This window comes from Haliotis cracherodii, unplaced genomic scaffold (assembly GCF_022045235.1).
Source record: "Haliotis cracherodii isolate W230 unplaced genomic scaffold, xgHalCrac1.p SCAF_12, whole genome shotgun sequence".
NCBI classification, from domain to species: Eukaryota; Metazoa; Mollusca; class Gastropoda; order Lepetellida; family Haliotidae; genus Haliotis; species Haliotis cracherodii.
Genome location: NW_027266267.1, coordinates 15487473 through 15631651, shown reverse-complemented (window position 1 = coordinate 15631651; position 144179 = coordinate 15487473). Strand labels below are relative to the sequence as shown.

The following is a 144179-nucleotide window of genomic DNA, read 5'->3' as shown; positions in this document are numbered from 1 at the left end:
ATATGATACCTGTCTGTGTGAAGACGTGACAGTCACAATATTATATGATGTATAATATTTGCTTTCGAGACACAGAAATCAGATATGCTGCTCTGAATTTTTCGCTCACTTGTACCAAGAATTAGAGACATATAGAGAGAGGGCTGATAAGAAAGTTCAAGTTGCGCTAAAAAGTCTGATCTTCTTACAGAGGGATACTGCATCAGAACAAGACATTTGATCTATTTGTCATTACTGAGACATCAATTAAATAAAGTGTCTTGGTGTATGTATACAATTGTCATGGAATTAACAAATGAAGCCAAACAGATGTTTCTATAATGAGCAAGAGATATACATCCTTCTATCTTAAGATCACAAAGCAAACTACTGAGTGGTCAGTTTAATGGCCGTAATTCTGAAAAACATTGATATCATTGGGTTAATATTAAGAATATCACTGTACCTCACCCTTCAGTGGTTTATGGAACATCATGTATGGGTTTCTGAGTGAACAGAACTGGGACTTTGTGTCGAAGTTCATGCATGAACAAGTTGAGCAGCCTCTGCACCCACACCTGATCCAGATCATGGGCCCACAGATAGAATTATCGTGTTTGGAGCCACATAACCAAAGTCCCTGGACATTGGGCAGAAGGATGAGCGCTAAATATGACAAATAGACTGTACCTGATTGACTGCTTGTTCTATTTGTTCCTCTGCCTTTTGATCTGAAAGTTAAAGAGAAACTTTGCAAAATAGTCATAAAATGACAAGTAATGAACAGAAAGAGTACAAATGCAGTTATATTTATAAATAGGGAAACCCAGCAAAGCGAAAACCGGGCAAAGGTTTTCCTATTACAGCAGCAATGGTTAAGTTAAGCCACAAACAGAAAGTGTCCATTCATCCACACAACGTTCCCACTAACTGTTGTAGAAATTGTGCATTTGCTATTCATTATTATTACAGCATGTTACAATTGCAGAAAACGATTCCAAATTCTACCATGACATTGATGATCCCATGCTTGATTCTGATTAGTTAAAAATATGTATCCTTTTTGCTACGGAAACCCCTTTCAAATATAGTAATTAAGCCTTTTCAGACAAGCTGATCGATCATCCCTCATAAAAATTCATAAGAATTGTAAAACTTATCGATATTTCCACTATGTTACACACTGGGTCTGTAATACAAGCCAGCTTTCAAATATACACCGAGTCAACGGCTCACATCCACATGAAATTAATAGACGGCCTAACGTCTAATAGAGGAAATACAGAAGTTTGATATTGGATGTTTTTGGCGTTCTAAGCTGCAAACCTTGACTACTATGTTGATGACATTACAAAATTTAAGGAAGGCATATGTTGTCCATACAAATGAATTGTAAATGAAACTGTTAGGGACATTCTATGGTGTCTGCAGAATCGGAACAGGCAATGACAGTAAAATAAAACATTATTAAACATGTTTCAAGAAACTTTATTCATGACAACATTTTGTTTACAAACCTTATTGTGAACGATAATCATTCATCTACCGTCTACCACCACAGTAAGTATTTAGCAGGAGAGGATTTAAAAGTCCATCAGAAAACATTCCTAGATTCTCTAACCATCTTTGAAGGCGAAAACAATGTCCCGACATCACTGACGTCAAAGCTAACTTGATCATAGCAACTTATAAAACTTTATGAGATTCATTTCAGAACATACACAATAAAAAAAGTCATACACAAACCACTGTATCTGGGCCACACTTGTCACAATAATTTTCTTTCATACACTTGCATTGAAACCGTGAAAACTTCAAACTGACAAGTCAAATCATGCAGATTCCTCGTGTCAAAATAGCTGGCTTGTCTCCAGCTGTAAATGCGTCTTGTCTGCAGCCTAAAAAGCGCATGTTGAGTCACACTCTAGTTCCATAGGTTATCACATTGTACCAGCAAGCTCATTCCCAGTGAATCTACAGGTTAATATTGAACCACATCATAGATCGGGGCTGTCATCTTGCTTCATATCCTGTCTGCTGAGGCATGTCATTAACTGTGATGTAGGTCAAGTTCTGCCACATCCAAGTTCAGGGTGGAGAGGCGTTTATTTAGATTTTTTATTATTTACTGGGGGTAATTGCTAACTAACTTATATGACTTACACATGCAAAAAACCCAGTAGAATGTTAATTCATAAAGTTTGCTATAGAAATATATTCGTTTAGCATTTTAAAAACTATTTCTACAACCTGTGATCCTTACAATGTAACTAATGTGACTCCAGTCATTAACCTATGAACTGCCCTCCTCCAATCAATTTGTTAACTATGAGACCGCTGGAAATCCATGCCACTATAGGCCCAAGGAGGTAGTATAACTTATTTACATCTGGTTGAATGTCGCCCAAATAGAAATTTGTCCACTGGCAGCTAGAGACCACTTGTTCTATTGGTAACTGAGTTCCAAGATGCTGTCTGGTTGAGAAAGCTCTTAGTTTGAGCGATTTCTATGAGGAGTGCATGGAAAGATCCTGGGAAACCAGTGCCTGCTTGGCCAAACCGGAGCTATGTGTCCACTTGTAGGGCTCGTGGATCCGAAACAGGACTGATGTACTCTGGGAGTTTGTTATTTAGGCATATGGCAAAAAAATCCAGCTGAGTGCTGTTCCATTTTGATGTTATCCACTTGAATACTGTAAATCTTGAAATTAATGCGAGCTTGAATTAAATGTGAAAATGCGAGTGGTCTTTGCTCCCATTAATGAACTTCGCATTTATGTCTCCAATGACTATCATCAATAACACGGCCCCACTGCACACTTTGGATAGCGGAAATACCCATTTGAATATAAACACAAAGTTGATTTATTGAGCAGCAGTTTTAACAAGTATATAACAATGTCATTCAAAGAATAGGAATTACACAATAGGCATCCGGTGAGTTATCACTACTCGGATCAAGAGAGTTCTACACATTCGTATCAAGCTTGTTGACACCTTCTCCGCATACCAATCAGTGAACTGGTTGGTTCAATTATTTTATTGCCTTTGAACTTCCTTAGTGTCAGGGTAAACATATAAACTGTGTTTGTTTTTTTCCAAAAACACAGTTCATTGCTAGTACGGAAATGATTTACTCAGCGCTAATAAGTGGTGCAATGTGCTGTTTGAATGGATTAAGGTAAGGATATGTATCATTCCACTGGGGATTGGGTGGGTGGAGTCGCATTGATATTGAGTCATATTTTTGGCTACGTGTCAGCAGTTTTGTTAATTTGGAGATGCATTAATTTACAGTATGTCTGGATGGAGAGACCATTCCATCGTTAATCTTGTTCCTCAGCCAAGACATTGAACTTTCCAGAGGAGGAAATTTAAGGCCTCCAACCTGCAGCTGATCGAGTCTGCCAAGACAAACAATTAGCAAATCTTGTTCCATTTGCCTCTAGATATACGCTACAACTGTGGTGTTGTTCGTAGCCACCAGTATTGAGGATAAGGTCATATTTCCATGTCTTGAGGGTGTAACAGACAGCTCTCTACTCAAAATTTACGTGGAGAGCCATCTTGTGGTCCAGCCAGCTTCCTTGGACTGTCAATCCATCCATCTGTTCTCCCAACCTGATCTACGGGCGTAGGGAATAGTAAGGGAATTTCAGTCATTACATTCTGACGATAATTCCAACAATTCAGATTCTCAAACAGATTTTTGGGGAACTGTAATAAGGCATCCAGGTATGTTGATCCTACTGAGTTTATCCATAATCGGAGTGGATGTAGTTGAAACCTTTCTCTGTATGTTAGATATTACATTGACATCAAGGTCCCCATGATATCCACTAACAAAGAGGCTTGTTGGGGGATGATCTCCTACTTCCATGAACCCCGGATGAGATAGCAGTTGTATTTTGCTGGAGTTGATGCCCGACTTGATCTGCTGATAGGAAGTTGTACATGAAGCAGAACTGGATGAATATGTAAAACCTGATGACCAAGACTATTATGGCTTAGTGAAAAGCCATGGACCTATTGATATGTGAATGGAATGACTTGAAATTCATAACAATTCCATTTACCACACACCACAGGTACATCTGGAATCCAGAATGTATGGGAACATGCAGAGAGGTGTCCTTGAGATCCAAACTGATTAACCAGTCTCCCATCCTGAGAGCATTTCACAGTTTCTTTACTGATTCCATCAGGAACCTTTGCGGACAAACTAGAAACTACCTGTTGAGAACTCTTAAATCAATCAACATATGCACATCTGTCGTACTAGGAGAAGCGAAAAGTAACCCTTGGTGAGGTTTGTGTTGTTAAATTTCCAAACAGCTCTCTTGCTGAATAAGGTCCGTATGGCCAAGTCTGCAGCAGCCAACTTGGCCTCCTTCAAATGAAACCGTCAGCCTACATGGAGATGTAACTTGTATTTGCAACAAGTGATGTTGATGTTAATGTAACTTGTAATTTGTAGTAATATGTTTCCAGTTTCTGGTATATTTCACAATACGTTCTTCCACTGGTCCAAGAGTTGGCATTAGGTTGAAGTCTGCTAGTCAAGAATCTAAAACCATAAGCAAAGCCAGGTCAATAGAGTTTGGTTCTAGATGTATATCATCTGGACAGTAAGATATGTCAATCTCCTCTTCCTCTAGCACCAATTCTGCCACCAAATGTATGTTTCTAGTGAAACTGCCTAGAGCTATGTCTTGTTTCGACACCTTCATGGCATGAAGGTCTGTCCTTCGAGCTGGGCTCTTGAAAGGATTCTTTCCCTGATGGAATAATCTCCTCATGCGTGGTTCTGAAATCCCTCATTTAAATCAGATCTTAGTTCTCGCTACCGCTAAACAAAGATCTGAGGACATCCCATTACAGGTCACGTCAGACCGACCTTGTGCGAACTTTGACCGACCAATGGAATGACCAATCAGAAGGCAGCTTTCTCGTGCTTTAGAGCACTATTTTGAAATTGGCGACAACACTTCGAAACATATTTTGACATATTCTCAATTAAACATTTAAAAACTTGAACAAAAGATTCTAGAATCGCTAATAGATGGGCTAGATTGTATGTATTCAGTCGTTAAACCTGTAACTATCGTTCGGAATACCCCATGTTAAAGTTTTCGAGAATGTACGATTAGAAATCACATTCAGACTGTCACTTTTATAATCTGGTAAGCAACGCTCTGATTGGTCGGATGAAAGGTCGTTCTGACGTGACCTCTACTGGGATGTCCTCAGATCTTTGTTTAGCGGTAGCCAGAACTAACGTCTGATTTTAATGAGATTGCTTGTGCACATTATCTGCTAATCTGATCGTAGAGAATTGCAAGCTCTCTGTAGTGTCTTGGCACACTTCTTTGAAGACTTTATGCAACTTTTGACTGACAAAAATGTGTTGGGACAAAACAGACATTTTGGTTTGGTCAGACACCTCCCACAGTATTCTGTACGTGTGACAGAAGATGCTGCCTCTGATTCAGTAACAGCTGGGATGTCATACGGATTTGGGACGATATTAGGTCCTCCTGCATTTTCAGAGTTCTTTCCAACCTCATCATCACAGCAAAAAAAGTGTAGGTTTCCGTCTTCCGGAAACCTTCCTGAAACCTTCCGGATACCTTCCCATTTTGGATCCGGCCCGGATACCTTCCGGAAACCTTCCAAAAAAAATGTAAAAATTTGGGGGGTGCATTTTGTTCACTTAAGTGTGAAACACATAAAAAAATTAACTTGAAAATACCAAGCAATTTGAAGGTTGTTGAAGGCATCTGGAAGGTTTCCGGAAGGTTTCCGGAAGGTTTCCAGAAGGTTTCCGGAAGGTATCCGGATGTCTTCATGACTTGCTTCTGGTAAATAATGTTAGCCTGTGCATTACAGGTACCTGTTGTAATATTCTGTGTTATTTTAATGGTAAATATCCTCCTAAAACATTTTTGGAGAAGAAAATTTTTCAATTTCATATTTTGTCCTTTTCGGATGTTAATGGTATTTAATGAACAAACATCAGTTCTTGTATAATGATATCCTTAAATTTCATGTCCAGACTTCCAGTTTGTACTGAGAAAAAGAAAAAGTTACAGGTACCTGTTGTAATATTCTGTGTTATTTTAATGGTAAATATCCTCCTCAAACTGAGATATGTGGGCATGCATTGTTCACAAGTTGTTTTGCGACATGGGTCCAATGTGTGAAGCTTATTGCTGGTGTCCGCCACCATGATATTGTTGCAATATTGCTAAAAGTGGCAAAATAGCATTCTCACTCAGAAAAAAATGGAAAGTCATTGGCTATGTGCTTTGGCATTTGGCCCTGGTGAGATTAACAGATTAGTTTGGAACGGTATCAGTACTTGTTATATCGGGACAGTGTAGTTTCATGGGAATATAAAACAGAATACAATTGTCCCAAATTGGTGCATAAGACTAATGGCATCCATAGAAAACACCTAAATAAAGTACAGAAAAAATATCAATGTCATTTGTCTACTATGGTGGAACTACAACTTTTGTTAAGTATTTATAGTAGGAAAACATTCAGGGCATTAGTACATTTCATATTTGTTCAGCACCTTTGTTATGGCTGATCAGTATTATATATCTTTATGCTAATGATGGAAAACAAATCATGTTTTTTGAAAAAAATCTTATTTATTGATTATATGGCATTTCATTGGTACATATCACAAATTGAAATTTTATCAAGCAAGAAGAGGAACTAGCATAAAGTAACCAGTGGTGTTTGCAAGGCCTTACAGAACAGACGCTTCAATGCCATTTTCTAAATAAACAAATTAGTCAAATCTCAGAAGAATTTTATTGAAGAAGAATATCTAAAGTCAATTATGTTTCTGCAGTAAACCACCAAAGTCATTCAGATTTGTATGGTCAGCATCGGTGTACACAACCTGGACATAGTCACAGTGCTTTGGCATAAATTCATTCAGACTTCATTAGTGTCATAATAAAACCACCTACAGTCACATTAGTGGCATTATTCATTCAGAATCATCACTTTCTGAGGTGAATCTGTTGGTTGTTATCAGGAGTACTGTTCATCTTCCGGCGAGTCCCTTGTCTGAATTGTGTGAGCAAGATCTTCTTAAATGTAGCTGGTGTCAGATTGTGAAATCCAGGTACCTGAAACATTTCATAACATCTTTAGAAACTTGTTAGTCAAAAGTTATGAAACACACACATATTTACAAATGTTTTAAGTTGTTTTCTCAAACAGTGAGGTATTGACAATTTATCTTGCAACTGATATTTAACCAATCTTTGAACATGTAAATAAGCCATTGCAAACAGAAAAGTGTTCAGAAAATACAAAAATGTATGCGGTCTTCGAAAACAATACCACAAGGTTCACCTGAATTTTGCTTGAGTGTTTGCATTACATCAAAATGTAAGGAAGGGTAAACAAGACTATGCAAAACTAAGTTACATAGGTTCTTATACATAAATACATAAATGCAACTATTCATAATTATCAAAACACATGTCATGTAAGTGATCTCAAAATACAACATAATGAGCGAGTGAGTTGGTATAGTTTCATGCAGCTTGTTAGCAATATTCCCGCTATGGGCTTCACACATTGTACCCATGTGGTGAATTAAACCCGGGTTTCAGAGACTGTTTCACCCACTAGGCTACCCTTGCACACCAAATACAAAAGAAAGTATATTAGGAATTCATTAATGGAAGCTATATTGAAATTCAAATTTTGACAAATTAGGATGAAACTGTAGAAGCATTTATCTAAGTTATTATGGATATTTAATATCTACCGTTAATTGGTAGTCCATCATAGACAGTGATAAGAATCTCAAATGAAAAGTACAACCTGAACCATCAACTAAAAACTATGTATATTACATTAAAGGGGCCGGTCATGTATTACCGGTATGTTCTCATTCATTTTTGACACAGCCCTCCCTGAAAGAAATGCAAAGCACTTTATATTTTATTGTCCATTTTGTCAAAAGCCTCCCCTAGAGACTCTCACATTTTGGGGTGACCCTCCCTGTTTGTTCTGATCTGAATTCAAATATTCATGACTCATTATCATATTTTATCATTTATCCTATCTTTTTTGAAAATTAACTAAATGAAGATTAACAATAACATGCAAATCTGCCAAAATATTGGCCTGGCAAAGTTTAAATTAATCATAATTACTGTTATAAAGTTTTGGATCCATTGTCTGTTTCTAAATACAGTGAAACCCAACTTTGACTTGTGTGGCATTGTTGAATCATCTACCCAATGTTTTTTATGCATTGATATGCATCTGCACAGAGTGGTCAAAGTCTGTGTCTGACACATAGTGTGCTACCAGGGAGACATCAGTTTGTGTCTAGCCAAACTGTCTGATAATCTCAAGGGCTGCCTTGGTAGCATCAAGGGATGTAGCTAATCCTAAATAAACATAAAACAAGTGACATCATCTCTTCTACAGAACACATGATCAAAGCCTGCCCCACCTTTGATGTTTATTACCTTGCTACTCTAAAAACAGCTAATTAGCAAAATGAACTCAATGTCAACTCATTGTGGACTAGGGATTAACAGGGCAATTAGTGTCGGGTGGGTATTAGTACTTGCAATTCTCTGTTAATTACTTAATAATGACGTTTTTGATGTGCATTTCTTTGTTGTGTTCACTAGGATGATGGTGATGGTGTTTGAATCATTAGACACTATTTATTCCAAAAGAGGAATAGGGTTGGTGAAGAGGCAAAGCTTATTTGAACAAAATATATATTGAATAAACAGAAACTGTACAAAAAACAGATTAACTGTATCTACAGTTGAAACTATCATGATGCAAATTTTCACTGAATCAGAGTCATATCTTTTCAAGACTCAGATCAGGTTGTAGTGATTGAAGGTCACATAAAACTTGCTAATTTCAAATCATTCATCCCACACTTATGATTTGGTTTGCTGTTTTATGCCGCGCTCAAGCAATATTAAGGCTATATGTAAATAATCGAGTCTGGACCAGACAGTCCAGTGATTGACATCATGAGCATCGACCCACACAATTGGGATCAATGACATGCATCAACCAAGTCACCGAGCCTGATCGCCACCTTCAGCTTGACATTGAGTACTTTAAACTTTAAAGTGAAAAATACATTCACAACAAGTGAGCTGTGCATGTCTGCCAATCAGAGTCGGTGAGTAAATTGGAGTAGGGGACTAATTTCGAAGGTAAACTTGTTTCAACGTTTAACAACTACATGCATTTGTGTTTGTATGAGACGATGTGTGTTTAATTCCATATATTTTACTTCAAAGCATGTTATCACAATAAATTGAGTCGGGTATAGGATAAGTTGGAGTAGAGGCTAATTTCTATTGTAAACTTGTTTTAACATTTCACAATTATTGGTCTTTGCAAGTTATCAATCCTAGTTTAATTTCATTTATTTTACCAAGGTAAAAAAAAAAATAAGGTGTCATTTTCGTCAAGTAATAATCGCCGTTTTCACTTTCGGCGAGTATTTCGCCAGTCAGTGCTGTTTTGCTAAGGTGTCGTTTCAGCTATAACCCGCTTATTGCACATTATTAGTTTCAATTTATATTTATAATAATTTTAACCACTGTAATAAGTAAAAAATGAAATAAAAGTATATAGAAAATAAACAAGCACTTGTTATAAAATGTGCATCCTCAGGCAATTTTTATAAGATAATCCTGCATGTAGCTGTGGCCATCACACTGAATATGCACTTCACTTCTTTCTCATATGTCCAAATTACAATGATTTAAGACAGAATATGTACTATTATGTTAAGGGATATGATCTAAATTCAATTCTATTAGGTAATCCCGAAAGGACGTCAAAAATAAACTTAGAAATTCTTAAATCAGTAGAAGACTACATTCAGCTATCCAATAGGTTTTGTGATTGTACATAGCATCTTAAATTTATAATACTATTCCTTGCCGTATATTGCAGTACACTATTACTACTAAAAATGCGACCTGACAGCGCCGACAACGTAGTTTCTATAATAAGAACATGTATATAATTGTATTCCTTGACTGTACTTTTGTCATATCATATTGTATTCTAATTCTGGAGCGGTATTCAAATAAGTTTTTGCTTGTTTACCCATCCAGTTCACATATAAATGTTTAAAACAATATTTAGTAAACAAATAATTTAAACTCATGCAACAACATAGTGTGTGGAGACGATAGACCACTGAAAAGAGCATATATATGCACATCCAATGACCCCTGACATCACAATGCATTGTTTTGCCAGTGTGCCAGGCAACAGAATACTACGAATTACATCACAGGATACTGTGACCTGTTTGAAAAGTTAGGTACTGTATTCTAAAGGTAGGCCCAAAATTCTAGACAATCCAGTGATTGATATTGTGAACATCAATCCACACTGTTAGATGGTCACTGTCAGATGCCATGAACCAGGTCACTGAGCCTGATCACCTGATCTATTAGGTTATCTCTTATGGGTGAGGCTAAAACGGCACCTCAGCAAAATGTCACTGATTTCTCGGATGAAAACAGCACCTTGATTTGGCAAAAAAGGCTACTAATTGTTGTCTGTTATCTGGAGAGACATGTTGATTCCTGGCTGAAATATATATAAATGAAATTTCTATAAAATTACTATTTATTTCCTACTTACTAAAATAAATATGACATATATAGTATACCTGTTGTCCAGTTTCTCGACATTTTCGCCAGACTCAGGTTCATCTTGACATTGAGCTAATCTGAGTAAAGCTACTTAAAACTTCAAAGCATGTGATCTTTCAATGATAAGTTTAGTTGCACCTCCCAATCAGAATCATGAGTAAATTTGAGCAGAGGCTAATTTCTAATGTAAACTATTTTTAGGTGACTAACATTTAACAATTATTTGTGTTTGCAAGTTTAATTGCATTTATTTTACTTCAAAGAAATCAAAGCATATTATATTTTCACAATAAGTTTAGTTGCATCTCCAAATCAGAGTCGGCAAGTAGATGCTAGTTTTTAATGTAAACCTTTTTGAACATTTCTCAGTTATTTGTGTTTACAAGTGACCATGCAAGTTTAATTTCATGTATTCGGGCATATTCAGACCCAAGGTAAAAAAAATAACAAGGTGCTGTTTTCACCAGGCAATAGTAGGCGAGGTACTATTTCCCTTTATAGTATAACCCTCTCTTACAACTAGCATAGGTTGATGGGGACCAATTCCAACCCGGAATCCCCAAATGAGTGGGTATGGTTTTACGCTGTTTTTAGCAATACCACAGCAAGGGACACCTGACATAGACTTCACACATTGTACCCATGACAAGAATCGAACCTTGATCTTCAACACTTCAACCACTAGGGTACCCCACCGCCAAAATTCCCAACATGATAAAGTTGTCATCACGGTATTCTTCAACAAGTTCAAGTGAAAATATCCATACCTTTCAAATGTCTTATCTTCCACTTCACAATGTTCACTGTTGCAAAACTACTGTCATTTAATTTGTTCTTGATTATTCACACCTGCAAAAGTAAGTTTAGTCGGTACGGTATGAACTAAAAAAATGAGTCACTATATAGAGTATCTAGATAAAGGAATATAAATAAGCAAACATATTTCTACATCATATACATTAGCAAGGATGAACATAAGTTAGGTAGATTGCTTATCCTACAAAAATTAAATCACACATTTACTAACATATATAACACAGAATAAGTGGCTTACAGAAGATAAATAACTTTAATACGTGATCAATATTATTAACATATTCCTTATATTCCTTACCTGAATCAGAGACCATATAACAGTCTATGTATTATGGTCTCTGTCTGAATATGTCACATCTTCAGCTCCCTGCAATCGAGGTTGTGAAACATTTCTGCTGTAGGAATATTACATCCGCTGGGATATCCCTTGTCACACTGCCTGGCATGGTAGGCAAACGCATATTCCATACACCACATAGGTATACTTCCTAATATACACTGTAGAAATCCCCGCGGCTCCCAATATGGCCTGTATGAACTGTAATCGGCCAACCTCGTCTCTTTCCGTAACTGCTGCAGAAATGACCGCTCGTCATTCGTGACCAACTCGTGTTATTCCGGGACAAGCAAGTCTACCCATAATTCCCTGTATGGCCGAGGGCGCCATTTTGGAACACAAATGTAAACAAACACTCAAACCTCGTGTAATCGATGTACACCGTGATGCTTGATTGCGATATGCTTACCTCGTGTATCGATACATTGTTCTCAATCACCTCTAACTCGGAAATCCCGGTCAAAATCCACCTGAGCCATCCACTACGAGGACGTCAAGTATTTCGAAAACTCGATTGACAGCCGAAGGAAGGAAGAGCAGCTTGCAGATGCCAGGTACGTAGCAGGGCTTCGAGACATAATGTTCCATGATTTCTATACAGAGATCTTATGGAATGGATTGATTTAGATATTTTCCTGATCTCCATGTTACTACTGTAAACGTCAAGGGCCCTTTTAGTTTTGTTGTTTTCGGAAACCCTTTGTTATTATTATGATCAAGTGTTTGTTGTGACATGGTATTTCTATTTGGGATTGCATATTCCAATCATGTGTTGCCACCTGAACCACCTGAAATTGAGATATGGATGACAATGAATAATGACAGCTTATCAATCTTTAACAAATTCACACTGAAACATTGAAAGGATAAAGACAAGTTAGTTGTTTTCTGTTTCAGCATGTTCAGGGTTTGTGGGGAGGTTCACAGACATCCTCAGTGAGGATACCAAGTATTGAGTGAGTATTTTTGTTTGTGATAAATACAAACTACATGTATTCATCATGGTATATTTCAATGTAATGTGAAACATCACACTCACAATAGTCCAGCTCTGTGATGGCAGCCTGTAAATAATTGAACATGGACCAGGCAATCTAGTGATTGTTATTTTCAGCAAAGATCCATGCCCTCAGAGTATGATGACAACCTAATCTGACCACTCAATTCATTAGTTGATTAGTGTTTGCAGCGGTAGAAACTAACACTTTCAGTCCACTAGTCCTAAAATGATAGCATATAGCAAAACCTTTAAAATGTCAAAATGACTAGTGCCAATTTCTAACCCTGGTGTTTGGATGTTGTGTTTGTATGTATGAGTGTATTTAGGTTGGTTTGTTGTTTAACGCCGCACTCAGCTATATGACGGCGGTCTGTAAATAATCGAGTCTGGACCAGACAACCCAGTGATTCATATCATGAGCATCGAGCCACGGAATTTAGATCAATGACATGCATCAACCAAGTCAGAGAGTCTGACCACCCGATCCCGTTAGTCGCCTTTTACGACAAGCATAATGGCCTTTTACAGCAAGCATGGGTTGCTGAAGACCTAGTCTACCCCGGAATCTTCACGGGTCGAGTGTATTTAACTTAAATCATGAATCTTATACTTGTTTCTCTGTGCTTTTACTATGTAACCCAAATTTTCTCTGGAATAATAAAGTATTCTCTTATTTATATCATTTCTGAACAAAGTGTCAAGATTAGACCTCTGTCAAAACAGTGCCATGGAAAAGCCAAACAAATAGCCTAGAAATAAAAGTAAATACTGCATTGCATTAATCTGCATTTCAAGAAAATGTGGCAATAATTCATGGAATGATATTCACCTCGGTGAGGATCTCTCTGCATTGTCGAACAAGTTATTTCCTATGTAATGTATGTGTTGAATGACCCTGACTTTGTTGTCAAAATATTGTTTTAACATTTGTTAAATATGGGGATAAATGTCATCTCTGAATGTTTGACATGAATTATTATGATTAGGGTAGTTCTAAGTCGGAATCACAACCGGGGTCTTTTCATTTGAATCAAATGTACAACACGTACAGTTTGGACATTTCTGTGATGTGAATGCTACTTATGTTTGTAGAATGTCCGGATGAATAAAAGAGACAGTCATCCGTGCAGCATCAATGCAAAGAAAGACCATAGAAGAGCAACAGTGAGTGGTAAATATTTTGAAATTATTCTGTTTGGTTCATATGGTTATTTTTGCAAATATGTCTTCAGTTTGTTCCTTATCGCTGTAGGCACGGATGTCCTATTATCTAAGGCACTACAATTTTCTGTGCAGAGTTGCATCTCTTGGGCTTAGCAGAAACCTATAGTCATGGGTTCAAATCCTGGTTCTCCCCGATTATGTTGCTAGGTTTGTCAGCATTATACACATACTCTTGGGATTCATCAAAGACCTGCATCACTTAGGACTTTCTTCCCACATCAAACTAACATGCGGTGATATATCGGGAATACTGTTCAAAGCAGTGTTAAAGCCAAATAATTTATTTAACACTGCATCCAGCAATAGTTTGGCTATATGACAAGGATTGTGAATATATATTTTTCCATGTTGATGAGTTGAAACAATCACTAAATGACATCTCTTAAAAAGATTCCCAGCATTCCAAGCCTAATTAATAGATAAGGTTGTGATTGAGTAGGCTCATTGATCACATGTAATCATACCACAGTGATGTGGGATATTGTCCATAATAGTTATCATCGGTTTGTCTGGACCGAGTTCATAACATTAGTCACTGGTTTGTCTGGTTGAGATTTGAGATGTGATTATCTTAAATGTTTAGCATATAACAAGACTCACATATGACAACTTAAGTGATTTTGCTGCCTTCTATCTGTAAGTACATGTGGCAACAATTCTTTTTGATTGCTAAAATCTTTTTACATAATGCTGCAGAAACTGAAGTCCTGCTTGAGATCCCTGGATGAGTACTCCAGGTTGACAGTCTGGAAGGACCAGACAAGGGAGTCCTAAACAGAGGCTGCACCCCTTCAGATATCAGAGGTGATTTGCAGACAGCAATGATGAGGGTCCTATTATTTCAATGGAGGCCGACCGAGAAATTGTATGCCAAATGGTACTGGGACACACAAAGGCTGGTCTGGCTAATGTGAGAAGACCAACCAATGCCAAGCTGGAGTGTAATTCTTCCAGGACATTCAGGAAATTCTTGTAAACACTTGAAAGGAATGATAAATGGGACTTATTGTGTTTAAATGTGGACCCAAACACCAAATGGAAAGTTCACAATTCTACTAACACAATGCAGCAGAGATAGAGTCTAACTGGTATCCCCTCATCCTGGTTCCTGTTCATCCATGGCAATATAGAAAGAAAAGGAGGATTGAGGGAAAGTAAGTTCTCTGAACTGGTGAACATAATCCGTAGGTACTGTCAAGCGAACAGTTATCACACTCTGTTATGAGTATTGAAGAATAGGATGAAATTGCATACTGCATCAGGAACCATCATGTGAACACTGTTCAATGTGCGATATACTATAGGCATATGAATAAAAGAAATTGATAATTTGATTGTTGCTTATGTTTCATTTACCAGCTGTGTAATTGGGGATGCTTCATGATTTTGCCTCAGTTTAATAGCCACACTTATCTTATGAAACCATGCATTGCTTGGGCATCTCAAGATAAATAACACATGTTTCCTTTGCTCTGAAAACGTCTGATGACACATTGATCTGTTATGTCAAAGGTTAAAGTCACAACCAGACAAAAAGTTTGTTTGTGGTCTAACTCTTCCTTTGGGCAGGGGTCGAAGTTGGAAAAAGGTCGTGTGTGATCTATATATACTACATTTTCCCTTAAATTGCCTTTTCTACAGAAGTCTTAGTAACTCTTATACATATACTGGTTACATTACTTCCATATTTTGGTCAATGATATGTTGAATTCTACCAAAGGACTGCATATTTGGTTTATGTGCTGGATACCTCTTTGAAATGTTTTTGAAATATTTATCACTGATATTGAAGGTCAAATTCACACTCAAAAGTGATAACTCATGAGGGGTTGAAGTGTAAGATCAAGGCAATAGTGAAGGGGTCATTCATAAAGTATTTCTGCAATTATAACTAAAATGCCTATTTCTGGAGATATTTGTGAAGTATTAAGCACATCGTTGTTATATTATTTGAATACACATATATGTGCAGTGGTTACAACTCCAGTGTCAAATTAACTGTCAATCCCTTTTAATAAAATAATTCACAGTAACTGAGGAAGAGCTTACTGTAGTACCATAAAACTAGGGTGAGGCAAATGTCAATGAAGTTAGTATTTTGGATATAACAAGTACATGTACCGTTACAAATAGTCTTATTATCATCTCACTAGGACCAAAGGCCCAAGTGAGCACATTGTCAATGACTTTTTCTTTTTCTCAGTACAAACTGGAAGTCTGGACATGAAATTTAAGGATATCATTATACAAGAACTGATGTTTGTTCATTAAATACCATTAACATCCAAAAAGGACAAAATATGAAATTGAACAATTTTCTTCTCCAAAAATGTTTTAGGAGGATATTTACCATTAAAATAACACAGAATATTACAACAGGTACCTGTAATGCACAGGCTAACATTATTTACCAGAAGCAAGTCATGAAGAAAATTTGCATCCGAATACCTTCCGGAAACCTTCCGGAAACCTTCCAGATGCCTTCAACAACCTTCAAATTGCTTGGTATTTTCAAGTTAATTTTTTTATGTGTTTCACACTTAAGTGAACAAAATGCACCCCCCAAATTTTTACATTTTTTTGGGAAGGTTTCCGGAAGGTTTCCGGAAGGTATCCGGGCCGGATCCAAAATGGGAAGGTATCCGGAAGGTTTCCGGAAGACGGAAACCTACACTTTTTTTGCTGTGCATGAGGGATGTATCTCCCAGCATGCTACTGTAAATGATCATGCCCCAAACCAGTTAATATATGTGCCAATTTCCATCATATGTCTGCTAACTGATTCCAAGTACTTGAACCTGGCCATGGGCAAAGATATCTTGGTGCTGGGTGACTTCACCACCTTATCCTGAAGGGAAGTCTGGGAATGGATAATCATGAGTCTGGTAGATTTATTATTTGGTGTCAACAGTTTACTCAATAAAAAACATCCCATGTTCCATGACGTGGGGAAACAAACCACTGTGTCAAATATCTTGTTCACTAAACAGAAGCAGCCCCATCTTCACCTTTGCCGGGATGCCAAGAACCTTTCCAATCAGAAACATCAGTCATGAATAATTTTGACTGCACCAAATCCGGATACATTTGACATCACACATGACCAATGCAGTACAACTTCAAAATAGAAAAGCCTTTGCCTGCAGCCACCTTAATATATAATTAATAAGAGAGTTATAAGCACTTCTGGTTTAATGACATCATTTCCCGTTTGAAAAAGAAAGTCCTATTCATCTACTCACATTAACTTTAATAACAAAGTAATAAACACTCCCAGTCTCATGACCTTCTTGACTAGACCTTCAATCTCAGCCATGAGCCAGAAAATTTCAAAATTAGAAAGCAAATGTAAAGTTACTGCAGCACACTGTACAGCAAATCTGTACAGTCTGCTGCAAGTCTTTCAATGTGAGAATGACCTTGACCATGACCAAAACACATGGCAAATATAGAAGAAAGTGCTTGTATATAACCGATCATTGAAAACTGTTTCATGTTATCATAATTTCAAGTATTCTATGTTTTTAGAACATGTTTCTGTGACTTTGACCTTCATTATCAATTATTACTGCTCAATATATTGTGAACTCCAGCCTTTAGGGATGTCATGTGAGAACATTACATCCTGCAAACCTTGGCAGAGTCACAAATATGAATCTTGATGTAAAATTGACAATTTTTCCTGAATGAAACTATCTACAAGTCATTTCATGAATGAATGACCTTGACATTTGACAAATTATGACATATGATAGGTTTTGAGTCAATGATTTAGTGTTGAATTGAACTCATTGAAAAATGCTTTGATTTTCAAGAATTAATTTGAAACTTCTAAACTTTTCGCCATCTCTTCATAACATGAGTCCTTGTGACTGTGACCTCAGCGTTCACCCAAAAGTTGAAGCAATTGAGACCCTGTCCAAGAAATCCTATATACTGAGTTGCATCAAATTCACAACTAACTGTACTCAACTTGTTGTAAACACAAACCTTCAACATCATCCATTCATATGTAAAAATACATAGGAAGGACTTCCGATATGAAGGCTCTATTATTTATCATAAGTGCATGGTTGAGAAACCAATTGTAGTAGCAGTAGCGGCAGCGGCGACACCTCAAACTTATTCAGTTTTGGATGCTCTGCAATTTAAATAAAGATAATACTTACGCTATTCTTTTTGTGTCATCTGCTGCAAGAAAACAGGAGACAACAATATTAATGCATCCTCATACCTTTATGATTAATTCATTTTGGCCTTCTTGAAAGTAATTGCACATCAGTATTTCTGGGCATCAAACAGGCAAAAAATAAGGCAACCATAAAGAAAAAGACTATCTGTAGCTCATCTGATTTTTATTGTTGAATATTTGCAACATTAGGTTAAAAGGTCATAAGGTCTAAACAAGAATATGCAAACGTCACTAAAAGAAGTTTAAATATAGCAAAACAGCATGAATATGCTTTTCGAAATACCACATACGTATGGAATAACAAATTTAATGGTTATGCAGAAATGACAAAGAGGCAGGGCAATATGACATTTTCAATATAGAAGTCATACTTCAAGCGTCATTAACATAGAGGTTTCAGATATTGAAAAATCAGTACATTTAGGTGGACAGGGGAATGTTTTGTTTTGTTTGTTGTTTAACGCTGCTCTCAGCAATATTCCAGCTATATGATGGCGGTCTGTTAATAACCAAGTCTTGACCAGACAATCCACTGTTTGACATCATGAGCATAGATCCACGCAATTGGGATACAATGACATGCATCAACCAAGTCACCGAGCCTGACCACCCGATCCTGTTAGTCGCCTCTTACGACAAGCATACCGGTAGTCACCTTTTATGGCAAGCATGGGTTGCTGAAGACCTATTCTACCCCGGATCTTCACGGACAGGGGAATGTAAACCGCTAGGGTCAATAACCGAAATACACCTAAAGCATATCATTTTCCACATACCAAATATGTTATATTTGCAAAATTGGTGGAGTAAAAGGTAACGTACAACCAAAATGCAATTACTTGTTTTTGTGGGATGAATTAACATTTGAATAAGTAACTTATAAGTTTGATTATTGTTGTTTATCTGAATAATAGTGTCATTTTATGTTACTGTTTGAACTATCAACTCTTTACTTATATTGCCTTATTCCCGATTTGACTACATTTTTCTGTGTGAATATCAGGCCACATTTGAGAAGGGCCTACATAAAAGACATCACTGGGAAATCACTTTTGGTTATTCTGACATCAGATTGTTTCTGATGTCACTTCCATAATAACTTTCCATTTGCTGATGTAACCATTGAAAGGGGCACTGATCTAACGCAATTCCCCGGACTGGTTGTTGCCTTTGTTATTGTTTGTTTTACGCATTTTTGCATAAACACTGATTGGTTAACCGTGATCTATAAAGATTTCGACAAAGGGCGCATGTTAATTAATTTCTTCAGCCTAAACAAACAGACAAAAAGAACGGCGGAGTTCATCGGATGTCGTCATTGTGAAATACCCCAGACGGTTATAGTTTAATACTAAAAAAAGTATCCATGCAGTGAAAACATTTTCGAATTTCGGATTGCGTCGATAATACAATTATTACTCCCTTGTTGTCATCCACGTTTTCTCGTATAACCCTACACTTGTGTATTTGTCGTCATTCACTTGATGCTCAGTTAATGAATTTATTACAATTAGTACAATTAGTGGTAGCACCACTGAGATTACCTGACAAAGGTTCCCATTTGGCATTTATTGTGTCTGGGGTAATTATTCAATCTAAATCCAGGTTTGAAGTGAGGTGAAATGTGTGTTATGTAATATGCACGTGGCAGACCAGCAAGAGATGAATGATCAGTTGATTTACTTTTTTTTGTAAATCAACGGATCGTTCCTAGTCATCAAAGGACTAACAGAAAATACGTTGATTGATTAATCACTGTTATCTTGCACAGTGGATATGTCAAAAGTGAGTGTTTACACGTCTAGGTTTACTAAAACAAAGGGAATACACTCATATCATGGCGTGAAGTGCTGATGTAAAAACAACATACTTTGTTTAAAGGGGTTAACTGATTTAACGTTGATTGATTGCTCATTGTTATCTATCACTCAATGGAATTTTTAGGAACTGTGGACGTTATGAAAATAGTCGTCACGTGGGCTTTCTCAGCCGACCTTTGAGACTTGACACCTATGTGAAACACCGGAAACAATCCAAGTGATCAGTTGAGAAACGAACACGGGTTATAATATCCCGAAACGATATATATCTTTTAAAATATTTGATTGTTACAGAAATACGTGACATCGAATAAGTTTCTTTGTACAGCTGCAGACGAGTTAGATATTGTTCCTTTGTGTGGATATTCACGGATACATTCCTCGAACAAGGAAGCTGCCAAAAAATTATACACATAAATTTGGTAGGTTGTAATTATGGTATTTGCATTTTGTTTTTCCTTCATTTGCTGTAGCATTGAACCGATTCGTCCTTGTTTCTCTACGTATTGGTTGGGAAATTCTTCAATGCGCTATAGACGTTGTTTTCACAAGTCTTTTCTTTTGTAAGCGTGTATATATTACCATCAATTTGTTAAATGTGATTCTCTCAGGCAATTTATAAAATGTGTAGGTATTTCAGTCATTTTGACTAAAAAACCTGTCTAGATTGATTAAGACAATCAAAAGGGCCTACAAACATCACAACAGATTATTATGTAGGATTAGAAGCCAAACAACATAGAAATGTACTTTTCAACATAACATTTTCAGTCTCTTGAAGATGACATTAAACATCAAAATGTTTGGAATTCGTTATCATAATAATACAGATGGAAATGTTTTTCAGTCACTTTGTAAAATAACTGAATATTTAGGCATTTAATAAATTTGAAAATGTTACATATTTTCACAGTAAAAAAATATACACACTATAATAAAAGCAAGGCTCAGGTGAAATATTTACTTTGTGTTGCAAGTGAAAATAGTGTAAACGAAAATCGCAAAATTACCAAGCAAGTGACTTACCAAAACTTTGTCACCATTACCGATGCTACCCACAGAGATAGCTACATTTCCTTATTATCTCGAAAACTGTGTTTCATTTTGTTGATCAATGTGACCATACGCCCTTATTAACCAACCAGCAACAACCAGTCCCGGGGAATTGCGTTAGATCAGTGCCCCTTTAAGGCTTGATCTCAGTTCTGGGCCTGTGTAACATAAAAATCTACTCATCCCCCCATATTAGCAAATGAGGACTGGAGCTACAAGGACAGTATTATTACAGAAGACCAGACAGTATGAGTGGCATTCAATATGTTCCACAATTCCTACAAAAAAGGTTAGTAACACAAAGTGGAATCCATTTTTATATTTCAATATGATGACCCTCCCTTACAATGCATTTGGTCCATTTGTCTTGTTTTTACTTATAGAACTCTTCTTAATAGCCCCCAAACCAGTCGTCAAGTCAACTGCAGACTTCCAAGTTCCAGGTATTGGGACCCTACAGATCCCATAACAAGCCATGTTGTTGACAGGATTCTTGAATCTGTCAATGCATATATGGGCCCACCTGCCCCTGGAAGTAAGAGTTTTAGTGATAGCTACTGATTGTAGGAGGGTTGGGATTTTTGTGTGTGTAATTTCTGATGTTAAAGAAGTGTCAACTTTGGGATGTTTATAATCCAGGGAGGGTGTCGAGAGTTTCTGGTGGCTGAACGTCATCACAATTGTGTTTTCAGATGACTTCACATACTAATATCCCAGATGATTTTTTTCAGCTTAGGCTCCGGAAACGTTGTTATTCAGAGACAAATCTGTGAATCTCAATGAGTGACCCTCGGGGCGAGTTGTGTGTGTATTTCCAAGAGCTGATGGTGCTGTTCGAAAAGTGGACATGAATGTCTTCAAAAACAAATTAGTGACATACACGACACCTATCTACTGATAGAAAAGTTGAACAAGGAATGACTGTATCATTGGTCTATAATTTGACTCTAGTCTGCAAGTGACTTCAGATATCAGACAGGGAGGAGTGTGCTGCTTATCTGTAGGCATGATGGAGTTACCTCCATTTAGTTATTTGTGAAGTCTTTTGTTTTTGTAATGGTGTACTAGTTCATTGTGCATGGAATTCAGTTGTGTCACACACTCCTTTCCAGCTTTTGGCTCATTAATAAAGCAAGTCTGGTTTATATCTGTTATGGTCAACTTCTTGTTACAAGCAATCAGAAAACAGAATAAATATCGCTAAAGCAAGCCCTTGTCAAGGTGAAAAACATACCTTTTTTTCTTCTGCGTCGAATCATAAGACCACCTGCTACCACTGCAACCAGTAAAATCACACAAAGTGAGCCTGTAACACCACCTATTAAGGCTGCATGAGAGACCGCTGAAAATATTAACACAAAAATCAAAAAGCGGGTTTTTTTTCCAAATTGACACAAAGTACAAGGTTTTTCTTCCATTAATTTTACCCACATGTGTAAGTAAAAAATTTGTGTTGGGCAATCTCTGTGGTATCAATAACTAGTTTCGTTCTTGATTGCTCTCATCAGGCTTCTCCATACGCTAAGAGTAATGGCTGACTTATACACCATCAGAATTCACTGACAAGAATCCTTTTGAGCCTACATCCATCCCACATGATCCCACTTAAACCATATATGTAAACCTCAGTATAGTGTCGTGGTTGATCACATTTTCAAATTGTTTTTATATGGCCACCTTAAGGTACATTGCCACCTTAAGTTTTTGAAAATGACATCTGCATGTTGCCAAAACCACCACCATTTTGAATGAGCCATACTTTCGTAAGAAGGGGTAATTTCAGTCCACCATACCTTGATGAAAGAACCATCAATTTTAGATAATTTGGTATCATTGTGATTCTGTCAATCGGAATATGTAATTAGTTCTGACTTCAAAAATAATGGTAATTGACATGCCTCTGCCGATTATAGGCATGCAATTTTCCAGTTTCCTGTGCAACTATTGTCGCGACACACAGTCTATGGGTTAAAGCCTATTTAGAAGTAACAGATTATCTCATTTCTTTCATGCACAAGTGTTACAACCAATCACCTGGACCATAAGTTTAGTCAGAATCAGAATCTCCAAACAGGGTATAGACCCTTTCCTGAATGCATTTATCAGATCAGATAAACACCAGTTCCTTAAAATGAACATCACCCCGTTTATATGCAATAACACAGCCATAAACAATCTAAAAAATAACCCAGAAATCATCATCAAAAAGGCAGACAAAGGATACAAAGGATAGTTATCTTGATAACGCAGACTACATAATAGAGGCCAAATGCCACTTGTCTCATATGAATTTCAATCACAAAACAAACCAAGTACTTAAATGGTTAATCCCTGGTGAAAGTGTCAGGCTTTCCTATCTTATGCGGAAATGGTACCACCACTGAACAAATAAACAGCTTCAGAGAAAAGATAAAAGTGTTTGTCAAAAATTAGCCCAGCTATATCAGGGCCACCACTCACTTCATTCGGGCTCCTTACCCACTATATTGTGACATAATTCTTGGCACTATGGACGTCACACCTCAGAGCATTAGCCAAGACTATTTGATGCTTCAAACCAGATTGGTTGCTCAGTTTACTTTCACTTCAACGAATATTAATTAAGTTCAAATAGGAGGGAGAATTTGAAGAAAAACTCCTCAAAACCACCAACCTTGTATGTCAGATTTATTGATGATATTGTCTTAATACAGACACTGGGTTCAACAAAACTAAGGTCTTTTATCACGGAAATCAATGAATTACACCCTAGCATAACATTCACTGCCAAACTTTGAAACAAAACTGACAAGAAAACACTTAAAATGTTTGAGCAACATCTAACTTGAGGTCAATTATATTATCATGTCACCAAACATTATGGCACAGTCACAAAGAGATTCTTCCATTTTCAATACAACTGAAGCACTGGACCATAGGATCTAACAAACTGCAGACAAGATCCCATGTTTTGTGTAACATTCTCCTCTGAAGACACTTGGAAAGCAAATTATCAGATTCAGGATCCCATGGCATACCCAAGTTCAGGTGTACAGGTAGTGAGTCTGTCATAGCGACTGATTTGGGACAGCCATTGTCTGAATAAACATTTAATTCCAAAGGCTAAGTACCCTGGAGCCATGACATCCATATGCCTTGAAACACTTAATTGCCGTTATTACCGGGTAATAAGATGCTAATCCCAATTGTTAATCTCCATTGTATTGTACATCGACTGTCTGCCATCCTGAACGAGATGTGCAAGCATGTCACTGATGAATTACTGTTGTTTATATTCATGACTTACTAAATGTTGGGAGATCTTGGCTATAGAAGTCTTGGTCCAGAGATGAAAATCAGAGAGAGACAGGAATATAAAGGTCTTACCCTTAGCCTAGTTGGGCTGGGTGCTCCGGGTCACCAAGACAACAACCACTACCACTATGTGCTGACCTGGCACATAATGTTTTTTGTATGTATATATCTACATGTACAAAGTAAAATTGTATATACCGCAAGCCATCATCTCCATGTTGTCACTTCCTACCGAGAACCATACGCTGACCCCTTGCATATACGAGTATGCAAATAACATTAATCTCCAGGCCACGCCAGACATTTCATTCATTTTATTTCCAAAAGTTGAGTACAGACAGGTTTTAAGCTTTCAGTTTAAAGACATATAGCCAGACATATAGATACAGCTAGGGCCCAGACAAACCTAAGCTGTAGGGATATTGAGTCACACCTTAAAGCTAGACTCGCAATTTAAAAAATCTAAACGTCAAAATTGTCATTTGTTACAAGTTATTTATGTGAACAGTTCGGTATAAAATTGAATGTATTGTCTAGGACTTTGAATTCAGATTAGGGATCTTCTTGGGTAAGCCATCCCGACATACACTCTCCCAAAAAAGAAATGCACAGGTAGATTTTTAGTAAATTTATTGTACCTAATAAAGGCGATATATTTAATTTAATATCATAGATACAAATATGAAATTTTGGAGCTCGATAGTCACATGTTGTCGTTGTACAAAGGCATTGAAAACTGTTCATTGTCATGTCACATAAGGCCACAAGGTGGCGCTGAACTCAGTATCTCATGTGACCGCCCCCGGCAGCAATCATGGCTCTGCATCTCCTCGGCACTGACTGGATAAGTGTACGAATTCTGTCCTGTGGAATTCTGCGCCATTCTGCTTGTAACGCGTCGGCCAGTTGTGGGAGTGTCTGCGGCTTGTTCGGACATTGACGTACACGTCGATTGAGTTCATCCCAGAGGTGTTCGATTGGGTTGAGATCTGGAGATCTCGACGGCCAGGGCAAGCCATTGATATTGGCATTATGAAGGTAGTCTACCGTGACATGAGCTGTGTGTGGTGGAGCGTTGTCCTGTTGAAACAGCTCCCTCTGGCGGTCAGTGATTGGAAGAAGGTGTTGTTGAAGAATTTGATTCATGTAGCGATTTGATGTCAGATTTCCCTGAACCACAACAAAGTCACATCTCCTGGTGTATGATATGGCCTCCCACACCATAATACTACATACTTCCATCTCGCTGGTGAAGAAGAAATCGTAATTCATTTGTTAAACCTCACTGTGTTTACCAGTCCCAATAGGAGCAAATGGCTCTGTGATGGACATTGAAGTGGCGTGGAACAGAAGACTGCAATTCCCCTCTTTGGATACATTCTATGGTGATGTTCCGATCAGCAGCACTGAGACTCGGCATTTTCGAACTTGAAAATTGTTGACAATTAAATGACAAATTATTGGCTTATGCTTGCCTTTTTACAGCCACTACCACAAGTAATGAATGCCATAACTTCCATGTGCATTTTGCTTTACTATTTGCCTCCATGACATTTTTCAACAAGTGTGAAAACAATGCCATTTAAGACATTGCAAATTGACAATGGCTGCTCTTTGAGGCTGGAATTAAGGATTATTATTATAAAGTTAGACTCCTGGTTTCAAATTTCCTTTTGCGAAATATTTCCTGAGATGTTTAATTTGCACTTTTTATGACATTACTCATTATCATTATTCGGTACTGAGTCGCACCGCCAAGCCAGACTCCTGAATTCAAAGAACCTTCAGTGAAATATTTATTGAATCTGTGCAAAGTGGTGTTTGTAATGCACCTGCACCAACACGTTGTTAGGTCTGTGCTCAAGTCTAGCTTAGGTGACTCTAAGTCCTTTAGATCTTTTGCACGTCTTCCGAAGGGAAAGCAGCAACAACTTTGGGACTGATCGAGGCTATCTTGTTTTGACTCACTATTAACTTAATTCTGAGCTGAGACACAAGTCCATCATCAACATAGATATCTATCTTAAAGGGGCACTGATCTAACGGACTGGTTGTTGCCTTTGTTATTGTTTTTCCCCTGTGAGTACCCGAATGATACGCAACACAACTGAGCGTGACCAGAGACTGGGGTACCGTCTGCAAGGACAGCTAAAAAACTTGGAGGCTGGAGGCAATATTTGTTTTATGCATTTTTGAACACTGATTGGTTAACTGTGATCTATAAAGATTTTGACAAAGGGCGCATGTTAATTAATTTCTTCAGCCTAAACAAACAGACAAAAAGAACGGCGGAGCTCATCAGATGTCGTCATTTGGAAATACCCCAGTATAGTTTAATAATAAAAAAAAGTATCCATGCAGTGAAAGCATTTTCGAATTTCGGATTGCGTCGATAAAACGATTACTACTCCCTTGTTGTCATCCACATTTTCTCGTATAACCCTACACTTGTGTATTTGTCGTCATTCACTTGATGCTCAGTTAATGAATTTATTACTGGCACAATTAGTGGTAGCACCACTGAGATTACCTGACAAAGGTTCCCATTTGGCATTTAATGTGTCTGGGGTAATTATTCAATCTAAATCCAGGTTTGAAGTGAGGTGAAATGTGTGTTATGTAATATACACGTGGCAGCCCAGCAAGAGGTGAATGATCAGTTGATTTGCATTTTTGTGTAAATCAACGGATCATTCCTAGTCATCAAAGGATTAAGAAATTAAGAAAATACATTGATTGATTAACCACTGTTATCTTGCACAGTGGATATGTCAAAAGTGAGTGTTTACATGTCAAGGCGTGAAGTGCTGATGTAAAAACAACATACTTTGTTCAAAGGGTTAACTGATAATATGTTGATTGATTGCTCATTGTTATCTATCACTCAATGGATTTTTTAGGAACCGTGGACGTTATGAAAATAGTTGTCACGTGGGCTTTCTCAGCCGACCTTTGAGACTTGACACCTATGTGAAACACCTGAAACAAATCTAAGTGATCAGTTGAGAAATGAACACGAGTTGTAATATCCCGAAACGATATATATCTTTTAAAATATTTGATTGTTACAGAGACACGTGACATCGAATAAGTTTCTTTGTACAGCTGCAGACGAGTGGGATATAGTTCCTTTGTGTGGATATTCACGGATACGTTCCTCGAACAAGGAAGCTGCCTAAAATTTATACACATAAATTTGGTTGGTTGTAATTATGGTATTTGAATTTTGTTTTCCTTCATTTGCTGTAGCATTGAACCGATTTGTTCTTGTTCTTCTACGTCTTGGTTGGGAAATTCTTCAAAGCGCGATAGATGTTGTTTTCACAAATCTTTTCCTTTGTAAGCGTCAATTTGTAAAATGTGATTCTCTCAGGCAATTTATAAAATGTGTAGGTATTTCAGTCATTTTGACAGAAAAATTGGTCCAGATTGACCAAAATTGATTATGATGATCAAAAGGGCCTAAAAACATCACAACAAATAAGTATGTAGGATTAGAAGCCAAACAACATAGAAATGTACTTTTCAACATAACATTTTCAGTCTCTTGGTGATGACATTAAACATCAAAATGTTTGGAATTCGTTATCATAATAATACAGATGGAAATGTTTTTCAGTCACTTTGTAAAATAACTGAATATTTAGGCGTTTTATAAATTTGAAAATGTTACATATTTTGACAGTAAAAAATATACACACTATAAAAAAGCAATGCTCAGGTGAAATATTTACTTTGTGTTGCAAGTGAAAATAGTGTAAACGAAAATCGCAAAATTACCAAGCAAGTGACTTATCAAAACTTTGTCACCATTACCGATGCTACCCACAAAGATACCTACATTTCCTTATTATCTCAAAAAAAAATGTACCTGTATTTCATTTTGTTGATCAATGTGACCATACACCCTTATTACTACCCATAAAAGTGACTAATGAGCTTACGAATGACGCAGCAGAGATCGCAGATAAGTAGTCTTGATTTCTGCTATACATCCGGGTACTCACTGGGAAAAAACAATAACAAAGGCAACAACCTGTCCCAGGGAATTGATTTAGATCAGTGCCCCTTTAATGAACTGTCAAACATCTCTTGCCTAATTTCGACTGTTCTCATATGTCGATTAGTCACAACAGCAGGAGAAGGACTGTTACCAAACACATGTACACACATTCTGTATTCCACAAGGTCCCTGTTAGGATCATTATTGTCACGGTACTACAGGCACCAGAGAAAGTTTCTATGATCCCTTCTGACAAAGAAACAATGGAACATTTTCTGGGTGTCAGCTGTTACTGCTAAGGGTTCTCTTCTGAGTGAAGAAGTACTCCCAAGAGTCACGTTGTTCAAAGACACATTATCATACTGAGCCCTGCACATATCTGGTTATGGTTTCCTGGAGGTGGAAGACACCAAAGATAGGCAAGTACCAGCATTCTTTTTCTTTATCTAAAGGAGCAGCCATCTCAACATGTTGAAAACCCTCTGCATGAAGATTATGAAGTGCTGCCTATTTTCCGATCCTGCTGTTAGATACAATCAAACGTCTTTGCCCATTTAAATGCTTGTGGTTGATTGTTTGGCAGACGTGGTTTGGGTGAATGGATGGAAAGAGGTGCAACCCAGTAACCTTCACCCCAGTTATACATCTCTCGGTCCATGATATTAAGAAACTCTCTGTCTTCAACAGAAGTCCCCTGCTTGTCATTGTTTCTGATTTTGACAAAGCTGACATTCCAAAACCATCTTCAGCTCCTCAAAAGGAGCCTGTAAAGGTCTTCTCACACCAATCACTGGTATACCTTTCCTTCACCGCAAATGGGCTGAAACATTGCTTGCAAATAGAGGTGCATCAATCTCTTAATAAATATGTTTTGTTGATATTAACAGAAACGAACTTGTGTACCTTTCCTCGGCAAACATCTCCAATGATCAACCATCCAAGAGATAATTTCTGAGAATTAGTTAAGTGACGTGGACCCAAACGGTGATCAAGCACATGGCGTGCTTCTATCCTATCCCTTCTTTTCTACATCAGTTGAACACAGGAACACTCATTATCTATTTCTAAAATTGTTACAATGTAACAGTACAGCCCCAATTTCAAATAAAGTCTGAAGTATACAAAGTTCATGTCCAGACCTAGTCTTGCTGAGCTCAAACTTTTCTTAAAATGTCATGCCTATAATTCAGCCATTCATTAACTCTGTGGTTGATATTTTTTTGCTTGGCTATGTTCTGGTTCATTGATAAACCATGTGTATTCAAATTGTAAGCTGTCACATTAACGTTGATATTCCAAGAACACGAAGTGGAATACATCAAACAGAATAATATACTCAGTCTTGGCTTCAGACCAGCTAAACCGGGGTCATAATTCAGTTGATAAGGCATTGGTATTTCAAATACAGTGTTCTGAGGGAAATGACTTGGGGAAACAAGAAGTAGGTGAGGGCAAAAGCAATTGACCAACTGAAGTTTTACAGATCATAGTTAGAATAGCATCAGAACTGTCACAAACAGGTCATTACCAGCCAGGGGCATGGGTGTCCCAGTCGTCTAAGGCGCCGCGATTCGCTGTGCAGAGTCACGCCAGAAACCTATGATTGTGGGTTCGAATCCCGGTTCACCCCGATTATGTTTCTAGGTTTGTCAGCACCATACCCGTGCTCGTGGGTTTCACCGAAGTGGTAAACGTCTGAGACCTGCATCACTTGGGGCTTTTCTCCCACATGAAGCTGACACGCCGTGATATAACTGGAATACTGTTAAAAGCGGCGTTAAACCCAACTCACTCACTCATTACCAGCCAGGTACCTTTTGTCATATCGGGCTTAGACAGTTCTGGGAAGTGAGCTTCCAGTTACTGGAAATCGTGGAATTAACCTAACGGAAGGCCAAATAAGGAATTGTAGTTGACAGACACTAGAGAAGCGGAATAGTACATTTCAATTGGGAATGGTTACTGACCAATCGTAAGTCATGTGTGACATAGGAACCTGGGTTTTTATCGAAGAGTAGACCTCAAGTTAGTCAGTCTGACGAGTAGTGCCTGTCTTGTTGTCACAATCTTCTCAAACATTCTAGATTGTTAGGACCGATAAACAGGGGTATACCGTAGTTCAAGTAAAAAATATAGCTGTTAATCCAGGTGTCGACTATGTCAAAGACAGAACACAACATCCTTCAAGATACCGTAAAATAACCAATAAATAACCTTGGACAGATGTACATGGTCCTGTGTATAGCACTCAAGTTACAATCAGGCGACCTTGTTCAGAATCTTGGCTCCTGAGTTTGCAGTGCTTCGGCTACCACACAACTAAAGCACATGTAACATACATGGTACCTCCTTTGGCAAGTGACTTTTTTCTCCTGAAATATGCCTCTATTCATCCAGCAGTGAATGGTTACTGCCAGGATGAGATTGAAATGTGACTGTTAACCTTTGAGTGCCTGGGTTGTTTACTCCCCAGGGAGATTAGAATAATCAGAAAGTGGACACTAATTCACTGACTGGAGCACTGATAATGTAGCACTTTTTGCATGCTTTAGGTTTGAATTTGGTGCATCATAAATATCCACATTATTAATATTTTCTGTAGTCTATCCAACACATTGAGAGGTTACGGTGGTAAGTTTTAGCCTCTTCAAGGATCATTTTCTGAACCAGCAATTGTTCCTTACAACCCCAAAATCCTTTTCTGGCTCCTTTCTGCTCCATGCAGATAATGTCATTTGAAGCGCAGTATGATGACTTGAGATATGTAACTCACCCTGTAATAGTTTGTACTGTGCGTTCAAACAAGTAACTGGGCAGAAGTTTTTAGGGTCGGTCAAGTCACCTTTCTTTGGGTATTATTAATATTATCATTATTATTATTATTTACATATTAAAATAAAAGATACAGCAAAGAGGGTTTGGGTGATCCTGGCACAGTCAGGCTGGTTAGGCTCATCATCAGCTCTCCCCCTCTACACGCAGCCAAGACAGCAAATGGGACTTCTCCCAGGAAGCGCTGCCTAGTCAAACCCACCCAGAACTTTTTGGAGAATGTGAAGACTCCCCAACACTGCAGCCTTCTGCATTACCCAGTTGTTGTTGTTGTTGTTGTGATTGTAAAAAAAATTATGCTTCAGAAATATCTTATGTTCTACTTACATTATGAATTATATTATCCCAAAATGTTTCCATTTTTTCTGGAAAGCTTTAAATACATGACCTAAATTTTAAGATAGATGTCATTCCTGAATAATAAAAGTGATTTATTGCAGGATATTACAGCAAGGGCCCACCTACCTGAGGAAGGTGGGCTATGTTGAAAGAATGACAAAGATGCAACAGTGGATTTAATGGCCAAGGGTGTGGAGGTTCTAAAGGGCTACCCCAATTTAGAAATGGAATAAATACTATTACAAGCCTAAATGGCATAACCATGCCAGGCCAAATTTCGCTATGTGGCGACTTGAGTTGCTAAACATATTTGTAAATAGATAATTAATGCTAAGGCCCAAATGACGGAAACGACGCAACCAGACCAACTTGTGTTGCGGAGAGCGGCAATGCGATGTACAACGTGATGAAGGGCTGTGCGAAAGTGATGAGTAGAGACAGTTACGTAATTGAAAAAGCAGTGATGACGTCACCATGAGACGGTTACGTAACTTCCGAGGACACGCGCGTGCAAGGACGCGACAGGAAGTAAGTAAAATTGTAAACATGAGATGATATACCTGCAATAAAAACATTTAGTCGCTAGTACTAAATGTAAATAACATTTTAGTTTTGTTATCAAGATGGGCTCATAAAGTATTTAAAAATTTCTAGAATGAGTGTTCAACAATGGACCAAAATTGTTTTCTGTTGCTGAAATGTGCATTGAAACACCATAAAATATTAGGGATGGGGATAGAGTGTGACAACTGCCAACTTGAAAGCCTCATGAGAGTTTTTAACAACTTTTCCCGTAAATGTTGTTAAAAAATTCTTATCTGACTAGATACATCTATTCACATGTTTATTGAGCACCTTCACATGTTCTGTAACTGATCAGTTGACTTGATTTGGTGTTTTTCCATGAATAGTCTTTTGAAGGGTAAGTGGCCATGAAAAATAAATTGCAGGCAACTAAATCAGAAAATAATACATAAATAATTACAATTCTTTTTTATTGCCCCATTGCTCTGTCTTTGATGGATTAGAAAAGTAATAAGATACAACTACACAAATCATACAATGTTTAGGTAACTTTTAAGTGCTTAAATAATAATGGACCAATGTATTGTAAGTGGATTCTGAAACATACTCATCTTACAGTTAGTTTCCCCACTAGATTAACGCAAACAATTTCTTTCCAAATAGAATATAAATATATGAAGGGCGGTGGTGTAGACGAGTGGTATATTGTAAAAAAGCCAGTGTAAAACCATACTCATCCACTCACTCACTCACTAAAACTGAATGACAGATTTCATCTTATGTTCACTTAGTGTACTCACCATCTTTCTTCTCTGTTAGCCCAGTGACATGTTCAGTGTAGGTGCTGCTTCCAAACTTGTTGCTCGCCACAACCCTCACATAGTACACAGTGCCAGAGTTTAGATTCCTGATGACTGACGTTAAGTAATTCCCTCTTCCTGTCTCTTCATATGTTCCTGCTGTCTTCCAGTCTTCCTCGTTTGTGCTGTACTCTACAGTGAATGTCTGAGTGGCCCCGCCATTGAACTCCTCCTTCCAGGAAACACGTAGAGAGAAGGGGCCTTCTGTGTAGACACTGACGTTTGTTGGGGTACTCGGTGGTCCTACAATAAAGTGGGAAATCATAATCACAGATGATACAGTCTTATATATATGAAATACAGAAATATCTAAATTTCAACAATGTTTCACAATATGGCTACAATGAATGTTAGGTACAAGTAATACTGTCAAACATTGCAATACACAACAGCTTAATTTCATTCTCATAATTTAACTCTGAGCCTCATGGTTTATTCACTACATTATTTCTAACTGATTCACAAAAGATAAACTTTCAAGTTTGAATTATTTTTGCAAAACTAACCCTCCTAATGGAAACACATCCACATAAAGTATCAGAACATTTCATTCAACTGTATCTGAAAAAAACATTCAGAAAGTATTTGCATTATATAAGGAATATCAGAACTGTCCCATTACCTTCCAACAAATACCACCTCTAGCTTACTTTATATACAGATATGTGCCTCAAGTATGTAACTACTTCATTAACAAACTACATGGCAACTGAACTAGGACTTCAATTCAAAATTTCCAAAACTACAAGTACAACTATGTTGAGTGCGAAGTCTTGGTCTAATGGCAGGGATAATTCTAGGATGGGGCCTAATGTGCTTTTAGCACCTGAATTCAAAAGAAGGCCCACATTTTCAAATACAATGGGGCATTTTAACATTGTGCTGTATGGGTGTACCTCTGGAATATCTAAACTTTTCACAATAAGGGCCCATGTCAGAAAATTCCTTGTGTGAACCCTGTAATGGTGTCACTTCCTTTCTTTTAAAGCATCTGCAACTTTGTATGTGACACACACTGGTATTCCAATGTCCAAATCATCAAAACAATAGTTGTCATTGATAATAATTCTAAGAATACTACCTCCATTAGATCATTGCTATAAATCCTGTATTTTTGCTGCATTCACACTAAACCTAAAATTTCAGATTTGCAACAGAAGTCCTCTTCACTGTCGACTACACATGATTACTTATTCGCCTAAAAACACATATAGCTCGGATTCTGCCCCTAGTAAACTCCCTTTTTCGTTAGTTGACAGTGATCCTATTTTCTTGGTAATCCATAACTTAACAGGGGATTCCAAATTCAATAGAAGGTAACTCATACTGGAATAGTCCAAGAGGACTTGAAAATCGGATAATACTCAGAATCAGTCAAATATGTGAAATGTTCAGTTGAATTATCCCTATATTTGTTTATCAGTAAAGAAGACTTCTTAGAAATCCACATTTCCAGTTCTAACAAAACTTCCGGCATAAATTAACTTCCTGTTATGACGACTCTTCTGTTATATATATACTGTAAGACGTGAAATTAATGCGTGTCCAAAAGAATGCGACCGGTGGCCCCTAGCCAAAAATGCGATTCAATATGAATGCGACACAACCTCCTCTCAAGCATCAGTGGATTTATATCTAAACAAAACGTCCTCTGTCAGGTTTACAGGAGAATCTGGTTACAGGCCGCCTAAGCCACATTTTGAAAAGAGATAGCCAAAATTGATGTTCGCAGGGCAATGGTTACGGTTGCGTGATTATGGAATGTGGCTCTCGTGGCTATGCTGTCAAAACATGCTTTGTGATTCTAACAGGTTACCGTACTCAACAAAACAAGTCTTGTTTTTTCATTTTTGATTCAGATCATAACGGGGATAATATATTCATCAAAACATTACATTGATGGATATCATGACAGGTCATATTACATTGTCACATTACAGGTCACGATTGTGTAATGAATTGTTGTGTAGCACATCTAAAACAATGACAATGTTTGCACTTACATGTAAGAGACAGATGTATTACGCTATTGCATGACTTGATGATGCCGAACACTACCATAATGTCATTACTGCAGATGAAGGAGGTCGCCCACGTGGTGAGCATATTCCATCTCACTCCGGTGTTGGTTCAGGAGCTGGGTCTTGAGGGATGCAATATGAGCATCGATTGCTTTGTACTTCCTTCTTTGTGAAGGTTCTGACCACTGGTGAGAAAGTCTCAGGACTGCAACCTGTGAGTGACTGCTCGCACTGAAAGAGCTTCACTACCTCGTAGATGTTCGGGTGGCACTTCTTGACAAGTCTCTTTATCTTGTTGTGCCACCCTTCTAGGTGATTGTTGGTACGGTGGCCTTGGTTTTCGAAGTGGTTCCAAATCTCTGGGATGAAGGCCTGTCCTTGAACCCAACTGGTTGTCACATAGTCTATGTTCAATGTTCTGGTCTGTAGTGAAGATGAGGGTGTCGTCATTAACACGGTGTAGGAACTGGTCGCCTCCATCAGTCTGGAAGTACTTCTCCTCAAGCTGGATCATTTAAAGGTATCGGTAATCTGATTAATTAATTAGCGGCTAGAGTAGGTGAAATGCAAACAGCTGAAAATGTGGCGCATTCGGCAATAGTCATTTTTGAAATGTGGCTCAACCGGCTAGACACCGAGAATCCTCATCTTAATCCATCCTTACATTAATCCAATCACACACCAAATAGCACCGCTTATTGGCGCTGAGTAGAGTACTTCAGCTAAAACAATACGTGCACGCTGGCTCGAGTCAGCCTTTGATGCAGTCGCAAAGAGCAAAACACCGTGTTGGGTGGCGTCTGACTGGACTTGCAGGTGTGATCAGTGATGACATGAGTGAGTAGAACGCTTGTCTTCACCCAAGCAGTGACAATTCACAGGATGTCATTAGTGTTTGAATGACACTGTTTATATACTTGTTACAAGTGCTGCTCAATAAACATTGATGTGGAATACATAGTTGTTTGTTTTCAGCGTATGTCTAAGTTGGAATTTCTGCTATCCAAAATGTCTTATTGTTGATATAAATGCCATGTTTAATAATGCGAGCAAATACCTCTCACATTTTTCGCATTTAATTCACGCTCACGTTAATTTCATGTTTTACAGTATATATATTTTACTTATTCAGAGGGACCAAGGGGGGAACGAGTAAGCAAAGAGACCTGTCCAGTCCATCAGTAGAGCATTGACTTGATGGGCTCTCGGGTCCATTACTGGATGGATTAGTATAACCAGGTTTTTTTGGTAAAAAGGGGTTTTAATATTACTGTATATCGCTGTGTATAAGGCGAGCTTTTCGTACCTAAAATGAGGGGGTTAAGAAGGGGAAAGATCTCACATTTTTTTCCACTGGCGACGTCAACCGGCGTCCGATAGCCAGCCATTTGACAATAAAACTTTGCATTTCGTCCTAAATAACTATTTCAATACATAAACATGATTTGTATCACTTTTACTTGAATAAAGTTTAATAATTTCTGCAAATAAAGTTGAAATGACCCTCACCTCGATGCAGATTGTCAAACCAGCTGACACGGTAAAACAATCAACATCCGTGAGTAGAGAGCCGGAAGTACCAGTAAGCATTTGCATATTGCACATGTGACCTAACATGTGATAACCAGTAAAGAGGAAATCAATTCCTGCTGTTTTTACAGTTGTATTAACAACTGTTGGAGACAGTGTGTATAAGTGATTGTGGAATAAACACGCTGAATGTGAAGCAAACATAATCCTAGTTAGTTACAATAAGTTTATTGGCGATAAAATTATTCACCATTGTCTCTTATATGTTATTACTTCATAAATGAATTTTATTTTATGGGCACCAATTTGGTGTCGTACCGTGTAAACACAAAATGGCAACATGTGCTGGAGTTACACACGCGATCAATCATCGTAGAAAAAACAATGCAAGATAAACATATTTTTATTGCATATATAAGGTTTGTGTGCCCACCATCATCTCGGCTTGGACACTCGCCCCGTGCAGATGTGTCCTTCCAAGCTCGCTACCAACGCTTAACTATGAGAGACATCGCTTTGTCGCTACCGAGGGAGCTTGTCTCCATCCTGGAGCCCTTGCTGGCTTACAGGGTTGGGGACTACTCCCTCAGGACTTCCTACAAGTCCAACTCCTCCACCCTCTCCATCTCCTTTGACTTAGGTCAAAGAAAGGCCTCTGGTCAAAGCTCCGGCCAAGACCAAGCCTAAGGAGAAAACCCTCCCGGCCCCTATCCCTGCTGCACCACGCCCGGTACAGAAGGCCAGGCTGCCCAAAGTGAAGTAGGCTCCACCAGTCGCCGCCAAGGAGATCCAGGAGAGCCTACCCACCACCCCTCCACCCCCAACAGCAGCATTGGAACTCGCTCCCCTTGAATCCAGAGGGGAGGAGCCCTTTCGAACGCCAGAAGGGACAGGACACAGGAGGAAGAAGAGAAAGAGGAAAAGCATCTTCTCCCCTGACTCTTCCCCCCTCATATCTCCAACTACCAGCAAGACCACGGAAACCCAGACCGCTGTAACACCAGGCCCCTCCCTCAACACCAGCAAAGTCCAGACCGACCCGGTCCAGGAACAAGTTGTTGAGGAAGACGTCCGTGTCCACCTTGCACAGCAGGCCAGCCTCATACTGGAGCAGCAAAAGGTCCACCCTAACCCCTGCTACCAGCATGAGAGCGGCAAGGTATACCCCAGCAACCGCCCACGCCCACTCATGGTGCTGGAGCAGTACTGGGGAGAAGAGAGGTTTGAACACGAAATCCACAGCTACCAGGATCGCTCGGATTTCCTGGTTGACTGTGATCTTCAAGTCAGCCCCCTCTTTATCACCAACGCCACCGCCCGCCTCACCACCGCACTGTTCCAAGCTCTCCCTCCAGGAGAGCTTGACCTAGCCAGGAGGCTCCTGGCTGGGAAAAAACAGTAAGCTCCAGCTTCCACCACCACACCAGCTTGCCAGCCGACGCCGTGCCTTCCCACGCTTGACCCCCTCCCCCCTCACCCAAACCCAAACTTTTCCATATTATCATTATTCTTTTATCATCCACTCCAACCCAGCCAAACCCCCCCCCCCCCCCCCCCCCCAGATTATCATTTTAGGTTTTCTTAATTTACATTTTTTTGGGTTGCACTTCTTATTTATTCATTACGCCTTTTTTTCCCTTTTAGTATAAGTGCTTCCCCGTGTGCGAGATACGCTAAATGTAATTTATTACATGCGGAAAGCGCACGTTAAATCTCCGAATATGAATGAATGAATGAATGACTTGTAATGTGCTTCCTTCCAGGTTGCCTTATACATGGAGTATAGGATCTTGGGTTGATTTTGAAGGCGTGTACAGGGGGGTCACTGGGTGATGGCTTCGACCCACGAGGTAAAAAAGTTATCGATTTGAGATAGAAATTTCCTTCTAGTGAATATGAGGAAATTATCAAGATTTGGTCTGGAAGTATAAGTACCAGAGAGTTAAGGAAAGATATGAATACATGATTATTCTTGACGCAAAAATATTTCTGATAACTACTGCTGGAATTGGAAAGGACTGTCTGGGGATTTGTTATCATCTTACAATCTGACAGGGAATTTGTTTTACATCTTGAGTTGCTTGAATTATGAGTTCAGTTGACCAATGATTTTAGGAAATTAACTGAGGGTTTGGTCAAGAAGGGTTTGATAGTAAAACTGATTGGAATGGAAATTGGGGTTCATAAGGAAGTGAGTGTTAGGACTCATTTCTCATGATGTCAAACATAATTTCGGGGGGAGGAGCTAAAGTTATCATTGATAGTATTTTGTTAGTTGTTCGGGAGTGGTGCGGGGATTTAGAAATTCACGGCTGAACAGAGAAGTTCTCTCTGTAGATTGGAATTCCGGGTCAGAAAAGTATTAGAGTTAACAGTTGATCGGAAATGCTATCAGGCTCTTCAATGCATCCTTTAGGTATATGTTGTATTTAAGTAATACAGGATACAAGAAAATACCTGAGGATTATGTGTGTATATTTATGATTAATTCTATCACAAATAAAAAGGACTAGAGCAAACAAGCTGACTTGTGATTTTGGGAGCTACATCATCCCAGGAACCAAGAGTGGTTGATAAGTACAAGTGACCAAGGGTAGAATGGTAAAGTACCCGACACCTAAGGTTACAGTAGACTGGTACTTGGTGGCTCAGGCAGGTGGCAAAAAGGTCTAGATTGGGGGTGTCCCATGTTGACGTGATCCACAAGAACACTTACTGGTGTAGAGTCCATTCCAATGTTACAATACGGCGACTGCGTGAAAGGCTGTCCGCAAGAATGTTAAACCTCCGGGGTATCTGCCATCGCAAATAACTGAATAGTTCCCGTCACCAGGGAGCTAGATGAGGTAGTCATTGTTTCTGTATATAGGCTACTACCAAGTTATTGTCTGTGGCTATGAGGAGTGATGAACGGGATAGCAATGTTTTTTAGTTCTTGAGAGCATGATAAATTGCTTTTATTTCCCTGCAATTGATGTGGAGATTCTGTTCCAACAGAATCCATAACAGTTCTGGGGGTAGGTATTGGGGTAGAGCTTTGGGTAGAGAATTGTGGATCAATCCCAATACCCCAAACCACACAGTTTTAATCATTTAAATTATGAAGAATAATTCCACAACAAAGAAATATACAATGACCATTTATTACATTATAAAGAATATAATTATTCTTTTAACAGTATTACATACAGTTAATGATGTGTTCACAAGGATGATTTTACGTACACTTACATTTACTAATCTAATATATTGATCTCAGATTTCACCTAGATATACTAGATGCAAATATTGTCACCATACAAGGTGGATTTATGCTACAAGAAGTAGTTTCTTGGAACAGACTCACAAATATAGGTGACATCACACGAACTATCACGTTGCCAAAAAGAAACAGGTGATTTAGAACGTATTCACATTTTGTTTTTGCACATTAAACAAACAGTCAGTAAGAACAGTGGTGATATGTACATTAATTTATTTAACAGTAACTTATACGTTTATGGTTGTATACTGTATTGCATACAACATGTACAATATGATTAATCTGTCAACTAAGCGATATATACAAAAGTCTTGTACATTAGAGGTCCATTATCCCTGGATCTTGAGATTGTCCATGTGGCAGGGTGTTCATGAACTGCTGATGTTCGGGATTCAAAAACATCAAGGGAACGCCTATCATGACGTCCTGGAAGTCCACCAAAGAAGGTTTGTATTAAGGCAGGAGGTCTCCGAGTGGGAGCATCTAGTGTAAAAAAATGTATTGATCCAGTTCTGGAGGGGGCATAGCTGTATTCTTCCCCTGTGAGTCATGTCTTCAAGAGATGTTAGATGGCCCAGTAGGAATCGAGCTCCAATGTAAACTATGTCCTGGACTTGTATGATCTCTGATTTGGTCAGGTGCACCAAAAATCCTAGATACGTCATAAGTTGTATCAGGAAGATCACGTTCTGATGGAGCTGATCTTTGAAGGTAACCGTGAGACATACGATGTGTGAAGCTGATGATGAGCATCATAATCCAAGTGAAGAGCTAAGGAGCTATCAATATTCCGAATGGTAGTACTCTGCACTCGTAACGTCTCCCATTGACAGCAAAGCGCGCCCTGTAAATTTAGGCTGATCCCAAGTGTTGACCATAACTTCCTCCCAGACTCCATCTCGAATTTGGGAGGAGGTACCTTGAGGTACCATGACATTGATGCATGCTTGATTCTTATTGGTTAAAAAGGTTTCCTTTTAGCTATGGAAACCCCTTTCAAATATATGAAGCCTTTTTACACAAAAAACATGCATATGAATACATCGATAGCCTACATATCGATTCATAAGAAAATGGCTGCCGATCGATCAACCCCATGTGAATTGTAAAATGTATCTATATGTCCTCTATTACACGCTGGGTCTTAAATACATGCCAGGTCTCTAATACACGTCAAGGGCTCTCGCAAAATAATAGATGGCCTAGCTATTGTCTAATAGAGGAAATACGGCAGTTTGATATCAGATGTTTTTGGTGTTCCGCAACCTTGACTGCTACCTTAATGACATAACAAGAATTAACAAAGGCATATCTTTTTTCCATACCAATGAAATGTTTATGAAACTGTTAGGGACATTCTATGGCAACCAGAATCGGAACAGGCTATTTCCTCATTGAAACAACCAACAATGACAGTAAAATAAAACATGATAAAACACAAGGATGAAAATATATGGATGCCAACTTCTTTATTATGAGGAACACAACGTATCAGAGTATATGCTTACTCCTTTATGAATGCATGTTGTTGTTGTTGCATTAAGTGTTTGAGAGGTCGTCTTCTGCCTATGCAATTTCAGCTGACCTGTCGGTCTTTGGGACTACTGTGTGTGAGTAGGGTACACATATCTATTGTGAGTTTGTGTTCACATAATTTGTTTTTGTATTGATATGATTTCTATTTTCTTATATTGATATGATTTCATTTCTATCATTGGCTGCTCTGTTTACATACGTTCGAGTAGCTGTCCATCTCTCAGAAATAGAGTTAGTTTGGCCTTCGCTATTGCATCTCTTGGCTTTAGGAGATCTATGACAGATAGCGGATCTAACTGCAATTCTTGTTTTAACCTAGCCCGGGCTGGGGCATGGTCTTGACATTCTAGTAACACGTGATCAATGGTTTCAGCCTGATTGCAAGATGAACAAACCTTGTCATAGTGCTTTTTGTGACCGAGTCTGAGGCGTGAGATAGCAGTTTCAATTTTCCTTTCATTTAAGTATGAGTTTGGCTTTTGTTGGACCTTGGGTTGAATTGTGTATAGCCATCTGCCGATCTTACTTGCGTCCCATTGGACTTGCCATCTTTCTGCTACGGAGGCTTTGATTTTACTTTTTATCTCTAGTTTACTAAAGGGAATAGGCTGTATATCCGCTTTGTCTAGAGCTAGCTTCGCCAGTGAGTCTGCTTTTTCATTTCCATGAATATCTATGAGAGAGGGGATCCAACACAGCTCCACCTGTTGCCCTTGGTCCGATAGTTTTGTATGTTCGTATAGAATATTGTTGACTGTGTTTGGCCTGGAGTTTGAGTTTCTGCCACTGATGGCCTGAAGTGCACTTAGCGAGTCTGATAGGACGACTGCCTTTGCTTCCGAAAGTTTCGGTATGAGTTTGAGTGATTGATGAATTGCCTCCAATTCAGCCGTGAACACTTACTGACCATCAGGCAAGCGAACTGAATGTGCTTGGGGTTTGGAGCTGTGGATATGGATCCTGTAACCAGCACTGTTGTTGATAGGATTCTTGGATCCATCAGTGTATATATTGGCCCAGCTGTCCCGGGTTGTTTGAATTTTAGTGATAGCTACTGATCGTAGTAGGGTTGGGTTTTCTTTTTTAGTGACTTCTGATGTTAAAGCAGTGTCAACTTTGGGAGTTTTTAAAGTCCAGGGAGGGTGTAACCCTTTGTAGTGACTTTCCAGAGGCTGAATGTCATCACAATTGTGACTTGGAATGAGTTCACATACTAATATCCCAGATGGCTTTAGTGAGGGATTTTTCGAGCTAGGGCTTCATCTCAAGTGTTTTTGTCTTGCCATATCTTTTTAACCAAAGGGTTTGATGTTCGTCCCCAGAACGATAATATTGCCTGCTCTCTTCTTAGTTTCAATAGGAGTTCTCCCGTTTCTACTTGTAGTGCTTCCAGTGAGGTGCCTGTTGCTGCGCCTGTGGCCAGCATTAGGGCTTAATTGTATTGTATTCTGTCTAGGCGCCTCAAGACAGTATTTGATGCTGAATGAAAAGCCTCACAACCATAGTCAATTTTTTATCTGATAAGAGATTTGTAGAGGTCCAGCTGAGTGTCCCTCGATGTGCCCCAAGATGTGCCTGAAATTGCCTGAAATACGCTCAGGTCTTTTGTTTTCAGGACATCTGTTTTCCACATATTCTATATGTTTGAGCCAAGTGAGGTGTTGATCAAGGATCACCCCAAGAAATATTGCAGATTTTTCGAATTTGATAGGTTTGCTTTTTATGGAGACATGGGGTATCATAGCATCTTTCCCCCGGCGTTTGAATAGAACTCCAACAGTTTTTTCACTTGAAAGGGTGAATCCCCATTTATTGCACCATTGATCTACTCCATCCAGGGCTGACTGGAGTTTTATTCTGATTTGTGAAATATCTCTGTGCTTTACCCATACTGCTCCGTCATCAGCGAATTTAGAAGTTTGGGTAGGAGAGTTGACATGGTCAAAAAGATCATTGATCATGATATTAAACAGGGTTGGGCTTATAATGCTGCCTTGTGGCATGCCATTGTCCAGTGCCATAGGATCAGATCTTAAGTTAACACTGGGCAAACGGGAGGCCAGGGGTAATTAACACTGATAGGTGAAAGAATGGAAACAGCAAAGGGCAAATTGAAGCCAGCTATAGGTGATTAGCCCCGACAAAGATCAAAGCAATAAGTCCCAAGCACTGGGCAGATAGGTTCCCTGGTCACGCTTGATGGCTGGCTGGTGTCTCCTGATGTCAATGGCTTCTTGTAGTTTTCTGTGTAGCCAGTTGTTGTTGTTTGTAGACAGGACTTTGGTGGCTTCCCACACGATGTTATGGTTTTGGTTCTAGCAGATTTCAGGTCGAGTTTGTTAACAGAGGTCCGATTGGTTGCAAGTGGTATGATGACTGGAATGGGAGTCACAATTTGTGGTCACCATGGCCAGCAGCTTTGAATACTCTTTGAATACTCTTTGGCTAGAACCCAGCGGTGGTAATCTGGCTGACGAAAAGAATCCGTTGGGTGCTGGGATCTGTCAGGTTGGCAATTTCCTGATTGGACAAACTTCTTCCTAGGAGTTTCCCTGAAACCAAATGTCCCGAGGAGTGTCACATGGCAGAAGAACTGCGACTTTTGGTCAGACCAATTCTGACCATTGTGTCTTTATTGAGGTGTATTCGAGTTCCCCTGAAACACCTGGCCATGATACTTGCTCCCCCCTGTGTGGCTGTCTCGGGGAGATTTCTCAGCCTGATGGAGTGGTTGCTAGTGAGATGCTGCTTGGTTTTAGCCATACAGTGGTCCCTCGCTACAACGCTACCAATGGGGTCCAAATAATTGGTGGGCGTTATAGACGATGAGCCGTTTAACCGAGGCCGAGGCGGGGGAGCGCGCTCGGCAAATCTCAAATCATCACAATGTGTTTATCTCACGTCACGTCAAAATAGTATATATTTTTATGGACCTAGATCTACCTGTAATATCATTCATTTATTAAATCTGTCCCATTTCACAATGTCAGAAATACGTATTCCATTTCAATTTATCATTTTTTATCTATAAATTAAAGAATTATTCACTATTTCCCGCGATGTTATTGAAAATAAAATTCTCGGACACACATTTCGACAACGGGTCCACATCGAACATGTCAAAGAGCAAAATAAAGACGTTTTAAGCAAATCTTTAAATTTATTATACAAAGTGATAATTAAAATCAACAAAAATATATCTAAAAGTAATCAAACTTACATCTAAGTTATTATTTCCATCGTTTTGTGCGATCGCGTGTAATGTAAGTCAAATGACATCTCGGCTTTCGTCGCCTTGAATTCTCGGCTCGGACACAACGTTAAATGCAAAAATATATGCATGAAAAATCTTTGTCATAGCTCATAACCTAGCACGATACATTCACGAAGTTCCATATTTTTAATATATATATCGTGATTTCCTGCTTAAAACGTTCAGAATAACACGATTTAACAAAAAAACTTTCGCCAACTTCTGAAATTTATCAAACACGAGCTTGGTATCACAGCTATAATTTGATTGGCTGCCTGAGGTCACGTGCTCAAAATTGACCAATCACGAAGCTTGTAGCAGACTTCGGCAAGAAAGCGTCATTAGAAACAAATTCTAATCCAATGAAATCGCTTGATATAACTATGGAAAAAAACAGGCCGATGTTACGAAAGCACGATTACGAAAGGAATGACCGCCGTGTTGTGACAGCAACTACATGTGTGTGAGAGTGTCGCCTCAAATTGGATTGCCCGCTTATTAAGAATATAAACTTCGCTTGTGGTTCTCTTTTATTGCATGCATGCGCTTCTAAGATCAAAGGATGTATAGTGTGTAAAGTTAACTAGTTGAACAATCGTATTTCCGAGACTTGCCGCGGATGTTTTCAAACAGATTATTAGAACTCCATTCAGCGATAAACGGTTGATTATGCAATGAGAAGCGTTATGTGCAAATGAACAACGAACAACAATACAATTATGTCTGTGTAAAACTCTCAGTATTAAAGTGTACATAAATTTTGGGAGCCATGCGTTATCGCGCGTACTAACCGAGGTAGCGCTTTATCGAAGAGCACAATAACGAGGGATCACTGTATATCAATTTGGAAGGAAAATGTCATTCGAGGGATTTTATTCCAATCACAGCTATCATGAGTGTTTGTTTGATTTTACACTACTTTTAGCAATATTCCAGCAATATCATGGCGGGGGACACACATTGTACCCATGTCAGGAAGCAAACGATCGAGTGAACACTTTAATCACTAGTCTACCCGACCGGCCCCTATCAAAGAAATGTGGAGAAGGATAAGTATCCATTAGCTGAATTTCACTTGGATGGGAAAAGGCATCTGCCAAAACATTTAGGTGATTTGGAATATGTGCTTGGAGACGACACTGATGCGGGTCCATTGACTATGTGAGAGTGAGAGTGGATAACTTTCATCTTCAATTGATTTATATGAAACCAAGAATGATTTGCCTGACACTGTGTTGTTGAGGAATTTAGCTCCCCACTCCAGAAGTGAAATGTTGATGAAAACTTTATCTTGGCCAAAGGGATGTCATGTTGACATTGAGACACCAAGAAAGGGAATGAGCAATGTCATGATGAGTTGCGAGTCTGAACATCCACCAAGCTATTCAATTTATTATCATGAATGGAAGCACTCAAAACTGTACAATCAGGGATGAATTTGAACATGTAACTAAGCATTCATCAAGTCAGAGTGCTATCATTCAGTGTGTACACACAGATCTTTCTTCCCACTGATTCTGGGGCCAAACTGATAAGAAAATCTAGTAGAGGATCCAAAGTACTGAATAGGGTTGATGGGATTTTAGCATCAAGAACACTTCTTCCCTGCACCTAGTCGCATGTGGGGAATTGTTTGTATCTGGGGAGTTCAAGATCTGTATTGCGGAACAGAATGGATCTGTTGGTTCCTCTGCCTCTAGGCGAGGAGTTAGTGCACATGAAGATCATCAACCCTTCACTGCCAAGCAGGCGAGACTGAAAACATATAATTTCATTTGATATTGTGATGTCAAGACCCATCAAATAATATCTTGCCAAAAGTATTGTTTACATTAAAAATAGTGTAAAAGAACCACACCAAATAATCAATAATCAATTTTTTTTGAAAATCTGAAGTAAAAGACGAGACATGATCCCTTGTTTTTTTAGTGCTTATAAATAGATTATGACTACTTCGTCATATTCCACTGCCACATCAGTCTTCAACATCATTACCTGAATTTGATTTCCAAATTGTGGTTTATGGTATTTGCTCCCTTATTCTAATGACAATTTGTATGATGTCTCTAGCAGTAATGAATGAAGCACTAGTTTGCGTGGAATTGTAGTTTTCAACTATATTTACCATTTATGACACAAAACTTATCCAGGTATCCAGTTTGCCAAATAACTATCAGTATCTAACATCATTATCAGTGAGAAATGAAATAGTGTCTGACTGTCATTTACATGAATTTGCCTGGAAGCACATCTTTCTGAGGCAAGGGAGTTAACTGACTATAAAAGTCCAGTTTTCACCCTTCCAAACTAGGCTGGTATTATGGAGTTACATTTTGGCTGGACTAATGATTCTATGCATAGTCCAATCAAAATCGCACACCGAAATAGAAATCCTGTTAGTAAACTGTCGTGCAGATTTTGGTTAATTGCATGATTCGCCATGGACCCTAAATATTAAGTGTCCATGGATTCGCAAAGCATGTGCACCGCCAACTTGTTGTTAAAATGATATTTTCCAAGTCTTTTCATGTTTTTAATTAAGGTTTTCAAGTGATTTGATGCACTTTGCGATGCAAGACCCGTTTTATAACAATATAGGGTAAAACTGCACTATCAATGGTTCATATTGGGAAAGGGAGGTCACTCTAATTTCAAACGGGAGCAATCTCCGTTGTTTTCATATTTGCGAGAAATGGCATCACCCACACAGCACGTTATTAAATGCCCAGCTTATCCCATATACTTAATTGAATGTTTGAATGCATTATAAATTTATGTTTCCATCCGCACATATTCTAAGATTGGTTTAGTGCTGATAGCCATTTTCTCAAATGTGGGCCCACATTGTTCCCATCATATATATGATGATCGAAACAAGTGGGCCCACATTTGTATATCGCCTAGCTTCGTTAGGTTGTTTCGTTAGTTCTGATAATTAATTCCTTAATGTGGGCAGACGTTCTTCCGTCATGTTGATTGCAACAGGAGGGACCACATTTATTAATCGTTAAATTCTACTTAAATATTGATTCCCATCTTATAGTGATCGAAACAGGTGGGCCCACATTTGTAAATCGCTGGGCTTCATTGGGTTGACTAAGTCATTTAGGCTAGTGGGCTCATGTGACCCGTAATGGGATGTCCTCAGATCTTTGTTTAGCGTTAGCGAAAACAAAGATCTGATTTTAATGAGACTGTTCGCTGGAATTCCACCCAAGACATCAACATGTCTTTGATGACCAGGCCTTTAAACTTGAATTCTCTGCCCTCACAGACGACATTGAATCAAGTTTCACCTTTGAGTGGGGAGATTCCATCTGCCTGATGAGCAAACGGTGTCCAGGAAACTGGCAGTGGGTAGGCAAATCATATTCCCTGTGGCCCCACAATCCATGGTGGTATTAGCATCTTAATGGCCGTAGCAGTCGGTCATTGATGGAGAGGGACCAACCATTCTGCAACCTTTAGCTATGGATCTTCTGTCATGATCAGGTAGGAATAAACACTGGGTGAGGAAGTGATTTATATTGGCACGACCAGCTTGTTTACATAATTCAACCACAATAGGGGATGGGAAATTTTGCTGTATATCCTGGTTGGTCTGTTTAGTGCCTGATTGTCTGTTAAATCGCATTTCCAGTGAGCACATGGCTTTCACCTCCTCTGAAGAATGGACTTAATCTAGGAAAGACAATAAGTCACATGATTTTGAAACTGACGTTCATAAATGCATAAACAACACATTTTGAAATGTTTCCACAAGTCAGTATAAGTTTTTGACTGCATGACGTGATCAAATATGAACAAACAAAAGAAACAAACACCCAAGCTATTGACTCGATCTGTGACTACGGCAATCTTTGAATTTACTTCAGAATATATGTGACACTTTTTTCTGATCGCCTTTTAATACTGGGCCAATGGATCAATGATGACTACCACTTAATCATAATCACCACAGATTATTGACAAGTTTGGAATAGTTATGACCCATAACTCGATTGAGTTGATTCATTCAACTGTCACCTTCAGACACAATGGTGAAGGCTACTGACTTGTCTACACTATTGTTCAGTACCCTCCAAGTCGTGCTGTTGTAAGCTAGTATGAAGTAGACTTAAAGGCAAGACTAGATAGAATACATTTATATTAATACTCACCTTCAGACACTATTGTGAGTACATTTGCCACCGACTCGACTACACCATTGTCCTCCAAGTTTGTTGTTAGAGGTTAGAATGAAGTAGTTGTGAAGCAGGACTAGAGAGAATTAATTTATATCAAAATCTCACCTTCAGACACTATGCTGAGTGTGTATGCCACTGAACTGCCTACACCATAGTTCACACTAAGGCTGTAGTCCCCGAAGTCCTGTTGTTGGAGGTTAGTAAGATGTAGTCTGGCAGTGACTGAGATGTCTGAGACAGGGCTGGAGGTGAGGTCCTGGCTGCCGTTGGTGGTTCTACTCCAGGTGAATGTAGGAAGGGGGTAAGCCAGGACTGACACAGACACATTCACGTTACCACCCAGTCTAGAGGCGTACTCAAGTTGCTGGGAAACTGCCTCATCTAGACGAGGAGAACCTGGTGAGCACATTACATATATTGATTTATCATATAATGGGTAGGTTTCTCGGCAGGATAAAGCCAACGGATAAAAACGATATCCGTTGGGGTCATATGCGGATAGAGATGCAAATATCAAAGGTCAAGTAGGGACTACTTTCAGTGTTTATAAACAAACATGGCGTCGCACTTGTCATTCGGCGATCGAGTCAGAATTAACCATCGTGTATCTGGATAAACTACAGGGATAATTGATACAATTATTAAAAAAAACAGTCTTATATACTGAAAGTCAGTGTCGAACTGCGACGTAACTAAGGCATTTTATAAGTTTGGGCAACTTTGGAGATATAAATTTCGAAACAATTTTGCGAGGGCACTAGGCCTAGCCAAGCGGGATCAGTAGTCATATCTGTGCTTGTAGACCTCTGCGGCTTGAAACCTTTTCAACAAATAAAAATAGTTGGGTTTAGGCGAAATATGTATGAATTGTTACCTTGTTTCGTTTTGGCGCTGTGTATACTTCTTAACGTTATGACAGACCAGGCCGACTGTGAACAATCACTGGCCGTGATGTCTCATAGACTAGGGTTAGAGTAGCTCCCCTTTGACAAAGGGCAGTTACTCTAGCGGACAGACCAATGGATTGTCGCGAAAGGCAAGTAAAAACAATTGTTGTTTTGCGTATATGTTGCTTCGCCACTGTATAAGAAAGAGATTTCAGTTTGAACTATATTGGCTACTGTCACTGTCCGACTGACACATCACTTACCCTGTGACGTAATAAATATTAATGCGCGCATTCCAGGAAAACTCGCAATGTTTAGGTAATGTTTGTGAGTGAGGGGAAGCGATTTTCAAGCACAGAATTGAAGAATGACATTATATGATAAAGAGGTTATCACGCTTGTGTGTTTAGGAATGGTAAATATCCTGTATTAGGAATAAACACTATGTATTTAGCTCGCCAAGGCTCGCTAAATACAATGTTTATTCCTAATGCAGGATATTTAACATCCCCAAACACACTCGCGTGATAACCTCTCTGTCCAAGACTTAGACTGCATGTACAACTTTTATCGGACACATTTTTCCCATTTTATCATTGACAAATATTTTACAAATACATGTATTCAAGCCTGAGAGAGCGTCTATGTCTTTCAGCAGAAACATTTACCCAATTTCTCTAGCAACACATCCCAAAACAAACATAACCCAGCAACAAATTCTCTAAAAATACCCCAATGAACAGAAAGGCACTGTGCTGTCCCTAACGGCTCCAACCACGGGAGAGTGATGAGCAGGGAGGCGCTATGGTCACTAGACCGTGACAGGCTCAGTTTTATCACCCTGTGATAATACCATAACCTGGGTACATAACCAGGGTACATGTATTTTGAAAAAAAGCTTTAACATAAACTTAATATGTTCTTTATGAAATTCTATAAAGTTTTAGGTCAAAATATGAAATCGAAATAAGAAGGGAGACTATACTGGGTCAAAGGTGATTGTTTCCATTTCTCTTGGGAATAGAAATACATATTGAAGGGGATTGCCAAGATCTGGTCATGTAATATGTATAAGTACCAGAGTGCAAATGTACAGATGGAATAAATTATCAGTCTTGTTATTACCAAATATTGTGAGGATTCAGGGATTATTGATTAAGGAATTACTGCTAGATTGGAATGTTCTCAAAAAGGGTCTTCTGACACCTACTAATCCTGTGTAGTAGTCATTTTTCTGACATAGTATTCATTTTCATCTTGTGTCCGATTGATTAATGATTTATTTAGTTAACTGAGTTGTTTTAGACACAAAGAGTTTGATACCATGAATTGAAGGGAATGGAAATTGGTTACCGTATTCAACGTAATAAGTGCCCTGAGTGCTCTCAAAATTGGAAATAGTGGGCTCTTATTAGAATATTATTTTGCTGACAGCCTGAAATTTTTATATACGACAGATATATTTTTCCAGAATTTAATTGCCCATAATTAAGGGTGCATATTACACACGAGTGTGTATTATACATGTACATGAATAAATTAGTAAAATCTAAATATTTTTTACATTTGTATACTTATCCTGCATTACTCCGTATTGCATTTACTGCTGTCTTTGACAGAGAGACGAACTGTGTGAGATCCAGCTGCTGAAGAAAGTTGTTTCCATCTGTCCAGGCAGCAGCACCCCCTCCCACACAGTCGGCACGTGACGTCATGTCAAAACACATAACTGCTTTGTCAAAGCCACGGAACAGACGTATACTGTATCCCTCGTGGAATTATTAAAGCTTTTTCTGATCCTGACTTTCTGTCTACCTCCGGCAGCTCTGATGTATCCGGCGCCTCCGATGTATCCGGCACTTCTGCCTCCGGCGCCTCTGACTACTTCGGCACCTTTGACTTATGCGGCGCCACCTACATATGGACATACCCTCCCGTCATCGTTTATGGATCCATCTTGGATGCAAGCTTGGATGCAGTCATTGTTTGCGCAAGCTACTCCCGCCTCAGATGGCCCCGACTACAGATACTTTGATTCCTGCGGCCCCTTCTACTTCGGGTGCTCATCGGTCTCGATTGTCATACACCTCGTCGCCTCCGACTGCTTCTCGGCACTCGTCCAAATCAGCTCGATCCCGTCGTCGTTCTCGTAGTCGCTCACCCAGACATAGATGTCGACGTACACCCGTACATAGATTCCTCATCGGAAGGATCACTTCAACCTGATTATGACCCTCCATCTCCTGAGATTGATACACACTTTGGCCTATCACAGGTTGCTGATTGGCTAGCAGACCGTTTGACCTCCGTCGCTCCCTCCCCGGGCTCTGATGTCGACAAAAAAATTGACGATTTGGTCTAACCCGACTTCGCTACCACCTGACCCAATGCTGACACACCTTGTTACGGCGTTGGACGAAGACTTCGATAAGTTGTCCATCATGCCATCATTCAAGGCTCCTCGTTTCCGGTGTGATGATTTCCCTGTCCACTCGAGGACTTACATCGAATGACCGGGTCTTCCCAGTCCGCCACCATACGTATACGGGACTCCCGACTCAATTGCGTGGAAACGGAACTGCAGCGTTCTTTGAAGCCACTGTCTACACTTGCCTCTTCTGCGAGAGCCATTGACCAGGATCTCTCAGAGACCAATCCTAACAGGAACGACCACCTACGCACTGTTATGACATTCCAACTTCGCCAGGTCGATCATTTGCGCAATCATCTGAGAGCCGCTCTTGTGGAGATCACCACTACTCGACGGTTGGGTTACTTCACTTCCACTGAATGGGATTCCGAATTCAAGCGTTCCTTACTACGACAACCTTGGTCGGGTCCTACCCTTTTTAATGGCGCCATCTCCGGTACACACGCCCGAGTCTCCAGCTTCGCGAGAGATGAAACGGCTCTCAGAGCCTTGGAGCATGTCACGCACCAATCAGCGGTCAAATCCTCCAAAGGTAACTACAAACCGCGCTGTTCCTCTCTCAAGGTCGTCTCCAAACATACCTCGCCCTTTCGTGGCCAGACAGGGTGTGGTCGTGGTAAAACCCGTGGCACCTACCAGCCCCGAAGGAATCGTCGCCCCGGCAAGGCTGCTGATTCCACCTCAAAGCGTTGACTGGCAGGACCTCAATGACTGGGACCTCCCACCCCCAGCCATCACACCTGTGGGTGGGAGACTAGGTTGGTTTTGGAGAAACTGGTCTATACTGGAGGACCCATTGATCACAAACGTCCTCCCTCAGGGGTACCAGCTCCCATTGGCTGCACTTCCTCCCCTGACGTCCACTCCGACAACATTTCGCCACACCAACTTCGGCCCCTTCATGACAGCATCAACTCCCTACTGTGGAAGGAGGCCATAGAGATCGTGCATGACCCGGCTCGAAACCCAGGATTTTACTCCCCGGTGTTTCTGGTCACCAAGAAGGGAACCACCAGCTAGCGCATGATACACAATCTCTCCACTTTCAACTGGCGCTACCTGGAACGTCCTCCCTACTTCCGAATGACAACGTTGCGACTGCTCAGGACGAGAATCACAGCAGGCAATTCCCTGATCAGTCTCGATATCCAGGACGCCTATCTTCATGTACCCATCCACTCCAACGACCAGCGCTTCCTCAGGTTCATTTTCAATGGTACCCATTACCTGTGGGCGATCCTACCATTTGGAATTTCCACGGCCCCGTGGCTTTTCACACGGATCACCAGGCCGGTTGCCACCTACCTACACCTGAAGAACATCAACTTCAATCCATACATCAACGATTGTCTCCCCCAACAATCGGGACTCGACGTCGCTACTGCGGCTCTTCAATCAGTTGGGATGGATTGTCAATCAGACGAAGTCGGAGCTGACCCAATTGTTCTGTCTGCAGTTCATCGGGGGCCTGTTTCTCATGGATCAGGACCTCCTTCAAGTCCCCAGGGACAGGTGGTTGAAAATCCTTCCTCACCTCTTCCCTGCAGGCTTGAACTCTCCGCCAATGGCAGGTTCTGCCAGAGGTCGCCTCCAACTCCAATTCAATGGTTTCTCACTCCCTTCATCCGGCAGCAGGATCTGGAGTCCCTCATCATCCTCACGGTTCACCTCCACCCCTTCTCCTGCGTCTCCTTGACCGCGCTACAGCCCACCCTCCACCTGTTCGTCAAAACATCCAAACAGGGTTGGGGGGCTCATCTGGGGACACACAGTTGCAGGGCTGTGGTCCGGAGATCGACTCCACTGGCACAGCAACAACCTCGAACTCGAAGCTCTTATCCTATCCGTCTCCCACTGGCAGAGCATTCTCCATCATGCCCAGTTGACCATCTCCATGGACAACATCACCGTGGTGTGGTGTCTGAGGAATCAGGGTACTCTCCACTCTCAGTCCCTGCTCAACCAGACCTTCCGATTCTTCGACCTGGTGGAGTGCTTAGACCTGCAATTCCTTGTTCAGCACATCCCAGGTTGCAAGAATGTTCTGGCAGAAGCTCTGTCCAGGCCGGACAAGGTGGCTCCCACCAAATGGCGACTCCACCCAGAGATCTTCACAGTTCTTTGTCATACGATCGACACTCCAAACATTGATCTGTTAGCCACGTCTCAGAATTGCCACCTGCCGACTTACATCTTGCCGGTCCCGGATTCGGCCACTGTAGCAGTCGATGCCTTCAGTGTTCCCTGGGAGGGATTAAGCGCATACGCTTCTCCGCCTACGGTTCTCCTTCCCAGGGTGGCCAAAAGATCCAGGCCACTCGACACCTGACACTGATTTTGGTCGTGCCTTGGTGGCCAGCCAGAAGTTGGTTTGTCAACCTCAGAAATATCGCCAGAGACAACCCTCTAGAACTGCCGGCGTGGTCCACCCTGCTGCTCCACCCACACTGTCGGTTACTACACCCAAGTCCCGCTCGGTTTCTTCTGCACGCCTGGCACATCTGCAGAAAGCCCTAGGAGCCAAGGGCTATTCGACTAGAGCGGCCAAGGCTATTTCTTTAGCCCATTGTCCATCAACACGGGGACTATATGATGATAAATGGTCCTCGTTCCAGGCTTTCTGCTCTGACAAGCCCCAGGATCCGATGACGGCATCACCGCAGTTCCTGGCTGAGTTTCTTATGTACTTGCGCAGCACACGTCGATTAAAAGGCTCTACCATCTCCATGTACTTGGTCGGCATCAACTCCGTTCTTGCCATCCCGGACGACAGGAGAATGACGAAAATTCCCGAACTTCAGGCATTGCTGCACTCGTTTCGCCTCGAAGACCAGAAAGCCAAGTTCAGACCGCCTGCATGGGATCTGAATGTGGTCTTAAAGGCTCTTCGGGAGGCTCCCTTCGAGCCACTCCACACGTCTTCCTTTTACGATTTAACGAAGAAGACACTTGTTTCTACTGGCCTTGACTTCTGCCGCCCGGGTTAGTGAGCTCCACGCCCTCAACGTCTCTCGTGTCCGGTTCGAACGCGCGACTCATGGTGCAGTTCATCTTGGGCTGTGCTGGGACTTCATCGCAAAGAATCAACTCCCAGGACAGCCTGATAGATCCTTCACCATCCTCTACTTTCGTCGATTGTGGGTGCCGAAGACGTAGAGGAGCTATTATTATGCCCTATTAGGGCCCTGAAGGTTTTCCTGCGACGGTCTAAAGACGGTCTACCTCCCCATGAAGTTTCCGATGTTATGTTAAAGCAGTTATGTGTTTTGACATGACGTCATGTCTTCCGGGTCACGTGCCGACTGTGTGGGAGGGGGCTCTGCTTCCTGGACAGATGGAAACAGCAGTAAATGCAATACGAAGTAATACAGGATAAGTTAAAAACTTAAGTCTTGTGTACATTGATCAATCTGAATGGTGCCTATTGGGATTGTTCACTAGCCAATATCACCGTGGTCGCTTATTAGAGTGAAGTGCTTATTACGTCGAATACGGTATTATGGGAATAAGCGTTAGGAATCATTTTTCATGACATCAAAACACCATTTTGAAATTGTCATCGATAGTATTTTGTTAATTGTCCGGCAGTGGTGTAAGGATTCGGAGTCTCACGGCTAACCAGAGGGGTTCTCTCTGTATATTGGAAGTCTGGATCAGAAAAGTGTTGAGAGTTAAGAGTTAAGAGTTGATCAGAAGTTTTATCAGGCTCTTCTAAGCGTCCCTAGATATGAGATATAAAACACATCTGAGAAACGTATTTATCAAAACTTCTTTCTCCACTAAATGGACTTAGAGAGACCAAACTGACTTGCACATTGGGGATGTCATTGGGGAAGATAGGAGACTTTATTAATTGAAAGCCATAACAAAGCACTACATGAACTTTCTCATGTCACTAAAGCAATCACCCATTCACATGTTAACTGAAATGGGTGCAATCACTTAAGTGAAAGCACAATAATAGCCCTTAAAGTCACATATAAACTCCAAACCCCAATTCAATCCTAATCATACAAAACAAAATGATAATGTGAAGCATAGCATGAACAAATTTTATCACTCAGATAAATACAAACCCATTAATACTGTGGTATTAAATGTCTCAAAAACAGACACATGAAGATAAAATACCCTGATATGCTTCAGAGGTCCAATTGCCCTGAGCTTTAATCATTTTTATATTCACACCCGATTCAAAGGCAGAAGTAGTACACCTCTTCTAAAGCTATTCCCTGAGTACAACTGGGGATTGATACCTAACTGCACTAAACAACTACACAAATGAAGGTAAGTGGCTTAACGTACCATAACTGTCCAAATAAAAAAATGCACGTGAGTCAGCATTTGGGTCTTTGAAAGGCATTTAGAAGTGATACAAATAAGGAAGAGAATATATGGATGTCAACTTCTTTATTATGAGGAACACAACATTTTGGAGTATATGCTTCATTACCTGATGAAGGACTAAGCATATACTCCGAAACATTGTAAATTCAGGTAAATATGTCTAACAAACTTGATGTTAAATCAGGGAATATGTATACCTGAAAAATTTAGGGAATATGTATATTCCCTGAGTGAATCAAACATTAAATATATTCCCTGAAAATTTCAGGGATTATACATATTCCCTGATTATACATATTCCTTTACAGTCAATTTGTAAAATGTGATTCTCGCAGGCATTTTTTAAAATGTCTAAATATTTCAGTCATTTTGACTGAAAACTCTGTCCATTTATTTAACAGATTGATTAACAATGATTAAGACAGTCAAAAGGGTTTAAAAACATCACAATAGATTAGCAATGCTAGGATCAGAAGCCAAACAATATACAAATATTTTTCAGTCAATTTGTGAAATAACTGAATATTTAGGCATTTAATAAATTTCCTAAGTGAATATTTTGCACACTTTGACTGTAAAAATATAAACACAATAAAATAAGCAATGCTCAGGTGAAATATAGTTTGTGTTGCAAGTCAAAATATTGTCAACGAAAATTGCACAATTACCAAGCAAGTGACTTATCAAAACTTTACCGATGCTACCAACAAAGATTCCTACATTTCCTTATTATTTCCAAAACTGTTTTTCAATTTGTTGATAAATGTGACAACATGCCCTTATACTATCAATAAAAGTTTCGGTTGGTTGGTTTGTTGTTTTACGCCACACTCAGCAATATTCCGGCAGTCTGTAAATAATCGAGTGATTGACATCATTGACATCCGTGCAATTCGGATCGATGACATGTATCAACCAAGTCAGGATCGAAGCCTGACCACCCGATCCCGTTAGTCACCTTTTACGACAAGCATAATCCCCTTTTACGGCAAGCATGGGTTGCTGAAGACCTATTCTACCCCGGATGTTCACGGGGCACAGGTCGCGAACTAGTCTAGATTTCTGCTATATCTTCCGGGTACTCACGGGGAAAAAACAATAACAAAGGCAACAACCAGTTTTTGGGAATTGCTTTTGATTAGTGTCCCTTTAAAGCAGTTCTGTAGCTCACATAACAAATATGTGACAACACTTTATCAAAAACACTGGAATTAAATTAGTTTCTTACTTGGTTTCAATGACGTTACCAATGGAGAGACACAATTTAAAATTCACTATACATAATATCTGAAATGATTACATGGTTTCATGAACTGATATATTTTCCCAAAACTGTATATATTTCTCATGATATTAATACTTTTAAGCTGCAACATTCAATGATATGGTATTTCATCTCACCGAGATCACAGGTAACTTTGATGTAAGCAAAGATATGTATATGTTAAAGTTACGAGGTGAAGCAGTCAGGGCAAGTACTGGTAGTCTTGTATCATGATTGGTGAAGTAGACTGCACTCACATTTGACCAGCAACTCCACCCTCTGGCTGACAGGTGCCCCGATGTTGTTAGTGGCAGTACAGGAGTAGTTCCCTCTTTGTCTACAGTCTGCTGACTCCAGTCTGTATTCTGCTGTCAGGGAGTTATCTGCCCTTGTCAACTCCTCAGTTCCATTCAGTAACCTGACGACTGACCTTGGATTACTATCAACCTGGCATCTCAAGGTCACTGGATCTGATTCGTTAACTGTCACTGAACCACCATGGGAGTTGGCGGTAAACATACTTACATTGGCAGGATCTGAAACATATCAATGAGATAATATAACCAGGGTATTTTGGAAAAAGGGGTTTTAATATTAACTTAAAATGTGGTTTATGAAATTCTATAAGTCTTTAGGTTAAAATACAGATGGATGTGAGAGAAGTGACTGTACAGGGTGAGGGAATCACCGACAGGTCAAAAGGTTATTGATTTTGCTTCTCTTAGTGATAGAAATAACTTTTCATAAGTAAAATGTCAGCACTGTCTTGATGTGACCAAATATTTCTGAGTACTACTACTTGTTTGGAAGGTCTGATTAACATGATTAAGTATCTTTTCGGTGCCTTCAAGTCTGACATAGTATTTGGTTTTCATCTTTAAAAAAGTTGTTTGAATTATGAGTATGTTCGGTTGACCAATAACTTTAGGTAATTTACTGAGTGGTTTAGTCAAGAAGGGTTTGATAGTACAAGTGATTGGAATGGAAATTGGAGTTCATATGGAGGTGAGTGTTAAGATTCATTTCTCATGATGTCAAACATAATTTCTGAGGAGCTAGAATAATCATCGATAGTATTTTGTTAGTTGTCCGGGAGTGGTGCGGGGATTCAGAAATTCACGGCTGAACAGAGAAGTTCTCTCTGTAGATTGGAATTCCGGGTCAGAAAAGTATTAGAGTTAACAGTTGATCGGAAATGCTATGAGGCTCTTCAATGCACCCTTTAGGTATGTGTTGTATTTAAGTAATACAGGCTACAAGAAAATACCTGAGGACCATGTGTGTATATTTATGTTTAATTCTATCACAAATAAAAAGGACTTGAGCAAACAAGCTGACTTGTGATTTTGGGAGCTACATCATCCCCAGAGCCAAGAGTGGTTGATAAGTACAAGTGACCAAGGGTAAAAGCATATAGTACCCGACACCTAAGGTTACAATAATATGTGGTATAAGTTAAAGAAGAATATCAGATATGAAATGAAACAGGATTGAAGTTCACTCATATTTTCACAAGAACAATATGTTATAAAACATTTCTGATGCTATTCAAAACCATTTATCATTGCACTGATCTCTTCAATAGCCACATCATGTTCTGGCTTGTGACGTCAGACATGACTATGGTCTGCTATATTGTCTGTAAACATTGTTCTGGGTATTATGACAGACTGACTCTTCATTCATATACTGTAAACTGGGAATTTTTTGCAACCGTTTTATTATTGCGAGTTTTGCGAACGAGACTCAATCGCAAAAATTAAAAACGCAAAAATAAGTATAAATAATACATACATACTTTATTCATTGCAACATGTCATCAAATGTTGAAATCATCAACCAGAACTACAAATTATTCAATAAGTTAAAAACACAAATGAATGCAGAATGGTCACACAATACATCACAAATGACAGTGTAAACAGACCAGTTAGTGTCACTGTTACCTCACAGTAATCCTGCCTTCTTCCAACCTCACATGATTGCGTCAGTGTCCTTTGCAATTTTGTCCACACATGACATGACACTGAGTTGAGTCAATTATCGTATTTGATAATTGGTCGCAATCTCTACTGGTCAACTTTCCGGCCAACTCAGAAAAACTAGCTTCGGAGAGAAGCTGTCTATTGTTTGGTACGCGAGGGGTCATCTCAACACGGCAACTCGCAAAAATATCTCGTCGCAGTATTGTCTTTGGCGTGGTATTCGCAATATTTTAACGGCGCAGAAATAAAGCTGTTTACAGTATCCACACTGAAATGGTTTATTGTGTAGATTGGGGCCACCGCTTCAGATGCAGACTTGGAGAAGCCGGAAGTTGCATGAAAATGAAGACAGTGGAGGTTGCTGAACATTGTGACCGAAGGTATCAACGCTCGTCAGTTTAAATGTTTTTTTCATGAGAAGAGGAAATAGTGCTGGAAACCATAGCTGGCTTTGCCAAACAAGAGCTATGAGTATAATTATGCAATTATGTGTCCTTCAGCTCCCAGGAGAGACCATGGAGCGAAAACACAGGAAACATCCCCCTCTAGTTGATGGATAATATGTCCACTTGTATGGCTTGTGGATCCGAAACAGGACTGATGTACACTGGGAGTTTGTTGTTTAGGCATGTGGCAAATAAATCCAGCTGAGGGGTGTCCATTTTGATGTTATCCACTTGAAGACCACTGGATTGAGAGACCATTCTGTCGCCACAATCCTATTCCTCTGGGAAATACTGTCTTCCAAGATGTTGAATTTTCTCGACAAATATCCATTCTGCAGCCAACTGAATCTGCCAAAGCAAAATACTCATGGAACTCACTGATTTGGTTACCCCTGGTCTCTGGATGTAGGCTACTACTGTGGTGATGTCCTTGGCCCCCAGAATCGAGTCAAAAGATGCTTTCATACCTGAAGGGCATAGTAAATTGCCCACATCTCAAAGTAATTGATATGAAGATCCCTCTCTTGAGACTGCCCACTCTCCTAAGGTTGTCCATGTCAATGTGGGCTCCCCTTCCTGAGCATCTGTGAACAGGTGATGTTCAAGTGGTGAAAAAAATGAAAGGAATGGACAATCTTTTTCAATTTATCTTCCCTTCACTAACCAACTATGTGCGCTGACCCAGTCCAACCTAAAATTGACAGTGCATGTGGTTTTCGTGATACGAGCAGTATACATGTTTCTATCACACCTATAGACAGTTAACCAGCATAGGCTTCACCTTTATCAGTTAATGTTACCATTTGTGTATGGACAGCATATCTTTCGCCACGGTAATGATCTGTCTATTGTCATGTCCTGCTTATATTGTAAAAGTAAACCACATGATAGTTCATTCCAGGTTGCTTAATTTACGTTTGGCAATCAATACCAAAAGTGTTGCCATTGATGTTTGAATATCATACTTGTAACAACAAAGTATATTTTCATTGTATATACCAATATATCAGCTTATATGTATGCAGACAGGCGATGAGATAATTATAATAGATAAAGCTCAATCTTAATTTCTTGAGACCTTTCTTTTAATGTTTCCTTATTCTAAACTGATTCTAAACTATTCTTTAAAGACTCCACTTTTTTTCTCTTTACATCAATAGATATCTGAATTTTAAGCAGTCATTATACATGCATATAACCATAATAGACAGGCAGACAGACCATAACTGTGTTCCCGAAGAACAGAGAAAACATCTAACCCGAACACACCCATGGATTGTGCATGTGTACAGGAAGCACTTGACCAAGACCAGTTACTCGTCACTCTGTTTTATCCCATACTTAATTTGTCCGAAAAAGGGGAAGAAAGCTGGGTGGACACTTTACACTAGGAGTCAGGATAAGTATAAATAATATTTTTACCCTAAAAAATACATATTGTATCTTATCCGGACTCATACTTATTCCATGAATCCTAGTTGGTGGTGGGTTCCACCTGTTCGTGGTTCAGATCGAGATACCTGTTCTTTATACCCGTGGGATTGTGATATTCTTCTTAATTTCTTCTTTATATCGAACAGGGTACCACCTCCTTCTAGTGAAAGAGAGGAGTAAATCTGTTAAGATTTCAGGGTTTTGTAAAGTTCACTAAAGGAAAGTGACTTTCCCCTGGCTTGAACAATGAAGAAGTTAAGGAATGGGCATAATCTTAACATAATCATTTTCACTCATGCTCTGAATTACAGAGTAAAACATGGGAACATGGACTTCCTGTTGTTGGTTATGGAACAGTTACCAGACATTAATAAGTCTACGTGAATATTTGGTGAGTGTTCTGGTCATAAACCCTATCTTCTGTCAGGCATTATAATTGTTGTGTGACAGCTATTGGTCTAAACAGGTGAATTCTGGCCACATCTTGCGTAGAAATATCTCTGAGGTAATGATTGGTGAAAACTGTATCCGATCTCCAGAAACAGCCTTCCATAATCGTTGGGATGGAGCATTTTCCATGTAGCACTAAAGTAGACACTGTGGCTCTCACTTCATCAGGGTTGGAGGCTGACGTGGGGTAGGGGCGTTTAGCAATGCCACCCTGTAGGCCTGACCATTACTGCTCTCATCCAGAAGGTAATAGTTGTTCTGGATACGTCTGGGTATTATTCCTAGAAAACGAATGGACAGTCTTCCTGTTCTTTGTTGTCTGGAGCTTCATCTGTTTAGGTATAAAGTTTGAACTGGGTGACCAGGTAGTTGATGCTTGAAAAAAAAATCTCATCTCATGCTGAGGAGAAATCAATTGCATGGATCTCCAGCCGAGGGATCACTTGTCCTTCTGGGTTGATCATTGCTACGTCAATGTGTAGTTTTGATGAAAAGTTGATGGATTCCATCGCTTGGGTGTCATATAAGCGCTCCCATTCTTACATCAAGGTGACAATGAAGGGTGGTCCCACGGTGTGAATTACTCCACATGATGTCATCAGGGTCTGCTGAAGTTAGTCACCTGTTCACATTGATGTTGCAGCATTACAAACAAGCACTGCACGTCTAGCATTCGGTAAGTTGAACCTAATTCCATCATAGTCACATAGTTTGCTTACAGTCAGGGAAATCTTGAAGCGTGACATGGGAATCATCCTACACAGAAAGGTCCAATGCTTCACACACTGACAATCCAGTGTGAACTGTACGGTAGATAGACAAAGTGATGGTTTGAGTTCTGAAGAATAATGGTCAGTTCCCTGTAGAATCTGTGACATATTCAGTACAGTAGCAATTTGATTTTCATGATATTTGATGCATGTTTATGTAATAGGTGCCCTCTAAAGCCTGTAAAAGGCGCCCAGTGACAGTAGAACTATATAAAATGATGACAAAAGGTCTGATGTTTTACTGTGGTGCTTTGTGTTGTGTGAAATCTGAGAAATATCTTCAGAAGTTGACGTTCAAAAGGGTAGGCTATGTGAAGTTTTCCTTCATCATCCATGTTGCTGTATAGCGAGTAGAAAATGTTGTGAGACTGCAGGCTTTGTGAATGTATGGGAGTGCATGAAGCCTTGGAGGCTGCATTCAGGTATATGAGGCTGTTTAAAGGTCTGTGGCTGCATTAAGACTGGAATCTGTGCAGGAATATCTATTGCTGCATGCTGTGGCATAGCAAGCAAAAACTTGCTGGGTAACACAAATTACTAATCTGTTGCAAAAAGTTAGGCTGCATGAACAATATAGGCTTCATGAAAGCTTGAGACTGCACGAACGTTGAGGGTTGTGTGATGCCTTGCTACTGTATGTCGGTAATTGCTGCGTGAAACTCTGGAACTGTTGGAACGCCTGGTCCAGTGCACAGTTTGCCTGCGCAAACACTAGAGGCTGCATGCAGGTGGTGTAGTGTACATGCAGTTAAGGTTTGTAATTGTATGCATATGTATGGGTCAGAGGTCGGGGTCTCGTTTTGGGATTAGACCATGTCAGAGCCGGTATCAATGGCGGTGCCCGGTACATTCATTTTGTTGTAGAATAAAGTCTTCATCTCGCTTCATCAAGCATCATATCATTTATCAACAGAGCAAGAATCATCTTGAACATTATATTGGCGACGAGGATACACAGATGAACAAAGTATCTAATCATTATCATGGCTGTTTCATTACAAAGCGTACCAGTGTTTCCTGCGTTTGATGTACATGCTGACGAAACAGTGGTCCGTGATGGAAGCAATGGTTGACCCGTTTTGAAAGACTTATGGTAGGTCTGAACATTGTTGAGCCAACTCAAAAGCGTGCTTGGTTGTTACATCTAGCTGGCCCTACAGTCGAAGAAATATTTGACACTATCCCAAACATGGAATGGAAAAGAGTATGACAAGGCAGTCAAAGTACTCACTGACAATTTCATTGCTATAGTTAACATGACTTTTGAAATCTATAACTTCCGACACGCTAAGCAAAATGTAGGTGAAAGCATTGACGCTTACTGCACTAGATTGATAAAATTAGCGCAAACCTGTGACCTTCAGGATGTGATATTCTTGCAGATTATCTTGACATGTATGTCTCAGAGACTCAGAAGACGAGCGCTACGAGAAGATCTTGATTTGACAAGATTGCTTACTGTAGGCAGATCTCTCAAAATTAGCGATTTTCAAGCTAGTAATGTGGAAAAATCGGAAATAAATGCAGTATCTCATTCACACTCACAGAACAATCATTGCGCACACAGATGATCTCGATCACAGTCTTGCCGAAATAGGAAGGATAAAATTCGATCCTTCTCGCAGCAGGGAGAATCTAGGTCAAGACACGGACGATCAAGAGCCGGGTAAGAAGTGCAACTATTGTGGCATTTTAAATCACTTCGAAAAAATGTGTCATTAAAAAAATGGAGACAATGAGCAAAATTCTCACACAAACAAGGAAAGAATAAACATTGTACATGCAAAATCTGACAATCAATACCATCATGACTCTGACACCGATGAAGAATATGTTTATTCCATCCAGTGTAAGGATTCAGTCAACATGACAATGGACAGTGGAAACAACAAAATTCCAGTCTGGAAAGTGAACATTGCTGGAAAATTAGTCCCATGTGTGATAGACTCTGGTGCAGCTGAAAACATGCTGGACCAACAAACATATACTGAACAACAAAAGTTCCTGTGACATTGAATAAGATTTCATGCAAAAATAAGTTTTTACCAAATCTGAAACAATTTTGGTTTGCAACAGATAAAAGGGTCCTGTAAGTGTTTAAATGGTTTATTTTGCGATACTGACTTCAGAAAATGTGTGATTTCATAACAAACATGAACATGCCAAAATGTCAATTTACAAATCAATAGCGTGTGTGTCCACCTCTGGTTGCGATGCAAGCAACACATCTTCATCTCATGGAATGGACCAGGCGTCGCACAAAGTCCTGTGAGATATCTGTCCATATCTGCTGGAGCATGTTTCGAAGTTCCTGGAGTGTCTGTGGAACATGTGGTTGACGTCGAAGGCGCCGATCCATCTCATCCCACATGTGCTCGATTGGTGAGAGATCAAGGGAGCGAACCGGCCAGGGGATGACATTCACGATGTTTTTATGAAGAGATTCCTGAACATGTTGAGCAATATGAGGCCGGGCATTGTCATGTTGAAAGGTAAGGCCTGGGCAATGACGACGCAAAAACGTGTTTCTGTTGACGTTAAATTGTCTTGCAACATCACGTTGACTCGATCCTGCTTCAAGCATACAAATGGCTCACAGACGCTCATTTTCGGACAGGCGTGGCATTTCGTAAAGTTGAATAATTGCATAATTTTGTTGTTTTTCTGAGTGGTTGTTGTCAGCACGATGCTAAACAATGCATATGGAATGCTGTTAACGCACGTTTTTATACTCATTCTTGGGTAGTGAAATGCATGGGGCTTGCATAAAAGTCAACTTTTGAATGGAATGCATGCTTTTCTGTAGCATTTGCGTTTTTGAGACTTGATTCCATACATGTACTACAATATTGAAAACTAAACTTTACTTGTGTATCAGTGTAGGTTGCTGCATGAAGGTCTTCTGCGTGCATGTGCTTGAACCCCTGCATGAACCATGATGCTACTTCCAGGCTGGAAGCTGCGTTAATGTTGAGGCCTGCATGAAGGACGAAGCAAACATGAGGGGTTGATTCTGTGATGCTGTTGTCTGCTGCGTGTTGGGATACAGCTTTCCTGTTGCATCTTCAATGACCCCTTCTCATTTGCAGCAGTCTGCTTTGTGTTATTCGCGTTAGCATAGACGTGTTGACCCTTCATCTGGGTTGATTTTGATGAAGTAGAAAAAGGATTCTTCTTCTTCACCAGCGAATGTAGATTCTTCTTCGTGTTGTTGGCGGCCATTGAAGATTACTTCTTGGGTTTAGTTGCACCTTTACAGGGGTGTCAACACTTCTGCTGCCCAGGGAAACTGGTGCAGGAATAAACTATAAAGAAGGCTAATTACTAAATACACTCCTAGAAAGTCTAGTTCTCTATCTTGCCCTGAAGAGGGTGTTAGGTGTGGTGTCGATTTTTTGTTTTTTTCTTTAATGAAGTCAGCTCTGAGGATGATCGCAGATCAAGATGGTTCCCTCCTCTTACGGTCCATCTTCTTCCTCTGGACTGCAAATTTATATTCTGCAAATTTAATAGCAGAAGCTACAGCTCGTGGGGTAGTCAGTATGATTTGTTGTTTGCTTGGAAAAATCCCTGTAATTTACTACTATTTAATGAGCATGAGTATCAGAATTTTGTAACAAATTGACCAATAAATAAACACCTGTGATGACTCATAGGACTAAATGATTGACACATTTTATAAGGGACAGTGAGTGAGTGAGTTTATATTTAATGTCGCATCAGCATTATTTCAGCCATATAGCAACTGAAGGGGACAGAAAAAGATAGGTATCTTTTATTTCAAACTATGATGATTGGTATATATATTGCAAAAGAGCAGCTGATAGATTGATAGATGCATGGTAGATTTTCATGTGATATATTTCTGAAAAATATTTTCAGAATTTAAAAAAATGAAATATGATGTAAGAGGAAATGTTGATATAAAAGTATGACATGATTGAAGATAGCGGGAAACATGCCATGAAAAACAGTTTATTGCCACAGCATTTTCTATGTCAGAAAACGAGGCATTCTTTCAGTCTGGGTTAAAATTGCATCGATATAATAATGCAAACACATTTTACTAATCAGGCCTTGTGTTATTTCTTAAACTATTGCATTCATATCTTGGAGAGGTCATAGCTGAAGTCTTCCCCCTGTGATAAATCTTGTAGGGACGTCAGATTCCCAAGACAAGACATCCATAAGCGACTTCTGTGTCTTTAGGTATCGATCCTCTGGAGGACATAAAATTCCCTTGTGAGACTGGAATCTAGCGTCTATGTAAAATATTTCCTGTACTGGATTGAGTCCTGATTTGGTCAGATGAACTAAGAAACCCAGTTGTGACAGAAGTTATATCTGAAAAATCCTATTCTGCTTGAGGTGATTCCTGTCATGATCAGCTGACAATTGATATGCCAAATGAAAGAACGCAAAATTCGTAAGCGTTATAAATTTACTGCTAACCGGAGATACTTCCCTGATCCAGAATGAATTAAGTAAATGAAGACAAGCATCCTGGAGATCCAAACTTATCAACCAGTCTCCCATACTGAATGCAGTTTTCAGTTTTCTCAAATAAGATTCCAACTGGAACTTGGGCAGACAAAATAGAAACTCCTTGTTGAGAACTTTTATATCTATAATCATACACATGCCCATCATCTTCATCTTCAGTACTAATAGAAGCCTTTGCTGAGGTATGTTTTCCTCAATTCCTGAAAGTCTCTCTTGTCTAATAATGTCCTTATGGCCATGTCTGAACCCACTAACTTTGTCCCTTCCAAATGAAATAGTCTGCTCGCTGGTCAGGATACAAGATATGGCTGCCGATGGAAATGCAACTTGTATCCATCTTTTCACAACTTCAAGAATCCAGAGGTCAGTCGTTATATACTTCCGATTTTCAGTGTATGACACAAGACATTCCCCCACCAGTCCCGGAATTGGTATTAGGTTGAATTATGGAAGTCAAGAATGTTAGTCTGGTTTCCGAAGAGTCAGAGATGGCTATCACCTCTTCCTCTTGCGCCAGTCCTGCCTCCTCTATGACCTCCTCCTCTACATTTCTGCTCAGAATATGTAATTCAATACCTTGTTATGGTGCTGAGTGGGCGTGCAGGTCTGACCTTCCATTTGTTTGACTAAAAATATTCCTTCCCAATGGAATAAACCTCCGCTTGGTAAAATCCTGTAAGGCATGATTTCTGCTTAAATCTCGAGGTCTCTTGGTCTGGCATGTTGAATTGTGAGCTTTAACTGCCAAGTTGATAGTTGAATGCTGAAGCCTTTCTGTAAACTTCCTTACTAAAGAAGACTAATTAATTTGTGTGTTTCCAGATGTGCAGAATTAGTATCATAACTTCAATACCAAGGAGTTTAATGTTCAATGTGTACAGCATGAAATGTGACAGGAGGCTGACATCTTCCAACTACACCTGCACGGGAAGCATTTGTTGAGCTCCGCAATAGCATGATAAGGGAGTGGTTCATTATTATGTATTATAGCTAGATTGGATAGAATTATCATTAAACCGCCAACATGTTATCAGAAATGAGCGGGCCACTGTAACTTGATAATGTCCTAATATTGCTTAACGACGGGTCCATTATCATGCCCTTTGTTAGATGACGTCATAAGAATAGGGATAGGTGACGTCACGTTCAATAGTGACGTCATCTGGTTTGTTCTATGATGTTTCCATATTTGTAAAAGTGGGTCAGTGACATTCGTGTTGATTGCAGTAAATGTTTCCAAACCGATATTGTTGTTTCTTTTTATTTGATAACAAATTCCATCCATTTTAGCTATAATAAAGGTAACACTATTTTGCAGGGCATTATCATGTGCAGAAGCCCTCGGTCTTTTCAACTGCCCTCCTTCGTAGGGCAGTTATATAATGGAAGACAAATGATAATGCCCTGAAAAATAGTGTTACCCTTATAATGTACACACTGATAGTTACCTCCCATGGGCCACACACAGAGTAAGAAAGGGGTAAACAGGCCAAATTGTCAGGGCCTGTAAGGTAATTATGGCGTCAGCCAGTCTTACAGTTGCTATTTTCTATTGCTGATTGCAGCGCAGATGTTGAAGTTTTTGGTTATTTGTCTTGTTTTTGACTTGTTTGCGAGCCCACATAGTTTTCACCCAGGCTTGTTCTGGTGAGGTGAGGTGAAATGGGGTTTAATGTCTTGTCCAAGATTATTGCATTTATATAGCGACGCGTGTGAGTCTGTCTGCTTGCTTGTTCTAGTCCGGACTAATGCCAATTATATAGTGCTACCCCACTGACATGAATACCCAACTCAGGCACAGAATACTGACTCCCAGCTGACCAGTCCGTGTGTTAGCCACCAGTGTGAACATCAACACTGACTGTAACACTGTCACCAGTGTAGACTATCTACTTACACTGAACATCAACATTGACTGTAACACTGTTACCAGTGTAGACTAAAACTGAACATCAACATTGACTGTAACACTGTCACCAGTGTAGACTATCTACTTACACTGAACATCAACATTGACTGTAACACTGTCACCAGTGTAGACTAAAACTGAACATCAACATTGACTGTAACACTGTCACCAGTGTAGACTATGTATACTTACACTGAACATCAACACTGACTGTAACACTGTCACCAGTGTAGACTATATACTTACACTGAACATCAACACTGACAGTAACACTGTCACCAGTGTAGACTATATACTTACACTGAACATCAACACTGACTGTAACACTGCCTCCAGTGCAGACAATATACTTACACTGAACATCAACACTGACTGTAACACTGTCACCAGTGTAGACTATATACTTACACTGAACATCAACACAGACTGTAACACTGTCACCAGTGTAGACTATATACTTACACTGAACATCAACACTGACTGTAACACTGTCACCAGTGTAGACTATATACTTACACTGAACATCAACACTGACTGTAACACTGTCACCAGTGTAGGCTATATACTTACACTGAACATCAACACTGACTGTAACACTGTCACCAGTGTAGACTATATACTTACACTGAACATCAACACTGACTGTAACACTGTCACCAGTGTAGACTATATACTTACACAGAACATCAACACTGACTGTAACACTGTCACTAGTGTAGGCTATATACTTACACAGAACATCAACACTGACTGTAACACTGTCACCAGTGTAGGCTATATACTTACACAGAACATCAACACTGACTGTAACACTGTCACCAGTGTAGACTGTATACTTACACTGAACATCAACACTGACAGAAACACTGTCACTACTCCCGTGGGTATTAGAAGGCTGACATCTGTAGGAGCCTGTCTTAGATCTGTCAGCTTGTCCCTGGAGCATGGCTCCACTGCTCAATGCTGTTCCATTGTGTAACCACCTGTAGGTACATCCAGGTCTGCAGAGGGCGGAGCACGTGATTGATGGAAGAGCCTGGTGTTCTTTCAGAGTGTAGGAGGAGTTGGAGGGGTTCAGGGAGATCTGGTAAGGCCCATCTGGAATACATGATGTGACTTTGAAAATTTTCAGAAATTGAGCAACTGATTGCATCTCCTTCACATGACAATGTTTTCTATCTACTGCAGTGAGTATCTTATTGTGACATTACTTTACTTTCTACATGAAAAGTTGGTAGTTGTTACCACAGACAAGGCCTCAAATAACATCACTACATGGTTTGATCAAAGAACTTGGTATAAGTGACATATCAAATAATGCAACCTTTAAGGCAGGTATGTCACTGAGGAAGAAATCTGCCAAAACCATGCATCAGTATTATCAACTCTTGACTTGACTCTAAAACATGAAGATATGTCCATTCCATTTTTATACTGAATTCCAAAGTTAAAATAAAAATCTGTACAAAGAGAGATATATTGCTGGGTTCAGCAAATTTACCATCAGATCCCTGTCTCAAAGATTAACAATAATCTTTATGAATACACAATGCCATTTAGAAAGTGGTCTAATCGACTCTAATGTAACAAATGAAATGGACAAAGATAGGATACCAAGAAAATCTTATAATATGCTTGTGTGGCCATCATAACTATGCTTCTTCTATTCGTTCCATATTATTTTCTCACGGATTCGGAGTAGTTTGGTTCAGTCAAGCTGTTGGTGACAAACCATCATTCATTAGTAGAGTAGTATAGGTAATGATGGTTCTGGACCACTTCCACTGGAGCCGGATTCATATACCTATACTGCTACTACAGATGGAATTTTTTATGCCAAAATGATTATGTGATTTAACGATAGTCATGAGTTGTATTAAATGACACATCAATATTAATTAATAATGAATAAAATTTACTATAGCCCACGAGGATATTGGAAAGGTGTAGGAGCAATAAAAAAATTAGCCACCGCGGCAAAGGTATCTAAAGATGTGGCCAAGGATTGGTTAAAGAAACAAGCGTTGTGGCAAATATATTTACCGGCACCGCGTTATATACCGAGGAAGAAGTTTGATATTTCTACGACGAATGAAGTTCATCAGGCTGACCTCTTGTTTCTTCCCATGATAAGGTAAAACGCAAAACGTATAAATAGGCTTTAACAGTAGTGGATGTGGCTAGTCGATACAAAGAGGCAGAGCCATTAACCTTGAAAGAATCAACAGAAGTAGCTAATGCACTGAGCCGCATATATAAACGCGGACCACTAAAATGGCCTAAGCTATTTCAAGTAGATCCCGGTCGCGAGTTTATGGGATCGGTAACTAAACTGTTAACAAAGCACAATGTCAAAATCGTTCGTGGTGAAAGAGAGGCCCACCGTAGTCAAGCCATTGTTGAAAGATTTAACCGGACTCTAGCGGAATGTTTGTTTGGTTATCAGTATGGGATCGAAATGAAATCCGAGCGATTGAGATCAACCGAATGGGTGACACGATTATCAGCCGTTGTATCAGCGCTGAATAATGAAGTGACGAGATTAATAGGGAAGAAACCATCCGATGCGATTAAAATGAAATCCGTGACTTCCGAATCTTCAGCACCGAGGAGAGGCAAAGAACGAAAACTTTCTGATAGAGTAAGGGTAAGATATTTATACCAGCCCGGTGAACTCAAAGGAGGCCTACGTCGCGCAACCGATCCCATATGGTCCCTTAAGACGTATAACATTAGTCGATTGGTTACGAAAGAAGGAGAGCCTATTCTTTATTATCTTCAAGATGGACCGGGTAGGGCATTTGTACGAGAAGAGTTGTTCATAGTTCCCGACGGTACGGTATTACCACCACAACCATAAGCATAGGTAGTTACACCATCATTATCAATCCATCTCTTTGTATCTAAGGGGGATAATGACGTCTTGTTCATTCTTAATCCATATATCCAATGATCGTAACTTCTTAAAGAGTTCATCTCGTGTTTGAACGTTCTACCGTTGAATAATGATTCTTTATACTGTTCGTGTTTGATATGCTTTTTTACAACATACTTTTTAACACCCTTGGCTTTTCTTATCTCCCCATTATCGGACTTCTTTATAGAATACATCTTAGGTCTTAATCCTACATACTCCGCTATAGGAGTCCCAGCACATTCATCCTTCATCTTACCTAACACCTTTTTATTTACAAGGCTGTGCAGTGGACTATCTTTTGGGTAATCGCTCGTGTCGTACATATCTATTTTTTCTGCCATATCTTTATACACATCCTCGGTTTGTATTTCCATCAACAAAGAATCTGTGTCGGTATATAACACCTCGCATCTATCGCCGTATTGCTTCTTAAGTTCGTTGTAATAAAAGTCATACATTAAGTGTTTTGACAAGTCGAGAATACTCATACCGACGTACACCGGTCTGTTGAATTTTATATTACTTTTCTGCATATGCAACGCGGCTAAGTCGTTATCGAATATCTTGCTTCTGTTAAAAGCCGGACTGGCTATAAGTTTCCTGAGTACAAATTGTTAGCGTCGAGATATAATATATGCGTGTCGGGTTTACTCGGATCGTATCCTTCCACTAATTTATTATTAGCCTTGGAATACCTTTTCGCTGCCATCGATATACCCCCTCTTAATCCTTTCTCAATAAACAAGTGCATATCGTAATCTGTGAGTAATTTTAGTTCTACCCCGGTCTTCTTCAACAATGCATCCCACGATATTCCGGGACTGGGATAGTACCATGCCGGGTCCAATATCTCTAATATATCGGCGAGTAACAGTACATCCGTTTTTAAGTACAGATCGTGATAATCGCCTAAATTCTTACAACCTAATTTATCCCAGACCGTCAGAGCGTGTTCATAATCGGCATCTGTTATTCTAGATTCTGTTAAGTTACTATAGAATGATTCGAGGGGTGGTAATTCAGTTTCTACGAATGTAGACCAATCATCCATATATTCGTATGGATATACACCTTTTCTCAGCAGCAAATGACGAGTTATCTTATCGGTATATTGATTTGTTATAGCGAAGTCATCGGGATTGTTCGCTTTAGCTAAATTGTCCAGGGAAGATAACAGAAACTGTACGGAGTCTATGAATCTAAGCCCATTACTTTGCTTTATTCTAGATTTCCCATCCCTGTCCCTATAATGTATAGGTTTAGTCAACGAGAACGATATGTATTTTTCCATATTGTTAGGAATGCACGTTAAACCGCCGTCGGTCTTTGAGATAGCTTGCATAATGAGATGTGAATCGTATCCTCTAAGGTTATGAAACACAACGGGGATGGGTATTGTTTGAGCATTCATTTTTAGTTTCAAGTTACACTCGCTATGAGCGGCTCCCCGATAATTACCCGTGACGTGACAATGATCTCTTACGGAATCCCCATCCAGGGGTTTATTACAAACGTGACAACTCGTTAACTTCTTGTGGGCCCTCCAATCATCTATCGTCATACGCATGGGTTTCTTACACGATAATTTTTCCCTGATTATTCTCTCTTCATTTTGTAAATATTCTAGGAACTTTCCCGCTGCATCGGGACCTCTGTAAATCACGGGTGTGTTTGTTTTCCCATCATACCTTACAACTATATATCCAAACCCACAAGGAATATGTTCTTGAGTTTTGTACGTAAAACTACTACCTTGATTGCTTTGGTTGGTATTTTCTATGGGCTTGATAAGCGCTTCGAAGTCGGCGTAAATTACGTACGGTACTGGCATTTGATTACAATAATGTTCAAATTTTAATATATTTTTTCCCTCTTTAGGCATATCGATCCTGATAGCGGTCTGTCCAACACCTCTACAGTCTTCTTTATGCGCTTCTAATAGATCTTGTCTGCTGTACCCATGCAGGCATCTTTCGCAGAAATATTTCTTTCTAGCATGTTTCGTTTGATCGTATAATAGCCTGTTTAAACTCTTTATCCATGTATAATGATATTTTCCATCTTTTTCGATCAGAAATGAATTGATTCTGGGAATATGTTCCGGAGCGGAGCTTATCCTGTGTACAACAATTCCTTTAGAATGTCCGAAAACATTTATAGCTAAATTATTTTGCTTTTCTACCTTATCAATTTGTGATATTGGTGTAGGTTCGTCTATACCATCGAAGGTGAGTCCATCGTTTTGGGGATAGCTAGAAGGTCTATCCGGATGCTTGTCTACGGGGAACAATGCAGATCTTATCATCATTCTTAAACAATCATCGGATTTATTTTTTACGTTAATTATGGCTTTTTTCTTCTTATAATACGAGGGTAAATCTATATAAGATACACCTTTGAAGGGCATATAATTTGCTATATCTAAATATAAACTATCGATTTTATCCACATCCCAACCCGAACCTCTATTAGTCCAGCGTTCTAAAGTTTCCTGTATCCTCTGAATTGATGTATCTAATGATGCGTTTATAGTATCGGATTCGGTTATAACTTCTTGATTGCTACGGAAATATGGTTCGGTAAATTCGACGCTATCTTCTGCGTTACTTTTACTCAATGACATTTTAATCGTCAGCTGGTATTTTATACTATGTAAATCATCTAATTCCTCGTTAATTTTACTCGATATGATGGGCTTAATATCGTTAACATCCATGTTGGAATTAATATCCATCTTCCAACCTCTAAGATATTTACCAACGCCGGCGGATGTGGGTACAAATATTAATTCTTGTTGTTGTTGATTATTATCATCATCATTATTATTATCTAGTAAAGCGATCAATTCAGCTCTTCTCATTCGAGAATAACCTCTCAGCCCACTGTTTCTCGCTCTAGCTTTGAGTTCTCTAACAGTCAGGGGTGGTCTGTTGTATTCCAAACCGAGTAAGGTAATCAATTCAGCTTTTCTCATACGAGAATATCCACGTAGACTACGTTGCTTTGCCATAGCCTTCAACTCTCTGACAAAAACCATAGTGGTTGAATGGTATATGCAAAATGAAACAAATGTCTAATTGGTTGTTTTCATATATCTACATACGTATTCTCCCCAACCTATTCCTCTCATTGATGTAATCTCTCTTCCTAGCATAAATAATCTGATTCCTGACCCTATCAGCACCGTGTTTCTTACATAAACAATAACGACCTTTGACCCCTATCCCGCATTCAGAACACATATAGTTTATGTGTCCACGCTTGATGTAATAATTGTGTATACCGCAGTAAATTTCAACACAGCGGCGGTTACATAGAGTCGTCTTCCCCATGAGTGTAAACTTGCAGTTATTCATGGTATATACATCTATCATATCATTTGTCTAAATGCAAATCACATCTACACTATTGATTAGTCTATTTATAGATCATGGTTTATGCATAGCCACAGCTGTCACTGCGTATTCATGGTATAGCTGAAAATCAATAGAGCAGTCAATCCCATAATCACAAATGTGACCTCTCGGTCTTTCTGAGCCTCTGAGGGTGTATAAAACTGACTCATTGTTGGTCTCGGTATTGGGTCGAGTTTTTTCCCATAAACGAGGAAGTATTCATGCATGGCAGATTCGACATCCTTAAACGTTTGAATTGAATGTCCTTCCTTAATCAGTTGTTCATGAATAAAGTCTAATCTCTTCATTCTCTGCTGTGTATATTGTAACTGAGCTGCTTGGTATTGTTCTAATGCTTTATTACGTCGTTTACGCTCCTCTTCAACTTCTTTAGCATTTGATTCCCTCATACTGGAAAATAAATAATTACTCCCCGAAAAAGCTAGAGCATTAACAACAGCTCCACCGACCATCATCGCAATTGATGCCATATGAATATAAATATTCAAATGTTTAATTACTTCATTATGTCTTCCGGGATAAGTCCTTGTTTGATGAGCATATCCTTCGTTGCCATTGCTAATCCAATATCCAGAACCATCATACCTATATCAAATCCATTAAATCTAGCTTGGGAGGTGTGGCTTTAGTAATCATTTTAGCCATACGGGCATAGCCAATGGCCAAGCCGGTGACCACCGCTGAATGATACGTCGCGTTTACCAACATTTTACCGTCTGTAACTGGAGTAGTCATGCTTCTTATAGCATTATATGAGGACTAACCTCTAATTGAACTTGTTGTTGCGGCGGGGGTGACGTTTTCTCTTCTCCGGTCTTATAAAAGAACCATACAGCCGCTATACCAGCAACTCCTACTAGTGCCCATGTTTTAATCGGATTTGAATTATTTATTAATTTTGCTTTGCGCGCCAGCCCTCCCTTTCTTCCTGCAGCTATTTTTGGGGGGTTCTTAGTAACTCTGGCTTTTAGTATTTTCTCATTCACTTGTGGTTCCTCATTCACTTGTGGTTCCGTTTCCGCAATCTGTTGTTGCGTTTCCGCAATCTGTTGTGGTGTCACCTGTTGTGTCTCCATTATTTATTTGAACTTCGTTCTTTATATTATTAAGTGGGCACGTATGTTTAAATTGACAATACCTAGCCGTTATAAAAACTGTGGTGAACGGAGCTAAGAACATTCTGAATCTATGATAAAACTCACAGCTCACTGAGCTTATAGCGTGTTCGATGAATGGGTCTTTCTCTAGAGATTCGCATAAATACATGCGATGTTCTGCCGGGATGGGGAGAAACGTACTAGCTACGACTGTGTATAGTTGTAATATAGACGACCCTATAGTTTTAGTCATGGTAGCTCCCAGTCTAGACTCGTAACGCGCGTACCGTTTTTTAATCTCTTCGTCGGTGATGTTATCAATTTTTTCGATGGTATAATTTTCTCCCAAATATTGGGAACATTTTCCACCGGCTACCAAAGCCTCGAGTCTTTCTCTATGTTTATCTAAAGATTTATCTACATCAGATTCTTTGAGCATTTGTTCGATGAGTTCGTCGCATTCCATAATGTAATACCTAAGGAGATATTTAAGTCTAACATAATATAATATGACATATCCAATACATCCCGTAATAATGAACTGTTGTGAAAGAATGAGGATTTCGAACCACATTTTATGTAATATTAACCGCTAATGTTCAATTTGCTACATTTTTGCTACAATTTTGCTACGATTTTGCTACATTTTGCTAAGCAATTGCATAAGCAGCTGGTTGATCGGTTTTTAATACGAGTTTACAGTGCTTCGTTGCCGCTAACACTTTTCTGACTTTATCTCGTTCACCCTTGGTATAAATGACATCATTCTCGCGTAAACATTCCTCGAATGAATCTCGATCTTTGCAATGAAACAGCGCTACCCATTTGGTCTGCTCTCTGAGATCTTTCAGGACAGAGTTGTATTTTTTAGTAAGTACCCAAACGCTATGTTGAGTATGCCGTCCGGAGAATGCTAAATACGAAAGCATATCTTTCTTTTTTGTGAGTTCTTTACTCGCGCTGCAGTCGTCTATTACGAAAAGGGTTGATTCTCCTTTGTATTTTTCGTGACATACTCGGAGACAGTCTTGTAAACGATCGCCCGGATCGACTCTGTGTATCCCGTCGTCATTCATTACCCAATCTCTCGATAAGTATGTTTTATTAACGCTTATAGTCGGGCACAGAATAATAATATGATCAAAAACGTCCCGATAATGACTTTCTAAAATATCTAGAATAAAAGCTGTTTTTCCACAGCCCGTTTGCCCGCATATGATAGCGCAGTGCGGATCTTTAGGTAAAAGATTATCAATAGATTGCTTGCACGAATCTCCCATTCTGTATATTAAGTTGCGCATCCATAATCACGTACAAATATATGTTTAATTTACCAGCCGATTCCTGAAGCTTCGTTATCTGTATGGTGACACCCTCGCTAGCATTTTCTATTCTCCTCCCACTGCCGTGTAATTGGTCATCGTCCGTTGTTCGCATGTCGAGCCATAGCACGTACTTCGTGGTTAGGTATTCACCCATCGATACACTCCCGAGAGACAGATCTTTCACGACCGCGTTAACTTCCGGAAGAACGTTTAATAGAAGGAAGTTTTTTAATCTCATCCCACTGGTGATACGCTAGCATTCCTTGGCTATATAGTTGATTAGGAACGCCCTCGATAGTCAATTCTACTTTCGTAATCTTGGGATTGTAGAACTTCTCGGTATTTCTTTTAAACGCATCGGAGGGGTCCTCGAACAACATTAAAATACCCTTTAACGACCTTGTGGGGACGTTTAGATTGATATTCCACATCGTATCTTTTTTGTCCCTCGTGATCTTTCGATGTCGCAGCACGCGGTCGTACAAAATGGCTAAACTTCCCGAATACTGGTTACGAATTTGTCTGGCTAATTCGGGATCCGTTATCATATCGTACTCGAGCGAGATATTGTCAATGGAATAGCTAGCATCTTCAGCAGCTCTGATTACTCTACCGTAGTCGTTAAAAGTGAGTTCGTATTCTAACCTATCACCTAGGGATGCTTGATAAAAGGGCATGTGGGAATCTAGTAATTCAAAGTCTAAGGGAATATAGAATCTGTTACCTAATGCGTCGGCAACGGCCTGATCTTTTACGACAGTACCATCACCACTAGAAGCATCTACACGCAGTCTCAATGTGTTCTTATTACAAATACCTTGGTACTGTAAGTTTTCCCGCTCTTTATCCGTTCTCCAGAGATCCATGTAACAATAGTATACATCGCTATCGTCGATACTCAAAACCTCATTACCGCTAATTTTAATGGCGATTTTCTTAACGAAAGCACGACCTAAGTTCTGAACGGGCTCCCTGTTAACGTCGGTAGAAGTCAAAACAATCGTAAATGCTAGTCGGACAGTTCCCGGAACTAACACATCGTGGGCGCCGAGATTAGGAAAGCGAACCAGAAGCGTTTGATTCTGATCGATGGTACTAGGGTTATTAGTTATAGTAACAGACTGACGAATTGCCTTGACCCCTAATGGATCTCGAAGTCTACGTTGTGGGTTTAACTTGCGTCCGTATTGCGAAGACATTGTTATATTGAAAACATGTACCCTATGTTTAATATGAAAATGACTAATTTTGAACATAATGACTTTGATCTAAGTACCTTTGATGACTTTGATAATCCAATCGAAGATACTGATGAAACCAACTTTGGTGGCACGAATCTTAACGATGAAATTTTACAATCAACCGTCAGTGATTATTACGATTCCTTTAAAGATGATAGTCCTATTGTTCGTGACTATTCAAAGTTTACGATAGATAGTAAAGGAATATTGCGACTGCGTGGCGCTCCAGATATTGATCTTATGCATTCTCGTACTCGTAAGCCCCTAGCCTTGTCTACGATAGCTGCTAAACACGGCATCGGCACTGTTCGTGATGAATTAGGTTTTGTGGACTACTACCGATGACCAAAACTTTCCGCGAAGACTACTAAGGCTCTTCAGACTATGAGGAAAGAACTCGTTAATACAGATGATTTGGAAGCAGCCTCGATGGTGGCCTCGGACGGACTCGGAGAAATCTTGGATACCTATTACGATAATTCCACGTTACAGGTATCAGAGTTCAGTATTAGGGAATTACGAGGTCTTGACAAGGCAATGCGAACTATGCGGGGAGAACTGATAAATAATATAGCCAAGCTATCCGAAATCGACAAACATATAGCCCACGAGAAAACAAAACTCGAACGGGCGGGCGATGAATTCAGTAGACGCCGCGTTGCTGAAAGACTGCGTAACCTAGAAGAGGAAAGATTCGCCCGCCTCGAAGCGGCTTCCAGTAATAGAAAGGCACTGCGTTCGCAAATCAGTCGTTTTCGAGAAACTATCGATCAAGTCCTCAACGATGATACTACACTGGCCGATAAAATTAAAACATTGTTCAGAGAACAGGGAATAACAATTGCCAGTATTTTAACCGCGTTGGGATTCATTATATCGACTTTGACTCTCTCGTTACCAGGTGGTAGCGGCGGATCACCGCCAAACGATAAAAACGGTATAAAAGAGTGGATAAAAAAGCATTTAAAAGCATTAGGTTCAGCACTGGGAAAGCTAGCTGAGAAAGCCGCAGCCGCACTTCCCGGTATAATAGGGAGTGTTGTTTCCTGGCTATTGAATTTATTAGCTAAGACCACCACTTGGCTTAGTCAAAACTTGTGGGGGTTGATCGTAGCAATTACAGGGCTGTTGTACGTATTCGCTAAGAACTATTTAACCACCAAATCATGAGTAAACCAACCGAGACTCCACCCACTACAAGCGCTGTTTTTTCATCTATATGTTGTTGATTTTTAGCCGCAATATGCGGTGACACTTGTGCGTCAGTAGATGTTTGTGAAACATGTGGTGTTTGTGGCTTGACTATTCCCTTTTCACCCGTGATCGTTTGCGTTATTAATTCGATGTTCATATCTGAATTTATACCTGGTTTTTGTTGATCGGTAGCGATAACAATTTTATTATTATAGCCTATCACTTGACCGATCTTAAGTTCCATATTACTCGGAGACATGTATAGTCCCGGTGCATAAACGAAGTTTTTGCGCATCGAGCGCCGTCCCAGAACCGATAATGGACGTTCGTGTTTGAGATTGCGCTCCGAGAAATGCCCATACATAAGTTCTTATCGATTCATTAACTCTTACAAATCCTGGATTAGTAAAATTATTTTCCGTTTTATCATTAAGAAATTCATTCCAATTGTTTTCGGTATCATTCATTTGTATAAATTTTTTTTACAATATAAATTAAACCACACTTAAAACTCATAATATCCCCTCTCCAATCGTTACTATAAAGTTCCCAGCCTTTATACCAATCACCTGTTTTATGCCAATGATCATATATTCTTGCGTAAAGTTTGCTGGTACTGTACAACTTACCAAAATTAACTGGAAGTTTATTAAGTTTTTTATATACATAATCGCTTTCTTCTTTGACGGATTTATTTTCCTCTGTGTAAGGAACACCTAGACCATGGTTTGCTCCTTTAATGCGCCAATCTTTACTCGTAGAAACATTAAATTCCTGACAAATACGCTCATACGCAGACCTATCATAATTATTATTTGTGGAATTCCACGCTCGATCCTGCGGTAATGGAGCACTAATTTCTTTAAGTATACGTCTAATCTGATAGTACACGTGAAATCTTGTAACAGACTTATTCAGTTCAAATCCTGGAGCGTAAAGAGATACGCCACATCCCGTTGTGGCACACCATACGGCAAAGTTTAACTGATTCTGCCAAAATTGCATCGGATTGTGAAACCAATCGTGCACCATTTTATCGCTAGTTGCCGTGACCCTGTACTTTTCAAAGATATCGGGGAATTTAACTAAAAATTCAGCACCAGAGGCAGTTACTATAATCGATTGATTAGTAATGTATCTCGATTTCATATTTAAGTTATGATATAGTATCATTGTATATTTAATATGTATGTTACACTCCCGGGAATAACAAATGGTCAGTCTATTGAACTGCTTCATACTGTCGATAACTCGGATGGACAACTCGAAGTAGCACTATGCGATGTAACGTATTACCCGCGGTGGATCAATATAAGTGCTACGAAAGATAATAATAGGATAGATATATTAAATGATGAAAATATTTTCATTACGATATCTGATGGGTATTACAGCGTATGTTCACTCAATGATGAATTTTTTAAGCCTAATGGAATTAGTCTAACACAAAATGAGTCAAATGGGTTACTGATTTTAAACGCTGGAAAAAAGGATGTAAAGCTTTACAGGAACTTAGCATACACACTTGGATGGGGAGGAGAAATAACAGTAATCAAGACATCAGATCAGGGACTCAATTTAACCGATTTAGTTCCCTATAAAGAGTTGTGCATCCATCTTGATGAAATAAGCACGACGGATAATATTCAACAAGAAAGTCCTTCAACTCTACTCAGAAGTGTTCCAGTGAAAGATGAAAAATACAATAGTGGTAGAACGGAATCTTTTTCAACATTACAATATAAAAAATTAAAGCGGGGTATTATTTCAGACCTAAATTTCTGTATTAGATGTAAAACACCAACCTGTACATATAGGATACTTAAGTGTAACACTCCATATTATAAATAATGGTTGATGCATCAAGCCCTGGAACGATAAGACAATGTAATACAATTGCGCTTTCTGATCTCGGAGACACGGAAGGATTCGGTAAACCCGGTACCAATGGTAAGTTATACGCTTTACACTTACTCGATAATGTATACAAGCGGAAAGAAGTCACATTCACGGGTAATCTAGAAGATTTAAGCGATGTCGACGTTAGTAGACTCCTTAAAACCACTCCGTACAATATTATTTACAACAGTGAGAATAAATGGACTATGGTCGAAGCAAACATCAAGTGGCTGCTGAATATCGCCATTACCCCACCTTATGTGATGATGGGTAAGGGACATAATTTAACTAAGATAATAAATAGTGGCATCGTACTCGCGGCATATATCCCGTCAAAATGAAAAAGTGTGTTAGTCACTCCCCTGCCAGAAAAACCAGGTCATATGTTATATAGTCGTCCGGCAATCCAAAATGTTAGTTTAAATTTGGTTACTGAATTCGATGATATTAAAGTTAACTTGAGTGCAATACCTAATATTTCTACGCTTATTATTGAAGTCTTGTTCGGAGATGCGCCGGTAGATGCCTTCGAAATATTACCAGGTCTATCGATTAAATGGCTCAAGAAACACGAGCGTCAACGTTGCAGTATTATTCATGTTGGAGCATCACCCGTTACAACCCTCGAGGGGGTTCAAATTATTAAAAGTGACAGAATTTCTCTTTCTAAGATATTCTTGCCGTATAATATACATTTGATAAGGTTGATGTATACTCTCAAAACATTTAAGCAAGACCAATTAAAGACTATAATATATTCGTAATATACACTATGAGTTTAAATCCAGCGCTCGATGAAAAGATGGAAACTGTTGATGGATTTCGATTACATCAAATAAGCGACATAAAACATCGAATAGAAAAGGATAGGGAGTTGAGACTTGGATTGTATAAAAAGTATCGCAGAGCCGTGAATGCTCTGGACGGAGTTGACACCGCTCTTGTAGTGGCTGGCATGGGACTCGGTGTAGCCGGTGTCGGTTTACTATCAACTATAATCGCCGCGCCTATCGTGCTCGGCATGGAAATAACCGCCGGAGTCTCGGGACTGACAGGAATAGCGATAAAATTCATTTCTCGTAGGTTGCAAAAGAAAGTATTAAAACACGATAGTATTCGGATACTCGCCGAAGCAAAGTTGAACAGCATTGAGGATCATATTTCGACAGCAATGGCCGATTGTAAGATATCCGAGGAGGAGTTTCGTTTAGTGCTGTCAGAACTCACCAAATACAACGTAATGAAGCAGGAGATTCGATCAAAATCTCGTAAGACCAATGGAATTAGCGAAGACGATAAAAAAAAGTTCATAGAACAGGGGAGGCAACAAGCGCGTCAATTATTCCGTGCCAAAACCAAAGAACTGGTTGGAGATTAAAAATAAATTGCTTACTATCGTGTGATTACATTTAGACAAATGCTTACATAAATATATAATAATGGAAAAAACTATTAAATGGAGAGAATTACCACAAGGGTTTTATTATATCAGTGATGTCAAACCAACCAAATACGGTAATCAATTGTTTCTTATCAATTTACAAAAAGAGTGTAGTTATATAGTCTGGTCTCCTAGTAAAATGAACGAAGAACTTAATAAAAATGTTGAATATCGCTTTATCGATAAAAATAATGAAGAATATTTTTATTACCATTTAGACTCATCTAAAGCAATGATTGGACCCAGGTATTGGTGAGCTAGAGCCATGACTATCGTTAAATCACATAATCATTTTGGCATAAAAAATTCCATCTGTAGTAGCAGTATAGGTATATGAATCCGGCTCCAGTGGAAGTGGTCCAGAACCATCATTACCTATACTACTAGTAGTTTTAAAAACGTTTTGATAAATATGTTCTACCAATCATGGAATAGTACTATCAAGGCTGGTTCTAGGTACATCCTGTATAAAGAGTTTAAAAGTCTCCTGGAACATGAAAAATACCTTTCCATTATTACTGAAATAAAATATCGAAATGTTATAAGGCTTAGAGCCAAGCAACTAAGACTTAAAGGGGCACTGATCTAACGCAATTCCCCGGGACTGGTTGTTGCCTTTGTTATTGTTTTTTCCCAGTGAGTACCCGGATGTAGAGCAGAAATCTAGACTAGCTCGCGACCTCTGTTGCACCATTCGTAAGCGCATTAGTCACTTTTATGGATACTGGTAGTAATAAGAGCGTATGGTCACATTGATCAACAAAATGAAATACAGTTTTCGAGATAATAAGGAAATGTAGGCATCTTTGTGGGTAGCATCGGTAATGGTGACGAAGTTTTGATAAGTCACTTGCTTGGTAATTTTGCGATTTTCGTTTACACTATTTTGACTTGCAACACAAAGTAAATATTTCACCTGAGCATTGCTTTTTTTATAGTGTGTATATTTTTTTACTGTCAAAATGTGTAACATATTTATTAAACGTCTAAATATTCAGTTATTTTACAAAGTGACTGAAAAACATTTCCATCTGTATTATTATGATAACGAATTCAAAACATTTTGATGTTTAATGTCATCACCAAGAGACTGAAAATGTTACGTTGAAAAGTACATTTCTATGTTGTTGGGCTTCTAATCCTACATAATAATCTGTTGTGATGTTTGTAGGCCCTTTTGATCGTCTTAATCAATCTGGACAGATTTTTTAGTCAAAATGACTGAAATATTTACACATTTTAAAAATTGCCTGAGAGAATCACAAAGGAAATGACCTGTGAAAACAACGTCTATCGCGCATTGAAGAATTTCCCAACCAAGACGTAGAAAAACAAGAACGAATCGGTTCAAATGAAGGAAAACAAAATGCAAATACCATAATTACAACTTACCAAATTTATGTGTATAAATAGGCAGCTTCCTTATTCGAGGAATGTATCCTCGAATATCCACACAAAGGAATAATATCCCACTCGTCTGCAGCTATACAAAATAACTTATTCGATGTCACGTGTCTCTGTAACTATCAAATATTCTAAAAGATATATATCGTTTCGGGTGTCAAGTCTCAAGGGTCGGCTGAGAAAGGCCACGTGACAACTATTTTCATTACGTCGACGGTTCCTAAAAAATCCATTGAGTTTGATAACAATGAGCAACCAATCAACGTATTATCAGTTAACCCTTTGAACAAATTGTATGTTGTTTTTACATCGGCACTTCACACCATGATATGAGTGTATTCCCTTTGTTTTAGTAAACCTAGACACGTAAACACTCACTTTTGACATATCCACTGTGCAAGATAACAGTGATTAATCAATCAACGTATTTTCTGTTAATCCTTTGATGACTGGGAACGATCCGTTGATTAACAAAAAAAAGTAAATCAACTAATCATTCATCTCTTGCTGGGCTGCCACGTGCATATTACATAACCTCACTTCAAACCTGGATTTAGATTGAATAATTACCCCAGACACAATAAATGCCAAATGAGAACCTTTGTCAGGTAATCTAAGTGATGCTACCACTAATTGTACCTGTAATAAATTCATTAACTGAGCATCAAGTGAATGACGACAAATACACAAGTGTAGGGTTATACGAGAAAACGTGTATGACAACAAGGGAGTAGTAATCGTATTACACAATCCGAAATCCGAAAATGCTTTCACTGCATGGATACTTTTTTTAGTATTAAACTATAACCATCTGGGGTATTTCTAAATGACGACTTCCGATGAGCTCCGCCGTTCTTTTTGTCTGTTCTTTTAGGCTGAAGAAATTATTTAACATGCGCCTTTTGTCGAACCTTTATAGATCACAGTTAACCAATCAGTGTTTATGCAAAAATGCGTAAAACAAATATTACCTCCAGCCTCCAAGTTTATTTAGCTGTACTTGCAGACGGTAGCTTGCAGACGGTACTTGCAGTCTCTGGTCACGCTCAGTTGCGTTGCGTATCATTTGGGTACTCACGGGGGAAAAAATAATAACAAAGGCAACAACCAGTCCGGGGAATGGCGTTAGATCAGTGCCCCTTTAAGGTAAACGAAGGTAGATGACCTGATATTGATGAACATTTACGGCTCTGCCCTACTTGGAAAACTACCGGTATGTAAATACCTGTATTACAGCTATGAAAGAAAACGTAATTATGAAAAGCCTGTAAATCTGTCAATGTGTACCTGACATTGCCTGTTTTCATGTACCACACTATTTCAAATGTATGTATTGTATGTGGCCTTAGTACAAATAAAAGCCTTCAGACGGATAACACTTTCTTTGTAAAGTACAAATTCTAGTACTTTTGGGGGTTTAGTCCCATCCGGGAGCACGTACTACGGGTACAGAAAGTATCCTTGCGTAACATAAGTTCGATCACATAAGCAATCCCGCGCCGTCCTAGCGGAAAACAAAGCAAACATAAAGAAAACGAAGGCTCACCTTAATTACTGTTTATTAGCGTCCATATTGGCAAAATTCCATTGAAAACCACTGTCAGATCGATCGATACTTCGACCGCCATGTTTGAAGTAAACAAACATGACCTAGAAACAACGCCACATAAGTTCGGTCACCTGATTGGTTGGCTCCCTCTCCTGCATACAGTGGAATGTATGGAGTGCTATCCGTGTCACAGGACATCACACAATGCCACGTTGTCAGATTTATCGTTTTTCTTGTAATGTTTAGAAAAAATCCCACACAAATGTTAAAATGTGAAGAAAACATGAAAATTAACATATTTACACAAGATACAGTCTGGATATTATTATTCTTTTTCGTTATGACAAGGACACCAGAATTCAGAGTTTCTTCTGACTACATGCACTGAGGTGCAATAACGAAGTTGTACCCAATGCTGACAGGTTGGATGAGTACATTGAGCCCAGCTAGTGTAAAGTTCTGAATAACAGTTGCCAATTGCCTGTGGCTCACGTTTGCTGCAAACACAACAAACTTCATTATCTGCCTCTCTGTCGCTGTCAGAAGACCAATCCAAATGATCGCTTTCGTTGATAGATACAGGAGAATTATCTGCCGCTTTGCCTGTTGACGGTCGGGGCGATGCCTGGATGCATTTCTTCTTCTTCGAAATTGGTTTGGAGCTTTTAGGTGGTTGAGATTTCCTCTTTGGCACATATGTCTTTGCCTGATGTGAAACTATTTTATCCAAAATAGAAGACTCTGTTATGGGCATACCACCAACAACGGCTAAGAACGTTACTTTTCCTGGTAGGCAACACCTTCTTGCTTAAAACATCTTCTTTGTCTTGAAAGAAAGTTGAAACTTCTGTCAAGGAACTAATTTCATCGCTGTCATCTTTTTCGCCATTCGACTTTGAAGCTTGTTTAAAGAATGTAGACGGGGCAAAGTTGATTTTGGTAGTAGTTGACTCGTCAAATGGATAGATTCCACATTTCCGGAAAGAAGACTGTAGATTAGAAGTAGTGAGTGAGAGATTATAGGCCTTGCATGCTAATTCACAAATCAAGTGTTTGTCAATTGATGATGAAGCATTCTCACATATGGACTTGTGACGAAGGTTGTTGTAAACCTTAGAAAAGGTCCAAAACAACCAACATCCATCGGTTGTAAAACATGTGAAGTATGAGCTGGAAGCACAAATAGAACAATATTAATTTCATGTGCCCAGGTAATACCGTACTCGACGTAATAAGTGCCCAGGGCACTCTCAAAATTAGAATATTATTCTGGTGAAAAAAAGTTGAATTGAAATATGAATTTCGTGGTTTATGCTGACAGCCTGAAATGTTTATGTACGACAGATATATTTTTCCCGAATTTAATTGCCCATAATTAAGTGTGCATATAACAAGTGCTTATTATACGCGAATAAATAAGTCTTGTGTACATTAATCAATCGGAAGGGGTGCTAATTGGGATTGTTCACTAGCCAATATATTAGCAAATAGTGCCGTGGGCGTTTATTAGAGCGGGGCGCTTATTACATCGAATACGGTAAGTGGAATGGAAATATGGGACTTGTGACCATCGTACAAGACCAACAACGGAAACTCTTCAGAAGCAGCGACAGCGTGTTTCTTGAAATGAGATTGTAGATATAATGCTGGAAAACTTCCGTGTTTGACCATCCCGTCTCCGTAACAGTTCCAGTCGATCCTGGTGTACAATCTGACAAAAGCTCCTCTTGCATTCTTTGTCCCTTAAAGATGAAAAACGGAGAAATAGCATTTCCTGACGCATTACCACATCCGATGACCGTTGTTGTGCTTGACCTCGCTGCTACAACAGCCGTTGGCAGTTGTTGACTTGAAACTATGGAAGGTGGAACGTGATTTTCTACAAGTCCCTTTTCATCTACATTATAGATTCTCTGTGGACTGTCCTCCAACCTATATTTCTTTAAAATGCTGCCAAGTTCATCAAAGTAATGTGTAATGGTTTCCTCGGATGTTGCCTTGGCTCTTTGAAGTTCTAAAGATCGGGGCTTTTTTTTTACTCGAAGATCAGGCCATCTCTTCACAAAACCGTAAAACCACTGCATAGAAAGAGGTGGATCATCTTTACTTCTTTTTCCAAGATGGATTGCAAGATCAGTGGCAATAGCGGTAACCTCGGCCCTGGAGTAACCATATCCAAAGTTAGCCATGACTTCGATGTGGTCAAATAATAACTTTTCTTCCTCAAGTGAAAGAAGAGGCTCCTTTCCGGTTGTTACACAGTCAATTGACACTTTCCCGTTAATCCGATAATGTAAAGTCGAAAACAGTACACAAAATTTCCTAGAAGCTCTCCTTATAGCCATCCCATCAATAACAGCTTCATATGCCATGTCTAGTGCGCTTGACATATATTGACGGTACTGACCCCTCCCTGCTGGTTCTCGAAGATGGCCTAAAATATTAAATTCATTCTTTGAAATAACTAGCATACACTTGAAAATCCCTAATATAAAAAGTTCACATCGACCAGAAAGCTTTAAAATTACATGGAAATCGAAATAAGATATGGCCGGTCTCCTCCCATTAGTAAGACAGCCCAGTTGTGAGACACCTTAAAACAACAAGGTCATACCTGGTTGCACATGTTAATCAGGTAATTAACCCCTATCATGAAAATGGACTTGTCTTATTATAGACAAAAGAAATTACTCAAGATGCTTGAAACCCTTTTTTACTTCATTCAACATTTTAATTCATTCATCCCTTAAATCCATTGTTTTAACATATTCGCCACTTAGAGTTCAGTTAAAGTTAATACCACAGTTCACATCACAGTTCACATCAAGGTTGTCACACTGACACAACCTTAATCCATCTTCAGAAGTTTGCCAACAGCATCCAAGAACTAGAGTGGTGTCTTGATACCCTGGGATAGCTGATCCTTCAGTCTGGAAAGTCGATTGTCAATCGGTGGAAACCCTCCAAGTATGTCTGGTGATGGTTCCACAGCGAAAGAGGGAATCTGGCTTCATAATCCAAAAAGCAGAAACCGCTCACCACCATGGGTCTCTCTCCGGGGTACTGCAATGTCGACTTCAGCTCTGGTTTTAGGGAGTTTCGGGTTGGTGTGACTGCGGTGTCTGTACATGGCGTTGCCGACTGAGCTGAAGGAGGGAAATATAGCTGCAGCCTCCGGATCATGTCTAAAGACCTCGTCGTTGTAGAGGGCTGGCATAGGAGTGGTTGGTTCTTCTCTTGCTGTCTTCCTTAAGCTACGAAGGAATTGGATTCTGCTGGTGTCTTCTAGTGGGTGGTTGTATACAGTGAAATTTCTAACAAAATTTCCAACTGTTGTACATTTGTCAATGCAGGTCTTAACGGTACATCGCCAATGAGTACCAGTTTGTCTTACTTTGTTCTTGTAGTGGAGATATCCCTAAAAGAGAACCTGGAGAGTAGCTCTTTTACTGGTAATGAACTCAACCTGCTGCAAACCTGCCATGATTGTGCATGAAATGTTAACAGACTAGGGGGAATTTATATGTGTAATGAGTAAGTTTTAACAAAACATGCATCTCAAATTTTTTAGTAAGCTCCTACTAGCTCCTAACTCATTTATTTCCTGAGAATATTCAAACAGAATTACTGGCCTACTCTTATTAATTAATCCGCTAATCATGGGCTGTGACCATTGTTAAGTGGGTAGACTGGCTGTGTTTGTTTAATTAATCCCACCTACTCCACTGTCTTACAATGGGTGTCTCACTAATGGGATGTCTCACTAATGGGATGTAACCATATGGCCCAGTGAAGCTTCCATAGATTTTTAATCTGGTGAGGGCGTGACCTATTGTGTCACGTGACCTCCATTGTCTAGATAGTAAACAAAGCAGACGCTTATTTCTTTAATATTACGATGTTTTGTTTGTGGAAAAAGTGAGTTAAGGAATCCTTGGTTAAAAGCGAAAGGCTGCCGCTCTTGATAAAAGCTCCAGGTACCGCAAAATCTCGTACAACAACGTGAGAGAAAGTGATGAAAATGGCTGATCGAACTTATGTTATGATCGAACTTATGTTACGGAAGGATATGTGATCTAGACTACCAGTTGTCAGACTTTCATTTCTGTGGAAGCCTTGGTGGCTGAGTGGGTTAGGTCGCCGACTTTGTTTCCTGGCGATTAGGTGCCTCAATCTGAATCCCAGATTAGACTCAACTGAAAAAAAAGTACTAGAATTTGAACATTACTAAGAGTGAGTGAGTGAGTGAGTTAAAATTTAAAGTCACATCTGCAATATTTCAGCCATTTTATGTCTATGTTTTACTAAGAAAGTGTTACCCCAAATATAACATCTGTTACATTTGACCACTTTCTAAATGGCTTTCGGGCATGGGAGCTGTGTCAATTTACACTTGTCTGAGGGGTACACAAAGTACATGATCTAGACTACCAGTTGTTGGACTTTTATTCTTGTGGAAGATTCAGTGGCTGAGTGGAATAGGTTGCTGACATTGTGTGCTCACTCTGAGATTGGACATCGATAAGTTTTTTCACGAGACTGCATTCTTGAAATGACGTAAACACTGACGGGCTATTTCCACATTCCTGGGGAAACACCAGGGAATTCCTAAGCATGAAAACATACCAAAGCGTTGTTTCTGATCATTTAAACCCCTTAATCTTGGACTCAGCATTTCAGCATTCATTGAGAAAAGTAAGAGAGTTTGAAGGCATGATCATTCAGAAATATACCCGCTACGACCAATCCTAGTGAAACAAATGAAGAAATGCACACCAAAACTATCGTAGTACTGACTCAATCTGTTACCAGGCAGACAGATACAGTCTACAGTAATCTATGAATTTACTAAGTTTGTAGTTACCAGTACCACATCTTTCCATGATTGGCTAGTTGATCAATGATGTAATCACCACACTTAACAATTGTCATTGTGACTGACTTACTGAGTTAGTTCTCACAGACCTTTCTCATCAAATGATGATATTATTTGAACATATTTGTCTCTGAAGAATACATAGATTCATATCACCTCTCCTATTGAGTGTCAGAGGTACAATCGCGCATGCTCTTTCTACCAATATTTCAAAGAGCGTCAAAAGACATGCTCAGAAGATGTTTGATAAGGTTACAACATTCAAGGCCTCAGTTTGTTTGTTTGTTTGTTTGTTTGTTTGTTTATTGTTTAAAGCCGCACTCAGCAATATCCCAGCTATGTGATGTCGGTCTGTAAATAATCAAGTCTGGATCAGACAATCCAGAGATTAACATGATGAGCATCGATCCACGCAATTGGGATACGATGACATGCATCAACCAAGTCAGCGAGTCTGACCACTCGATCCCTTTAGTCGCCTATTACGGCAAGCATGGGTTGCTGAAGACCTATTCTATCCCGGATCTTCACAGGTCTCAGTACAGCTTTCAAAATGTTTTATGTTAGACATTTGGATGACATTTCAAAGTTTAAAGCATCAGTGACAAAATGATGTCTGATGCAATCCCCTATTTTGACTTGTATAATATCTTTCCATGTTTTTACAGGTGAACAAATAACTTGCCTTTGCATGTGTTTTTGACAAGTGCCACCAGTTGGGTAGGATTTTTGCGAATACCTGGTATTATCACTCTTGTCAATCACCCAAATCTCATGCTGTACCTGTGCTGATCACCTGACCCACTCTGCCTCATCATTCTCTTTCCTCGAGCTGATAGGTTGTGTAATTGTGATGTGGGGATGGATGGGTGGGCATAGCTCGTGTGATATAGTATTCATTAATATACAATATACTGCAAAATTTACAATTTTTAGAACTTATCCTGACTCTCTCTATGCATGTATTGGCTGCAGATACCCCAGCCTGTCTTTGTCTTATAACGGTGAGATATACATGAGGAAGCTGGTGCTAAACATGCTTCAATCCTAAGATTGTTACACATTTGCATCCAAAGACAACTCGTGATTTTATTGGTGGATCTCTGTGCAATGAATTAGAATACCCCTTTACGCCACACGGACACAACTCTGTGGCATCGCGTATATCATGCATTTGTGTGTTTTCACATAGGATATACATGTAGTCCTCTTTTCTTTTTTGACGACTGAGTAGTTATGAAGTAGGGTAACCTATTCAACCACGACTTTTTACCAGTCAGGAAGCTGGCTCCAGGCGATTAGCTCTACAAACAAAATTTATGTATTAGGAAAGACCTCAATTGTTTGGCATCTCATTTTACGCTATGACAAAACTATTTATCCCACTGCAGGATAGAAATCGTTGAGACATGATGAGGAATGATCAACAACATCCATAAGAGGATCTTCAAACCAATTTTGAGACATCATGTGCTCGAAGCAGAGGTGAGCAGGTAAGGGTTTGGGACACCATCGAAACAGCCGCACCTAATGGTTACTTTGGATTGGACTATTGTCTCTACAGATGAGTTTTTGGCTTCTCCATTGAAGCCTTGATCTGGGACCCGGATTAGGTTTAACAAAACAAAAAAGTGGCTCTAAATTATTTATTCATGTTGTACACGATACGAAATACTCGACTGCGTGAGTGGTTGACTGTTGACAGGCTGTCATTAATTGTTGAGCCAAAGTGGTGTAGCCATTGGACATCGGTTACGGAGATATTTCATAAGTAGTGTTAATCGAGGACCTTGTTGGATTTCCAGAATCATCCTCCCATGATAGCACTTAAGAAGCAGTTGCTATGTACAGCCATTGTAGATGCGACAGCAGTTGTCTCATGAGGAGGCAGTCCCGCAAAGTTGTAGGCACGGAGGATTGTAGATTGTAACCAAATTCGCTGTACAGGAAACCTCTGAGGTAACACCTGGGAGATGGGGATGAACAATCTCTTCCGGGATCATCAAAAGGTTGATGAAGCCTACAGGTAGATGCATAACTGGACATAGCGATCCTTGGGATGTAGAATTGAAGCCAGTGTGCCTACAGGTAAAGTTATAAGTGGCTTGTTATGTCCATGGGTTTGATTTCAGCACCTAGCTCATTTGCATTTCTCATGTCGAACCTGTTTTTTTCAATGTCGTTCAAATTCACGTTGATTTACTTGGATGACATTTTGGTGTATAGCAAGACGTTTGTCGAACATTTGATATACCTGAACGCAGTATTTGACAAGCTAAGGGAGGCTAACTTGAAATTGAAGCCCTCTAAATGCAAATTTGCTGTCAAACAAGTGGGATTCCTTGGACATGTTCTTACCAAAGAAGGTATTAAAACTGATCCAGGTAAGATGGAGGCTGTTAAGTCTTTTCCCAGACCTAAGAAAGTAGGTGACCTGAGAAGCTACTAGGGTTGTGTGGGTACTACAGAAAGTTTGTCAAGGACTATGCCCATATTGTAGCTCCACTGAATACATTACTTGGTAAGGACGTACCATTTGTTTGGTCTGAGGATGCTGACAAGGCATTTCAGACCTTGAAGCTGGCACTTATCTCGTCTCCAATTCGGGTTTTTCATGACTTCAACAAACCCTTCATACTGTACACAGACAGTAGCTCTTTTGGCATAGGATTTGTCCTAGGCCAGAAAGACTCTGAAGGTAGAGAAAGAGTGGTAGCCTATAGTGGCAAGAGCCTGAACAAAACACAAAGACAATACCACATCACATGGCAATGCAGATGCCTTGAGCCGGCGAGAATATAAACCCTCACCTGTGTGTTTGTGTGGCTGCTTGTACTAGTCCAGACTGATGCCGATTTATAGTGCCAGCTCACTGAGATACCATGTGACAGTTTAACATGAATATCCCACTCAGACACAGTATACTGACTCCGAGCCGAGCCGACCAGTCCTTGTTTTAGCCCCTTAAAAAGTAAAGTCAGAAGGCTATTGTGTACCTCCTGTTGAGGAGAAGAGATGTTTTGTGAATGATTCAGACATATGATGCAGTATTGTGCAAAGACGGTTGACAAGGATTCAACCATGTGAGTTAGAAAGAAAATACGACTACTAATTATTGGGACTGAACTGACGTTAGAATTTAAGGTAGTTACATAACAAGGCCTTTAGCTCTATGAATATTCAACTGACCCACAAGTACAACATATTGTTGACACATGAATTGAGACTGTATGAGCACAGCACTGTGTTCTGCGGTTTCCCTAATGTTGGTAGACATTATTAATGGGAAGTTAATTTGTTGTATGGTACATATTGATGACGATCAATTGGGATTGTTGGATATTGTTTTACAAATAGGAACGCTATGGTTTCATAGGTGTAACAGATTGACATTAATATACCTATAATAATACATGATCCATAATTATCCGTCAGGATACTAGTATCTTAGACTATCAGCATTGTACATCTATACGCATGCGTGGTGTGAGTCCCAGGAAGCCGTCAGCCTGTACAGACGTCTCTTAGTATATCAGTAAACAGTGACTAACCAAACCCAGCGTTCGTTGTGCAGTTCTCAGCTGATACGACAACCTGAGAACATTACATGGTGGCAGCGAGTGAGAAACTTATCTCGCCGACATTAGAACTGTGAATTGTGAATATTTACCGCTGAAACAACGTTGGAAGAGATGTGTACATCGAACAGTTTGGACACTGAACAAAAAAAACAAAAAACAAAAAAATCATCTGTGAAATTTTGCTTCGTCACCCTGTGTGTTTGATCATTTAGGATAAGTGATGGTGCTGAAATTGCAAAATTTTTATCATTTGGAAAAACAGACAAAATTAGGGTACTCACAACTGAGACGTTGGGCTGACAGGCGAACGGAACAGATCTATCAAATATCATAAATCATATATCAGTGTGTGCTTTGAAATTGTCCGCGAGTGTGAAATATTATATTCTTAGGCATTCATAAGGATATTCATGGATTGGAATAACACTGCATTGCAGTAAGTAAGAAATGTGTGTACATTCATGCCCCGCTTATACGGACTTCAGATTTCCGGAAACCTCGATTCCCAGACGATTTTCATTCAAAACGAAATAATTACTATATAAATTTACCCTTATATCCGGAAATTCACTTTCCGGAACCGGACGGTCATTTTCATACACAAAACACTGAAACGCACACAAAATTGTCTCACTTATCCGGACAATACACTTCCACTGGTGGTAATCCTTCCGCTGGTTGTAATCCTTTGATTCGTGAGAAGTCAATTAACCAAGTGACACTGAGTTACGTTTGAGACGAGCTTGTTTATTGTACATGTAATCCCCTTTGATAAATATGGCGTCTATGGAGGTCAGAGGTCAAAGTTGTGTAAGTATGGCCTGTCAACCAGCGAAACGTAAGCGACACGCAGTTACAGCACGCGAAAAAAGGGAAATTTGTCTTTTTAAAGAAAAACACCTGTAAGCAAATTTAGAAACCACCAGTACGCATTGTGGCACTGAATTTGGACATACCATAGGAAAATCGACAATTGGTGACATTTTAAAAGACAAACAAAAGTGGCTAAATCTCCCGGAAAATTCAAATGACTTATCACGATACTGTGTAGCAAAACACCAGAAGATGGAAGATGCATTATATCTATTACGAGAACACAGGCGATCTTGACAATTTGGAATTATTGTTTAAAATTCAAACCTCAAAATGTGGTAAAGTTCAAACTTCCATGACAGACTTTTTGACACGTGTATGAATAAAGACTGAGTGGATGTATCTGTTTGCTCTGTCATCTGTCATGAGTTGCATAATTGAAGGGAAGTAACTCTTCCAGTAAGAAGCTGGTTTCAGTCATATGGAAATTCGTTTATACGGACGAATTGTGAAATGACGCAAGTGTCCGTATAAACGAGGCACAACTGTACTCTGAACATGAACTGTCGTCACTAACGACGCACCACCATTTTGAAGAATCTTTCATCGGAACTGTAATCAAAATCATTCAATCTACCGGTGTATGTGAATACTTCTCATAACAAATATCATCGTTTATTAGAACTGGATTATTGGGAACACTTTTTTTTAATTGAAGATGTATTATTTGACATTATTGGAACTTTCATGATATCTCAGAACGTTGGTTGAAAAAACCCGTGCAAGTAACAAGCATCAGAGTAAAATGACGTCACAAGATTGCCGGATATGACATACCAGACATAAGTTCTTCTTCCGTGAAAATGTAAACAAACACACATATTCATCGGGAAACTTCATAATAGTGACATTTTATAACCATTTGAACTTTTGACTTGATCATTGACAACAATATTGATTCTGGACCTCACATGGACTGGTCTAAGCCAGACCAAGTGGGAGCTTTCAGATTATTTCGTCAGAAATGTGAACTTAATTTTTCCGCGAAGGAAACCAAAGTTGAAAAACAAGTTGACTATACAGTCAGATAGAGCCTAAGATAAACTTTCGTGTTCAACGATTTTATCTACATAAATACAGACAAGGAGAAAATGAGAGTATTGATGATTTTGTAACAAGAAGTAAACTACAAGCATTCAAGTGCAGATTTACAAAAGCAGAGTTTGGTGACAGGCTTATTGAACAGTTAATTATTTGCACTAGGTATCCTGAATTACAGAAGGAATTGCTAGGGAAGGAACATACCCTTTCATTAGAAAATGCCATTGAATGTGGGCGTGTATTCAACAACCAAAAGTGTGAAATCAAAGTAAAGAAGATCAGCTTTTTTGGCATGGTATATGATGAGAGAGGAGCTCACCCAGACCCAAAGAAAGTTGAAGACATTAAGTCAATCAAGACACGACAGACCCCAAAAGAACTACAAGAATTCCTTGGCATAGTAAATTACATGGGACCATTTGTACCAAAATTGTCACACCACACAGATTCACTTCGTGACTTAATCAAGAAGGAATCTGCTGGTCCGAATCCCATGACAAAGACTTCGAGTGAATCAAATCTCTCATATGCGAAGAAGGCACCCTGAGCTACTTTGATCCAAGCAAAGAGACACCGATCCAAGTTGATGCATCCTTACGCGGACTTGGAGCAGCATTAACACAAGACGGAACACCAATAGCATTCGCATCAAAGAGTCTGACTGACACTGAACAACGATATGCCAATATTGAAAGGGAAATATTGGCAGTTGTATTTGGATGTGAAAGATTCCATACATATGTGTATAGAAAGCCATTTATTATAGAGACAGACCAAGAACTTGACTGCAGCCCCACCAAGATTACAGAGAATGCTTCTACGTCTCCAAAACTATGAAGTTAAAATCAGATACAGACCAGGAAAAGAAATGACCCAGGCTGATGGTCTATCAAGACTACCAAATATTAAGAATACAAGAGAAATTCACTTGGACATCAAGGTTAGCCCAGTACAGTTTTCATCAGACAAGCTAACAACGCTCAAGTCATGCACAAGTCAAGACCAAACGCTCACCGAACTTCGTGACATGATTGTTGAAGGATGGCCCAGCACAGAAATACCAGGACCAATCTGCCCGTACTGGTGTTACAGAGATGAATTATCAGTTGAAGATAGCCTCATCCTTGAAGGAGAGAGAGTCATAATTCCCCAAGAAATGCAACATGAAGTACTACAGAAGATACATGCAGGTCACCAAGGTGCAACCAAGTGCAAGTTGAGAGCCAGATCATGTGTATTCTGGGATGGAATAAACAAAGATATTGATCAAGCTGTAAAATCATGCCCTACATGCCAAAGCCATCAAGACTCACAAGCTAAAGAAACCCTGATGCCTCATGAGATCCCAACAAGACCATGGCAGATAGTAGGTCCAGACCTATTTCATCATGATAACAACGAGTTTCTTATCGTCGCAGACTACTACTAGGGTATATTCAAAGTTTCCGGTCATAAGAAAGTTACCAAAGCCCTGCACAAGTATTGCTGTAATCACAGCTACTAAGAGTATATTTGCAGAACATGGAGTACCAGACAAAATAATCAACGATAATGGCAGACACTTTGATAGCAAAGATTACAGAGAGTTTGCTGAAGAGTGGCGTTTCGACCACACAACCAGTTCACCACATTACCCCCAGTCAAATGGCTTCATAGAAAGGTCTATCAAGACAGTGAAGAGTACCCTAATAAAGTCTAAAGAAGACCATATGGATCCTGATATGGCACTGGTGTGTCTAAGGACCACACCTATAGATAATTACCTGCCATCACCAGGAGAATTACTCAGCGGTAGAAGATTGAAGAATAACCTACCATGCAAGATGCACAACAATAAACCTAACAGAGACAACATCCAAGCCAACCTGAAAATGCGTCAAGACTCACACAGAATGTATCATGACAGGCAAGCCCCTGACTTGCCACCATTAGCAACTGGACAGAGAGTCCGTAAATGAGGGCTGTATTGAATATGACTTATCGCATACATAATGACACTTTAAAAGACTTAATTGATAGATGGGGTCACCTTGATCAAAAACATTATTCCTCAAGGTCCAATTCCTGGCTCTCAGACTCGCTCCAAGAGAGCATTGCTACCTTTTATCGGTGAATTCTCACACAATTTATTTGATACCGCCCGTGACAGCGACGTGAAAATAATACGACAACATATCAATATCTTATCAAATAGAATGAGAGCGGAAGAAGCAGCTTTTAATGTGTCACAGGATTACATGGGTCTGACATGTCTAAGGCCAATGACAGAACAGATGGTTTGAAGCAAGGTATAATTGCAAATAATAATGAACTGACTGAACTGATAAATGTAGAGGATGGTAAGATACGATGGTTTCAGGCCATGTATGCACATTGGATACAACTTGTTGCAAAGGGGTTACATTTTGCTACTATGGTTGAAAGGAAGATTAATCGGTTGAGCACAGGATTATATAAGTTGTTACGAAATGTACTATCACCTGAGTTGATACCTTTCCTACATTAAAGGCGTGCTCTATCAAAAATAAGGAGAGCATTAAAGGATATATATCCAAATTTCCATTTGGTTCATAAGGATTTGCCATACTATTACACAGCTACCAAGGTACATTACATAAGACATGACAGTACTGTTTATGTCACTATGATGTTACCAGTAACATCCAAGGACAGAGCAACACAACTTTTACCAAGTTAAGTTATTCCCAATTCCTCTAAATCACACTTCTGGTGATGCCACAGTGGTTGGGGAGACAATACCTTATATCGCCATTTCTACAGTTGACAAGAGGTTTTTGGAATTTACAAGTGATCAAAATGAACTTTGCACTCAAAATCATATGCTTATAAAATGCCACAATCTACCAGCTCAGAGATGATTTCAAAATCCTTCATGCAATTTGGCTTTGTTCCTTAATGATATTGACGTGGTTCATGAAGTTTGTGAAATTGGACTTGTTCCGAATGGTGCAGCTCATTTTATGTTTGAACTAAATTCTGGCGACCTGTTGTTGTCTGGAATTTCCAAAAATTGTCTACTCTTGTGCAGATAAGACCAAGATGATGAAAGGCTGTAGTTTGTGCATTATACCATTGTTGTGCAACTGTAGAGTGGATGGAGATGGAATGACAATACCACCTAGACTGACAGGATGTCATGAAGCAACCACAAAAACTAATTTCAAATATCCTCTGAATGTAGGACTACTGAGACACTATTTTTCGGCATATGATCTCAGAGCAGAAGTGGAAAATTTCCTAACGAATGAACCTGCTTTTTATGGTATTCTACCATTTCAAGTGGCTAATGATACTTGATAATGGGTGATGATAAAAAGATAAGCATTAGTCTTCGTAGAGCTGTGAAACTCGCAAAAAAACCCAAAATAATCTACACTGACCCAACCGATCCTATTTTTATGAATAACTGGACTCCAATAGGAGGGTCTCAATGGCTATCAGGAACATCATATATGATTTATGGATGCTTCTTTGGACTCATACTTTTAACTGTCTACATGGGTATTCTGTCAAGAAGGCTAAGTGTGCTAATTTTGGCTTGTCATCTTGAGAAAGCTTCAGCTTCAGTTCTAAACCGAGACTAAGAAAGGCGTTTTAGATGGCTTCCACCAACTCCATCCCCCACAAAGGCTTCAACCGATAATAACCTGGCAGATATCAAAGCAATGTTTGATATTAACGTTCTATTCTATGCAGGAGTTTGGGTTATCTTTGCCATAGAAGTGTATATTATCATGAAGAGAATGGGAACGTACAATATCCCATAGTTGTTAACGAATCGGGTAGACCTTCTGCTCCACTACCTTGCACCATCGCTACTCAAACAGTTGCCGTTAGGGATGTAAAGTTAATCTATCCATTGGTTCTGCAGAGACCAGAGAGCATTGAAATGTCACAGTTTTAGAAATTTAAGTGATCTCAGACATACTGGTGTCCTCGTAGTAATGTTGATGTTATTTTGCATTCAAAATGTTATTTTACTGTATTCTTTATGCTGATTATACTTACCTGTATGCATGAATATATTGTATACAAATGTGAGTACTTACAATTTGATAACAAAATGTATTGAATTTCATGAGAGAAAATATATCTGTTATATGTTACAGGTATGTTCAATCAGGTGCATTGCATTGCATCGCAGGTTTTTTTTATTGTTTGAAAATATATACCATATTGGTAGATGCAGATGTCTCCTACAAAAACATTTGTGAGCAGTTTTACTGATAGATATATGTATGTTGTGGCATGTTTGATGTCTTCAATACTTGTTGATGGATCGTATAGGTGATAACTGTCAAAGGGAACATATGGTAATACCCTACATAAATGCATGTCCCGAAATTTGACACTAAGTTGATGTTGTGTTGATATGAAAAAAAAATATTGTAATCTATTGTACACAGTTTTAAATTAATGTGTTGATTATGAAGCATGATATAAATACTGTAGCTATTTACTTTGAAATAGTTAACTTGATATCTAAACTAAAATGAATGTTCTCAATGTGTTATTATGTACCGTAGACTACATACTGGCAAGTTATGCAACAACCTATTTAGTCTGATTGCAAATGTATATAGAACTGCTTGGCCACAATCGGACAATACGTTGAAACGTGCCATGACAGTTTACCCGTGGGTTTGGTGTGGCAAGCTCGTACCCCAAAGTATAGTGCAATTTGTGATATCGCTTGTGATTACCATTGTCTCCATAGTGAATACTGCTTGCAATTATGAATATTTTGACTATCTCGCTTATCACGCACTTGCTTGGCTAGTCACCGGTTGTTTACCACAGGGGTACACCTCCAATAGCCAGACGTCTGTGTAAAGCATTGTTGTGTCTCACTATATATCTCAATATTGTGAATAATTATATTGTATTTAGTTGTCATCAATTACTAATAGACAAAAATGATAGGGAATAGGGTTACTGGTGCTTTTGACAATTCTATCAATCATGAGACTGTCACCATTACGCGAGAGCAGGTGAGAACATGGGTTGGATGGTCCTTGTTCTTCGGAAATTTGTTGGCTTTATACTGTAGAGTTGACATTCCTGAAGTAATCCACTTAGAGGTGCCAGAATTAATTACTCCATATATTCATGAGGAGATTTGAACAATCTTCGCATATGATTTAAAAGAAACTATTTTTGACAACCGGTTACCAATCACAACCACGAAGAGAAATACTGTATCAAGGATTTCAAATTCGACCCATAACCATGCATGGTCATATATGGGATGTATTTTGACTTAACTGACATAGTCAAGTTGGGACTAGTCAGCATGTTGACACCGTCTAATGTAGGAGATTCTCTAGTGATTTGTTATGCTTCACCCGATCAGGAAAATTTAATGCCCTTCTTCTATGCTTACTTGCGAGGAGCTCGGTATACTACAAATGAAGTCAATCAATTTTGTGTACTAGGGGATGAAGGAAATTTAGACATTTAGCTTAGGTTGCGGTGGACACCACTTGCCTACACTGATCATTTACCTTTCCACAATACATGGAAAAAGTGTGGATATTGCCTGGAAGATTTACTTGACGTAGACCATTATGCAAGTAGGGGGTACGAAGTGCAGCATTGTGCATGGTGCAAACGTATGTACCATGCAACATGTGCCATGCATGTGTTGATTATTTCGAGAAAGGTTAAGTTTGAGATAAGGGATAGTATTGCTGGCACATTAGGCAGGATGACAGAACAGGACAACTACCATTTGTTTGTTGACAGCAATAATACACTTCGGTGTGAAGTATGTCAGGTCAGGATGGATGCTAACATACGAGGGGATATATCAGATACTCTGGTACTACCCTATTTTGAGGCCCAAAGAAGGCCAAGGACTACCACAAGCTATGCTTGTGAAGTGGTCTGAAATTTATTTCCAAATGGCATGGCATTTGGAATGATAGGGACTGAGTTTCAAGTCCTCATTCCAGAACTCAAGATGGACGATCCCCTCGAACATCAGGAATTTTATGCTACAATATCAGAGTATCATTTAGAACTACCTAACACTTCGGAAAGTCAAACTTTCCACCATCGTACTTGTAGGGATGAGCAGCCTCATTCTACAAGATGGTGGAGAGCTGCTTTCCTTAAAAAAAATTCTAATCTAATGGTACATTACTGGCCTTACTCAGACCAGTTTATTCAAAGTGGATTTTTTCCAATAGAAGCAAGTCCGCCTGTTTTGATCCCTTATGTAGACGACAGTGAAAGCAAAAGTGATGCTTTTTCTTCAGACTCAGGTATAAATTTTGGAATTGACCCTGACGACTTAGACTGGTTAATCTAGCAATTAATAAGTATACGTGATTAGGATATCGATGACAAGTTGTTAGTCTGTGTTGTAAAAATATTGTGATTTTTTTTTCGAGTACGAAATTGTTGTAAAAACATATTTATGTCCCCAATAGATTGCGAGATCCATATGAATCCAAAGCCAGAATTAAAAAGAGTTAAGCGTATTCGGGAAGCCCATGTGTTCTTCCCAATATATCAAGATATACCAGCGTATAAAAGGCTTTCTTTGGCAAACCATGTTCAGGCATACATAATAACTTCAGCCAATAGCGTAGGCATCAAGATGCTATATATATAGGGAACCTTCCACATTCGCCATAAACCATATTACTGGAAGTTGACGTGACCACATTAAGAAATCTTTCACAGGCGAACAGGTGAACCTTTTCGATTGAATAAAGCTCTCGACAGCCCCATATTTCTGTGCCATACAATAAGATTGGCTGTTTTTGACAATCAAACAGTCCAAAGAAAATGTGAGGTGTAAAAACGCCAAGTTTAAGTTGAACGAAAGCTTTCTTTGCTCTTGTTGATAAATTTAACACGGTTTTACTTAAGTTTAATGTAATTGTGAATAATATTCCAAGGTATTTATATTCTCCGGCAATATTCATATGTCCACTTTTCTCTCAATGAGATTCAGGACAACAATTGTCAGAATCAACATTTAACTCCAAAGGCGAATTACAATGCAGCCATGACATGTGTATGTCTAGAATTACTTAACTGCCATTACAAATAAGATGCTAATCCTATTGTTGATCCTCATTACCATTACCAGGTATACCATTGTATGTTATGGCAGTTATTACATATATATTGTAATGGGAGCGAAGTCACCATTTCAATGCTCATTAATAATTTGCTCAAAAACTATGTTGTATATCTATGTCAACACACATTTTGATGGGGATTTAGCTCTGGAGGGAATCAAGAACAAAATCAATATCACCCGGAACGTATAAACAACGCACAACATATAAACGATAAACAACAAATACACAACAAGAGTCATCAGAAAGATGACATGTCACCCTGGCAGCTGTCTGTAAAGTAACCACTGGTAAATGTGCAATTCTGTATGTAATGAGTCAACAGTTGAATGTTCTTTAAGAAGCATACATTGTTTACCCACTGAATGGTTTTCGAATTCTGGCCCGGAAACGAACCTGTTCCCCAATGGAGTCTAGGTCCAACTTCTTTCCATAAAAATTGTAAAAAATAAAAATTCATAAAAAAAAAATATCAAAAGGCACCAGTTAGGTTTCAGTATGTGCCTGATAGCTTTGCCAAGTTTCGATCAAATACACTGAATGGTTTTCGAATTCTGCCCCGGAAACAAACCCCATTCTTCTCCAGAAACGAACCCCATTCCCAATTGAGTCTATGTCCAACTTCATTCCATAAAATTTAGAAAAAATATAAATTAGAAAAATCCCAAAATATCAAAAGGCACCACTTTAGTATGTGCCTGATAGATTTGCCAAGTTTCCATCAAATACACTGAATGGTTTTCGAATTCTGCCCCGGAAACGATCCACATCCCCAATTGAGTCTATGTCCAACTTCATTCCATAAAAATTTAAAAAAATAAAAATTAGAAAACTCCCAAAATATCAAAAGGCACCACTTCATTATGTGCCTGATTGATTTGCCAAGTTTCGATCAAATACACTAAATGGTTTTCAAATTCTGCCCCGGAAACGATCCACATCCCCAATTGAGTCTATGTCCAACTTCATTCCATAAAAATTTAAAAAAATAAAAATTAGAAAACTCCCAAAATATCAAAAGGCACCACTTCAGTATGTGCCTGATTGATTTGCCAAGTTTCGATCAAATACACTAAATGGTTTTCAAATTCTGCCCCGGAAACGAACCAAGTAGGTCAGAGAGTGCACACTGATATGGTTTGTTTTCATAGCGTTGAATAAGGGTCTCAAATGAAGCTGACCCTACAACATCACACACGATGCCCAAATATGTTTGCCTGCCAGTCTCTACAGCTGCTTGCGAGAAGCGCGTTTCTGATCCAGGAACACCATAAAATCTTGTTGCAGCAATGCAGTTTTTAAAGAATTTAGCGACAGTGCACCAGCTGATGTGTGCCAAAGGAACTGTTGAGATGGGTCCTCCACCTTTTTCCAGCTACTTTGGAATCCAAGCTGTCATAGACAGCGCAGAATGAAGTTTATTGACAACTGACTTGCCTTCCCAGATGCTGCAGCTACCAAGAAGTCATCAAGGTAGGTTACCATTGATGCCCTGTCAGTCTATTGAATATGTATAGGCTCAGTCGGGATCCGAACTGCAGCTTTGTATCAACCATGAAAGTTGGTTCTTCGTCGCCCTTAAATGTCCACTTCAGACAAGTAACTCCTCTATGACCTGGATGAATTGCAAAACTCTGGTAAGCTGACTTTAGGTCAATCTTTGACATGAACCATCCTGGTTGAACACACCGCACTGCTTCCTCCAGGGTCTGATGAGAATAAGTCTGCCTTGTAATCAGGTCATTCACTGTCAGCCCATGGGGCTGACTAAAGTCATTAATCAGTCAAATATCATTGGCACCTTTCAGCACTGTACCCAGCGCACTCACCATGCCCTGTTTTGTAGACACTTTATGTAGTTGCCCCCAGCTAATTCTTCACAAATACGCACTTCTACCTTGTCCTACCGGTCAGGTAGCCTAGTGGTTAAAGCGTTCGCTCTTCATGTACAAATTAACAGTAAATCAGAAAAATACAAAAAGAAAACACTCAAACACAGTTAAACTTTTACTATTAGCCTACATGTCTTTATCGTTAACTGCCTAATTTACTGCCTATTTTCTCCTACACCTACTTCTCCCCCACACCACTATTCCAATAACTATACTAAATAAATACCTTACAAAACCTACATTTTAACTTATTTCTTACTCTCCAATCTATCTAAATCCTTATTTCTACATGTTTTTCCTACAACTACTTTTCCCCCACCTGACTACCACATAAACTAAACCTACTGTAACCTTAGGTTCCGGGTACTTTACCCTTCTACCTATGGTCACTTCTACTTATCAACTACTCCTTGGTTCTAGGGATGATGTAGCTCTCTTTCAAAATCACAAGTCCGATGGTTTGCTCCAGTCCTTTTTATTTATGATAGAGTTAATCATAAATACACACACATGGTCCTCAGATATATTCTTGTTGTTGCCTGATATAAATACAACACATACCTAGATGATGGTTGAAGAGCCTGATGGTTTTTCTGATGAACATTAACTCTACTTCTTTTCTGACTCGGGATCCCAAAACCTACAGAGAACCGTTCTGTTCAGTTGTATGCTCCCGACTCCCCGCACCACTCTCGGACAACCAACAAAATACTATCGATGATAATTTTAACTCCTCCCACCGAAATAGTATTTGACGTCATGTGAAACGAGTCCTAACGCTCACCTCCATATGAACCCCAATTTCCGTTCCAATCAGTTTTTCTATCAAGCCCTTCTTAACCAAACCTTCAGCTAATTTCCTAAATTAATGGTCAAATCCTTGGTCAACTGAATATACCCTCAACTCTAAACAACCCTAGATGTAAACCCAATACTCTGCCAGATTGGAAGGCGCCGAAAAGATTGTGATTCAAATGAAGCTTGTTATTTAGACATTCAAGTCAGTAATAGCTTGCAGAAATATTTGATCACATCCGGACCCTCCGACCCTTACACTACAAGACCGTATTCTACCAATTTCCTCAGATTAATGAAAAGTTCTCTCTATCACTTAAGAGAAGCAAAATCAATAATCATTTGCCCTGGGGTGATGCCTCACACTGCTCAATCACTTCTCTCATATGCGTCTATATGTTACCCAAAAGCTTAGTTTAGTAAACTACATTTTAAGTAAATACCAAAAACCCTTTTTCTAAAATACCCTGGTTATACTACACCTAAAACTAGTCGTAAAGAAAACCTTATTGCCTAGAGGGATGTTCCCCCGTAGTGGGTGTTGTGGACTTACTTGTCGGGATACCCGAAACTTCAGACGACTAATCTCGGTCGTATCAGGCTTTTATACCCACGGAGCTAACCATATTCAAAGGTCATGGGTCATACAATCTTCTAAACTTCCCATTGGTCAAATGATAATTCCTAACATAGCGTGCTCGGCGACACCTATAGAACCGGAAACACGCTACGGCAGGAAGACATGCGGACCTCGCAACCGTCACAGGGAATTCCAATGAGTAATAAATAGATTAATTGACTACAAATAGATTAATTGACTTCCACCAGCCCTGCTGAAGCACTACAAAGCCCTATAATTTACAACCCTTACCGTACATGAAAATTAAACTTGCCGCCATACTACCCGATAAATTACGATCTATTTTTAGCCCAACTACCACACATAGATGCAGCTTGCGGATTGGACGATGGTTGGTCAGGTGCCTTCGTGCATGACCCTCGAAAATGTGATCGATCAATTCGTCAGTCAATTCAAGGGAGTTAGAAACCTCACTCCTTATAGTAATAAAGAAGTTGTTCATCTATATGTCTTATCCTTTGCTAGTACTCCAACTTTTGCTCCCTGAGCACCAATCAAAGTCACGTGGCTTTTTATTCATATGTAATGTCATGTGACAAGTCTTATAGGTAAATATGCTTGAATGTGTCCGTTAAAAGTGCCTTAGTGCTAAGGCCATCATGAAATGGCACTTCGCATGTCTTGGGTACCTTTTACCTTCTGGTTGTCGCCTGTGCATGGCGAAAATGAAAACAGAGCACATCAATCATTCGTACCTGAGTCAGTATTCATTTCCTTAGCAATCAAACCATGTGAAATTTTTGTCCACATTTACCTAACTTGAGTAGTTTTTAACTTATGCCTCACATGCTTCCATTTTAAACACTTTTCTTCATTTATTGTTGATAAGTGCTTTTATGTCGTGGTGTTTATGTGTGTGTATTTAACTTAAGTCATAACCCTGTTACATGTTTCTCTATTCTTTTATGATGTAACCCAAAGTTCCTCTTATCTTAACATATCCCAACAGTTGTTAATAGAACAGCAAGATGATATGCAGACTTTAACATGTTGAACTGGATAGCCACAAAGGCCACAGGCCACACAGTGAACTGCCATGGGATGGTGGTAGATGGTCCAGGTACAGGAAGAGAGCCAGCTGTAATTTGAGGTCAGATGGGATGGTTTGAACTGTCAAGAAAGAGCATCTCTAGTTCATATCATGGTTGATGGCTAACCCCTGATTTCTACGGCCATGACAGCTAGGACTCTTACACAGCTGGAGTGGGTTATGGACTGGCACTGACCATGGGACCAGTGGGAGGGCAGCATGTACATTTAATCTTACCTCTATCGGTCGAAACACGAAACCTGGATAGCAAGACCACACAACTGGTAATGATAATCATTTTTAGCATTACTTCACAACATGGGTTTATGGGCAGCACTCATAATTCCCTTGCATTAAGTACTTACACACTAAATATTTCTACTTCCCACTTTCATAAAAGAACAGTCTAAAAAGTAGTGTTTTTTGTATGTATATATCTACCTGTATAAAGTAAAATTGTATATACCGCAAGCCATCGTCTGCAAGTTGTCACTTCCTACCGAGAACCATAAAGAACAAAAAAAACACTACGTGCCAGGTCAGCACATAGTTGTAGTGGTTGTTTTCTTGGTGCCCCACAGCACCCAGCCTAACCCTAGCTAGGCTAAGGGTAAGACCTTTCTCTCCATCTCTCTGATTATCACCTCTGGACGAAGGCTTATATAGCCAAGGTCACCTAACATTTAAGTCATAAATATAAACAGTAATTCATCAGTGACATACTTGCACATCTCGTTCATGGTGGCAGACAGTTGATGTTCAATACAATGGTGATTAACAATTGGGATTAGCATCTTATAAATAACGGCTTCGAGGCATATAGATGTCATTGCCCCAGGATAATAAGCCTTTGGAATTAAATGTTCGTTCAGACAATGGGTGTCCCAAATCGGTCGCTATGACATTTATAGAGAAGACAGGGTATGATTCTGGTCTTAGGGATTGTGACTTTGGAAGACAACTCGATGGAAGTATTGTCAAGGATAACTGTTGACTGCTTTCTTGGCCGCCTCTTATGTCGTGCCTTCTTGATAGCTTCTGAAAATTTGTTGAAGGCCGATGGGGAGAGGGAAGAGCAACTATTCCAGTATCATGTAGTGACCACACAACTTGCATGAGGGATGAGAGGTAGAGGACAAAATAACAGCAGCTTTACACCAAATCGTCAAACATTAGACCATATATTACATTTAGAACAAAATTTTAGGATTTTACATGACTCAGAAATGTGCATCTAGTAGGCATTCTCAATCTAGAGCATACAGGCTCGTGTAACTGTGATGTGGGGAATGCTGGGTGGGCATTTAGCACGTGAGATAGGATAAGTATAAATATATACAACTTACCGGGTATTAGAAAATTTACAAATTTTTAAACTTTTTATCCCGCGGTTGGATGGTGGGGCGCAGATACCCCAGCCTGTAAGGACCTCAACCGTGAGATGTACACAAGGAAGCTTGGATTAATCAGGAAAATTCAAAGGATTTTACAAGGATTAGTGATAAACTTGTGTAAGGGTTGCTTAAAAAAACCTCTTTGTGCAACCATAAGATATACATCATGACATCGGGGATTCATGTGTTCCATGGTTTCACACAGGACGCCGTTCCAAGAACGACCACGTAACCATGAGAAAGGCGACACCTACTCGTTCACGACTTAAACCTAACCCCGGATAGGAGGAGATGTTTTGTTTCAAACACCCTGTCCCCGGGGTAGGTTCTACAAGACAGACCTCACACATACGTTCCCAAGGACGTAAGGTGGACCAGCTTGGCATCTCTGTTTTCGCTTCATCAACCTATCAAACTCACATAGAGATTGAATAAGGTAAGAACGAGAAGAGGAAACGATTGACGATACCCGTGTATCACACAGGTCTTCAATCAACTACTGAGACATCACAAGCGCAAAGACAGAGGTGAGCAGGTAGAAGATTGGGACACCATTTAAGCACATGGCCACACCGGATGGTGCCTTCTATTTACGTAGACCAAAGTCCCAACTGATAAGCATTTATACCCTCCTAATGGGAGCTTGTCTGGGAAACCCGATTAACATAAGCAATAAATGAAAATATTGCAGTATATACAGGGAACCAGACTTGGGACTTGTAGTCCGCTGGGCTTCCTCATCTGCGCTGTGTGGCTGCTGTGACCTTGGACTTCGGCGACTGAGATTCTGAAAGGAGTACGAGGCAAAGACCATATCAGAACGCCAGAACATCCCTCCATGATGGCTGAAAGTGTGCAATACTATGCAACGCCAAAGTGGAAGTCACTGCCCTCGCTCATGAGGATTGGAAGCAGCTGGGTGGTAGTCCCTCAAAGGTGTAGACCCTGATGATGATAGAACGCAGCCAGTAGAGATGGTGGATCAAGATACATCAGAAGTTGCAGCCATCAACAAGTGGATGAAAAACATTCTTGCGACAGCGACGGATGGTCTGAGATGCCTTCAAGTAGATCTTGTAGGCTCAGGCTGGGCAAAGTCAGACGTCTTCCACGACATCAGCTCTCTATCAATGAGAGTGTCGGAGGCTGAAAAGCCGATCCGGTGTCCTTGAAAACTTATCTTGTTGAAGACGCTGGAACCGGACTCAACCGACGTCTAAGCACGAGTCCCTGTAACATGGGCTGCAGGAGCCAGCTCAAGCAGGAAGATCGTCATGAACGTAAAAGTTTGAGGTTCTATCCACAAGTGGTTCAAAGTCAGCCAGGAGAAGTGACGGAAGAATACAGGGAGATCCCATGCTTGAGGGCCAAGTCTGGAAGATTGGTCCATAAGGTGGTATGAGCGAATCAATGTCCGAAAGTCAGCGACAGCGGAAACCTTGGAGCCTGAGGTCATGGTAACGCCTGAATTACTCGCAGTATGAAAGATCTGTGTAGATCTAACGGTTCGGGAACTATAGTAAGTTTTATCCCATTAGTGTACAGTTGGTACAGAACTGATCGCTGCCCAGTAAGTGCCCAGTGTCGAACCATAAGATGCCTTGTACTTCATAGGTGACATAGGTAATCTGCTACTTAGGGTATAAATGCTTGGCTGCGGAAACCCCTGGATCATGCAAACTGGTGAAAACTTTTCCAGTTATCGTCACAGTGATTCTCGTTGATTGCTGAAGTGCTAATCAGGCTGCCTTATCTGCTCTAATGGAAAATCCTCAGCGAGACTGCTCGTGATATGCTCTATACGTGAAGTTCGTATAATTCTGGTCTTGGATGGACCTGATTGGAGGGAGGCTGTAGCAGTAGATGTGACCAGTTTGAAGTCTTAGTAGTGGAATCCCTGCAAGTTAGACGAGCTCTGGAACCCAAATTATTGTCGGTCAGAAGGCGCTACCAACAGCAGTTGTTGGTAGCTCGTGTGTAGGATCTTTGTAGTATCTGTGGTATCAAGGCTAGTGGGGGAAACGCATTAGGTCCTCCCATGATATTGTCAGTATCGACTGACCAGGCTAGTGTTGGTGATAGTCTGGCTGGTCTGGATAAGGTGTCTGCTAATCCATTTGCTGCTCCCAGTATATGTCTTGCCTTTATCGCTAAGTTGAGCTTGTCTACAAAAGGTGAAAAGTCAACTGTAGGAGGGTCTCTGATTTCATCGTGTCTTGAAGGTGTATAGTGTATGCCACAGTTGATATGAGTGTCCCGATCATCAGACGTTGACTGTGGTGTCCAATGAAATATTACCCGGATTACAGCCTCGTATTCCAGATAAGTGATGTGGTAGAGCTGTCTGCTTCTGACCATAGGTCTGATGTTACGTCCAAGTTGAAGTGAGTTCCCCGACCTTGAAGTGAGGCATCCATGAACACTTACAGGCGGTTGTTGTATTCCGGCTTGTGTAAACAAATTCCTGCACAAACAATCCATTCCACTGTCCATCACAAGAGGTGTTCCTCAATGTGTTCTGGTACTGGGATGTTAGTCTGGCTCATTAGACTTGATCCTAAGGAATGGAGATCCTGGAATGGTTGTATGTCGGACTTCTGATAATTTATTAACCAACGTAGTTGTGTTAATAACTTCCGGGTAAATATTGTAGTCTGTGTAATTGTTGATATCCGGGCTTGAATACCTTCATCCAGGTAAAATGTATTACAGATTCCTGTGTGACGAACAGCAATTGGTTTAGCCACTCGTGTACATAGCCATGGGTTGAAGCAATTCCAAAAGGTAGTGTACTGCCAGTGATAAGAAGGGTGGTTCTCCTTCCAGTTGTGGAAATCCAAGCTGTCGTCTGTTGACTGGTGACGGTTGGAATGGGGTAGCGGAGAGGTTGTCCAAAGTGTAATAGCTATTACCATATGTAGAACGTTGAACTTCCGAGTTGTTGATGTGGAGATGAGTTCGCCTGCTGATCGACGTTCAAGTACACATTACACAAAAATTGTGTTATAGAGCGATGGTAAAAACTTGACTGTTGTAGCAAACACCGTGCCTTGAATGGATGTCGCTTATATTAGGATCCTATACCCCCCCAAAAATGTTGATATTCACCAACTCTCGTCTTGAATAAGTGAGGGATGACTTGTCCTGCCAGGTTGATCGGTGACATGTAGAACTGGTGAAGAGACGTTGGATTCCATCGCCTTGGCACCAGAAAAAGCGCTGTGCATTCCTGTATCGATGCGACGACAAAAGGAGTTGTGAAGATGTGATAGACCGCACATATAGTCATTGACAACTACTATAATGCTTCGCATGGCTCGCATGAGATCACCAAAGTCAGCATGGTAGTCTTTACAAACAGCAATCTCGGCGTGATGTGTAATTCACCCTTGCACAGAACAGGAAATACAGCAGGCTTTCCAATCACGTGGTCAAAAGCTCCCAACACACAAGCACTGTCCTGAGTAATGAAAAACACCAGTTTATAGGCAGTCAGTTACTTGTAGAATATGGGACAAAACTGGTGTGTTAGAAACCATCTTCAGACATCAAACATCTGTCGTTTGTACTGAAGAAAGACTGACGAACTCCCCCATCGATTTGCCTGTTAGAATTATGTAGGTTGACCACGGCAAGGGCGGAAAAGACGTGCCAACTAATTTGGAATATCAGGTTTAATTCAAGGGCGTCGATGATAAAGGTCGGCTGCGATGATATTGTCTGTCACACGATTTAAATCTGTATGGGGGAGCGCGTTGTCTCGAGCGTCATAACCTGTTATGGTGATTTCTCATAGGAGAGTATCGTAAGACGATTCATGGCTGGTAGGCACGTGGACTGGATCCATCAAGATCCCGGTTGAGAAAAGACGTCAGTATCTCAAGCTCGCCATACGAGCCTTTAAGTGACCAACGAGACCAGTTGGTCAAGGTCGCTGATATGGCTGGTGCAGGTCATCGTATCCAAAGACGTAGATGGATGCTCTTGCTGGATTGTCTGATCTAGACAACGGAATGCAGCGAAGACCTTGTCCAAGTAAGCGTATAGAAGTCCGATGCACAATGAGAGAGATGTCTATTGCTTCCTAGGAAGAATGACGATCTTATGACTGAGGACGATCCGTCGTTCGTCTGTTTTATATAACAAAAGTTATATCTGGGATAACATCTTCTCAGTAAAGTACATGCTCGTACTTTATGGGGTTGAGTCCCGTCCGGGATTCGAACCCACACTGCCAAAGTAAGGGACCTAATCACCAGCACACAAAGTCAGCGATCTAACCCACTCGGCCACCGAGGCTTCCTGCAGGTAAAGTCGTACTAGCAGACGAGTTCTTGATTTATCCATGTGTCGACGTATTGCTGTATCAATGTGCTGATATCCGTCAAGTGGATATCCCTCATGTATCGATCTGTAGAGAAGGCGAAACTGTCAATCCTCCATGGTACGATTTGGCGAAATGTCCTTCCAAGAACAGCGTCTTGTCGATAATGGTGAAGTACGGCGATCTGTCGATCCCTTGATCACTCGGTCGTTACGATCCAGCGAAGGATGACGATCCTGTGAGTGATCCATCATCAGTTGGCTATCACTTCCTTGCCGATGATTGTAGTGTTTTCGGTCAGAAGGGTTGTCACCATTAGAAAGCCGGAGAGGTGTAGCAGAGCTGCAGAAGCGATGAGCCGAGTAACAAGCGTGTTGGGGGGGGTTGACTTCCCAAGCCTGAGTAAAGGGCCACAGTCCAACACGATGAACTGGTCATTTAAATGCTGGACGACTGTAGAAGCCAGGGAGCGGGCACGTGCACAGGGGCATGGTCCGCACAGAGGCGGGAATCGCAGCAGTCAAACGAGACGCCACTCTACGGATAGAGATGTAACCATCACCAAATTGATTATAATATTTTGTTAAGCAAGAAAACGAAGGTACAGCCACAGGGGATAACACAATCGTTTGGGTTTCTAACAAACTGAAAAAAAATCACTAAAAAACCTGGCCTGATTTAATCAATAATATTATCCCCTTACTTTCAGTAATAATATTAGTAGGTAAATCAAAAACATTACTATAGATACCTTGCCATACTCAAATAACTTGAATTCTACAAAAGTACAATAACATTGAACATTTTGCTATGGAAACCCCTTTTAAATATATCAAGCCTTTTCACACAAAAAACGTGGATGAATACATTGATAGCCTACATATCGATTCATAAAAAATGACAGCGGAATGATCACCCATAGGAACTGTAAAACGATTTGATATTTTCTCTATTACATGCTGGGTCTCTAGATAATACAAGCCAGGTCTAGCGTCTAATTGAGGAAATACGGTAGTTTGATATCGGATGTTTTTGACAACAATATGATGTTATGGGCCATAACCCTGACTGCTTCGATGATGAGATTACAGGACTTTACGAAGGCATATCTTTTGCACACAAATAAAATGTTTATGAAACATGTTCGTCGGCGAACAGACTCGGAACAGGCAATTTTATCATTGCAACAACCATCAATGAAAGTAAAATATAACATCATAAAAATGAGGTTGAAGAAACTTTATCCTTGACAACATGTTGTTTACAGCCCTTTATGTGATCGTAAGGATTTGGCAGGAGGGGATTTGAAAATCCATCAGAAAACACTCCTCCTTTCGAAAGGCCAGAAAAACAATGTCCCGATCTCACTGAAGTCAGAGCTTATCAAACTTGATGAAATTCATTTCAGAACACGCACGAATAAGAAAATAATATTTATGAACCACTATTTCTGGACCACAAATGTCTCATTGCTTTCACACACAGGCTTTTAATCTGTAAAATCTTAAAATTGACAGGTCAAATCATGCAGAATCCTAATGTCAAAATATCTGACTTGGCTGTTCAGTCATACAAAGTTCCATTGGTAATCATATAGTACCAGCAGGCTCGATCAGTCCCAGTAAATTTACAGGTTAATGTTGAAATACATCATAGATCGGGGTTGTCATCTTGCTTCCTGTAACTTGTTTCGAGGAACGTAAATACACGTACAACATTAATTGTCAGCCATTGACAGTTGTGAAGTGTGAGTAACTGTGATGTAGGTCAAGTTCTGCCACATCCAAGTTGGATGGATAGGCATTTATTTTTATTTTTTTCCCAGCACAGTCTGAGATGAACGGCTCTATGCACTCTGAGCGCTCCATGCTCAAAGCGGGAGCACGTGACGTTTAGGGCATGTAGCTCACCGACACGGGCGACTATAACCAGCATGGTCAGAATGATGTTCAAGTCCCAAGCTGGTGGACAAAATGTTGCATTCTGGTCTTCCAGCCTGAATAAGCCGAAGAAGGCCTGTAGTTCCGGGATTTTCATCATGCGCTGGTCTTCCCAATTTCTCCAGAATCGACCCAGACTCCCACCTACTGGAGAGTCGACAACTTGGACGGCTGGAGGTGGGAGGTCCCAGTTGTGTGTTTCTGGCAATTCATTTGGAATCTTTGTTGTCACCACTACATCAGCGGCGGGACTGTTATGAGCCAGAGGACGTGCCAGACTTGGACGGCTCAAAGGAGGCTAGCTGCGATGCCCCAGCAAGGGCCTTGAGGCCAGTCTCATCCCTGGCGACAGCTGTAACTCGAGTGTGAGTTCTGGAGACTTGTCCGTTCAAGAGGATGACCAGGGTTGATGGAGCAAGTCCCTCTTGAACTCTGGGTCAGAATCGGACAAGGCGATGTAGCCTAGGCATCGAGTGGTCGTGAGTTCCACCAGAGGGGCTCGCATGTGGGAGCTCATATGCTCAACCTGATGTTGAAGGTAGGAAAAGACGGTGGTTAGGTGGTCTATCCAGTGCGGATTATCCTCCAAATGTCCTGGATCTGGAGGTCAACACCATAAGGGGGAGTGGCTTGAGAGAGAAACTCACACTGAGGTGGGACTGTTGGACCCGGTGTTATGGTGGAGCTCCTCATCCAGTTCATGGGCGCGGTCCGCAATCTGAAGAGAGTGATTCGGGTAGTCACACCTTCTGAAGGAAGGAGACTGTGAGAGATTACTAAGGTCCTCATCAAGGGCCAAGATTATATCTTTGATCAGAGGATCCAGTGGGATAGAGGTAGGGTCCGATCTAATGCCATCCTTGCTATCGACCGCCAGACCCCAGGGGAAGGCACGACTGCCTCAGATCTGACTGCACCTGGTCTTGCCCAAGGTGAGATTCTCCATCATGGGGGTATCATTGTAGCATGGGACAAAATCACCCTCTGAGGAATCCGAACGATAGCCGCTAGAGCATCGAAGGACAGGGGAGTGGCTCCTAGATCAGGGTGCGAGGCGCAATGTTCCAAAGGCACTGTGGGCGGCGCTTGTAGGGATGTCTGTACAGGAGCTGGGGCTGTGGCAGAGGCGGAGGGCATGGCATGTTGCATGGCCTGCAAGTACTGAATGTACTGGAGGAGATAGGCGTCCATCATAACAGGCTGTTGGAAGATGTGGAACGAGGCGTCTGTACGGTGGCCTGGATAAACAAATTCTAAACCATCCCAAACAAACCCATCTTCCAAAACCCAAAATATAAACTCTTCTCATTTCAGATCAGGATCCAAATTTACAGCATAGATTGTCTTCTCTGACATGTGCACACTAAAGCAACACAAACAAGCCAATACAAAATCTAACCATTTGAAAATCCAGCCATCCAGCAATGCCAAGGGCATACAGCACCCTGCTCACGACAACAATTAAACTGCCAACAACAGCTGTGCCAGTAGAGGCCTGTTATGTTATTGTTATCATCAGTTGTGAATGTAATGCTATTTGCATCGCTTCCGGGCACCATCGTGTATCTACCTTCCAATGTTGTAGTGCCCCACTTTTTTTTGGCATAATATTAAAGTTTTATTCCTCTCTCCTTTATTTTTAGCTCCCAATCATTAAATATCAGCTTAACTGAAATATATCACCCATCCAATGCTACTTCTTTGTTAATTGTTATTTTTATTAGATAGCATTTACATTTTAATGATTTCTTTTCTTTTTTTAAAATAATTTGTTTTTTATTTATTTCATTGGTACCCACTTCAATCACATTGTATTGGGTCAGGTGTTTTTTAATTTATTTTAATTTGTTTATTTAAATCTAACCACTCCTGTCCCCTCCCAGGGAATTGGATCGCCAGAAATGGACGTTTACCCTACAAATGACTGACTGACTGCCACTTTAAGTGTCTGTAGCATTAATCACAGAATCTATGTTAAGTTAAATCAACATTGTTTGCAATTTACTGCTTGAGAGATATATGTATTAATCACATTGCCAAGCATACACCATGACATTTGTTCAATTCTTGCTTTAATGTTACAGTATAAATACTCAAAAAACACATCCATCACATATGTATTCAAATGATGGACTGGTGAAAACTAATCTTTTATAGTTGACAGTGAAGAGGACTTCTGTTCAAAATCCGAAGATTTGGTTTTGCGTGATTACAGCCAAATTACAGGATTATGGCAATGATGTAATGGAGGTAGAAGGATTCGCCAGAATTATACATTTTGATCTGTAATTGTTTTAAACAAAATATGAGATAATGATAACAACAAAGTGGTTTCCTGTGTTTTAATGTCTTTCAATAATACGAACCATTATATTTGCCCTCCCGACCCCATTCCGAGTAGTCCATATCGATATAGTGTTTTGCCGAGTAAAATACCTGGTAATGCACTTGCATGTGTTATGCCAGTATCCATGCTAGTAAATGTTTTTGACATGCCGTTTTTGCTCTGTGAGGCTATTATCACTGGTATTATCATAGAAGCATTTATTGCTCAGAACTTAATGCCTTTATGTTAGGCTTGGCATCCTTGTTATTATTATTATTACTAAAGCTTCTTCCTGTGCGTCTACATGTTGGTTTGCATGGTGCCATCATCTCTAGCCTAGATGTGCTCTTGGAACGTCTGGTTTTGGAGCGTTTGTTGTGCCATCATGTGGCGTGGCACCGGCTCTCGCGGCACTTGCTCTCCAGCTTTCAGCAATACAACACATATTTAGTATTCTTGCATTCATCTGTAGTTTGTGGCAAGGAGGCCTAGTAATTATTAGGAATGCCACCTAAAAGACAGGCTGCCTTTATTCACCGCCTCGTCAGGAGTGCAAAGATTCCCAGTATGGAGCCTACTGTCCAGCCAGGGACAGCAACGACCAGTAAGACACTGAGATCAGCTAGACCTCTATTGAATGGACCCCCATTCCCAAATGTGCAAATAGCCACTCCTTTGCTACTTGAAGCGGATAATATAAATTATCTCCTGCAAGTCGGTGCCAGAGTCAACATTAAAGAGCCCCAACACGTTGTGGTCGAGCAGAAATAGTACAAGTGCAATAGGCAGGCAAAGAACACTAACTCATTTACGATAGTTTTATTTTAGTTTCAAGCAACAATTACAAACAATTACTATTGTACTTCAATTCACATTTACAAAGTTTCTGAATTCCTAAATTTCTAATATGATCACGATTACTAAATGACAAACGATGTTGCGTATCCTAACTCTAAAGCAAAGCTGAATAACAATGGTACAGGGTGGTCGACAAGTGGCGCACATGCAAGCATGCTTTTTTCATGCTTTTAGATATGTATCCGCGAAGTAAAGCAGTGTGTGCGAACTGTTTTCACACACAGGAATATATGAAACAGAACAACCTGAGCATACTCACAGCAATACAACCTGTGATGACAATATCCTTATGTCCACGTTGTGTTGCCCGTTCCATTGATGCTAACTATAATAACATCCTGGATATGATGGGAAAGATACTTCTCAGAACTTTTGGGGCATGCAGGGGTAAGTTCACTCAATCTGGGGGCAACTGCATCAATGGTGGAAGGAAATCAGCAGTACAGTGGGTACAATTCTGCAATACAGCAGCCAATCCCACACCGCTTCCAGACAATCTCTGGCAGAGCTAACAAAGGAGGCAGAGAGGCTTCTTCAGCGATCCTTGGCGGCAAACACGTGCGCAACTTACCAAGCAGGAACCCAAGCGTTGCAAGCATTCAGGGCATTACAGAACATGGGAACATGGGAGATGTTGTTTCCAATCACTGACCTGGTACATTTCATACCTCACCTGTCAGTGTCCGAACATGCACCAAGTACTGTAAGGGTGTATATGGTTCGTATTTCAGCTTACTATAGGCTACACAGCATGGAAGATCGCACCAGCCACTTTGTTATGATTTCCGGGATGCAAAAGTGTCAGGTGAGATAGGATCACAGAAAACTAATAACAATAGACCTGCTCAAAGTAAACAACCTGCAATTTGTCTGCTCTTCTAACTATGGAGTAAGGTTGTTCAAATCAGTATATTGCTTGACCTTCTTTGGGTTCTTTCGGATGAGTGTACTTGTGCAAACCAAACATTCTCAGCCTAGAATTAGCAGTCCAAGACACTACTAAGACAGTGACAGTCACTTTAAGGCATTCAAAAATGGACAGGCGGTCACAGGTAATAGTTGTTTCCATTTCCGCCATACCTGGCCACAATCTGTGTTCAGTGGCTTCAATTAATGCATACCTAACAGTACAATCGCAGGGTCAGACAGCTTTCTTACATTTTGATAAATCTCCCCTGACCAGGTATCAATTCCAGGCTGTGCTAAAAAGGGCACTAGCGCATAGCGGCATCTGCACAGCAGCATACTCCTTACATTCATTCAGCAATGACAACGGAATGAGTTCAGATTTGATGCAGAACTTTGGTAGGTGGGGGTCACAATGTTATAAAAGCTATTATATGCATACCTGCAAACATTTAAATAGCCCAACCATGCAAGAACAGTTTTCTTCCTATTGATTCGCATTTTCAGTACAGTTGGTGGGGTCTAGCTACCTTACCCGGGTGAGGCAGCACTTACAGGACAGCGACCTCGGTATCCCGGGGGGATGTCTGGTTGGCAAGGGGCAGCATGAGGTGGGAGGATCTGACCAAGCTGACAGATGCCCAGATCATGTTGATGCAGACATCACTGAAGGCGATGGTGATTTACCTTAGTTCAAACCTAACTACAGTCCGTTTGACTCCAAATGAGAACGATGAATTGCAAAATAACTCGAAATCCAGAAAAGTGTATGAAACATCAATAAGGTACTTGACCATGAATACCCTGTACCCAACAAAATCTGAATTTTGTTTAATTTAAGACCCATGACGGATGAAGTTTTTTAAGAAACTATCATGTAATTTTGTATAGTAATGTGTACATGACACGTAGAGGGGACAAACCGTGGATCTTGAGATCAATTTGGCACTCCTGAGAATACTCATCTGAGGAGTATTCTTCACAAATGGAGGCTAAAAAATATGGATTCACAGAGTAAGACAATTAGAGAAACATGAATCACACATTGACTCAGTAACGTGTTTCCCATACTCACACTGAGGCTCGATGTTGTACCCCTGGCTCCACTCTGACTCCAGACCCCGACTCTCTCTGGCTCTACATCTGTAGCTGTGACTGTCCCGGGAACTCACTGTGAAGATGTAGGGGGAACCAGAGGAGGTAACTGTGATGTTAGTGTTGTCACGCTGCCAGGTGTAAGTCAAGGTCAGCCCATGGTCAGCTGGGACAGTGGTAGAGGTGGAGCTGCAGGTCAAGGTCACTGTCTGGTTGTAGACAGGAATTGTTGACACTGGACGGCCAGGTGTTGTTGGCTTGCCTTTAAAATAGATTTCAATTGATCATGGATATAGTTGACAAGCATGCTTTAAGCAACAATCTCATGATTATTATCAGAACGTAATGTTTACCTGGCATTCACTTAGAATAAACAAAAACAATAATTTGCAATCTTAATTCTTGTTTGAGGGTTATCTGAGTGAGCTTTAATAAAAAATATGAAATTTGACTATTTATGAAATCTATCCTTTAAACCTGCATGGGAACTTTTACTTGTGTGACTTATCAGGCAGAAAGAGGCCTGTAGAGAAAAACATTCATCATGGTGACAAACGATACTTTTTCCAAGCATATTGTGGTATACCTCTTTCGACTTCTTTTCAAAAAAATTTGAAGACGTTGCAAATAATTGACAATGCGTCGAGTGATGTTCTCATTGTTTCAGGTATAGCAATCACGCATCTATGGTTTGCTCAGCAAGCCTTACGTCACTTTCGCAGATGAAACTCGCCCACCTGGCTGTTCCATGAGCGACTGGTCCTCCCTGGTAAGGGATGGCTAAAAATGTCAACCATATGATGATCGTTTGTTAAACAATTTTTTTATTCGGTGTCCAAAATTATGAGACAAACCATCAGAGCTGGTCTGTCCAATTCATGTAGCTGTGCACATTTTGGTTTTGTTGCAATTATTAGATTTTAAGTTAGTGAGCAATTCATCGGTCTCAAATGGAATCAAACGGACTGTAGAAAGGGCAAGTTTATCAGAGGCAAAAGGTCCTTTCACAGAGAATCACAAACTTAGATTCTCTAATAGTGAAATGTCCTAGTCAATAGATTGACCTTCACACTCTCGTCCAATCGTGGTCAGAAATATTTTGTCTGGTTTTGAAGATAACCCAAGTTGCTCTACAACTGGTGACATGAGCATCGTTCTCTGAGATCCAGTTGCTCATTATAAACTGTCACATCAGTGCTCTAGAATCCGGTACTTGTCTGTATCCTTCACATGATTGATATACTGTTAAACTGTTAAAACAATTTAACTGTCCAAGTAACATTGAAACTTGAAAGTATATGAACTTGGCTGCAACCACAGTCAAATCATATTCAAAGCTTGGAATTAAATATATATATAGGATCGATTCTTAAATGATCCCATTAAACATTGGTAGATAAAAAGCCTTGATTGTGATGGCATCATCACACAACTGCGAACTGTGAACTGCTTTGTAATACCTTCGTATTAATGACACAACTCGAGCTCAATACGAGCCAACTTTACTTCAGCCATGTGACGGTCAGTACAAAAACTTGGTCCGGCAATCTCAAATCAACAATACATACAAAACTCGAATCTGTAAACGAAACAGGATCCATTACATCCCCTTTTTTCCATAAGCTAAAAATAAAGATAACACTACTTTAAGTGTCACACTGTTAAATGAAATGTCTGTCTCTCTGAGCACAATAACTTTAACACAAATAAAACCATTATTGCAATTTTAGAGTCACTCAGAGAATCGCTGTGGTCTGAAGATTGGTCGACCACTGGATGAGAATGCAATGGGGTTCCTCGATGGAACAAGGCTTTGCGACACATTCATGTCTGGAGGAGTGTCTGGAGACTGTACAGGAACATTCTCTGGAGTAGCATTAGTTGCTCCTTGAGTGGTTCCATCAGGACTTTGGATAATACTGCAGTCGTCAGGAAGATTTTTGTTGGAATCCTTTGTTGGAATCAGGTCATGCTTGTTCCGTTGGTACTCTGAGCCACCTTGAGTTCTTACTACCAAAGAACGTGGAGTGTTTGCAGATTTCACAACTTTAGCTGGGATCTAGTCCTTCCCTTGCCTCAATCGCACACTGTCATTCACCTGTATTGGTGGTCTTGGATGAGCTCTCTGATCATAGTAGACTTTCTGGGTCTCTCGTGACTGTGAGATTGCTTGTTTTACTACATCACAGTCAACAACTTCAGGTCTGAGCATTTCATATTGCACTGGTAAGTCACTTCTCAACCTGCGTCCCATCAGCAGTTGCGCTGGTGAGGCGAGTCCATTTATAGGCGTATTCCTATAAGCCAACATTGCCAGATATGGATCTGCATGACTCTGCCTAGACTTTCGTAACAGCTGTTTGAGAGTTTGGACTGTCTTTTCAGCAAGACCATTGGCCTGTGGATACAGTGGTGACGACGTTATGTGTTCAAACTTCCACCTGTCACTAAAGGTCTTAAACTCTGCGCAGGCATACTGTGGCCCATTATCAGAGACAACACGCATAGGCACGCCATGTCGTCCAAAGATGGACTTGATATGTGTGATGACTGTAGAAGCCTTTGTGTTGGTTAACAGGGCTACTTCAAAATACCTGCTGTAGTAGTCTACTACTACTAAATACTCTCTTCCATCCATATGGAATAGATCTGTGGCTACTACTTGCCACGGGAGGGTAGGTACTTCACTGGAGATCATGGGTTCCTTACAAGGACTTTTCCTGTGCTCTTGACATACTGCACACTGCTCTACTGTTCTCTCAATATCTTTGTTCATACACGGCCAAAAGAGAATCTCTCTAGCTCTTTCTTTTGACTTGGTCATGCCTTGATGACCACTATGAATGCATTGAAGCATTTCAACTCTGAGTTTCGAGGGAATGACTACTTTACTCCCCTTGTACACAATTCCATCAACACAGGAGAGTTCCTCTCGAAATGTCCAAAAGTCCTTGACTAGACGGAACAGTCTATGTGTGTAGCTGCCCAACCATTTCGCACTGCACTAATCACTGCCTGCAGCTGTTCATCTTCAACTGTAGCGGATTTTATCTCAGACATCTTCCTATCTGAAATAGGTAAGCCTGTTGTCACCATATGAACATATGCGCTAACTTCCTCATCAAAAGAGTTCAAGTCTGTCAGCTTTTCTTCTATAAAGTGTCTGGACAGCATATCAGCCACAGGAATGTCTTTTCCTGGAATGTACTTGACAAAAACATCATACCTTTGCAGTCTGATTCTCATCCTCTGGAGACGTAGTGGTACAGCGTGGAGTGGCTTCATGAAAATGCTCTCCAATGGTTTGTGATCTGACATGACAACAAATCTTCTACCCATCAAATAATGATGAAATTTCTCACAGCCAAATACTATGGCCATCATCTCCTTTTCTATCTGTGCATAATTGCGCTGACATGACGTCATAGACTTGGATGCAAATGCTACAGGGTGTCCTTCCTGTAACAGAACAGCCCCAACACCATTCTGGGATGCATCCACTTGCAGAATGACTTCTTTCTGGGAATCAAAATATCGCAGAACAGGACCTGGTGATCTTGTGATGAGATCCTTGATCTCTTGGAACGTTTGTTCATGGTTTGGAGTCCAATTCCACTGACTGTCTTGCTTAATCAGATCACGCAGGATGTGAGTTCTCTCAGAAAGACAAGGGGAATACTGTGCAAGATAAGTGAACATTCCCAGATAACCTTCAAGCTCCTTCTTGCTTGTTGGGAGTTGTCATTGTGCGTACTGCTTCAACTTTATCCGGGTCTGGTTTCATGCCATCAGAGGTAAGTATTTCACCAAAGAATTTCACTTCCTGCGAACACAGTTGAGTCTTGTCTGCATTTAACTTGATACCACTTTCTTTTGCAGTCTCAAGAGTGTCGATGAGGTTCTTGTTATGTTCCTCAATGGTTCTGCCACTGATGAGAATATCATCTACTATTGGGTGAGTATAGTTCAGTTTTTCGAAGATTTTGTCCATGCGCCTCTGGAACACTTCACTGGCACTTTTAATTCCAAATGGAAGACGTAAGAACCTATATCTACCACATGGAGTGTTGAACGTGGTCAACATGGAGGAGTCGTGGTCAAGTTGTACTTGCCAGTATGAAGATTTCGCATCTAGGACTGTGAAGTACTTGTGGTCAGCAATCTTTGAGGTCACATCTTGTATCGTGGGCATTCTGTAGTGCTCACGTTGTATCGCCTTATTTAGGTCAGCTGGGTCAAGGCACAACCTAATTTCACCACTGGCTTTAGGGACGACAACCATAGAATTTACCCACTCAGTGGGCTCTTCCACTTTCATGATCACTCCCAAGTCCTCCATTCGCTGAAGTTCCACTTGAACTTTCTCATGTAAGGCAATCGGAACTTTTCGTGGAGCATGTACTACTGGTTTCACTTCTGGGTCAAGCTGAATACTGTACTTGTCTTCAAGACATCCTAAGCCTTGGAAGATATCTGGAAACATCCTGAGTATTTTCTCATAACTACTTGCATCAGTAATCAGGCGTTCAATGTTCAACAGGACTTTTATCAGGTTTAAGTCCTCACAGGCTCGAAGCCCTAACACCGAGGGTGCCTCTTCTTGCACTATATAGAACTTTAGGCGTACAGACACATTTCTGTAACTACAGTCCAGGTAAGTCATACCTGCAATTTTCAACCACTTCTGTCCATAGCCGTAAAGCCTTGTGTCTCGGTTTCTCAAGAGGACCTGCAAACTTGCAGACTTTTAGAAAGTCTCTCTCTGACATAGCATTAACTTGTGCTCCTGTATCTATCTTCATAGCTACTATGAACTTCTTGTTCACTACAATGTCTGCATATTGTTCTGAATAGTCTTCACCACTTTCTCCCTTTCTATCCTCTATTGTCCCAATAAAGAGTTCATCAGTCTCTAAACTGTGGACTTTTGGGTTGCTTACACCTTGTTTCCATCTTCCGGAACCTCTTGAGTTCTGTGTTTTAGGTGGATTCCTCGCTACTGTTCTGGACCTACAAACTGATGCATAATGTCCAAATTTGTGACACTTCAAACACTCAGCACTTCTCGCAGGACACATGTCATTCTTTGAATGTGATTTTCCACATCTTTCACACATATCACTACTTGTTTTCACACTAGCCTGTGCACTTGCTGATCGCTTCTGACTACTGACCCCTAACTTTCTCTGATGAGTATAACCACCACTTCTCTTCTGAATGCTACAAACTGCCTCTGACTGAATTTCTTTCATCTGTTTTTTACTCACTTCAAAACTTCTCGCTATTTCAAGGGCCTTATTTACTGTCAAATCTGCTTCTTGTAACAGTCTTTCTTGTACTTGTTTGTTACTCGTTCCACAAACTATTCTATCACGAACCATGTCATCAGCAATCGCACCAAAGGCACAATCTTTCGCGAGGGTTTTGATTTCTGTCACATATGAATCCACTGTCTCCATTTTGGCCCTGAACACGTGTATTAAAGCGAAAGCGCATGATTGTCACATTCGTTTTAGGAATACAATAGTTTTCAAATTTTGTGTACAGAGGTTGCAATTTATCCTTTTCTTCATTTGTCAATGTCCAAGTATTAAATACATCTCGGCCCTCCTGACCAATGTACAACAGAAAATAGCTACACTTTTCCTTTTCATCTTTCGCCGCGAGTGGTCCACTGAACAGCAATTCTATCGTCTGTTTCCACTTTTTCCAACTTTCTGCCACATTAGCGGCATCGAAATTCATGGGCGGAATGTCAATTCGACCTGCCATGACTTCTGACACCATGTAATACCTTCGTATTAATGACACAACTCGAGCTCAATACGAGCCAACTTTACTTCAGCCATGTGACGGTCAGTACAAAAACTTGGTCCGGCAATCTCAAATCAAAAATACATACAAAACTCGAATCTGTAAACGAAACAGGATCCATTACATGCTTCAGTTTCAATCTCTTAGTTTTGGTGAGCTCCATTATCTTCGTCTTCAAGTCTCCCAATTTCCGCATCTTTACATTTATCTTCCTCTAATTGTAGGTTTATATCATCAAGCTCAGCCTGTCAAATTTGGCAATTTACTGATCACTTATCTGTGACAAAACACTGGCCACTGAATGCCTGGATAAACGAGATTGTGTAGATATATGAGAATATTTACTGTGAGCGAGTCAATAGGTACAATTCATCTTGTGATAAAGGTTGGTTCAAGTACATGTATCTCTAACCATATAGTCCACTAGATGAGCTGGCGCGACATTCTGATGAAGTTCACCTGGGTCAGGTTCCCGACCTATGGCACCATTCGTACTGATTGGGCAATATCAAGCTTGGCTTATCCGCCTCATGGGCCCATGAAAAACATTCAAAGACAAGTTATACTCAGCTGGCAAGGCAATCTGGCATAGGCAGGACAGAAAACGTGGTCTAACCACCATCTTCTTTTATTACACCACAACAACACAACAACACCACAACAACTCAACAACAACAAATACAAAAACAGGCAATCGCCATCCATGGTTGTTTATCCAGGTGAAAATTGCAAGTCATTCAATATTCAATGACACTTGGCAAAACAAAACTTCATAATACTACTACTACTAGTCTACTACTACTTCTACTACTACTACTTCTACTACTACTACTAGTCTACTACTACTACTACTACTACTTGTCTACTACTAGTCACTAGTCAAACTAGTCTACTACTTCTACTACTACTACTACTAGTCTACTACTACTACTAGTCTACTACTACTACTACTACAGCTACTAGTCTACTACTACCTCCTAGTCTACAACTACTAGTCTACTACTACTACTAGTATACTACTACAACTACTAGTCTATTACTACTACTACACCTACAACTACTAGTCTATTACTACTACTACACCTACAACTACTAGTCTACTAGTCTACAACTACTACTACTACAACTGCTACTACTACTTCTACTACTAGTCTTTTACTACTACTACTGCTACTAGTACTACTACTACTGCTATTACCCGTAACATATTATAACGTCTATCACTATTTCTCACCCAGGACAACAAGTTTCTGTCCACAGTTCTGTATCACAGTAGCAGTCCCTCCATTCCCACACGTGTATGTCCCTGCATCAGTTGTCGTGATGTTGCTCAGGGTGAAGGTGACAATCCTGGCAGTTGGGTTCCCCTGGTACTCCAGTCTACCTGTGTAGTTGCCAAACACAAGAGATGCCCCAGCAGTTGTCACTACAAACACAGTGACTCCAGCAGGACTGACAGTGTAGAAGCTGACATCTGACCCCAGACCTCCCTGTGGAATCTCCCAGCTGAACCTGGCTGTGTCAGACACTGCAGACAACACTGGACTGGCACTGGGTGCACCACATACAACACCTGCAATTAAACCAAAATATCTCTAGAAGACCTGTATGAACAGTTGTATCTTTTAAAAAGCATGCAGCAGATTCAATATGCTTTAATCCAAATATTAGCATTGTCAAAAAATACCAAGATATTTTTTTTTTAAAAAGACAAACATAAAAACAACAGTAATCATTGTTAATAATTCAAAGAAGACTACTTCCATTACATCAGAAGTACTCCCACCTACCTCCACAATTCATCTACCTCTAATGGTTAGGTGTTGGAAAGAAGTGATCCATTTTTTTAACTGTCATCACACTGAAACTAAATCTTCAGTTTTCAACAGAAGTCCTGTCAACTATACATGAGTAGTTGCACTCATATTACCACATAGCTGCCAAAAAGTCTTGCATGTGCAAGGCAGGAAAACCTCACTTCTTTCCAAAACCTGCTATCTAGATTAAAAATTGATTGGGAAACTGGCATGGAGTAGTTATGATGTAATAGAGGTAGTATTCTTATTAACAATGATAACTATTGTTTTGATAATTCTTGTGAATACCATACCTCTATTACATCATTGCCAGTATATACCACAAGCCCTGAGTCATAAGATCGTCGATTTGTGGTCTCGCCAACCCAAGGGGTGGTTGGGTAACCTAGTGGTTAAAGCGATTGCTCATCAAGCCGAAGACCCGGTTTCGATTCCCGACACATATACATAACATACAAGGCAGCTTTGATAAATTTGATGAAGACATTGTTCTGCAGAATGTTGAAGTATTTGGCCATGTGTTATATCTATTTGTATTATCATGGAACTGTTCTGGGTGAACAATACCTTCCAAATGATGTGCTGGTTTTCTTGGGGAATTAGTCAGCAAAGAGCCAGAGTCACAGGAGACTAATCACAATTTTATTTACAAGAACAATTAACAATTTACAATATACTTAGATAATAACTGAGGGTGCCACAGAGAGTCGGTACACACTCTGGGCTGTGGGAGAGAGGTCTGCTTGGTAAGAGAGTCAAACCCCTTCTCTGCTAGAACTTGGCTACAGTATGTATTTAATGAAAGTTTGAACAATAGAAAGGAATGTGATTGGTTGATACACGATTGGTTGTGTCCTATGCTAAATGGATGGCTGGACAGAGGGGAATACTAAATCCTGTTAATCCTGTTGGACTGGCACTAATCTTGTTGACATATTTACTGGATGCTTTGAAAGAGATTAGGGTGTCACTATAGATGAGCTTGTGTGGGGGCTAATCCTTAATGCACTATAGACGAGCTTGTATGGGGGCTAATCCTTAATGAGTCTTAATTGAAGTAATGTTATTCTAATATACCCCGGTAGGTGATGACAGATATACTTAAATAAATATCCTTTGTCTGGGAGAAATCTGGGAGAAATCTATTCCAAATCTCAAAATTCCCAAATTCTATATAAGCAACCCCTAAAGCCCCCTCTTGGGTTGCACAGACCACCCTCGCCCCTTTCGGAAACACATTAAATGGCCTGGCCGGGCCCGTGTGCGAAATACGCATCAGTCGGAAAGCGCACGTTAAATCTCCAAAGTAAGTAAGTAAGTAAGTCTGGGAGATGGGATCTTGATACCTTAGGCTAGCATTTATCTAAATGCTTCAAATCAATTAAACTATGTAGCCGTAACACTTGTCTTATTGAATAGTATGTCTAGAAGATGCGCTCCCATTACCTTAGGCTAGCAACCATCTAAAAAGCTATATCTGAAACTACTGATATTTTATATATGCATTTACCTGATGATAATTATTACTTGCTAAACTATTATTATATGAAATGGTGTATAAATATTACACCATGATAACTCATAAAAGCACTTGATGTAGATCTAATTATTATAAGATAACTTAATACAAATGTTATACCATGATAACTTCCCCTCTGTCTGAAAAAGTTTGGACCCCAAACGTGTAAAATAAAAATAATTAAGGCTTAGATGGACAATGTATAAAGTTAAACTGGTAGTAGTGAATGATAATTATTATAGAGTCTCTTTGGTATAACGAAACATGATGTAAATGATCTTTCTGCTGTCATTAGGGAATCAGGATGTGGAGCTGGCTTGTCTTGGCACTCTGTACTTGTGGTTTTATCGGTGATGTATGAGGCCTTGAGTTCCACATCCTGGATTGGGGTTTGAGGATAGTTGGCTGTGTCCATTAGAGGTTTTACATGGAAACAAAGAAAAGAGAGTTAGCATGTTAAAAAAATTATGTCATATATAAATACTTCCTCCGTTTGTCTGTAATAACTAGAAAATAAAACAAATTTGATAATTACGATGTAAAAGATCAGTACATAAGTATTACTAAATGGTGTCATGACCAGGACAAATGTATTGGTGGCAAAAAAAGTGTATCATGGAAAAAATATCCTATTTTCGGATACTATCTTTAGATGCTTTAGACATATATGTGCATGTGCATATAACAAGTGCATTGATTTATTACACTAATAAGGTATACAAAAGGTGTTAGAACCGTCGTATATCCTTTTTAGAATTATTTGTTAGTTTTGTTGGTTTGCCTTTTCTTTGTTTTGGTTCATCTCAGTTGTTAGGTTTGGTTTATTTCAATTTGGTTTGTTTCGCTTCGCTTCGTTTCGATTTTCGTTCAGTTCAATTCGGTTCAATGCGATACGGTTCGGTTTCATTCGGTTTGCTATATAGTTTGATTTGCTTCGGTAAGATTTGCAGTATGGGTTGCTTTGGTTTGGTTCATTTCATTTCAACTCGCGATAAGGTTCCGTTTCATTTCGATTCACGGTATGGTTTGGTTTGGTTCACTTCATTTCGATTTGTGATACGGTTCGTTTCAATTCCGTTTTGATTCGCTTTTAGTTTTCATTTCGTTTAGCGATAAGGTTCGGTTTCATTTCGATTCACGGTATGGTTTGGTTTGGTTCACTTCATTTCGATTCGTGATACAGTTCGTTTCAATTCGGTTTGATTCGCTTTTAGTTTTCATTTCGATTCGAGATAAGGTTCTTTGGTTTGGTTCGTTTCACTTCACTTTTGAGATTGGCTGATAAGGTCAATGCTCAAAATTTGTTGTGATACAAATAACTCAGATGATCAGGCTGATGTCATTTGTTCCCAACTTGAGAAACTGGTGACCCAAAGTGAAAAGACTTGACATAAATAAACATTACAAGATACAGCTAATAGCTGTTTCGTGATTTGCACCGTTTATTTAGGAGATTTTGTATTTTGCACAAGAATATTTTCAATTGGCATTCACAGACATATATGGGGAGTTGATCATGAAATGGTTGACTGCGTCTATAGTGTATGTTTGTAGCACGGTAGTAAAACCTGTCGATGTCTCCCAAGTCCCCATGTGGAAAAATAACCCTTTTGGATTTATAGATTGGTAGTTGAGTCGGATCATATGGACGACTATCTACTTTAACGGGCCACTTAGAAAGATCCTTCCAGCTATCATCAAGGTAGCGCTGTATGAGGTGGGGAGGAACACTTTCAAAATAGCGTGTTTGGTAATCATGATGATCATCTCCATATGAGACCTTGACATAGCAGTCTCCTTGAATAATTTCAATGCCCATAACTCTTTCTATTTCATGATCTACTTTTCGTAGGTGTTTTGGAAAAAGCAGATACGGTTTGACGTCTAATTCTATGCATGGTTTGGTGTTCTCTTGCTGGACATTCCCTGACATTGAATTACCTGACAGAACATTGACTGATGACTGATTTATTGTCTTGTGCTGATTCCTTTTGGTAAAAAAACTTATGATTCTTCAGTGGACGTTTTCGTCGTTTTCCTGACATACTTCTTTTGAGGTGAAATTCTCTCCGAATGGAGTCTGGAATGCTGCTGCCATACTCCCATGTGTTTCCTCTTTCCTGATCCTTCCATTTCACTCTGTAGTAGATTTTGCCGTTTGCTCTCTTGGAACTTACTATTGAGTGGATGTCTTCCGGATTGAAAACCTGAGGGATATCCTTGGTTTGATTACCTGATGTTGGACTTGGAGGTTGTACCTGGCTGTCGTCAGGCTGTTTTCTGGATTTGGGCTGGTGATGCTTACTATTCACTCCTCTTTTCCCTTTGTTTACCTTTTCATTTACCTTGGTTGGAGCACTAGGACCTGGTGTGGCATGATTTTCCTTCATTGTTGCCGTGGGACTGGTAGGTTTTTCTGTTGTACTTCAAACAGGGTTTTTCTTCTTTGTTGGGGTCTTTTGCTTTGGACTCTTGTTGCAGGAAGTACCTGCCTTTGTTTTGGAATTGACCTTCTTACCTTTCTGTTGTGGAGGGGATTGATCAGCCGCTTGGTAAGTTGAACTTGTTGATGGGGAATTGTTGCTGTCAAGCTGTGAATCATTGACTGGTTCCTCATTGTCATCCATGACTCCTGAATCTATGTTACTTGTGTCATTGAGGTATGGTTCTGGAGGATACTGTGGACGATCAGCAGGATCAAAATATGGCTTCAGACGGTTGGCATGGACCAGTGGTTTGTGTATTTTGTCGTCAGAACTTCGTCGCAGTTTGTAGGTATAATTTGGACCTGTTTGGACGATATAATAGCTACCATACCACTTTTTGGTTAATTTGTTGGAAAGGCCTTTTTCAACTTTTTGACAATAAAGCCAAACTCTTTGACCTGGAGCGAATTCTGGTTCTTTAGCCTTTCTATTATATTGTTCTGAATACACCTCCTTAGCCCGAGCAGTGTTTTCAGCTGCGATTGTTCTAGTGATTTCAAGCTCCTCAAGCAAATTGGAAAGATAACTTTTGTTATTGTGGCCTAAATTTTCTTTTGGAATTAATGCTACATCTTGTGGAGCTCTCATTTCTCGGCCAAAAAGCATAACATATGGGCATTTTTGTGTTGATGAATTTGGGGCCATCCGATAGGCCATCACGATGCCAGGAATAAAACGGGGCCAATCATTTTGAGACTTGTTGCAGTAGGCTCAGGGATTGATTGATATAAGAGTTGAGCCTTTCCACGCAGCTGTTAGTTTGAGGATTGTATGGGCTGGTATGGGTAAATTTAATTGCCAAAAGTTCACAAATTGCTTTGATAAGTTTGGACATGATGTTCTGACCTCTGTCTGAAATTAAGGTCCTTGGTGCGCCATACCGACAAAATATTTCTCTGACGAGAACATCTGCTACTTCTTTGGCTTCTTGGGTCCGAAGTGGAAAGGCTTCACACCATCTAGATGATGCATCTGTTATGACCAAAATGTACTTGTACTTATCTGGTGTTGTTGGCAGGGGACCGAGAATGTCAACGTGCCATCGGGTGAAGACCTTTTCTACAGGTAGTGGACGAAGTGGTGCCTTCTTGCCATGGTAGTGCCTCTTGGTCTGTTGACATACCTCACATGTCTGGACATAGGTAGCAATATCGATGTACATTTTGGGCCAGTAGTACTCATGGTGTTGTGCATCCTTTCTTTCCCATGGTGGCAACCGCCAAACTCTGAGTCATGATAGGATTGCAGGACTTGATTTCTGAGGGTTTTTGGGACTGCCAGCTGTTTAATGAACTTGTCTGCATGGCCTTTCTGTCTTTGTGGAACAAATCTGTATAGGATGCCTTCATCAATTTCAAAAGTATTGGCTTCAATAAGAATCTTTTGACGATCCTTTTCATTTTGTGGAAGGACATCATCCTCTTTGTAGTCAAAGATTTGGATGAAATCTGGACAAATCCTTTGTAGGTGACGTAAATTTGGATGTTCTTTTATACTTACTTCAACCAATGTGTCTTGGGTAACATCAGCATTTGTAGCATGTAACGCTGCAACAACATTGACTGGTACTGACTGATAATCCTCTTCATATTCAAAGGTGACTGACCAATGTGTTGTCTGTGTGTCTGATTCTAAGTGATTGACAATAGGTGTGCAAATATCCTCAGTCTGAGTTGTCTGTGTGACTTGTGTGGATGAATTGGTGTTTGGCAAGATTGTGGTACTGCTAGTTGATTTGCTTTGCTGAGTTGAAGTTACTGAGAAGACTGTTTTCTCAGCATCTTCTTCTGTCTGATCATTACAGTTAATATTTTCCTCATATTCCCTGCGTGAGAGAGCATCGGCATTCCCATTGGTTTTGAACAATGTCAAAAGTGTAGGTAGAAAGTTCCAAAGACCATCGACCTAACCTACCTGTGGCATCCTTGATGGATTTCAGCCATTTCAATGCTATATGATCAGTGTAGACTGTGAATTTGGAATTTGCAAGGTATGGACGAAAGCTAAGCCTTCTTTTTCTGTAATGCTCCAGTTCTTTTCGCTGCCATGAAGAGCTCTACCACCAAAAGCTATTGGATGTTCATTATTTTTCTCGTCTTTTTGACTCAAAACAAAACCTATGCTCATATCACTGGCATCAGTTGCAAGAAGAAATTCTTTGTCAAAATTTGGATACGCCAGAACAGGTGTATTACTCATAGCATGTTTGAGGGTGTTGAATACCTGATCACACTCAAGTGACCATTGGAACTTTGGTTTCTTTCCTACTTCTGCCTCTGAATGCTTCTTTAGCAAGGCATTCAGTGGAAGCGCTATGTGAGCGTAATTTTTCACATACTTCCTGTAGAAGTTTGTGAGACCTAAGAAGGAGTGGATCTGCTTTTGTGATTTGGGCACTGGAAAGGTTCTAATTGCTTCAATCTTTTTGTCATCAACTTGAACACCTCCACATGATAAAACATGACCCAGAAAAGAAACTTTGTCCGTTGCAAAATTGCATTTGGATGGTTTTAGTGTCAATTTTGCCTGTTTGAGATAGTAAAATACTTGCTCCAAATGTTGGAGATGCTCTTCAAAGTTTTTGCTGTAAATTATCAAATCATCAATGTAAATCAGCGCAACCTTAAAAAGCAGTTTTCTTAGCACCTTGCTCATGAGCTGTTGAAAACAAAGTGGTGAATTTGTCAAACCTTGTGGTAAATGTTTGAACTGATAAAGGCCTTGATGGGTGATGAAAGCAGTTTTATGCTTTGAATCTTCATGTAATGGCACTTGGAAGAAGCCATTAGCAAGGTCTAAAGTTGAGAAGATCTTAGCTTGTGCATTGGCGATGTTATCAACAACATCATCAAAAACAGGAAGAGGCCATGACATTGGTAAAGTGACAGAATTCAACTTTCTGTAGTCACAGAAGTTCTTCTGTGACTTTTTGGAGATGAGGAGATTGGCGATATGGTCTACTCTTAACAGGTGGGTGGTCGCCAGTGTCAATGATATGTTGGTGCATGTCAGTCTTTCCTAAATCTGCAAGACTCGTTGAAAACATGTCTCTATTTTGTCCCCAAAATCTAAGTAGTCTGTGTCGTTGGTCTGGAGTCAGTTGTGTATTGGTCAAATCAAATCCTAATTCTTGTGCAATTTTAACATAATCCCTGGTGTCATTGTCTCTCTTCTCGTTGTCAATGTTAACGGTACTGATGAATGGTTGGTCAGAGTCAATTGCATAAACAGAGTCTTGGTCAATGTAACTTAATTTGCCTACAACTGTTCCCTTGTCAAGAACAAGATTCATAAGCCTAAATGTAGCAGTTTTGCTTTTCACTCTGGAAAGAGTTCTACCACCTGCTACTTCAGAATGAGCAGTGAGGGAAGCAATGGGTTCAATCAGGATGAGGGAATCCTCTTTGGTCTCTGATAGTCTGACCTTGAAATGAATTTCACTCTGAGGGGCGATGTAAATCTGATCTATTGTTTTTGCTAATCCACTAATCTCTTGTACTGAATTGGCTATCTGAGGTGCTGTTGTTAAGTATCAAGGAATGACAGCTATAATCTAAGACTGCATCATTGTCATCAAGGAGGTTTTCACCTAGTATCACTGCCTCTGGAAGTGTAGGCAGAATATGGAATCTTTGAGAAAATTCCTGATCCTCAATGACGAAATCTAACACAACTGAACCTAACACTTTGTGCAATTCGCCGCCAACACCTTTTACCTGTGGAAAGGGTGAGTTTCCAAGAGTAAGGTTTTCAAAAGCTGTGCTCAGAAAATCAGACGAAATACAACAAATGGATGCCCCTGTATCTACTAAACAATTTGTTGTTTTTGTGCCAAATTTTGCCTGAATTACACTGTTGGCAAGGGGCGTAACTAAAGACACTGTTGGAATTTCACTTTCAAAGTTACTTTCCATACCAGACTCCATATTTGCCATGACACCTATTAGTATGTACCGTACTAAATTAAAGAAAGACAAGTAATCAACAATGTAGTACTTACAATATTTGAAGACTTTTTCTTCCTTTGTTGGTGTCTTTGCAGGAGTTGGTTGTCTTTAATCCAGTGTTGAGGTCAGAGGTAGATGCAGCTTGCTTGTTATTCCATCAGATGATCACGGTTGGACATGTCCTCCAATGGGTTCTTGTAGCTGGTCGTAGTTAGTTCCTGGACTCTGTGGTTCCGAAAACGATGATTCTCCACCAAATTATCATGGAACTGTTCTGGGTGAACAATACCTTCCAAATGACGTGCTGGTTTTCTTGGGGAATTAGTCAGCAAAGAGCCAGAGTCACAGGAGACTAATCACAATTTTATTTACAAGAACAATTAACAATTTACAATATACTTAGATAATAACTGAGGGTGCCACAGAGGGTCGGTACACACTCTGGGCTGTGGGAGAGAGGTCTGCTTGGTAAGAGAGTCAAACCCCTTCTCTGCTAGAACTTGGCTACAGTATGTATTTAATGAAAGTTTGAACAATAGAAAGGAATGTGATTGGTTAATACACGATTGGCTGTGTGCTATGCTAAATGGATGGCTGGACAGAGGGGAATACTAAATCCTGTTAATCCTGTTGGACTGGCACTAATCTTGTTGACATATTTACTGGATGCTTTGAAAGAGATTAGGGTGTCACTATAGATGAGCTTGTGTGGGGGCTAATCCTTAATGCACTATAGGCGAGCTTGTATGGGGGCTAATCCTTAATGAGTCTTAATTGAAGTAATGTTATTCTAATATACCCCGGTAGGTGATGACAGATATACTTAAATAAATATCCTTTGTCTGGGAGATGGGATCTTGATACCTTAGGCTAGCATTTATCTAAATGCTTCAAATCAATTAAACTATGTAGCCGTAACACTTGTCTTATTGAATAGTATGTCTAGAAGATGCGCTCCCATTACCTTAGGCTAGCAACCATCTAAAAAGCTATATCTGAAACTACTGATATTTTATATATGCATTTTACCTGATGATAATTATTACTTGCTAAACTATAATTATATGAAATGGTGTATAAGTATTACACCATGATAACTCATAAAAGCACTTGATGTAGATCTAATTATTATAAGATAACTTAGTATAAATGTTATACCATGATAGTATTATAGAGAATGACCATTTGTAAACTGCACTTTCCTTGGTATGAGTGGGATTAAGGATTAAATTATACTCCTCTTTCTTTCAACATCGGAAATGTGACAAAGGTCATTTATATCACAAATTGACTTAAACTATATTCGGTGAGAAAACGATGTGCACAACATGCTATTTCTTCAATTGTGTTTATTGTTCGCGTTACTGTACTTTCATTTACTTTGTTGTGAGACTTTGCTTTGTTTAAAATATTCGCTGACTCACAACACAAATTATATTGTGCATCGCAACCGATATCACCAGAAAAAAGATGATATTTCATGTGTCAAGTGAAATATCATTTTTCTCTCATCGAGTGACGGGGGGAAAGGAGAAATGTATACAAACGAACAGAAAGGCATTGAAGAAACACTGTTCACTGTTTACATCATTCATTTTGAGCATGTCATAGGTAAGCAATCAATTTGTCTCATTTGATGTTTTTTGTACATGCTGCTGCAACCATTCAAGCTCAAAGCCATCCAATGTCAGCCAACACAGTTCGTCGTCTAAGAGTTGTCCTTACGTCAGGCCCACACTGACTCAATGTCATCACCAACAATGTCAGCAGTGGGCCCAACAGCACCTGCATTGGCAACATCAACAGTGGCAACAAATGTTATAATGGTGATAACACTTTCCTATCTCATACATTTTGGGGTTGAGTCCCGTCCGGGATTCGAACCCACACTGCCAGAGTGAGCCACCTAATCGGCAGCACACAAAGTCAGCGATCTCACCCATTCAGCCAAAGCTTCCGCAAAATGAAAGTCGACAACTGTTAGTCTAGATCACGTACTTTGTAACCTTCTGTGCGGCTTTCTTGGTGGTTGAATTATTTCTTGTGTGATGACAGCCAAAGTACAAATTAACTAACTAAAGAGGTGAGATTCTTTTGTGTACAGTAACACACATATAAAGAATTTCACAAAATAGTCTCTGGTATGTAACATCTCTTATGAACGTGTGGCTTAGAAAACAATTGTCTTGGTGGCGGCAGCAGAGCTAACTTTGAGCAAACACATTAATGGGGCTACTTGCAATGACATTTATATTATGTTTGGCCCTCACTATATGAATGTTCATACTCAAGTGAACTCATAAAAAGTGAATGTCTATTCTTATAATTTTCTTATATCACTATTTTATATGTCGGAAGGATGTACCGGTATATTATAACTTCATTTAGTATGTGTGACTTCATGTTTACACTAAGAGCCATACAACAACCAGCTGTGTCATGGAAAAAAATAGTTCAAAAGGAGAGGTGACCTGAGAGTATGTTTGCACACATTGCTCAACAGTAACATCTCGTTTGGTTACAACAGATAGATTCATTAGATGATAGAGGTAACCTCAGTGAGTCAGTCACAGTGACTGTGCGGCGTAGTAAACTTGATGGAAGAGATTTCCAAAGTTGTTAGTCATCATTGACCATTGGCAGATCAATGAAAGGTGATCATAAACATGTGTCAAATAGATACTGAGAGAAATTCATATATCTCACTTTAAACATGACCCTAAAATAACTTTGTCAACACCACTTAATTACCTCTGTATTCAATAGGTCTTGGCAGCGCCCTAATAACCTGGGGCTAATCATCTAAAATAATTCATTGTCACCTGCCAGCTGGTTAGTGTCAAAGCTAAAAAATAGTGAAATAGTTCAAAACCTTATAAAAACATTCACATAAATGAAAATCCCTAATGTGGTTGGTCCAAACAACCTTGTTTCGATTATAGTATACCACATGTATATGTTGGTTAGTGTAAATATTTGTCTACATGGTCTAGAGGCTTGACTCACCAACACCCACGGAAGCGCAAAACACTTCCGGGAGGACTATCATGGAACTGTTCTGGGTGAACAATACCTTTCAAATGGTGTGCTGGTTTTCTTGGGGAATTAGTCAGCAAAGAGTCACAGGAGACTAATCACAATTTTATTTACAAGAACAATTAACAATTTACAATATACTTAGATAATAACTGAGGGTGCCACAGAGAGTTGGTACAACACTCTAGGCTGTGGGAGAGAGGTCTGCTTGGTAAGAGAGTCAAACCCCTTTCTCTGCTAAAACTTACTTACTTACTTACTTACTTACTTTGGAGATTTAACAGGCGCTTTCCGACTGATGCGTATTTCGCACACGGGCCCGGGCAGGCCATTTATTGTGTTTCCGAAAGGGGCGAGGGTGGTCCGTGCAACCCAAGAGGGGGGTTCAAGGGTTGCTTATATAGAATTTGGGAATTTTGAGATTTGGAATAGATGCCGATGGGGTTGGGGAGGAGAACTAAGGGAGCTGGGTATGGTGGATGATTGTTTGTTTATGTGATTTTGATTTGGTAGGTTATTATGGTTTTAGATGCGTTTTATTAGTTCCATTTTGATTAAGAATACGCCTAAGGCCTTGAAGTTTTCTAGTTTATTTTGTGGGTTTAGTATTGCTTCTAGAGTGAGAGCCTTGTTTAGATTGAGGGTGGTTTGTAATGCGGTTCGATGTGTTAGGTAGTGTGTGCAGTGGATGAGTGCGTGTTCTGGGGTTTCTGGTTGTTTGCAGTGTGGGCAGTTACCTGTAGTGTGTTTTTAAAAATTTTTTAGGTGGTTATTTAGGTTGGTGTGTCCTGTTTGGAGTTTAGTGATTACTCTGTCGATTTTTTTGGATGGATGGAGAATTTTTGGTTTGGTTAATGGTTTGCTGAGCACTCTTTTGATTTGGCTATTTGAGTTTAGATATAGGTTATGCCATTTTTTGGTGATTTTTTGTTTGTTTACACTTTTAATTTCTGATTTTGAGATGGGTAAGTTTAAGCTTATTTCTGGGATTTTGAGGGATAGTTTAGCTGCTTTATCGGAGTTTTCATTACCATATATTCCTACATGGGCGGGTATCCACAAGAAGGTTACTTGTTTGCCTGCCTTAGTTAGGTTGTTGGAGCTTTTAAGTATTTGATTTATTAATTTAGGTCGGTTTTTGGTATTTTTGTTTTGGAGGGCTTGTAGTCCACTTAGGGAGTCAGTAAGTATTAGGATTTTTTGGTGGTTTTTGGATTCTTGATTGTGGAGGGCTGAGGCCATGCCCATTAGTTCTGCCGTGAATATTGATTGGTTATTTGGGAGTCGGAAGGATTGTGTGGTTTTAGTTGGTTGTGTGGTATGGACTCCGAAACCCGTGTGTTTGGAGGTCGGATCTGAGGATCCGTCCGTGTAAATGTGACACCAATTTGGCCAATTTTTGTGTATGTATGCTAGTGTGGTAGTTTTAGCTATGTTTGGGTCGGTTTGTTTATTTATTTGGCTACCTAGTGTTGTGTCTATTTTGGGTATTTTAAGTTTAGGGGTGAAGATATTTGATTGTTTGCAGTTTTGTTTAAGATTTTTAATTTGGTGTTCATTTAGGTAGTTTGTTATTCTTTGGGATATTGGGGTAAGTAAGGGGTGTTTACGAGCTAGAGCTTGGTTTTTAGGGCTGATGTTTTGGTTTATTAAGTTTTGGATGAGAGGGTTTGATTGGGACGCGGCCCAGAAATTTAAGCTTAGCTGTTCCCTGCGTAGACTTAGTGGCATTTCTCCTGTTAAGGCCTGAAGTGAGGTGTAGGAGGTGCCATGTTGGGTGCGTGTAATGAGTTTGAGAGCCTGATATTGTATTGAGTCAAGTTTTTTAGATAGAGAGTTGTTTAGGGTGTTGTATATGACGCAGCCGTAGTCTAGTTTTGATCTAATTAGGGATATGTAGAGAGAGAGGAGAGTATCTTTGGAGGCTCCCCAGTTAGAGCCAGTTAGGCATCTTAGGGTGTTTAGGTCTTTACTGCATTTAGTTGTTAGGTTTTGGATGTGAGCATCCCAGGTGAGATGTTCATCGAAAATAAGTCCTAAGAATTTGGTTCGTTTTTGAAATTTGACTGTTTGATTGTTTAGCTGGAGGATTGGGGAGGCGGGTTTCATGTTTTTATGTTTGAATACTATTCCTGTTGTTTTTTCTGAGTTAAGGGAGAAGCCCCATTTGTCAGCCCATTGTTGTATTTTATTAAGAGATTTTTGGAGTAGATTTTGGGCCATTTTCATGCTTTTAGTGCGGATCCAGATGGCTCCATCATCCGCGAATTTTGATGTGTTTACTTTAGGGGATAGACCCTCGAAAGCTAAAACAGTATTTATTTAACAAAAATTTGAACAATAAAAAGGAATAGGATTGGTTGATACACAATTGGTTGTGCCCTATGCTAAATGGATGGCTTAGACAGAGAGGAATATTTAATCTTGTTAATCCTGTTGGACTGGCACTAATCTTGCTGACATATTTACTGGATGCTTTGGAAAGAGATTATGGTGTCACTACAGAAGAGGTTGTGTTGGGGCTAATCCTTAATGCACTATAAACAAGCTTGTATGGGGGCTAATCCTTAATGCACAATAGACGAGCTTGTATGGGGGCTAATCCTTAATGAGTCTAAATTGCTGAATGTTATTCTAATATAGGTGATGACAGATTTACTTAAATAAAATAGTTCAAGGTAATCTATAAGACTATGTAGACATATCTTTTGTCTGGGAGATGGGATCTTGATACCTTAGGCTAGCATTTATCTAAAAGCTTCAAATCTATTAAACTATGTAGACGTAACTCTTGTCTTACCGACTCCCTAAGTGGACTGAAAGCCCTCCAAAACAAAAGTACCAAAAACCGACCTAAATTAATAAATCAAATACTTCAAAGCTCCAACGACCTAACTAAGGCAGGCAAACAAATAACCTTCTTGTGGATACCCGCCCACGTAGGAATATATGGTAATGAAAACGCCGATAAAGCAGCTAAACTATCCCTCAAAATCCCAGAAATAAGCTTAAACTTACCCATCTCAAAATCAGAAATTAAAAGTGTAAACAAGCAAAAAATCACCAAAAATGGCATAACCTATATCTAAACTCAAATAGCCAAATCAAAAAAGTGCTCAGCAAACCACTAACCAAACCAAAAATTCTCCATCCATCCAAAAAAATCGACAGAGTAATCACTAAACTCCAAACAGGACACACCAACCTAAATAACCACCTAAAAAAATTTTAAAAACACACTACAGGTAACTGCCCACACTGCAAACAACCAGAAACCCCAGAACACGCACTCATCCACTGCACACACTACCTAACACATCGAACCGCATTACAAACCACCCTCAATCTAAACAAGGCTCTAACTCTAGAAGCAATACTAAACCCACAAAATAAACTAGAAAACTTCAAGGCCTTAGGCGTATTCTTAATCAAAATGGAACTAATAAAACGCATCTAAAAACACAATAACCTACCAAATCAAAATCAGATAAACAAACAAACGTCCACCATACCCAGCTCCCTTAGTTCTCCTCCCCAATCCCATCAGCATCTATTCAAAAATCTCAAAATTCCCAAATTCTATATAAGCAACCCCTAAACCCCCCTCTTGGGTTGCACAGACCACCCTCGCCCCTTTCGGAAACACATTAAATGGCCTGGCCGGGCCCGTGTGCGAAATACGCATCTGTCGGAAAGCGCACGTTAAATCTCCAAAGTAAGTAAGTAAGTAAGTACACTTGTCTTATTGAATAGTATGTCTAGATGCGCTCCCATTACCTTAGGCGAGCATCTATCTAAAAAGCTATAACTGAAACTACTGATATTTTATATATGCATTTTACCTGATGATAAGTATTACTTGCTAAACTATAATTGTATGAAATGATGTCTAAATTTTACACCACGATAAGTCATAAAAGCACTTGATGTAGATCTAATTATTATAGGAAAATTTAATATAAATGTTATACCATGATAGGACAATCAACCAAATCATCCCAGGTGTGTATGGGCAAATCACAGAACAGACCACACCCACCAAACCAGCCAATACACCCAAACAAACAGCAAACCCCAAGAAACGTAAGCTCGACACTACAATCCACTACAATAACATCAAAAAGGCAAACAAAGGTTACCAAATATTTTTTCCAAACTTAGACTGCTTCAACGCAGCTGAAAAAATAGTACAAATATTCCATGTAACTGTC

General features: G+C 39.8%; 1 protein-coding gene and 3 pseudogenes across 1 annotated transcript; 2 read left to right on the top strand and 2 right to left on the bottom strand.

Moving 5' to 3' along the window:
- Window positions 1-43759: 43759 nt before the first annotated feature.
- Window positions 43760-129675, bottom strand: LOC139457083 (protein turtle homolog B-like; the record flags this gene model as incomplete). Its single annotated transcript, XM_071238525.1, has 7 exons — window positions 43760-43866; window positions 48860-49150; window positions 57941-58219; window positions 70021-70278; window positions 121330-121611; window positions 128398-128747; window positions 129659-129675. Coding segments are annotated over 7 exons (1584 nt in total), but the record flags the coding sequence as incomplete, so codon positions are not given.
- On the top strand, window positions 54161-55228 carry LOC139457988 (uncharacterized; annotated as a pseudogene).
- On the bottom strand, window positions 86989-89077 carry LOC139457584 (uncharacterized; annotated as a pseudogene).
- LOC139457583 (uncharacterized) lies at window positions 118995-120710 on the top strand (annotated as a pseudogene).
- Window positions 129676-144179: the final 14504 nt, after the last annotated feature.